This window comes from Ursus americanus, chromosome 4 (assembly GCF_024610735.1).
Source record: "Ursus americanus isolate L20-20 chromosome 4, mUrsAme1.1.p, whole genome shotgun sequence".
Lineage (NCBI taxonomy): Eukaryota > Metazoa > Chordata > Mammalia > Carnivora > Ursidae > Ursus > Ursus americanus.
The window spans coordinates 5637733-5781911 of NC_142130.1; the positions used below are offsets into that span (position 1 = coordinate 5637733).

At 36.9% G+C, this 144179-nt stretch overlaps 5 protein-coding genes and 3 pseudogenes across 5 annotated transcripts; 1 reads left to right on the forward strand and 7 right to left on the reverse strand.

Moving 5' to 3' along the window:
- Nucleotides 1-23535: 23535 nt before the first annotated feature.
- Nucleotides 23536-24482, reverse strand: LOC123786327 (olfactory receptor 4K2-like; annotated as a pseudogene).
- Nucleotides 24483-41279: 16797 nt separating this feature from the next.
- Nucleotides 41280-42395, forward strand: LOC123786323 (olfactory receptor 4K3-like; annotated as a pseudogene).
- A 10603-nt stretch (nt 42396-52998) lies between these two features.
- LOC123786314 (olfactory receptor 4K2-like) lies at nt 52999-53964 on the reverse strand. Its single transcript, XM_045788555.2, has one exon. It carries the CDS (start codon nt 53956-53958, stop codon nt 52999-53001), a length of 960 nt encoding a protein of 319 aa, XP_045644511.1. The 5' UTR covers nt 53959-53964.
- A 19699-nt stretch (nt 53965-73663) lies between these two features.
- LOC148110184 (olfactory receptor 4N2-like) lies at nt 73664-74596 on the reverse strand. Its single transcript, XM_087861284.1, has one exon. The coding sequence runs from the start codon at nt 74582-74584 to the stop codon at nt 73664-73666; it is 921 nt and encodes a 306-aa protein (XP_087717410.1). The 5' UTR covers nt 74585-74596.
- Nucleotides 74597-89888: 15292 nt separating this feature from the next.
- Nucleotides 89889-90815, reverse strand: LOC123786321 (olfactory receptor 4N4C). Its single transcript, XM_045788560.2, has one exon. It carries the CDS (start codon nt 90813-90815, stop codon nt 89889-89891), a length of 927 nt encoding a protein of 308 aa, XP_045644516.2.
- Nucleotides 90816-101697: 10882 nt separating this feature from the next.
- LOC148110185 (olfactory receptor 4M1-like) lies at nt 101698-102651 on the reverse strand (annotated as a pseudogene).
- Nucleotides 102652-120573: 17922 nt separating this feature from the next.
- Nucleotides 120574-121542, reverse strand: LOC123786313 (olfactory receptor 4S2-like). The gene has a single exon (XM_045788554.2). The coding sequence runs from the start codon at nt 121450-121452 to the stop codon at nt 120574-120576; it is 879 nt and encodes a 292-aa protein (XP_045644510.2). The 5' UTR covers nt 121453-121542.
- A 15890-nt stretch (nt 121543-137432) lies between these two features.
- Nucleotides 137433-138416, reverse strand: LOC123786319 (olfactory receptor 4Q3-like). The gene has a single exon (XM_045788559.2). The coding sequence runs from the start codon at nt 138378-138380 to the stop codon at nt 137433-137435; it is 948 nt and encodes a 315-aa protein (XP_045644515.1). The 5' UTR covers nt 138381-138416.
- Between the last annotated feature and the right edge of the window lie 5763 nt (nt 138417-144179).

Sequence of the window (144179 nt, forward strand, 5' to 3'; positions counted from 1 at the left end):
TTACTACTAAAAGCAATTTTAATTTCCATCAAGAATAATTTATTGTATTCTTTTCGCTTTGTTCTTGAATCCACCCCCGCTGCAAATTATCTTGTCTCTTTTAATTAGTAGCCTAAAGCAGTCTTCTTGTTTTCTACTCTTCTCCGCTATTTATATCAATTATCTTTATTTCTTTTTCAATTTTCCCTTCTTTTAAATCTTGATGTGATAAAACTTCAGAATAAAACAATAATAGAGAATTTTGCTGGCTTTTAAATAAAAATCTATTCAGTATTATTTCCATTTATTTCTAAGTAGTGGGGAAGGTATACACATTAGTGGGACACAATGGAAAAGATAGGCAATAAACATACTTAAATCATCAGTCTCATATTGTTGGAAATGTTTATTTTATCTAACCACATGGGCTTACAGAATAATCAAGAAGTTCATCTAAATTGTTTTATATCTTTTGCCATCTTCCCTAAGTAATTCCAATTCAGGCCAGTTACGTCTCAGATGTGAAGTAACTCTTCTGAAAAAAAATATTCCCTCTATTAAAGCATTAGAATGCTATCATAATAATATGTGCCGATTACAAATATATAACCTGGCATATACAAATCTGAGTTTTCATTGTAAATTAATGATTAAATGGCTACGGTTTAAAGTCTTGTGCACATTTTTCTTGTTATTTTCTCTCTAAACACCTAATATTTAATTAATTTAATCTATTAAATTTGTTTCTGATATCAGTGACTACTTCAGTAACTCAGAGCAATATTCAATGACTTAAAATATCTAACACATCTCTCAGAAACAACTTACAGATAAATTGGGCCAATCTCCCCGTGAGAAAAAACAATCTAGTAACAAATAGGTCTGAGGATTAATTTATATGTCAAATATGTTAATTTTGCTGAAATCTCCATTCAAAGGTATTACTTTGAAGGAAAATTTCGCTGAAATTTTAAGAGAGATGGACGTTTTACAGTGCTCTTATGTGAAATAAATCTATAAAATAGAAATATCCAGTGTCTCTTTATAATGTGAATTTAAAACTTCACAGTATTCACTAATGTAAAACATTGCATTTAATCACCTAGCAGCTGCTGGCTGCATTGGAGTTTTGTCTACTTCTTTATTTCTAACTAAGCTGACTGAAATATCTTCTTGTACTTTTTATAGAAGTATTTACTTAACACACAATAATATTTTATGGCAAACAATTTCTCTTCCAACATTTAGGTAATTTTCTCTAATTTAATCACCTTCTATAGAATGCAGACATGTTCGGAAGTGTAGATGAACTGTGAACAGAATATACATTTTTGCCGTACACAGAAAATCGATGTCACACATTTGCTTGACCGGCAGTTAAATTTGTCTCAGTATTAGTTTTCATTAATGTGGGACTGTAAATCTTTCTTTTTTCTATGTATTTATCTTTCAGATATCATAATTTAGTTTCTGCTCATATCCTTAACTTCTAGGAGACTTTTTTTTTTTTTTTTTAGAACATTGTGGTTTTTGGAGTGCCTGGCTGGCTTAGTTGGTAGAACGTGTGACTTTTGATCTCAGGGTTGTAAGTTTGAGCCCCATGTTGGGTGTAGAGATTGCTTAGAAATAAAATCTTAAATTAATTAATTAATTAACATTGTGGGTTTTAGTTGTTTGGGACGTTGAGGACCCCTTTGAGTATCCAATGAGAGCTATGAAATTTCTTCCCAGGAAAAATAATGTATTCTCTCTCTCTCTCTCTCTCTCTCTCTCTCTCTCTCTCTCTCACACACACACACACACACACACACACACACACACACACACACTTTTCATGCCTATTCAGGAGGTTTATAAATCTCTTGAAGCTCTTTGGTAGACTTCTTAACTAGAAGGACTCAACGAAATTTCCTGAGGAACTTATTAAAAATCTCTTCCTTAAATACCTCTCAGTGATTCTGATTCTTCAAACCTGGCCTTTGGTTACATGTCTCTGCTCTCTGAACCTCCAAAAGATCTAACTATTGGCCTGGATATTTTCTGGCTACCTCACTATATTCTTCTATGCCCTGATAATGTATCTTTGTCCCTCCTTCTCTTCATCTGTTCAGCCAAGTTCTGAACCACAGTTTTCCTAACACTCTTCCTGAAAGCCCTGATCTTGGATTTCAGTTCAGCCCTGAAACTTTTCTGTAACAAGCTTGTTTCTGCTTTCTAGGAACCATTGATCCAGAATTTTTTATGAATTAGAATCAATGCCCCAACATGATAACTTTTTCTTGCAAACCAGTATATGTAGAGCTTCCCATTATACAAATATTTTACATCTTAGTTGAAAGCAGAGATAAAGCTAAATAATTTTTTTAGGAAATATACTCATTTATGAGGTTAGAATATAATTGAATTAGCAGTTCATGTAAATGGAAGTTAGACAGCGATTCATAATAGAAATCAATATATACTCTCCAAATAATCTGAGACAATTATCTCTCCACTGCCATATTCCTTTTTAGAGAATGCCATACAATAAATGAGACTGCTTTATGTGTCATTTTCTTCTATTTTTCCTGTCTGACCATTTGACACACTTTAATGACTAAATGAACAAAAAATAGACATCAAGGAAAATGGGAGGAAGAAAATTAAAAAGCTGTGATCACCTGTAATGAGAAAAATTTTCTAATAGAGTTCACAATGGAGAATTGTGTGCAGTAAAAAGCTCAATTATGTGAAATACTTTAGTTATGCTGTTTTCTTCCTTTTTTGAGCAATCTTTTAACTCTGTGTTAGCCAAAGATCCTCCCAACTCTGTCTTATTTGTAATTTTATTATTAAAAGATTTCTCCTAGTCCTTATTGCCAAAGTGTAATCTATGATGCAAAGAACACACTAAATCTGAAACAGGCAATACTTGATGTTTCTGGCTTGGATACTTATTTGACCAGTAGGAGTCACCAAGTCATGTGGCAAATATGACCCCATCAAAGCCTCCATGGAATTTGTAGACTATTTCTACTTGTTAATAAGTCCCTGGTTAAAATTTATTATGACAGTATTTTTTCCTCTTTAGTGCTAAGTAGAATCCTCAAATGAAATGTCCAATGAGAAGTCCATTTTATAATTTCTCATTAATTAGAAATTATGATGAAGACAAATTGGTATTTTTAAGTTGTTGAAAAATCTAATAAAATGGCTGGGCTTTAAACATTTTAGATAAAGTGACTTTTTGCTCAATTATATGATTAAGAAAGGAATTCATACCTGACATTTGAATGTTTATAATTTTTTAATAAAACCTAATTAGTCAGAATTGGATTGCCATCAAGACTCATGATTTTTACAAAGGCCTAAGGAGGAATAGTTTCCAGTTGCAAAGGCTTGAGCTGGCGTGTGCGTGTGTGTGTGTGTGTGTGTGTGTGTGTGCGTGTGTGTGTGTACACGTGCACACACATGCTGCCTAGCGCATCATGGTGGACATCAAATCACCAAATATTAAACATTGTTAATAACGATAAAGACAGAAAACAGCAGGTTAACACTATTTTCAGCCATTACCAAATTAGAAGGCAATGAAATTCTAGTCAGGGAACAGAAGAAAAATTCAAAAGGAATTGAAGAGTTTATGATAATTGAGAGGAAGTAACTAAATGAGTTTCCATGGAAAATCAGGAGCTTAAGTTTCTGGGAGCATAAGGGAGGGAGAGGATGTAATCATCAGAAACCTAGCTATTCAACAGCTGGAGAAATGTGAAAAACAGGATGGTCAAATGTGAACTGAGGATTATAACAGACACCAACTGTATAGCAGTTTGCAATTGATTTGGCAGGCAAAAAAAAAAAAAAAAGCCAAAGCCCTTTGAATTAGAATATCAAGAGAAGTATTTCAGTCCCGAATAAAGAAGTCAAGTCTTGGTAAGGGACTCCTTTTACTTAGAATTAGAAAAGTTTTCACCTATTGAGAAATAGAAACTGAAAGTCTGAGAGCTAAATGATTAATTTCTATTAAAATCATAAATGAAATTGATCAATTAAGTGCCAGTAATCTGGGAGTCTCCCATCTGTTTCTTTTCAGCTATCAAGGTCTGTTGATTCCTTTCACCAAATATTGCTCTCATCTTGTCTTCTCTAACCGCTATGTCACCATACTAATCCAAACCACCAACATTTCTCCTATGGACAAAGCAAGAGTCCTCTAAATGGTATTCCTTCATCTACTTCTGCCTTCCCTCAATTTGTTCTCCAAATGTTCGCAACAGAGGGCTATTTGACAGTGCAAACTGGCACAACCAGAGCCTGCTGATATCCAGAATGCATCGTCTTTGTGAATTTTTACAGGGCACTCTTCACAAGACAATTTACTTCCCTCTGTCAAAAAATTGTCATAAAATATTTAAATTAGAACAAGACATTTTGTCACTGTCTACCAGGAAATCACCATAATAAATATATAAATATAGCGTGTCTATGTGTGAATAGAACTCACTTAAAATGTAGGGCCTGCCCTCACCACACGCTCAGTCACGTGTACAATGTGCAGCAGACCTGCATGTCCCTCCCATCATGAAACTTTCATCGGCTTCCATTTTTTTCCTAGGCTAAAGGCTTGAAAGCCTAACATGTCTATAGAGCTCTAGATCTGTTTCTGCTGGAGATACTTTTTTCCAGCACTACCCTACTACCTTCTTTGCTTTGCTATCTCCCTCTCATCTTTCATTTCCCTTTCTTCCAGAAAGCCTGTCTCTGAGACCGTGAGGGCCATCTCGGTCGTCTTGTACTTAGAATACTTAGAACAGTCTTTTATCCAATGCCCCACTTGGTAGAATGAAGGCTCATGAGAGCAGATCCCATGTCGGACCTGTTCAGTGCCTCACAGTTATTGACACAGTAGTGTGTGTGTGTGTGTGTATAGATGTTTAATATGTATCAGATGTGTAAATAAAAGTTGAGTAAAGAATAAAAATCCTACATAACATGTATTAAATTATGAAGGATAATGCCTTAATAGAAATAAAAGATTAAAATATCTAAAACGTAATAAAAAATTTTAAGATAATAAAAATAAAAATTAGAGGAAGAAATAGCATGAAATCAACATTTGGCAAATGAGAATTGAGGTATATGTTATGATTTTGTGCCTTGTTCCTGACTGAATTCCAAATTTATTATCTTCCTTAAATTGAATTCTACATCATAAAATAGAAAAATTCTTCCTTCTCCTTGTAAATTTTACATACTTCAAAATTGAATTGCTCAATTTTACTTCTTGTCTTATCAGATAATTTTTTTGTTAAAAGAAAATCTTGATAGTATCATAAATAAAACATTACCTGTGGTAAGTTTTAAGGAGGTACATATAAACAGGGTTGCATTGTCACTACTAGAAGCCTAGTATTTAACTTTGAAAATATTTGTGTGTGTTTTTTCTCCTGTAAAGATTGCAGATAACCATATAATCAGATACATATGTCCATTTTAAATACCTCAGAGATCAATGGGTCAAAAGAGCCTTTTACATAAATTAATAAAGCATTGTAACAATAGTTTAAAAAATACATGATTTCTTCTCCCTGCAACATTAGAAAATACTCAGTAAACAACACATAAATAAAATAGACAGTTGCTTACATGCTCTACTGGGGACCAGAGAAGAACCAGAAAGTCCTCACCCTGTGGCCTAAAGAAGAAAAAGTCCTTTTTAAGTTTTTCACGTTGGAAAAAACATAAAATGCTGCAGTTTTGTTGGGTGAGGTTAATAGCATAACTCTGAAGCTCCAGAGAGTTCGGGCAGACCCACAGCTTTGCTTATCAAATGCACAGGAGAATGTATCTAAAAAGAGGAAAGAATAATTGGTATAGGGTCCCCTTCAGTTTTAACCAAGGTTGCCTTTGCTTTCATTCCTTCAGTCAAATGAAGAGTTGAAGCAAATTTGGTATATTTGGAAGAGGTTTTGTTCTGAGTCTCTTCCAGGCTCTTCTACAGAGATAAGGATGGTTGACAAGATTATTCTTTTCAAAGCGACAAGTCAAAGTATCTCTAGTGTCTAAGTCATTTTTCCTAAAATACAAAACAAAACAGAAAACAATTATAACTAGGTGTACAACATTAACTTTTTATAGGTACTTCTGTCTGAATCATTGACTACTGTAGGGATTAGGAAACACATGGATATTATACTAGATTAATAGCCTCCTTGGCATCTACACCTGTGGACCAATGGATCACCTGGCTTTATTCTGGCTTGGCCATTGTCTACTTTGTAGCTCACCATAAAAGTGACTTTAAGTGTAGAATTGACTCCTCTTTGCTCAAAGATATTTGATTGACTTTATCTCCAAATTTTATTTCCAGTTAAGTTCTACAGTAAACCTGTGGGATGACATAGGGCAACCATGTTTTCAAGTGCTTTTATGAAGACCTTGGCTTTTTGTCCCCTTGCCTGAGAGCAGTCTCCTTCATAATAGATAATTACTTAGTCTCCTTTAATAGGCTCAGCTTCACTACAGGACAATCTTGCCCCTAGGAGCAGAGAAATTAAAGCCGTTCAATGTGATGCAATTTAGGAAAGATTTATTGAGCTCCTTTAATAGGCACAATAATTTACCCTAATCTCATGACAAAATTCTATACCCAATGGAATCTAGTTTCTTTCTTTAACTGACCCTCTGCTATGGATTGAATGTTTATGTCTCCCCAAATACATTTGCTGAAGCCCTAACCCCCAGTATGATGGTATTAGGAGGTGGGGACTTTGTGACATTCTTATGAATGGGATTAGTGACCTTACAAATCAGCCTGAGGAAGTATCCTTGCCCCCATCTGCTATGAGAATTTATAGCAAAAAGATGAAAGGTCTTCTAAGAAGCAGGCTCTGACCAGACCATGGCACCATGATCTTGAACTTTCCATCCTCCAGAACTGTGAGAAATAAACGCTTATTGTTTAAGCCACCCAGTCTGGTATTTTTGTTCAGCACAAATGGATTAAGATACTCTCCAATTTACAATAATGAGGCCCCTCTACTTGTATAACCTTGGTACCTATAAGTTATACAACCTCTAGGGCACAAATTCTTACCTACCTGGGTTTTGCTTTGCTTTCACCCCAGAGACTAAAGACCTGTTTAGTTTTGTTGTTGTTGTTTGTTTTTTGTTTTTTTGTTTTTTAATCTCTGGCCTCAAAATAAAGTGCATCAGCAGGTGGGAGAATTGGGGAGATGTTGATCAATGGGTAGAAACTTGCAGTTAGAAGGTGAATCTAATATACAACATTGTGATTATAGTTAGCAATACTGTATGGCAATACTGTATAGTTGCTAGGAGAATAGATCTTAAGTGTTCTCAGCACAAAAAAAGATAAGGATGTGGCAGAAATGTTAGCTAACACTACAGTGGTAATCATATTTCAATATATGTGTATTAAATCAATGCATAGTATTTTTTAAACCTACATAATTTTATGTATCAACTATATCTCAAAAACAGACATCCCACACACACACACACATACACTCATGTATCTTCACTGAGGTCAGATCCTTTGCCATCCACCAATCTGCTTAGATTCATATCTATTACCTATCCTTCACCTCTCTTTGTCCATCTTTATTTCCATATAGGACCTTCCAACCCAGATCCCCTGCCAAGATTCCCAATGACAGGTTATCAGGGTAGTCTCTGGATTCTGTACTCCACCTGGCTGGAAACTTTGTTTTCTCCAGCTAAACCTGGGTATATCTAGACACCAGGTCTCAGCCCCTCCCAATATGACCTATTCTACAACCATCAAATCCTATTTCCTCCCATATGGAAAAGCCCTCTGCACGGGATTCAAATCATAGCTTTGGCTTCCTGGTTGGTACCACTCTTGTTCATATGCCCTTTTCTTCTCTCACATCCCCTCTCCACTGGCCCCCATCAATCTCCTTTGTTCTTTTTTCATATAACTGTAAATTACCAGTGCTTTCTCTCTGCTGGACACTCTACAAAGTGCCCCAACTGCACCGTCTCACCTAATTCTCATGGTGTATTTAGAGGTTTTTTTCAAATTTTGAAGAAATAATGAAGTAAGGTTTACAATATTTAATGATTTGCCTAACAATTAGGTGAAGAGCTGGGACTCAAAACCAGGTGTCTGACGCTAGCACGCACATTTTTAATTAGTGGTAGTTGAGTTCCAACCCTTTAGGAAGATGCCCTCTTCTAACTGAAGTGATCCAGATTGAAGTCCAGCCAGAAAAGCGGCGTGTTGGATGTATAGTGGATTAGACACTTAATCAACTAAATCAAAAGAGAAACACACCTGGAAAAATTAGGCAAATTGGAAGGACAACTAATCAGTCACATCCAGGGAATTGCCCATAGAGCAAGTGTGTGGCAGGTCTTAAAAGCATTAAGAGTCCAAAAGACAGCAATCTCTCATTTTAAACACACTCAGTGTATGATCCAAAGAGGTAGTGGTCTGTTTTACTTCTTGCACTTGGGGGAGGAAGAAGGAAGGCAGACAGGGTATACATGTGCAGTAAAGGCAGGGAGCCCCGGGGAAGTCAAGACCTACAGGTGCCATTTAATCCTAATTAACAAAAAGGCAGGTGTGTTAGCTCTCTTAAGAAACTTTTCCAAATTCCTCTTCTATATGCAATAGATGGCTTCTCATCTCTGCTTAAATATTTCCACTGGAGAGAAATTCAGTACCCATTCTACTATTGAACAGAAAAGCTTATTAGAATATTCTTTAAATGCAGCTATAACTTCCATCGATTGGCATTAATTATTTCTTCTGGAACACATTTTATTGGTGATTACCATTTTTATTATAATGCAGGCTCTATTTGCTTTAAAATTTCTTAGTAATCATATAAATCTCTCAGCTTTTTTTTTAAACTTGTGGTTAATTAAATTCCTCAGATCCTTTCAGATGCATTCTCGCCATTTAATTGTTAATTTATATTTTTCTGAAAGTAATCTCTCCTTGTTATCATGGCAACTTTTTCCTTCTTGGATTTATTCAGCATATTTATCTGTGGTGATTGCTGTTATGGATTCAGTTGTGTTCTCCCAAAATTCTTATATTGAACTCCTACTGTTCTGTACCTTAGAATGTGGGCTTATTTGGGAATAGGATCATTGCAGATATACTTAGTTAGGTTACTAGAATAGGACGTGCCCCTAATTCACTATGACTGGTGTGCAGCATGTTGTTTGGAAGTAGGAGGGAAGCTATAATGAGGATCATATCTTTCCATGAAACTGGTATTTGGTGCCATATATAAGTGTGGTTAATTGGTCTTCTACAAGCTGTAAAAGAAGACATTCTGTGACAGGTAAACGTCACAACTGGTTATCGTGAGTAAAACCATGAAGCCAACAGGGTCTTGAGATACCTTTGAAGCTTATTTTGCTGGCCTTACCAGACTATGTCTTTATTACTCATTGCTAAAAATGTTGTGTAGCGTAGGACTGCACTCAGATTAATTTGTTTATAAGAAGAAATTAAAACTACATTTGTTTTTTACATACAGCCGCTCTGCCGAATAAAATGCATCTGAATTTTAAATTGCAAAGATATCTGAGAAGTTAATTTTCCATGTGTACCTATTGTTGAATGTTTTGGTTCAAGAAAGAATATTTAAAGCTTTTTAAAATGCTTCAATTCTTAATGTAAGTGTACCTGTCTGCATTGAAAATCCTAACTAGCATGGCTGCAGTAGATTTCTTAGTGGTATCCAGTACCACTTGCAGAGGGCTTCTTTAACACATTAATTGTACTTGGGTATAGGACTCTGGTGGTGTTGGGTGTATTGCGTGGGCTGCATTATCTACAGCATTGTGCAGTGACAACTAGAAGAGGCATTATACTTCACTGATGCTTGTCTGGTAATATCACTTCATTCTAATGGAAGCTTTATGTGATGTATGAAATTTGTGTTTTTTATATATCAATGAGTATAGTTAGATTGGTCTTGTAATGCCTGTTTTTAGCTGTAAATAGTTAAGTATGTCCATGGAGGGACTTCGGATTTATTGCAGTGTTCAATCCTGGTTTTTACTTATATTAAAGCATTCAGTCTTGCTTTCAATTTCATGCCTTGGTTCTCAGATCCGCTGATGTGTACAGATGTTATGTAGTTATGTATTGCACATAATCATGCTATTCAGCCTTGATTCTATTTTGTATTATGTACATAACAAAAGCCATGTACGGAGGGGAACTTCCACTTGCTTAAATTAGTGTTTTCATATTCTTGGGTAAAGACCCAATAGTGAATTTACTGGATCTATGGTAATTCTATTTTTAAATTTGGGGGAACTTCCTACTATTTTCCGGTGACTGCACCAATATGTATTCTCACCAACAGTGCACAAGAAGTTCCTTCTTCTCTACATCCTCACCAAAGCTGTTTCTTGTGCTTTTTATTTTAACCATTCTGACAGGTGTGAGGTGATAGCTCATGGTGGTTTTGATTTGCATTTCCCTGATGATTAGTGTTGTTGAGCATGTTTTCTTATGTCTGTTGTCCATCTGGATGTTTTCTTTGGAGAAATGTCTATTCATGTCTCCTGCCTATTTTTTCTTTGGATTTTTGGGGTTTGGGGGTATTAGTTTTATAAGTTTTTTATATATTTTGGATATTAACCCTTTATCTGGTATGTCATTTGCAAGTATCTTCTCCCATTCGGTAGGTAGTCTTTTAGTTTTATTGGTTGTTTCCTTTGTTCTGCAGAAGATTTTTGTTTTGATATAGTCCCAATAGTTTGTTTCATTTTAATTTCCATTGCCTCAGGAGTCATATCTAGAATATTGCTGTTACAGCCAATGTCCAAGAAATCACTGCCTGTGCTCTCTTCTTTTTATGGTTTCAGGTCTCACATTTAGGTCTTTAATCCATTTGAGCTTATTTTTGTGTATGGTGTGAGAAAGTGGCCCAGTTTCATTTGTTTGCATCTAGCTCTCCAGTTTTCCCAGCACCATTTGCTGAAGAGACTGTCTTTTTCCCACTGCGTATTCTTGCCTCCTTTGTCATAGGTTAATTGACCATATATCGTGGATTTCTTTCTGGGCTCTCTGTTCTGTTCCATTGGTCTACATGTCTGTTTTTGTGCCAGTACCATAGTGTTTTGATTACTACAGCTTTGTAGTATATCGTGAAATGTGGGATTATGATTCCTCCAGTTTTGTTCTTCTTTTTTCAAGATTGCTCTTGCTATTCAGGGTCTTTTGTGGGTTCATAGAAATATTAGGATTGTTTGTTCTAGTTCTATGAAAAATGCTGTTGGCATTTTGATGGGGATTGCATTAAATCTGTAGATTGCTCTGGGTGGTATGGATATATTAACAATATTTGTTCTCATACTCTGTGAGCATGGAAGAGCTTTCCATTTGTTTCTTTCTTTTTTACATTCAATTAATTAACATATGGACTATTATTAGTTTTAGAGGTAGAGGTCAGTGGTTCATCAGTTGTATATCACATCTGGTGCTCATCACATCACATGCTGTCCTTGATGCCCATCACCCAGTTACCCCACCCCTCCACCCACCACCCCTCCAGTAACCCTCGGTTTGTTACCTATGGTTAAGAGTCTCTTATGGTTTGTCTCCATTTGTTTCATCTTCAATTTCTTTCATCATGTTTTATAGTTTTCAGAGAACAGGTTTTTCATCTCTTTGGTAAAGGTTTATTCCTATGTAATTTTTTTTTTTGGTGCAACTGAAAATGGAATTGTGTTTTAATTTCTTTTCTGCTACTTCATTATTTGTGTATAGAAATGCAATGGATTTCTGTATATTGTTTTTCTAGCCTGTGACTTTCCTGAATTCATTTATCAGTTCTAGTAGTTTTTTGTTGGAGTCTTTTGGGTTTTCTATAAATAGTAGCATGTCATCTGCAAATAGTGAAAGTTTTCTTTCTTACCTATATGGATGTGTCTTATTTCTTTTCCTTGTCTGATTGCTGTGGCTAGGACTTCCAGTACTAGGTGTAATAAAATTGGTGAGAGTGGATATGTTTGTCCTGATCTTGGGGTGGGGGGGAGAAATGCACAGTTTTTTACTATTGAGTACGATGTTAGCTGTGAATTTTTCATATGGTCTTTATTATGTTGAGGTATATTCCCTGTAAACCTACTTTATTGAGGGTTTTTATCATGAATGGATGTTGTACTTTGTCATACGCTTTTTCTCCATCTATTGAAATGATCATATGGTTTTCATCCGTTCTCTTGTTGATGTGATGTATCACGTTGATTGTTTTGTGAATATTAAATGATCCTTGCATCCCATGAATAAATCTCACTTGTTTGCAGTGAATGGTTTTTTTGATATATTGTTGGTTCGGTTTGCCAATATTTTGTTGAGGACTTTTGCACCTATGTTCATCAGAGATATTGGCCTGTAATTTTCTTTTTTTATATAGTGATTTTTAATGTTCCAAGTGGTAAGCTGCACTGACTGTAACAACTTACAAAGTTAGGCCCCTTTGGTTTTTATAGCCATATGTTTTGGGGATTTGTCTTTCCAGTGTGATTTTCCTGTGCCTGGGGTGCTGAGAGTGGGGTCTGCTCTTCTCTCATCTTGTTCCCATGGTGACCCTCCTTCCCACAGACAGTTCTAGGAGTCAGTTTGTCTCCCTACAAGATCTCTGCCCTTCCTACCCTCTTCAGTTGGCCTCTTCTCTACATTTAGCTATAGGGAGTCAGTTCTCCTACTCGTCAGGTTGTTTTCTGGTTTGTTTACTCTGATGTGGGTATTATCTAGGTGTATCTGTGGGATGAGGTGAATCTAGGATCCTCCTACTCTACCATCTTACCTGGAAGTCTCCTTGAAGTTCTTTTTCAATGTGTGTTATAATTATTGTTGACTTCAGTTATCTTCCTCTTTTTAGGCAAATTTGGCAACTTATTCTTTCTTAGGAAATAAATTCTTCTGGATGAATATGTTGTCTTTTGCTTTTACATAGCATTCTTTAATTGATCTCCTCAACATATAATCTTAAGGTCATTTTTCTAATCTTCAAAGATTACTTGTATGGTTCCTTTTTATTTTGATAAACACTGATCCTATTGTTGTTATTATTGCCTTCCAAGAACTGTATTTTTAGTTTCACTGGTAACTGCATTTTTTGTTTTTATTTCAAGAACTTCTGTTATGAAAGTAGAACTACACTGAAATACCATCTCCAACATATCATATTGGTAAAAATTCAAAATTTCACAATATACTATCTTGACAAGGCTTTGAGGGACTTATATATGCAAATAGGAATGCAAAATGCAACAATCATTATAGAAATGCACTTAGCAATGGCTAGAAAATCATATATGCAATTGACTCTTGTACTTAGCAATTTTACTTAGATGAATGGGGAAAACGTGATTACACATGTGTTGATAACTGTTGAAGCTGAGTAATAAATGCATAGAGGGGAGTTTATGAGCATTTCCTCATCTTTTGTATATATATATTTTTAAGTTTAAATTAAGTTTAAAAAAAGATTTCTGCTTTAACCATCTTTATAACTTCTTCATATTACATAGCTTGTTTTGTAGTTTTATTTTAAGTTTCTCAAGTCAAATGTCTGGTTAATATGAAATAATTTCTTAACAATATTGTACTGCTTTTCTTCACCAAATAGTTATTAAACACTATTTCCCAGTTACTAAACTAGGAGGTAGAAATGCATTAGGGTATATGATGAAATAGTTCCTGACTTCACAAATATATATTCTAAGACAGAAAGCAGATACCTTGACAAATAAAGTAAAATTGACAAATAAAATTACCATGCAGCAGGTAGGGAGTGGTATAAATAATTATGGAAGGCTTTAAGCTTAGATTAAAAATGTATGGAAGGTTTCAGCTGTTACATAATAGATGAATCAGAGTTAGCCAGGTTAGTGGAAGGCCGTGTTTCTAGAGGGGGATATTTTTAATCAGGAAGAAAATAACAAAAACACCAGTATCTGTATGTCAACATGTAAACATTTGGTGAAGACGTATAATTGAAGAACTAAAAGAAATTTAATTTGACTGAAATCTAGAGTAGATAGGATTTATCTAGATAAGAAAAATTACATAGTATTAAACTTCTTTTAAGAACAATAAAAAGCCATTGGTTGGGGAAAAGGATTGCGTTATTAAAAGGAGTATCATGATAAGATTTATATTTTAGAAGCTTCTCTTTGTCCGGAGGGTACAAAATCAATTATACGAAGGTAAGACCTATTTGTAAAATGGAGAGTATGGAGCTCAACAAATTCTTTTCCCCAAAATAACAATAAAATTGGAAAAAATATCAGAAACAATTTCAGAATTCTGGATATTGAACACCAGCATGCAAAAAATGAAAAGCAATAATTTGTAAAAGACTACTGAATATTAGTCAGGTAGGAACAGTAGAAGACTGTAGTACCTTTGCTTGAGGTTTCTCACATTATCACAACTCACATCAGTTCTTTCAGCATGACTGTTCTACCACGGTGGGGCAAACTGTGGAAACCAGCAGGTTTGCTGCCAGATTTAGAACTGAAGACAGAAAATCCTATGCCCAGAAGTGTTGTCTAAAATAATAATAATAATAACCTCAGTGCAAGAAATTAGGAAAGTCTAACATTGCAGGTAGTCTTTATTGATATATTGGATGGAACAAGAAAGAAACTGTCAGACTAGCCAGAATATTAAGAGGGAGATCCAATAAATGAAACAGTTATAAGAGGCCTTGATAAACTCGCACATATTCCTGAATGTTTGGACAGCTATGGACATGCACAAGACTACATGCATGCTCAGGAGAGGTCAGAAAAGACCATAAGAAACTACTTGCCCCTAGATGAATGTGAATCCTTACACACAGGCAGAGGATACATGAGGAGGTAGCAGAAGGTAAAAACCAGAACGACTTGTAAAATGGCTGCCAAGATGAAAGACTTACTGGTCAAGATGATGAAATAAAAACAAGAATTAACAACAAACCTGAGAGGAGACATCAGTAGCAATATACTTCAGGAAAATAGACTATAGAATTAGTCTAATCAAGTTGCTAAACAAAAAAATAACAAAAACTACAACAATAATAAAAACAATAACAACTCATTGAAGGCAAGGCATAAGAATAAAGAATTGCTACAATATTACCTAAATTTTTCAGTTTTAAAAAGTGAGACATGCCAAAAAAAGAGAGAAGAAAATGTGACAGACATGGGAGAAAAACAGTCAATAGAAATGATTTCTGAAGAGTCTCTGATGTTGGATTTAGCAAACAAGGACTTCAAAGCAGATACTAAAATATGTTGAAAGACCTAAAGAAAAACATGTTTAAGAATTAAAGGATAGCATAATTACAATGATTCACCAAGTAGAGAATAATAATCAATAGATGGAAATTATTAAGAAGAAACAGTAGATATACTAAAGTCAAAATACCTAAGTGAAAAGAAAAATTCCCTAGAGGGGATAATAGCAAATTTGAAGGTGCAGAGGAAAGAATCAGAAGACTTGAAGATCAATAGAACTTATCCAATCTGAATAATAAACCAACAAAAAGAGAACGAAGAAAAAGGAGCACTACTTCAGAGACCTGTTGGGACATAATCAAAGTATATCAACATGCCCTTAATGGGAGTCCCAGAAAGGAAGACAGAAGGATGTGAATATAATACGAATATAATATGAATATAATGTCTGAAAATTTCCCAGTGTTGAAGAAACACTCTAATGTCCAGATCCAAAAAGCTTAGCAAACTTCAAGAAGGATGAACACAAATAGATCTATGCCTAGTATAGGCTATTATACTTAAACTGTTGGAAGACAAAGAGAAAATTGTGAAATCGGTAAGAGAAAACCAGTTTATCAGGACAAGGGAACTTCAGTAAAATTAACAGCTAACTTTTCATTGGAAACAATGAGATAACCAGTTCAAAATATGAATAGGAAAAAATAATGTCAACAGAGAATTATTACATATCTAGTAAAAATCTCAAAAATGAAGGTCAAAAAAAGAAATTTCTAGATTTAAAGGAAAAAAAACTAAGATAATTAATTGCTAGATCTGCTTTACAGGAAATAAGAATCTGTTGAGGCTGAAAAGGACACCAGAGAGTAACTTCATTTAACATAGAATTAAAGAGCCACAGTAAAACTAATTACGTAATTAAATATAAAAGCCTACATTAACAGGGGCACCTGGGTGGCACAGTGGTTAAGCGTCTGCCTTCGGCTCAGGGCGTGATCCCAGTGTTATGGGATTGAGCCCCACATCAGGCTCCTCCGCTATGAGCCTGCTTCTTCTTCTCCCACTCCCCCTGCTTGTGTTCCCTCTCTCACTGGCTGTCTCTGTCTCTGTCAAATAAATAAATAAAATCTTAAAAAAAAAAAAAGCCTACATTAACAGATTTTTTTTTTACCTTTCCTTATCTAACCTGACTTGAAATTTGATTGCATAAAATCATCATGGGAATTTATTTTTTGACTTAAAAATTCGAAGATGTAGTTAAAGAAAGGGGGAGGAAATGAAGGTAGACTGGAGCAAAGATTCTAGATTTTACTGATGTTAAGTTAATATTAATCAGTAAATTGTGATAAATTAACATGTATATTAATCCCTAGAGCAACCACAGATAAAATAACTTCAAAAATTTTTAATGTAAAAGCAACAAAGAATTTAGAATGGCACACTAGAAAGTCTCTATTTCATAAGAAAGCAATAGAAGAACAAAGTAACTACAACCACAAAGGAAGACTTGGGACATACAGAAATCAAAGTTGTAGATGTAATCCTGTTATATCAATCACTGTGTTAAATGCAAACGAACACTCCAAACAAAATGACAAGATTATCAGACCAGAAAAAAAAAAGATGCAATTTTATGTTGTCAACAGAAAACACACTTCAAATTCCACATCCAGCTTTTCTTCTCAGCCATCAGTCCTGCTGACATACAGCAACTTCAGATTCACCACCATACTTAGAAGCAAAAACCTTCCCTAGTATTCTCCACTAATTCCCATTATTGTGTCAAACCTAATCTTCATAATACATCTCTGACTCCATCTCACTCTTTAGTGGTTCAGCTTCCCTCATCGAATCCTAACTGATATATACGCGATATTTAAAAAAAAAAAAAACTTCTCCAAAATCCTCATTGGGTTTTGATATTAAGCTTAAGCTAAATTTATAGAAGGAGTGAAAGAAAAATTCATTATTTTCTGCACTTTATAATTTTTATCCTTGTACTCCTTTATTCTTTAGGTTCCCCCCCCCCCCCAATTTCCTATATAGAATGCCAAATGTACATTTTTGCTTATATTTTAACGTATTTACTTATTTATTTACTTATTTATTCTGCTCCACTACCTACTAACCACACAACCCACCCAACCAAAGTTTCTACCCCCAGCACCAGTGTGTACTATTTAATAAATTAATGCTGCACAAATGACTAGCCTCCGAGCTCTGATGCCTGTAACAGTAGGGAAATTATCCCCCTCTTGTCACCTGCACTCCATGGTCTTTGCAAGGGTCAGATGAGACTGAGAAGTAGATACAACACTTTCAAACTGCATAGTACTCTCACAAGAAATATTATCATTACACACAAAAGAACAGGGAACAACTATTAGGCATTTGAGCCACCCTGTGTTCATTTCACCTTCATAACAGCACCCAAATTTCATTTAAAGGTTTATTTCTTTCTCACTGGCTACTTCTTGGAGGGATAGTGAACCCAAGTAGACATCTTTGTACTACTCAAGTCAGCAGGGCCCCAGGAAGCTCCTTTTGCTAGTGGCCAGAAGGTGACCATGTGACATGAGACTGACCCAGGTGCTTCCTCCCTGAAATAGCAATCTTTTTATTTTTTTTTTATTTCAGTATAGTTGACACACAGTGTTACATTAAGTTCACATGTACAACACAGTGAGTCAGTTTATCTAATTCCTCCTTTATGCAGTGTTTGCCGGTGTAGATAACTGTCACTGTAGTATGCTGTCACAGTATCATTGACTCGATGCCCTATTCTGTGCCCTGTATTTATTTATCTGTACTTACTTATTCCATCACTGTAAACCTGTATCTCCCACTCTCCTTCACCCATTTTGCCCCTCACTGTACCCCCTTTCTTCTGGAAACCATCCATTTGTTTTCTGTTTGGGTTTGGACATGGACATGGACAGTATCGAAACCACAGTCTGACACCAGTCAAAATGGTTAAAATTAACAAGACGGGCAACAACAAATGTTGGTGAGGATCTGGAGACAGGGGAACCCTCTTACACTGCTGGTGGGAATGCAAGCTGGTACAGCTACTCTGGAAAACAATATGGAGGTTCCTCAAAAAGTTAAATAGGGCTACCCCAACACCCAACAATTGCACTACTAGCTATTTACCGAAAAGATAGAAATGTAGTGATCCGAAGGGGAACCTGCACCCCAATGTGCATAGCATCAATGTCCACAATAGCCAAACTGTGATAAGAGCCAAGATGTCCATCAACAGATGAATGGATAGGGGTGCCTGGGTGGCGCAGTCGTTAAGCGTCTGCCTTCAGCTCAGGGCGTGATCCCAGCGTTCTGGGATCGAGCCCCACATCAGGCTCTTCCGCTGGGAGCCTGCTTCTTCCTCTCCCACTCCCCCTGCCTGTGTTCCCTCTCTCGCTGGCTGTCTCTGTCAAATAAATAAAATCTTAAAAACAAAAAACAAAAAACAAAAAAAAACAGATAAATGGATAAAGATGGTGTCTTTATCCATATGTATGTATATGGATATGTACATACATACATACATACATACATGGAATATTACTCAACCATACATACATACAATGGAATATTACTCAGCCATCAGAAAGGATGAACGTACCATTTACATCAGTGTGGATGGAAGTGGAGGGTATTGTGTTGAGTGAAATAAGTCAATCAGAGATAGACAATTATCATATGGTTTCACTCATATGTGGAATTTAAGAAACTGCACAGAGGATCATAGGGTAAAGGAGGGAAAACTGAAGGGTAAGTAATCAGAATGGGTGAAAAACTGTGAGAGACTCCTAACTACAGGAAACAAACTGAGGGCTGCTGGAGGGGAGGTGGGTGGGGGGATGGAGTTGGGTTTTGGGCATTAAGTAAGGCACATGATGTGATGAGCACTGGGTGTTATACACAAATGAATTGTTGAACACTACATCTGAAACTAATGATATTCTATATGTTGGCTAACTTAATCAAATTTAAAAAGCACAACAAAAAACTCCCATCTTTATAAAATTAATCATCCTTACAGAAGCATATAAATTGAAAGACTATCAAATTGCTCAGTGTATTTCACTGCACTCTGAAAGTACATGCGAAAAGTTCACATGAATTAGGTTTCCATGGTCGTTTTTTCCCCTGGTTTTCAGTCTGGAAACATGCATCCAAAAATCTCCATGCAAAATAGTAAATGGGAATAAACAGGAAGAGTAGAGATGTTTATTCATTTCTCTTTTTAACTTTAACTGCTTTTTCCAAAAGCTCGTTTGAAAACAAAGTTTCATTGGTCATAGTTTAAGTCTGAAAACACTTTTATGAAGAGTCTGAAGATGTTCACATGTTACCATCTACCAAGAACTTGTTCTGTTTGGCAGTGTAGTCCAGTGATCACATTCTCCCAAGCTCTTAGCAGGAGAAAAATACTTCACATAAGACTATCTATATCATACAAAGTTATACTTGTCTAAGAAAATATGTACTAATCTATGCATCTATGTCTTTACCTTAATAATATGAAGGATCAAACATCATCATTCTTATTTTGAAAAAATTGTGGTGAAAATCCGTTCTAAAATCTGTAAATCAGTTTAATAATTACTCATTGCAAAGAAGCCATGACACACTAATTAAACAATAATTCAGAATTTTTCCTGATTTATAAAAATTATAAGCAGTGAGGAAAACAGTCTCTGGAGACTGGAATAAACATAAACATCAATGTAGTTTTCTAATGGAAGTTGCTTTTTTTTCTAAATCTCTTTTAAATTTTTTAAATGATGAGGTGAAAAACAAAAAATGGGAGTTACTTTTAATTTTCCAAATTAATCCTCATACGCATTAACTTTATGCATACCTACATGCAAATACTGAAAATTTATAAAATAAAAATTTACCTTTCAAATTAAACATGTCAATTCTTAGCTCAGTAAGTATCGAGGCCCTTAAAGCTATCCAAAGTTGATCAGAACAATAGTACAATAACATTTGTTGAACGTACATTATGTACTTTATATGAATGACTTCATAGAAATATGAAAATAACTCTGCAGTGTTAGTACTATTATTATCTTCTTTTACAGATGTAGAAGCTGAGGCTAAGGGATATCAAGTATCTTGCTCAAGTTTACACCACTAACAAACAGTAGAATTGGCCTTTAGCTCTGATAAAAACATACCTGAGTCTAAGACTTTTACCCCCACATGCAGGGTGGATCTAGGTTCTGTAGAACTAAAGTCTGTCTAGTCTGAGGCGACTTCTTTAAGAAAATAAAAAGTCAAAATTGTGAGTAAATGGTTGTTAGGGTCCATTCCAGGACCTTGAGGAAACACATGCAAGGAAGGGGGTCTGAAACAGGCTTCGATATAAACCCACCACCGTTACACTCTATAGTATTCTGAAATTTTCCTCAAAGATTTTTGGAAGTACACATCATGTACAGTTTTATTGTCATTACATATATCTAGTTCCTTCCCGTACCACTGTTTACATTGTATCATTTCATCTAAACCTGATTTTTAATATTTTTCAGCTGCATTTGATTATTCTGCTTAATTTTACAAGACTTTTTTTTTTTTAATTTTGAAAGCTCATAGGTTTGTCATTGTGAAGCTTCCCAAACACCTGAAGGGGGGAGTTGCTTGTCAAAAAAGTCTTCTTATAGATTATTCTAATTGCAATACGCTCTCAATTGTGTTACTGGAAATTTAGACCATTTAAAGCCATCCTCGACCTGGTTTGTTTATATTAGCTGGTTTCTGTTCACCTAGAATGCTTTGAAAACATTATTTCTGGCTTTGGACGCCTTAGTGGCAAATGGCACTGTCTTTACTACTGCATAAGGAGCCTGTGCCCCGTCACTGTACTTACTGTTGTATAAAGAAGTGTCAGCAGAGTGATGAGGATACATGGTGATGAAATAATCTGCCTGGAGCCCCTAATTAAGATTAAAGTTTTATGGTATACACAGAGATTGCTTGTACATTTACTGTTCATGCTGAGCCGCCGAGAAAGGTAGTAGGTAGTTCCCTTTATATATGCAAGTCCTCCGGAGGCTGTGATTCTTTTCATTCTCGGCTGTAGGGTCTTACTGTAATTCCAACTAATCAATCTCATTGACTTCCCTTACAGAATTGTCTGTTGATCAGTTGCACCTTTGAGGGATTTGGCAAATGTCTTTGAGTTTTATAATTCTCCACACAAGTACTGAAGAGTGATGACATTCCTTTGAAAAAGCTCAACGGTTTTGTCTTGCAAAAAGCAGTTCATTAAAAAATATATACTCCGTGTTCAAATAATTGTATTATTTGAAAGAATTATTTATGGAATTTATAAAACACTGGCTAGAAAATTTATACATAAATGAATTTCTTGATCCTAAACATATTTGCACATGTAGCTGAAAGGTCACTCTCTCTCTCTCTCTCTGTCACACACACACACACACAAACACACACACACACACTCATCCTGAGTTGGTCCATTTTTATCCCTATTTCAAATAGAATGATGCTATTATCTTGTGGATATAAGCACATTTCAGGCTAGCGTTAATAGGCTACAGTATTAGACATAGATACTGTAGATATTACAGTATCTACATTTTTACCCAACAATTACAACCATTCCTATGTTTTTAACACAATAATATCACCCATTATTAACTGTAAGCATATTTCCTTATTTAACACATTAATGAAAAAAAACACACACTGATGAAGAAAATACACATTTCTCCTACCATTTGGCTTAAAATGAACAGTTAGGAATTTCCTTTTCTTAACTTGTCTCTCCCCATTGATAATTACTGCATATATAATTGTTTTTTTATTCACTCAATGCCAAAGAAGAACAACTTCATATTTATCAAATACTGTGGTTGTAACAGATACTTTCTTGTTCTTAAAAGTTGGATAATATATTGAACACTATAAGTACCATTTAGTCAGTTTCAAATAACAATTCGTTCTTTCATGTGTGCCATCATTTAAACATGATTTGCAAAGCAAGGCACACAGGGAAATTATTTCTCATGACTTTCAATGCTTGCAATTCCAGTAACTACCAGCGGGGGGTAGTGATAGCTTGTGTACCTTAAAGCTAATTTTGAACCTTTTTAAAACTAAAGAAAACCTTACTTGTATAAAGAAATATACTTACTACATTGACAATGTATTACTAAGCACAGATTTCTTATTTTTGCAACCAAATATTAAAAGGGAAAAGTAATTTAACCAAACTGTAAATCAATGTAATACTTTAAAATGAAACCATCGGCTCCCCATAAATTGTTATCTTAATTTAATTCCAGTTTTAACTTCCCAGCCATATGCTGACATAGTACCTGTATGAAACAAAATGTAGTGCTTTGAAACTCATTTCACAATATTTTCTAATTTGCAAAATTATTCAGCCTCTGTATTCATAATACATTATCAAAAGTTGCCATGGCTGTATTTCTTTGCTTATAGCTGGAAGTGAGTGGTGGAGATGCTTCAGCTTATAGCGTTTGCTTTGGACATCATCAGCATTCGTAATGAAATATGTCTAGAGTTTTCTTCAATAGAAAAGATTACAAATTGTGTTAAATGTTAAGTAGGAATGATTCAGGGATAGATGTAGGAAATCACTGCCTGTCAGAGGATACTCCTGTAGCAGTATAGAGTTTCTAAGGCTTATAGAAATCTTACTAATTTGCCATACTTTAGGGATAATTCTCTAAGTAACTCAGTGATTAGTTATTTTGTTTTATTTTTAGAGGGGGTGGGGAGAGCCAGGATGAGAGGGCATGGTAGGGAGAGGGAGAGAGATCCTAAGCACACTCCGTGCCGAGCATGAAGCCCAACACGGGTCTCCATCTCATGACCCTGAGATCATGACCTGAGCAGAAATCAAGAGTTGGATGCTTAACCACTTAACTGTCTGAGCCACCAAGGTGCCTCTCAGTGACAAATTGTGTATAAATGCTATTATCTTCTAGTTCCCCTTTAATTTGTACTTCCTCTTCACACCTTTTGTTTGTCTTTCCCAGTGAATAGATTATTAGTATTGAATCTCCTACCTGGAACAGGGACTCTTGGCATTTAATAGATAGTCTTTGCTTCTGGAAGAAATTGTTTCTGTCAATTTGCTTTTTTGAAATCTAACATGTATTTTAACCATATGAGAGTAATTTTAATATTTACAATTTGATTGCAATTTGGTTCAATTACAATTTGATGAAAACTCCAGAAATAAAAGTCTAGTCACAATATTATGTACACAAAAACTGTAGCATATAATGCCTAGGAAATTAAAACAAGAACTAGAATTTAAGACTAAAAGTAAAGCAAAGGAGTTGTCTTGTTGGGATTTAGAAGCCTATTTTTCAGTTTGCTCATAGCTGCCTTCACTTCTTGATTCCTTAAGGTATAGATTATTGGGTTCAGAATGGGAGTAAAGATGGTATAAAACACAGACAGGATCTTATCTATAAGGAAACTGTTTAGTGGCCACATACAGATGAAGATGCAGGGCCCAAAGAACATGAAGACAACAACGAAATGAGCTGTGCAGGTAGAAAGAGCCTTAGATGATCCTTTTGAATGATGCTTGATAGTGACCAGGATAATAACATAAGAATTGAATAAAGAATAAAGCAGGATAAGGCAATTATGCCACTAGTTGAGATCATAAAGAGGCCCAGAACATAAGTGTCCACACAGGCCAGCTGGAACACCACAGGAAGGTCACAGAAAAAGCTGTCTACTCCACTGGGACCACAGAATGGTAATGTGAGAGCAAATATGACCTGGCTCATTGAATGCATGACTCCTACCCCCCAGGAAGCCACCACGAGGGCAACACACATCCCAGGGCTTATGACTGAAGCATAGCGGAGAGGCTTGCATATCGCAACATACCTATCAAGGGACGTGGCCATAAGTAAAATAATTTCAGTGCCAGTAAAAAGGTGTAGAAAAAATATCTGGGTGATACAGCCATCAAAGGAGATGGTTTTGTGTCCAGTGAGGTAGTCTGTAATCATCTTAGGGGTGGCAAAGGAAGCAAGTGACATATCAATGATGGAAAGGTTGGTGAGCAGGAAATACATAGGCGAGTGCAGGTGAGAGTCGGCTATAACTGTGATGACTGTGAGGCTGTTACCAAGCATTGTTGCTACATAAAACAGTGAGAACACCATGAAGAAAAACAGCCGTAGTTCCCAGGAACTAGAGAGTCCCAGCAAAACAAATTCAGAAACAGACTTATTGGCCACATCCATTGTCCTGAAAACCTACCTATATCAAGGGGAAGAAAAAGAGAAAATATGATTCTATTTAAGCAAAAGGTACAAGAATCCACTTTCACAGACTTTGGTTCCTCTACGAAAACTTATCTTTACTATTCTTTCCATCTTCATTGGTATGTTGGTTTGAAAGATAATTATAGGATATTAGAGATCATAGCAAAATACCACTGAAGTCATAGGTGTTGAAATAACACTTTCTTTTTTGATATTAAATAGCAATCAAATTGAGATTATTATATCATCCAGAAGGCATATACTTATCTACATATTTGTCCATCTATTTATCTATATAATCTTAAAGATAATAACTAACATTAAGTAAGTACTGGCTCTGGGATGACAGTGTGTTAAACACACACACACACATACACACACACACACACACACACACACACACACACACACTTTAGTCATTTAGAATTCAGCCCTAGGAATATCCTTACTGAAAGAACATATAAAAATTATATCACATATAAGTGACATTATAGAAAGATTTCAGTGAACAGTTGCAAAGCTGTTATAAATTTCCAGAGAAGATTTTTAACATATTCACAGATAAATTATCTCATTGAGCCCATCAGAAACAGAGAAAATAAGTAAGAATCCAATGGAAGAAGACTGCTTTATTACCAAGTTTACTACTATATAGTCATATAGCCCAGGAAAAGGCATTTAACTTTTCTTCATGGCTTCTTTTTTGTTAAAGTAAGAGTCTGTTCCTCTTACAAATATTTGTAATACTATGACTTAAATTTTTATCTTTGTCCCCTAAAGACTATATGACATCATCTTTATGAGAAAGAGCTCAAAGATTAAGTTCTTTAGTCTCTCCCCTGTTTAAATTCTCCCTTCATATCTGCCAACATATGTAAACTGTTTTATTGATCTCAGCTCCACAGAACAGGGTTAGGAGATTCGAGGTGGGAAGAGCAGAGATTTAAAATCTTTCAGTATTTGTAAAACACTTAAGCTTACCAGATCTGTAGTAGAATCGGGGCTTTAGATTATTCAGTGTTAAGTAGGCTGTGATAGAGAGCATATAGGAGGTAATTTTAAATATAAATTAATGACCTAGTTGAATCATTAGTTGTTTAGCAGCTCTAGATAAAATGTATATTGTAGGAACTTGGGGATTGACCAAGAAAACATCTGCAATGGGATTCATTAAATAGCAAAGATGGTGTTATTTGGTTCACCACAGGAATATATGTCAAGAGTCTCATGGGAATTTACAATGATTATTTTCACCTGGACCAGAGAGATTCAGGAATTGGAAATTGGAAAAGCCATCATTTAAGAGGTATCCAGAAATATCAAATCAATGAGTTTTAATAAGCACTTCTGATTATCTAACTCTTTTCTAGAGGCAGCAGAGAATGAAATCCAAAAACATTCACATCTGCTTCAGATAATTTATTATTTGTTTGGAAATACTGAATATCCGTAAGTTAAAAAATTAATGAAAAAATACAAATCTAATGTTCACACAATTCTTGGAGATCATGAGTGAATGGAATTTTAGATAAAGGAAAATTTATAATGTGTTTAATTAATCAAGAAAGTGTTCTTGCAGAAGAAATACCATGAGCTTGACCTAGAGTGAACACTAAAATCTTGATTGGTAAGAGAAAAAAATGCACATGTGGAATAAAACAGTGCAAGTTATTTGCAGGAGCAAGATATTCTGTTAGCAGGTTGAAAGAAAAAAAATGCAGTTGTCCTAAAAAGAAAAGCTTCACTTGAATATACTAATGTAAAAAAAAATATATGTCCACAGTATAATCTCAAGTGAAAAGCAAATTGAAGTGTAATGTGTATATTATGATCTTGATTTTGTAAAATCAAATAACAAAGCAAACTAGGCTATTAAAAACTGGTTACCTCACAAAGAGAAGGGAGGGCAGGGAGATGATGAATTTACTTATTTATATGTATTTGAATATTTTTCACTTTTTTCTATTTTTTACTGTTTTTGTATCAAAAACTTTTACACACGTATTCATAGCAGTACTATTCACAATAGCCAAAAGGTGGAAACATCTATCAACTGATAAATGAATGAACAAATGTGGTAGAGCCATGATTGCAATGGATTACTATTTAGCCATAAAATGAAATGAAGTATGAAGAGTGATACCTACTATAGCATGGATGAATCTTAAAAACATTCTCAGTGAAAAAGGTCTGTACATGTGGGTGTGAAAGAACAGAATAAAATCACAGCAAAAGAACTTAATTAAGTGGAGAAAAGCAATATGCCTGATAAAGATTTCAAAGTAATGGTCATAAATATTCTCACTGGACTTGAGAAAAGAGTGGAGAATCTCAAAGAAATTTTCAACAAAGAGAAAGGAAATATAAAAAAGAACAATCAGATGAAGAAATCAATAACTGAAATTAAAAATACACTAGATGGGGCACTTGGTGGCACAGTCGGTTAAAGAGGCTGGCTCGTGATTTTGGCTCAGATCATGATCTCAGGGTCCTGGATTGAGCCCCACACTGGGCTCTACACTAAGCAGGGAGTCTGTTTGAGAATTCTCTCACCCTTTGCCCCTCCCGCCACTCATGCATGTGCTCTCTCTTTCAAATGAATAAATCTTAAAAAAAAATACAGTAGAGGGAATAAATAGTAGGTGAGAGGAAACAGAAGAATGAATCAGCGAGCTGGTAGAGTATTGGAAAGCAACCAAGGAGAACAAAAGAAGAAGAAGAAAGAAGAAGAAGAAATAAGAGTAGGTCAAGTGAGCTCAGCAACATTATCAAGCAAAATAACATTCACATTATAGGGATTCCAGAAGGAGAAGAGAGAGGAAAAGGGACAGAAAATTTATTTGAAGAAATAATAGAGGAAAACTTCCCTAATCCGGGGAAGGAAGCAGACATCCAGATCCAGGAGGCACAGAGGGCCACAAACAAAATCAACCCAAGGAGGTCCACACCAAGGAATGTAATAAAATGGCAAACGGACTAAGTCCTCCAGTCAAAAGATGAAACAAACAAACAAACAAACAAACAAAAAAAGACCTGTCCATGTGCCAACAGAGACTCATTTCAGACCAAAAGACATATGCAGATTGAAAGTGAGGGGATGAAGAAACATTTGTCATTCAAATGGCTATGAAAAGAAAGCTGGAGTAGCAATACTTATATCAGACAAAATAGACTTTAAAACAAACAATGTGGGGAGCCTTAGTGGCTCAGTCATTAAGCGTCTGCCTTCGGCTCAGGGCATGATCCCGGAGTTCTGGGATCGAGCCCCACGTCAGGCTCTTCCGCTGGGAGCCTGCTTCTTTCTCTCCCACTCCCCCTGCTTGTGTTCCCTCTCTCGCTGGCTGTCTCTCTCTCTGTTAAATAAGTAAATAAAATCTTTAAAAATAAATAAATAAACAATGTAACAAGAGACAAAGAAGGACACTGTATCATCATTAAGAGGACAATACAATAAGATATAATAATTATAAATATTTATGCACCCAGAATGACAGCACCCAAATACATAAAACAGTTAATAACAAAGATAAACTAATTGATAGCAATACATTAATAGTAGGGAACTTTAACACTCCACTTACATCAGTGGACAGATTAGCCAAACAAAATCAACAAAGAAACAGTAGCTTTGAATGACACATTGGACCAGATGGATTTAACAGATATGTTGAGAACATCCCATCCTAAAACAGCAGAATAACATTCCTTTCAAGGGTACACAGAACATTTTCCAGAATAGATCACATAGCCACAAAATGAAGTCTCAACAAATTCAGAAAGATTGAAATCATACCGTGCATTTTTTTTAAAGATTTTATTTATTTATTTGACAGAGATAGAGACAGCCAGCAAGAGAGGGAACACAAGCAGGGGGAGTGGGAGAGGAAGAAGCAGGCTCATAGCGGAGGAGCCTGATGTGGGACTCGATCCCGGAACGCCAGGACCACACCCTGAGCGAAGGCAGGCGCTTAACCGCTGTGCCACCGAGGCGCCCCAGTGCATTTTTTTTTTACCATGCATCTTTTCTGACCACAGTGCTCTGAAACTAGAAATCAACCACAAGAAAAAATCTGGAAAGACCACAAACACATGGAGGTTAAATAATATGCTACTAAACAATGAATGGGTCAACCAAGAAATCATAGAACTCGGAAGGCACATGGAAACAAATGAAAATGAAAATACAATGGTCCAAAACCTTTGGGATAGAGCAAAGCAGTTCTAAGACGGAAGTTTGTAGCAATACAGGCTTACCTCGAGAAGCAAGAAAAATTTCCAATAAATACCCTAACCTGACACCAAAAGGAGCTGGAAAAAGAACAACAAATAAAACCTAAAACCAGCAGAAGGAAGGAAGTAATAAAGATTAGAGCAGAAATAAATGATATAGAAACTAAAAAAAAGAACAAATCAGTGAAACCAGGAGCTGATTCTTTGAAAAAATTAATAAAGTTGATAAACCTCAGGGTGCCTGGGTGTCTCACTTGGTTAAGCGTCTGTCTTTGGCTCAGGTCCTGACCTCCGGGTCCTGGGATCAAGCCCTGTGTTGGGCTCCCTGCTCAGTAGGGAATCTGTTTCTCCCTCTCCCTCTACCCCCTCTCCATTCGTGCTTTCTCTCTCTCTCTCTCAAATAAATAAATAAATAAATAAATAAATAAAATCTTTTAAAAAATCTTTTAAAAACCTCTAGCCAGACAAATCAAGAAAAAAAGAGAAAGGGCCCAAATAAACACAATCACAAATGACAGAGGAAAACTAATAACCAACACAACAGAAATATAAACCACTGTAATAGAATATTATGAAAAACCACATGCCAACAAATTAGACAACATAGAAGAAACAGATTAATTCCTAGAAACATATAACCTCCCAAAACTGAAGCAGGAAGAAATAAAAAATTTGAACAGACTGATTATCAGCAAGGAGATTGAATCAGTAATCAAAACACTAGAGTCCAGGAGCAGATGGCTTCATAGGCAAATTCTACCAAACATTCAAAGAAGAGTTACTACATATTTCTTTTCAAACTATTTGAAAAAAATCAAAGAGGAAGGACAATTTCCAATTCATTCTATGAGGCTACTGTTGCCCTGATACCGAAATCAGATAACGATGCCACAAAAAAAAGAGGACTACAGGCCAATATCTCCGATGAACATAGGTGCAAAAATCCTCCACAAAATATTAACAAACCAAATCCAATAATACATTTAAAGAAATAAATAATTCACCACCATCAAGTGGAATTTATTTCCAGGAATGCAAGGGTGGTTCACTATTTGCAAATCAGCCAATGTGATACATCAATCACATCAATAAGAGAAGGGATAAAAACCATATGATCATTTCAATAGATGTAGAAAAAGCATTTGACAAAGTACAACATTCATTCATAATAAAAGCCCCCAAAAAAGTGGGTTTAGAAGAACATACCTCAACAGAATAAAGTCCATACATGGAAAATCCACAGGTAACAAACTGAACTAAGGTCAGGAACAAGACAAGGATGTCTATTCCCACCACTTTTATTCAACATAGTAATGGAAATCCTAGCCACTGAAGTCAGACAACAAAAAGAAATAAAAGGCACCCAAATTGATATGGAAGATATAAAACTTTCACTGTTTGCAGGTGACATGATACTATTTATAGAAAATCTTAAAGACTCCACCAAAAAAACTACTAGGACTGATAAATGAATTCAGTAAAGTTGTATGATACAAAACCAACGTGCACAAATCTGTTGCATTTTATACGGTAATAATGAAGCAATAGAAAGAGAAATTAAGAAAACAATCCCATTTATAATTGCACCAAAAATACTAGGAATAAACCTAACCAAAGAGGTAAAGACCTGTACTCTGAAAACTATAAAACACCGGTGAAGGACATTCACCGTGACACAAAGAAATGAAAAGACATTCCATGCTCATGGATTAGAAGAACAGATTTTATTACAATATCTATGTTGCACAGGAGGAGGAGTTAAGCTGGTGGAGGAGTAGGAGGACCCTGAGTTTGTCCCTCAAACACAGCTTAGATAGTTATCAAATTATTCTTTTTTTTTTTTTCAAATTATTCTGAACACCCAAGAAGTCAATTGGAGGTCTGAGAGAACAAAAATTGCAAGTCTGTAAGTAGAAAAGCAACCAGCTTTTGGAACGTAGGAGGTGTGGAAATTCACTTGGGAGAGAGAGAACTGTGGATGCAATGGTGGGGAGAGAGCCTGCTTATGGAGGCTACCACAAATATCAGAGGCAGTGGAGCGCAAAATCTGAACTGTTTAGTTGGTTACTGGGGAGGACGTGCCTGGATGAAAAGTGCTCAGGTGGTAAAGTGGGGCAAAATCCCAGGAGTGACAGGGTGGTCTGAGGATCCCCTGGGTCATAGAAGAACAGGTGACACCAAGGTGCTGTGCTGTTCCCAGGCATAGGAGCTGGGAAGCTGGCTGAGGGCAGCGGGTCTTGGTGCCAGCATTTTGGTATAAACTGTGAACCACAGCACAGTTGTGCAGCTGCTTTCCTTGGACCGTCTGGCAAGCCTGGAAAGACCCTCCTCCAGAGAAACATTGCAGGTCCATGCTGCAGATGTCCCTAAAAATTGGAATTTTGAAACTCAGTCATGCACCTAAGATAAAAAGGCTCAGACATGGCCAGGGTAAACATGGGGTTCATAGGGAAACCAGGAAAAACAAATAGGGTGATTGATTGCTTTTCTGTGAGGGCTCACTGAAGAGTAGGGGCATGAACTTTCACCTCCAAGGTTGGAGAGCAGGGCTCAGCCATTTTCATCTGGCCCATCAGTACTGAAAGCCTCCAAGGAGGAAAACAGCACCACCTAGTGGAAGTGGGAGCCGCTTACACCAGGCCCCGCCCCCCTGCGCCCTGGAGGAGCATTTCCATTTCCCCAGGCCCCTCTCCCAGAGGACCAGCATAAACAATTCACTCACGCCAGATTTATTGATCATAGAGTGCTACAAAGCTTCAGCTGTAGGGGAAATAGGATTGAGCTTCCTTTTTACTTTTATTCTTTCTTTTCTTTTAAGATTTTATTTGAGAGAGAAAGATTGAGAGTGGGGCGAGAGGGACAAGCAGACTCTGCACTGAGTGCAGAGCCCGATGTGGGCTAGATCCAGGACTCTTGAGATCATGACCTGAGCCAAAATCAAGAGTCAGAGGCTTAACTGACTGAGCCACATAGGCACCCCTTTCTTTTATTTTTATTATTTTTTTCATTTATTTACTTATATTTAACAATACCTTTTTAATTTTTTATTACTCTTTTAGATTTTCTTTTTATAGATATATTTTTGGGTTTTTTCTACATTTATTTATTTATTTATTTATTTATTTATTTATTTATTTAGGGATCCTAATTCTTTTAACAAGCAAACCAAAACACACCAGCATCCTAGGATTTTTGTTTGTTTCTTGTTTTGTGTTTTTGTTTTCTTGTTCTCTTTTTGTTTTTTGCTTTTTCTTGTTTTTTCTTTGTTGTTGTTTTGTTTTTGTTGTTCTTTTTTCTCTTTCTTCTTTTCTGGACAAAATGACAAGATAAAAGAATTCACCCCAAAAGAACAAACACAAGGTAGAACTCACAGCCAGGGAGCTAATCAACACAGATATAAGTGAGATGTCTGAACTCGAATTTAAAACAACGAGTATAAGGATACTGCCTGGGCTTGAAAAAAGCATAGAATGCACTAGAGAATCCCTTGATGCAGAGATAAAAGAACTAAAATCAAGTCAGGCCAAATTAAAAATGCCATAACCGAAATGCAAACATAAATGGAGACCTTAAAAACGAGGATGGGTGAAGCAAAGGAGCAAATCAGTGATGTAGAGATAAAATTATGGAAAATAATGAAGCAGAAAAGAAAAGGGAAAGAAAGGTAATGGACCACGAGGGTAGACTTAGAGAACTCAGTGACTTAGTAAATCATAATAACATTGATATTATAAGAGTACCAAATGATGAAGAGAGAGATAAAGGAGCAGAGGTTTATTCAAACAAATTATAGGTGATACTTCCCTAACCTGGGGAAGGACACAGACATCAAAATGCAAGAAGCATAGGGAACTCCCATTAAATTCAACAAAAGCCAGTCATCACCAAGCCATATCATAGTCAAATTCACAAAATACACAAGGAAATAAACTAGGAAAGAATTCTGAAAGCAGCAAGGGAAAAAAGGTCCTTAACCTACAAGGGAAGACAGGTCAAGTTCACAGCAGATCTGTCCCCAGAGGCATAGCAGTAGACTGTACGTTAACTAACTGGAATTTAAATAAAAACTTTTAAAAAATATATTCTTCCCTTGGTGTGAAGTTTAAAAAAATTAAAAAGATTATATAAGGCAATAATTGTAACAGTATAATATTTATAGGTATAATGTGTGTAACAATAATATCACAAAAAAGAAGAAAAGGGAATAGAACTATATAGAAGTACTATTTCTGTTCTCATTGTAATTAAGTTAATATAAATCTGAAGCTGATGCTGATAAGTTAAAATACACAGTAAGACCTGGAACAACCACTACGGAAATAATTGAAAAATAGGGGTGCCTGAGTGGCTCAGTCAGTTAGGCATCCGACTCCTGATTTGGCTCAGGTCATGGTCTCAGGGTTCTGAGATCTAGCCCTGGGTCGGGCTCCGCCCTGGGCATGGAGCCTAAGAGTCTCTCTCCTTCTCCTTTTCCCTTCCCCCACCTCTCTCTTCCTCCCTCTTTCTCTCTCTCTCTCAAAAAAAAATTTTTTTAATCATTAAAGATGTTTACATTAAAAATATTCAATGCAAAAGAAAATAGTAATGGAGAAGTAGAAGAATTTAAAAAACATGAGACATAGAGAAAATAAAAAGCAAAATGGCAGATGTAAATCCAATAATATTAATACCAATTTTAAATGTGAATGCATTAAATAACCCAATCAAAAGACAGAGATTGCCAAACTGGATAAAAAGCAAAATAAGATACAGCTATATTCTGTTTAAAAGAGACACATTGTAGATTGAAAGATAGAGATTGCAAGTAAATAATAGAAAATAATGTAACATGCAAACAACAACCACAGAAAAGCTGGAGTGAGTATACTAACATCAGATAAAATAGATTTTTTTAAAAGATTTTATTCATTTATTTATCAGAGAGAGAGAGAGAGCACAAACAGGGGGAGAGGCAGGCAGAGGGAGAAACAGGCTCCCCACTGAGCAAGGAGCCCGATGCAGGACTCGATCCAAAGACCTGGGATCATGACCTGAGCCAAAGGCAGATGCTTAACCAACTGAGCCACCCAGGCACCCCAGTCAAAATAGACTTTAAAACAAAAACCTACTAGAGAAAACGAGAGACATTTTATAATAATAAAAGGGTCAATCCATCAGGAAGATATAACAATCATAAAGTATATGAGCCTAATAACAGAGCACCAGTGTGCATGAAGGAAAAAGTGACAACAATGAGGGAGGATATAGACAACTCAACAGTAATAGTTGGATCATAGTTGGAGACTTCAATACCTCACTTTCAATAATGGGTAGAACAACTAGGCAGAATATCAAGGAAAAGAAGACTCAAACAATACTCTAAACCAACTAGATCAAATAGATATCAGTAGAATAGTTCACCAAACCGCAGTATATATATTCGCAAGAGCATATGGCTCATTCTCCAGAATAGACCATATACTAGTCCATGAAACAAATATCCATAAATAGATTGAAATAGTAACAAACGTGTTCTCTGACCTTAATGGAATGAGGTTAAGAAATCAATTAAAAATAAAAAAAGAAATTTGGTAAACTCACAAATATGTGGAAATTAAATATACTTCTAAATAATCAACTCAAAGAAGTAATCAAAGAATTATAATATTCTTTGAGATGAATTAAAATGAAGACACAACATACCCAAACATGGGATATAGCTAAAGCAGCAGTGTTTACAGAGAAATTACAGCTGTAAACACATATATTTAAAAAAAGAATAAAGATCTCCAGTCAATAACCTAATCTTCCACCTTAAGCCACAGGAAAAAAAGACAAAACTTAATGCAAGGAAAAGGAACTAAATAACAAAGATTAGAGCAAAAAACGACGTACTAGAAAATAGTAAAATAATAGACGAAATGAATGAAACCAAAAGGTTCTTTGAAAAGAGCGACATAATTGACAACCCATCACCTAGACTGACAGAGAAAAGGAGATAAGAGTCAAATGACGAGCGTAAGCTCAGCAAGGGTTACCACTACTGACCTTACAGAAATAAAAAAGATTATAATAAATACTCTGAATAATTATATGCTAATAAATTAAATAGGTGAAATGAATAAATTCCTAGAAATACACAAATTACTTAAATTGGCTGGAGTACAAGTAATCTGAGTAGACCCTCCCCCCCAAAAAAAAGGAAGATAAGAAATGTGAAATAATTGAAATGCGAAGCAAGAAATGCCACTTTTCGTCGATAGTTCTCCATTGGTTGGTACTGGATTCCTGGTTAGCCTCTTTTTGACCACTGTATTTTTAATTAGTGGTAATAAAAGGCACAAACCTTTCATAATTGGGGTTAAATTGTGCCAGGTACAATTTTTGTATACAATTTTTAACTTGATAAAATATATTTTGGGGGGGCACCTGGGTGGCGCAGTTAAGCTTCTGCCTTCGGCTCAGGGAGTGATCACGGCGTTCTGGGATCGAGTCCCACATCAGGCTTCTCCACTAGGAGCCTACTTCTTCCTCTCCCACTCACCCTGCTTGTGTTCCCTCTCTTGCTGGCTGTCTCTCTCTGTCAAATAAATAAATAAATAAAATGTTAAACAAATATATATTTTTTGGGGGGGGGAAGTAGTATTATCCATTAACTGCTTTTGCTATCCCTGCCTTAGCTCCAAAAATTCACCATTGCCCCTTGTGCTGGAACTTTTTTTTTTAAAGATTTTATTTATTTATTTGACAGAGAGAGACAGCCAGCGAGAGAGGGAACACAAGCAGGGGGAGTGGGAGAGGAAGAAGCAGGCTCCTAGCGGAGGAGCCTGATGTGGGGCTCCATCCCAGAACGCCAGGATGACGCCCTGAGCCGAAAGCAGACGCTTAATGACTGCGCCACCCAGGCCCCCCTGTGCTGGAACTTTAAAACTCAGATCTAAACCCCTGAACATTACACTACAATCCAGAGAGTCTTAGGTTAGTAACTGTATTTTACCCCCCTCTTCCTCTCCCTCTTTCCCTGATGCTGTACACATTTGATCTGCCGTTTCCTTCTCTTTATCCTTCTTGTATACCATCTGTTACATAGAGAGCCCACAATATTTTGAAAGATGTGTTACAAATGTGAATTAAAAGAGAACTCTGGGGCTCCAAATTCTGTAGACCTGAAGTAGGCTGAGGGAACTACTCAGCAGAAAACATAGGCCATTTCCTATGGGAAAAGAAAAATGATCCATAGGTTGGAGCCAAGAGCTGCCTAGATCAATGGATCAGGGAACTACCCCAGGGGAGGCAGAATGAGGCCCAAGTCAAGTAGTATTCCCTGGCCCTGGAGTCAGGGAAATTGATGAAATGTACCCTGAAGTATTTAAAAAATGCTGTGGGCCAGCGTCTGCTGTGTCTTATTTCTCTTCTTTTTGCATTGCCACACCCATCACAATTAATTGATCGTAGTCTCATCATTGTATGTTGAGTATGTGGAGAATAGAGCAGTTCAGAGATATCCTAAATATAAAGAGGATCTGCACCCATGGGGTCACATGTATATCTGGAGTGGATACAGAAGAAAAGATCATGCCATAATTGCATGAGACTTTGGGGGTCTTGCAATTGAGTAGGCATGTTTTCTATGTGGGAGGAATGTAAATAATTGCGTCCAGACAGTGGGTAGTGACATATTGAAAACAACCAGAATATTTCACATCTCCCTCAAATAAGAAACGTTTTTTTGCCTAACCCCTTGAATCTTTGTTGGCCTTGTAAATTGCTTTGCACAATGGAATGTGGCTATAGGATTGTTGCCTGAGTTCCAGAGCTGAACCCTGCCGCTTTTACATCCCTCATGCGTGTAAATAAGCTCAGGCTAGACTATTGGAAATTAGATACCATGTAGAAAGAGGAAGTCCCCAGCCATTTCAGTCACTCCAGCTGAGCACCAGATAACCCGTCCTGGAGGTTCCAGCACCAGGCAAGCTCCCTAGTAAATTTAACTGTTTTGAGTTTCTCCTGTAGACTGTGGCCTAAGTGTACTGCATTTTTCTGTTGTCAGCGTGGTTATGTAAGAACTGCATTTCCCTTAATTCCCTTCCCTGCAGGTTTCTGGGTTAGTATTGTCTAAAAGGAGGTTTGTTTGAGATGTGAGCGGAGTCAGCATAAAGCAGTAGCCGTTATGCTCTAATGATTATGGTTACGTTAGAAAACATGCAGGTGCAGCAGACATGCCAGCAGGTTCCTGCTTGTTTTGCTCTGTGACACTGCATCCCAGTTCCTTTTCTGGACTGCTGGATTTGAGGATCTATAGTAGCCACAGGCCATGACCAGATGCTTCACTGCCTACGCACAGAAGTTAGAGCCTCACATAATTTCTTTACCAACACCCCTTTTATGACCCTACTTCATTGGCTAGATGGGCTTGGTTTCTTAGATTGACTCATTGATGTTGCCTCTGATTCTGCAACTCCTCATTTCATATTTTCACTTCTGTAGGTCCTTCCACAGTTGTTCAAGGTCTGATTTCTATGATTAAATCCTTTATCTCTTAATGCATAGTGGCTCTGCTTCCTAAACTGAACTCTGACTGATAGAGTCCCTAACCTAAGTAAAAACTAACAACCCAGATATAGTCAAAGAAGTTTTTTTTTAAAGAACTGAGATTTTGATTTATTACTTAATTCTGTTCCCCTTAGAGATTTTGTTAATTTCTTCAGCTTTGTTTTTTTTTTTTTTTTAAGATTTTATTTATTTATGTGACAGAGAGACAGCCAGCGAGAGAGGGAACACAGCAGAGGAATGGGAGAGGAAGAAGCAGGCTCCCAGCAGAGGAGCCCGATGTGGGACTCGATCCCGGAACGCCGGGATCACGCCCTGAGCCGAAGGCAGACGCTAAAGGACTGTGCTACCCAGGCGCCCTCTTCAGCTTTGTTTTATTTTGGCTTGTGCTATATTCTTTTCCTAAATTTTGAGTTTGGAATTTAATTCATTATTTTTGATATGTGTTTAAAGCTATACATTTTCCTCTGATCACTATTTTAAATATTCTTTATAGATTCAGAGATGTCATATATTTATTATCATGAATTTTAAGAAAATCTCTAATTTTGATTTATAGTTTATTTATTAGCCACCAGGGTTTAATAGAAGATATTTTTAAAATCTACATGGTTCATATCCTTTTTATTTTTAACATTTTTTTTCCAGCTTTACTGGGATATAATTGATACATAATATTATATAACTTTAAGGTATACAGCATGTTGACTTGATTCATTTATATATTGTAAAATGATTTCCACCACAGAGTTACCTAACCCCTCCATCACTTCATATAATTACCATTTCTTCTTGTAGTGAGAACATTTAAAATGTATTCTCTTAGCAACCTTCAAGTATGTAAGACAGTATTGTTAACTATAATCACCACACTCCGCATTAGCTCCACAAAACATGTTTGTCTTATAACTGAAAGTTTGACCAGCGTCTCCCCATCTTCCTCACTCTCCAGTCCCTGGTAACCACCATTCTATACTCTGTGTCTGTAGGATCAACTTCTTGAGATTTCACATGTAAGTGATACCACGTAGCATTTTTCCTTCTCTGACTTATTTCACTTAGGATAATGCTGTCAAGTCCACCCATGTTACTGCAACTGGCAGAATTTCCTCTTCCTCATGGGTGAATAATATTCCTCTGTATGTATATGTATATGGTATCACATCTTCTTCATCCATTCATCTGTTGACTGATGCTTTGGTTGTTTCTATATCTTGGCTATTGTGAAAAATGCTACATTGAACCTATATAGGAGTGCAGATATCTCTTAAAGATCCTGATTTCATTTCTTTTGGTTATCTTCTCAAAAGTGGGATTGCTGGATCATATATGATAGTTCTATTTTTGATTTCTTGAGGAACCTCCATACTGTCTTCCAAGTGACTGAACCAATTATATCACCACCACTGATGTGCTGTGCCAGAGTTCCCTTTTCTCTGCATCCTAGGCAGCACTCACTATCTTTTTTATGATAGCCAATCTAACAGGTGTGAGGTGGTTTTGGTTAGCATATTTTTGAAATTAGTGTTATCTCATTTAAAATTCACTACAAAAAGCTGAGTATTTTTTCTGAAACTGAGTATGCTTTATATTTCTCATTACAAATGAGGAAATTAAAATGCAAAATAATGTGGTAAGTAGTAAAATCTTGCCCTGTGATGTGAACCCAGGCCTCCAAATCTGACATCCAGTGTGCTTAATATTACACCAGCTGCATATAATATAGTTTCACCAAATTATTTCCTTTTACCTTATGAGTACAAGCTAAGCACAATGTAAATATTTCAAAATTTCTTGTTAATATAGAAATATTTAATAGTCATCTAAATTTTATTGGTTTTTATTCTGAGTATGTAGAGATATTAAAGACTTGATAACCACTTAACATCCTTATGTGTCAGATGTTTCCTCACTTTTCATTTCTCTTTTCTTCCCCTACTTCATAATGATTCCAGTGAATATTATAAAATCTAAACCCTCAACCATTCATTGATTTTATTATTTGCAGTATAGATTTTTCTCCAAACAGGTAAACACAGCCCTTATCCTTAAAAATTAGTGGAGGAACTGAGAGATAACATTTGCAATTCCACGAATCAAATTAAAAGAGCTTACTTGACTTATCTTTGCTGTGGTCCAAGAAAAAAATTATCCCTTATGGCTTCCCTGCCCCACAGTATCCATACCATGTACATAAAGCACTTCAGAACAATCACAATATTTTGTGATCCATCTTTAATTCTGACCAAACTAACTTGAGTGTTTTAATAACTCTCACTGCAACTTGATCATCTGTTTATTCCCCAAGCAGCCGCTGGTCTTTTTCATGCCATGTAATTTACTGAATTGATTCTTACCAATACAGACATTATAAATACAATGGTCCCAAGGATTGTGAGCCTCCTTTACTTAGAAATTAGGCACAGTATTGATGTGAGTTCACTCTGGAGCAATTGTCATTGCTTGCAGGTATTAGTTGAATATTGCAATATTAATATGTGTGTGGAAGGATCTTAAAATCATCCATATCAACCCACTTACATTATTTATGAAGAATCAAGGCATCAGTTGATTTAGTAAATTATCCAATCTTACATATCAAGGACAAGATTTGAATTCACATTTTCTGAATCTTAGGCTGCTGCTATTTCCGCTACGCCAATTTAAGTGAGAGCTGTAACGTCCATTTTAATATCAGGTATGTGGGTGAAGAAACAAATCTAAAAGTTTTTGGAATAGATAAAGTCAGAAGAGCAATGTGGAATTAAAGAAGGGGCACCCAAACTTCAGGAGGGGAAAAAAGCCAACAAGTACAGGTAATTGCATGTAATAATTGGTTTAGTCTTAGAACAGTTCATTTAAAATACACTTATGGCAGAGTTTTGAGAAAGAAAAAAGAAAAAAAGCTAGTTTAGTGGCAAGATGAAAGGAGTTTGTCATGAATTTTAAGTACACATCCTCTCAGTTGGCTTTCAGTGCAGTTTGTAAAGTCTCAGATCTCAGTGGGAACTAGTTTACCTAAGAAGTCTTGTTTTAACTTTTGAGGCATATAGTATTATCTAACTTCTCCTAGATTCACCATACCATCTTCTGTCTCTATATAACCTGTCTCCTATTTGTTCCAAGTGAACTCCTGAAACAGGAAGCGTTTTCTGCTTCAAACTGCTTTGGTGAAAGTCTATAAAATCTAGCAGTTCAAAAAATATGTAAATTCAGGCAGCATGTTACTTAATGGTCTTTCTATGTAAAATATACTTGGAAATGTATGAAACCTTCAGGCTCTAGCTACATAATGTTCACCAACCTTTGAAAAATATTTGGCCTTGGTGGTATGGAACAAGGGTTATTCATGTCTGCATAACTGAAATAAACTGAAAATGAGAGGCTATTTCATTTTTATTCTAGACAATCTCCATTAGAAAATTGGAACATATTATGTTTCTCTATAGCCATTTTCCCTCCCCTTATTTCTATTCCTTTATCCTAACTACTGTAAGGAGACAGTGCCCACATTCCTTTCCACTTTTGTGTTCCCACTATCATGATTCTCGAACGTTGTTCATTCCAGTCCTTCATTCATCATGATGTTTTGAAAAAGTTACCATTCCCTTTCCCTTCAAAACTTGTTGGAAGTTAGCTGTGAAATTTTTTTTAGGTATTTTATAAACTGAGGAGTAAATCTTAAAATAGCTGAATTTTTCTTTCTTTCTATGAAGATTTGCATCTTGTAAGCAAATTTCTCTCTCTCTCTTTTTTTTTAAAGATTGTATTTATTTATTTGACAGAGACAGCCAGCAAGAGAGGGAACACAAGCAGGGGAAGTGGGAGAGGAAGAAGCGGGCTTCCAGCAGAGAAGCCTGATGTGGGGCTCCATCCCAGAACCCTGGGGTCACGCCCTGAGCCGAAGGCAGACGCTTAACGACTGCGCCACCCAGACACCCCCTGTAAGCAAATTTCTAAGTCATAAGAATTGATCTCGAATTGAATCAATTAAGATATCTGGAAAGACATGGGGAAATATTTGAACACTGTGAGCAGGGAAGTGATAAAACAGGGAACTATCTGGTAGTAGGCTACCACTAAATTATTTCATGCAAAAAATCTCACTTTGAATTTGATCACTGTATTTTTTCCTAGTTCTCCTCCCATCTGGAAATGTCAGAATCCTTCCAGAAATCAGACTGAATGGCCTGGAATAATCAGTCAGTCATAACTGAATTCATACTATGGGGTCTCTCCAGTTCTTGGGAACTCCAGATCTTCTATTTCCTGTTTTTCTCCATAGTCCATGCATCCACTGTATTGGGCAACCTCCTTATTGTGCTCACCATCGTGTCAGAGCCATGCCTTCGCTCCCCCATGTACTTTTTGCTGGGCAATCTCTCCTTCATTGACATGTCTCTGGCTTCATTCGCCACCCCCAAAATGATTGCAGATTTCCTCAGTGAGCACAAAGCCATCTCTTTTGAAGGCTGCATCACTCAGATATTTTTCCTGCATCTGTTAGGGGGTGCTGAGATTGTACTGCTGATATCTATGTCTTTTGATCGGTACGTGGCTATATGTAAACCTCTACGTTACTTAACCATTATGAACCGAAGAATGTGTGTTGGGCTTGTCACGCTTTCCTGGATTGTTGGCATCTTTCATGCTCTGAGTCAGTTAGCATTTACTGTGAATCTGCCCTTCTGTGGACCCAATGAAGTGGACAGCTTCTTCTGTGACCTCCCCTTGGTGATCAAACTCTCCTGAGTAGACACATACATTCTGGGAGTGTTCATGATCTCAACCAGTGGCACGATTGCCCTGGTGTGTTTCATCCTCTTGGTGATTTCCTACACGGTCATCCTGGTCACTGTTCAGCAACATTCCTCTGGTGGGTCCTCCAAAGCGCTCTCCACTTGCAGTGCCCACTTCACCGTTGTGACTCTTTTCTTTGGCCCATGCATTTTCATCTATGTATGGCCTTTCACAAACTTCCCAAAAGACAAAGTGCTCTCAGTATTTTATACCATTTTCACCCCCCTCTTGAATCCAGTGATCTATACCCTTAGAAATAAAGATGTCAAGGATTCCATGAGAAAACTTAGTAGCCGCATCTTTAAGTCTAGGAAGACTGATCATACCCCTTGATTTCCTCATACAAAAATGAAATACTTGTTTCGCATTTATCCTCCTCATTCAGTTGGTCAACAAAGTGATGCTACTGCAAGAAGCTGGTAGTTCATGGCAGAACTATTTATGTAATCAGTCTCCGCAGTCACAGAGCTCTGGTCATGTTAATTGTCCTCATACAATATCGCATTAACTACAGGGCACCATCAAACCTGTACTCTACATTTTACTGCACAGAGACCCACTTTTGGACTATTCAACTTCTGTCGGATATAAACATATATTTGAATATTCCTTCCCCTGAGACATATGCATGTTTTAAGAGTAGATTCTCTCCTACTCTCTTGTAATAGCCTCTAAGAAAAGAGGCAAGTGTGAAAGCACCGACACCTAGTATAGTACCCCTGTACACTGAAGTTACAATGAAATTTTTTATTGGTGACAAAGGTGCTGATGAATGGATTATTTTAGTTTAAAAGTCAGGAAAAAGTGGAAGGTTCTTGGTAAGTAAAAATATTTGTTATTTAATGTTTTTGTAACCCATCTTTGATGAGAATAAGAATGTATCTTATTTATATTCTGTCCCTAAGTTCCCTAGAGTGGATTTTCCAATTTTAAAGTAGTACAGTTAACTCCAGAAAATTCTTTTATATATATATATATATATAGATATAGATATAGATATAGATATAGATATAAAAGATTAATATGTGGTATACAGTAAATTCTATCCACGCTCCCATTCTAAAAGATGACACTAAGACCCAAGGACACAGCTTTTTCAGGGTCATGCTAGAGGCAGGATCTAGGTCATCCACCTACAAATAGAGATACATGTTTATTTTCTAAGCAGTAACAAGTTATTTTGGTGCTATACTTTTTGTTATATTGTTTCTGTAATCAAAAGATAAATAGTTATGTCCTAAAGGATCTGAGTCATTTTCCCCCTGATTAAACACAGTATTTGACTTAAAGGACCTATGAAATAGTGGTCTTTCAACATATTTGATATAGCTAATAACGGGAGTTTTTAGAAGATAGAAATCATCTAGCAGTATCTATTGATTTTACAGATCATGAAAGTGAGAATTGGGGAATAATTTTCCAAAGGTCATGTATCTATATAATGACAGTATCCTAGAATGTGCCTGTCTTCTCTCTCTGTCTCCCTTTCTCTTGCCCTCTCTCTCTCTCTGTCTCTCTCAACTGAACAAGGGCTAGGTTATCTTCAAGAGCATTTGGTCATTGTCATTCTGAGAGCTACACATAGAAGAAATGTTTAATGCATATAAGTGGATGAACTGTAACCACAAATAATTATCTGCCTGCTTGCCATTGTCAAAGTTAGCATAACATTGTAATATTGTACTAGCTTGGGTTTAGATAAAGACAGATGAATATATAGAGATGACTGATGGGATAAATACATTGTAAAGAGTTGAAAGAAAGATAAACCAATCATTAGGGGAATGGATGAGCAGATAAATGGAAAAGGAGATGGATGGGGGGATGGCTGTATAGCAAGATAGACAAATACTTAAAATCATAAATAAGTGAAAAAATATCTTACTATATTGACTCAATAGTCCATGTGCTGAATCTATACAACTATAGATTGCAACTGTCACTTGTTTAAAATTTAAAGGCTATTGAATTTAGTAAAGTCAAAACAGGATACTCTGAAGTGTGTTTCTTGTGATGAAGTACAACCAGTTCAGTTTAGGAATATATTTAACGGTCACTTGAGAGATCCACCAATGAATTAACATTAGTAAAAAATAATAATAATTTATGGGGTGCCTGGGTGGCTCAGTTGTTAAGTGTCTGCCTTCGGCTCAGGGCATGATCCGGGTGTTCTGGGATTGAGCCCCGCATCAGGCTCCTCTGCTGGAAGCCTGCTTCTTCGTCTCCCACTCCCCCTGCTTGTGTTCCCTCTCTCGCTGGCTGTCTCTCTGTCTGTCAAATAAATAAAATCTTAAAATAATAATTTAAATACCTTTGGTTTATTTATGACTCTCTGAATATTACAAATCTGTTCTCCCACCTTCTCAACTCTGGTGATGAGATCAAGGTTCCAAGTTGAGTCTTTCTTATTTCGTTCTGATCAACAGCATATGGTTGGCTCATCAGGGTAAGGAATGCTGCAAATCTTTTGTCAGACTGCAGATTTTGTGTTCCAGTTTAGCATCTTAACATACACACTGCTAGGATTATAGCCATATAAATGTCATGAGTTTCATTATCTGGAAATTTACGTGTGCTTGAAAATAAGATTCCAAGTATTAGGAGAACAACATGGGAAGTTAACCCCAAAGACAAAATCTAGATGGTTGGCATAAGCATCAACCTAGGAAAATTTGCATAACGGACTCCCATTCTCCATTCTAAGCCCTCCACCTACAGGGTCCTCTCCCTCCTTGCCTCGTATTCTCTGCTGACAATAAGTTATCTGAGCATCCCTTTTTACCTGTCATATAACACTGAGTCCCAACTCTGTGAAAGACAAACCTAGCAAACAATTTCAGGAAATAACCTGATTTTATGATGCCATCTCTTCACCTCAGAGAGTCATTAGCCTAATTGAAACTGTGTGTAGTGTGGTTCAGTAGAGCAAATTTTTTCTTCTCTTTTTTATTCTTTAAGTAATTAGATTCCCTGTTCTCCATTTACCTCTGTTGAGCTTGTTTTACAAGTTGATCTCTAATTATAGTCTAATAAATGCAACCAGGAATAAATGTATATAGGGATATCAGAATACTTAACATTGTTCAAAAATTAAATGTACACATACACAATAAAATTGAGATTTGTTTGCGACTGGATGAGCTACAGCAGCAAGCCATCAGCCCCAGAGTTCCCAGTACCAAAATCCCTTTAGATGTATTTCTCTCCCAGCAAAGAAAGAAAGAAAGAAAGAGAGAGAGAGAGAGAGAGAGAGAAAGAAAGAAAGAAAGAAAGAAAGAAAGAAAGAAAGAAAGAAAGAAAGAAAAAGAAAGAAAGAAAGAAAGAAAAAGAAAAAAGAAAAAGGAGAGAGGAAAGAAAGAAAGAAAGAAGGAAGAAAGAAAGAAAGAAAGAGAAAGAAGAAAGAAAGAAAAAGAAAGAAAGAAAGAAAGAAAGAAAGAAAGAAAGAAAGAAAGAAAAAGAAAGAAAGAGAAAAAGAAAGTAAGATCCATTGTTTCTGCTCAAAGAACTACTGTTCCCGGCTCATTCTAGGAGCCACAAGGATAATCAGGAATGTGGCCTTTCATTTGATGATGTTGACGATATAGCTGTGGATTTGTGACACTTTATTATCAGAAACTTGAAAAAAAGTGATTTGTTTCATGTGCCATTTTTTCTGGTCAGTTAACAGTTTGTGCTCCCCCGTCCCTTTGTACCAGAAAACCTACTTTACTTAGAAGATGTTACAGTTTTCATTTCAAAAAACTGTAGTGGTTTTAGAACCAAGACATAGTATGATTTTATAACACCCACCTTCAAGGTTTAACCTAAGCCCCACCTCTTCAGGGGAGGCTTTTTCAATTCTTTTATTAACTTCTCTCTCTCTCTTATTAACTTCTCTCTCTTCTCACAGCTAATATTTCCTGCATTATTGATTTTATACATTGCTTTAGATTGTTGCTTAACCATTTCTTAAGTCTGTGTCTTTTCTTCTTGTAATTTATAAGCATTTTAAGAACAGAAACTTTGCCCTTGCTTGTTTTTGTTGTTGTTATTCATTTGCTTGTAAATCTGTTTTTAGTATCTGCCATAGCATTTGACTCAGAGCACAGTCAGAAGCAGTGATTTGGTACAATTTTTAAACTAATTATGTTTTTCTAACTGTCCTTTTGTGTTTTCTTTGGTACTGTTCCACCATTCTTCGTATCATAGTAATCACAGAAATGTTGAGGTAGAGAGAATTTCAGAGATAAGTAGTTGCCCCTATCAAATTCTGACTCTGGAATTCTGCCATTAATTATGGGACCTTGTACAAACCTCTGATCTGATTAGATCTTCTATGAGGTCCTTTCAAGTACTATTATCATGTGTAGGACTTTTAATTGTCAATTCATTTTATCCTGCGGTAGTTCAAGTATAAAACTTCCTAAAAGTCAAGGGAAATTGAGAAGGTCAGAATCTATAGGAAAAGGGACTCTGGTTTTATATCCTTTAAATAATCCTGGATACCCAGGAAGGTGTGCGTCCCATAAATTTTGGTGTGTTGTGTTTTCATTTTCATTTTTCTTGAGATACGGTCTAACATCTGTTTTTTTTTTATATACAATGGTCATTTGAAAGTATGCTAATTTACACATATTTGTGAATTTTTCCATTTCCCTTTGGTATTGATTTCTAGTTTCATTCCAGTATGGTTGGGAAAGACGCTTGGGATGATTTCAGTCTTCTTAAATTTGTAATGACTAGTTTTGTGACCTAGCATGTGATCTTTTCTGGAGAGTGTTTCATGTGTACATGAGAAGAATGTATATTCTGGTCCTGTTGGGTGAAATGTTCTGGATATGTCTGTTAGGTCCATTCGGTCTGTAGTGTTGTTCGCACCTGCTGTTTCCTTACTGATATTTAGTCTGGATCATCTGTCCATTATCATTTGGGGTGTTGAAGCCTACTTTATTGTGTTGCTGTTTCTCCCTTCAGATATGTCAATGTTAGCTTTATATATTTAGGTGTTCTCATGTGCATATATATTTCTAATTGTTACATCTTCCTGTTGAATTGACCCGTTAGCATTACATAATGACCTTCTTTGCTCTTGTGACAGTTTTTGACTTAAAATCTATTTTTTTTCAATATAAGTATACTCCTCCTCTCCTTTGGTTATCATTTGAATGAAATATATTTTTCCATCCCTTCACTTTGAGCCTGTGTGTGTCCTTAAATCTAAAGCAGATACCTTATAGACAGCATATAGTTGGATCTTGCTTTTTATCCCTTCGGTGACCCTATGTCTTTTGTTTGGTGAGTTTAATCTATTTACATTTAAAGTAATTATTTTTAGATAAGGACTTACTATAGTTGTTTTGTTGTTTTCTGTTTTGTAGTTCCTTTTTTTCCTCTTCTCCTCATCTTTACTTTCGATGTGTTGGTTCTTTGTAATGGTATGTTTTGATTCTTTTCTCTTTATCTTTTCTTGTATTGCTACAGATTTTATTCTTTGTGGTTACCGTGAGGCTTGCAAAAAAACTTCTTGTTATAACTGTCTGTTTTGGACTGATTACAGCTTAACTTTAATTGCGTACAAAAACTATACTTTTACCCCCTGACACACACTTTGTAGTGTTGTTGTAACAATTAAGCAGATAAAATAGCATGTCTAAAGCCCTCAAAAGAATGGAGTGTAGCACATGGGAGGAAGAGTAAAATTAATGTTTAAGGGGGAAAGGAATGTAAAATAAGGAGGTAAGCAAGAGTCAGATGATTCATGTCCTACTATACACTGTAAGAATTTGTTATTGTATATTCCCTAGCCACATTAGTATTTTTTTGTGATACATAGAATGAAGCCTGTCACATTTTAAGCTTTTAGTAATAAATATCTGAGAATAAATACATACATCATCTTCATCAATAATAAAATCAGCAATGTTAAAATCAGCATTAAATCAGAATATTTCACCCTTGGAGAGACAAGTGCTGAGCTGTATATGCCTCACTGGGGATGTCCAGGTCTCTTCTATAATCCTTCCTGCTCCCCTCCAGGTATTCTCTGTCACCTTAATGTAAAGGTTTCCACCAACTTGCATGTCATCCCCCCAGTGAAAACACACCAAAATGCCATTCAGAACTGACACCAATAAGCCAGTAAGATTGTTTCAGGGTATGAGAGGAGAAGAGATTCTGGGGCATAGCTTTAAGATGCAAGGTGATGGGAAAAGAAGAGAAGAGGTAAAAGGGAACCCTAGTTCCAGAAATTGCTGGGCTAACAGTTCCAAGTCACCTCACCTTATAACCTAAGATTCAGTGTTCTGGTTAAGTAAGCAAATTCAGGATTATATAGGAAAGTTGTAAAGAGATAAGAAGACCAGGATAACTTTTCTTCTGTAGCTCCAATGTAGTCTTCAAGTGCAAACTATATGTTTAGTACCCTGTGATCCACCGTAGAAAAAATAAGTAAGACAAGGCTTTTGTCAGATCACCTGAGAAGGCTATAAAAAGTGCATATTACCTAGTGCAAGACAAAACAGATAAGATCTCTGGTGTTAGCCCAGTCTAAAAACTCATTTACAGCTTAGAATTCTGGCCTAATGTTGGCAGGTTTGTTTTTCTTTCATTTTTAAAGAAAATCTATGAAGCTCTGTTTTCTTATGAAATCTTCCGTTATCTAATTTTATTAAATTAGTTTGATTTCTTTATAAACCTTTGAGGAAAGACAAAAACATGTTGGGAATACAGGCTGTTGACTTGCAAACTCTGCTAAAGAATGATGAGAACACCGGGATAGAAGTTGACAAACTTGCCCCAAACCAGAAACCTAGTAAGTGGTATAGAGCTTGGGTTCCAATCAGACAACCAGGCTTCACTGGTGATACAGCCCCCACTCCAAGAGTTTTTTTAGTCTCGTGTGTACTGCAGACCCCTCTGAGCTTCAGTCAAGCTCAAAGCCTCCTCATTAGAATAATACTGCAAACGCATAAACTAAAATACATAGCACTGTAAGGAAAACCAATTACATTGAAATATAGTTATCAAACTGTGCTATGTGGACCGTTTGGGGTTTAATCGATTCCCCAGGAATTGGCTTTACCACGTAAATGCCCTGGTGGAAATTAGGTATTTATCCTACAGCTTCAGATTTATTCTAGCCAGTCTGACTTGATGCTTCACAGTTCCAATTTTATAGTTTCTTAAACAATACTTCTACCATGTCTCCAAATAAACTATTCCCTTATATTTTCATAAATGTGGGCAAAATCTTTCCGCCTGTAGTTGTAACTTTATTAATGTGCTAAAGTGAATAGGTAATTGTCACCATTCATTTCTCAGTTAATATTTATGATAAATCTAGTTATATAAGAATTTTAAACATTTCACTACTATCTTTTGAATGGGTAAAAGATAAAGGGAGACAAAATATGTGAACAATATTTTATCACTTTTGAATCATATAAACTTTACTTAAAAACATTGTGATAAAACAAGACACTGACCTGTAGAACATTTATTAATTATTTTCCCCTTTCATGCCATCATGGTATATATTTCAACTTAAAATGATTAAGAAATTTCTTTTTTTTATTATAATCATATTTTTTTATTATGTTAGTCACCATACAGTACACCCCTGGTTTCTGATGTAAAGTTCGATGATTCATTAGTTGCGTATAACACCCAGTGCACCATGCAATACGTGCCCTCCTTACTACCCATCACCAGTCTATCCCATTCCCCCACCCTCCTCCCCTCTGAAGCCCTCAGTTTGTTTCTCAGAGTCCATAAAATATAATACTTCCTTCGAAAAACACAGACCTATAAAGGACATTAACTACATCAATGCACCAAAGATTAATAATTGGCACAAATCCAATATTTTAACATTAGTTAATATTAGGTAAATTGGAACATCCTATTATAGTCTTACAACCATGTTCTTGAAGTTCAAGTAAGCATATCTATTTCTATTCCATTTACCCTGTCATTTATGCATGTCTAACACAATGGCAATAATAACAATGATATTATTAGTTAGCATTCATTAAACCTTTAATGAGTGCCAAGCACTGTTAATTATGTTACATGTCTTTTTGTTTAATTTTTTACAATATTCCTAGTCTACATTTTATAGGTGAAAAAACAGAGTCTCAGAAACATTAAGAATACATGCTCAAAGTTGTACAACAAGAAAGTGGTGAGATTGGAATTTCACCTATAACAGACTGGTCCCATCTAATTGCTAGATATATGTTTCTTAAAAACAGAGAAACAGATCTTGTACATTAATGTATCACAAGCACCCAGGAAAGACCTTAAACGGAGTAGGTTCTCAATGAGTAGTTATTGAACTAAAGACTTATCAGAAGCAGGGTTTATATTTAAAACAAAGATGTGGAGATTCCTCAAAAAGCTAAAAACAGAACTACCCTATGGCCCAGCAATTGCACTACTAGGTATTTATACAGAGGATACAAACAGTGATTCAGAAGGGCTTATGTATCCCAATCATTATAGCAGCAGTGTCCACAATAGCCAGAATTTGGAAAGAGCCCAGATGTCCACTGACAGATGAATGGATAAAGAAGATGTGGTATATATATATATACAATGGAATACTATTCAGCCATCAAAAAATGAAATCTTGCCATTTGCAACAAGGTGGGTGGAACTAGAGTATATTATGCTAAGTGCAATAAGGCAGAGAAAGACAAATACCATATGATTTCACTCATGTGGAATATAGGAAACAAAACTGATGAACACAGGAGAAGGGAAGGAAAAATAAGATAAAACAGAGAGAGAGACAAACCATAAGTGACTCTTAACTATAAGAAACAAACTGAGGGTTGCCGGAGGGGAGGTGGTGGGGTAATGAGGTAATTGAGTAATGGGCATTAAGGAGACACGTGATGTAATGAGCACTGGGTATTATATGCAACTGGTGAATCACTAAATTCTACCCCTGAAACTGATAATTCACTATATGTTAATTAACTTGAATTTAAATAAAATCTAAAATTAAATTAAATTTAAAAAATTAAAACGAAGATGATAGTTTTTATTGAAGAATGGACTTGAGACAAAAGGACATTTTTACCTTCACTTTTTGTCATTTGTCTGATTGACTTTGAGGCAAGAAGGAAGAGTTTATGATTTGGCTAAAAATGAACTAGTATTTTAAAATAGAATATGGTTTTATACCTAACTCCAACTCTACATTTCTTCATAAACTTCTGCCACATTATTTAACTTCAGATATTAAGTATTTGGCTTGGAGATTTGTTGAAGCATGCTGAAACCTTAGAGATACAGAATAAATGTCAGAAACTATTAATACCATTAATGCCAAACTGTCTAAATCCATCATAACAGATTGCTTCTTAAACTATTTTCACATACTTTAGTCAGTTCAAAGAGATACAGCCTATCAGTATACTGTTATTCATAAAAATCAAAGTATCTGGCAATCTAATCTAATTTTTTCCAACTACCCTCCGTGTCAGCAATGGAAAAATAGAAAGTGTTCTTTTGTTTTTCTGCCATATGTCTTAAGAAGCCACAGTCAAAGAGACATCCTAAAACTAGAATATCAAATTTTATAAGCTTCTGGTTTCACCGGAATGCAGTTATTCTTTAAAAGCATACTACTTACAAATAAGATGCATTTTCAGTCAGAGTCTGTGCAGGTGGGAAAGGTAAAGAAAATGACATTTTTAGAGTCTATTCTGTCCACTTCCCATAAAATCATCACAACAAACAATCTATTATCTTCACAATAAAAATTAAAAAGGCTAGAGATATAAAGTGACTATCCTAGGATAGCCCAACTATGAAATGACAGATCCAAAATTTAATTCTGAGGTCTGTGTATATTCAGAGAAATGATCTTTGCCCCTTACAGTGATTCAGTCTTGAACCAGCTCTATGAATTCTCTGCATCTTAGCTTCTTCATCAGCTGTTAGGGAAGTGATTTGGTCAGCTGATTTCCAAAGACTACCTTGTAATAAAAAATCTCTTTAACACAATCAACAATAAACCAGAATAGGGAGAATTGTGCTATATGCTTTTTAAATTAGTTTCATCTTTTTTTCTTATAGGCTACATTATATTGAAAATGAGAAACAAAACTCATACTAAGACTAATAATATTTTGGAAATGACAGACTTGTCATGAATGAAGTAGTTAATTTTCCAAACATTTAGTCTTGATATTAAATGAATTCATCATATCTCTAATATTCAGTCAGGTTTAAAAAGTTAATCAGACTTCAGTGGTTCACTTTCTACATTTTAAACTTCACAAATGGCCATTTAATCAGTTATTTGCTATATTAAATATCAAGTGTGGTAGTGATCAGTATACTTCTTTAAAAAACATATTGTTAAATTTCACATCCTCCAAACTATTCTGTTTTGTTTAAAGCTGACTCAGAACTCAAGGAGTTGGTTGTAATAAATCAGGATTGTTCAGCTTTATTCAGAAGAAACTCTTCATGATATGAATTTCCCCACAAAAATATCCCCAATGTATGAAAAAAACCTTGGTATGCCCAATACTCTTAATCAAAGTTCTGCAAGTGGACACCATCAGAGTGCCACAAGGCTGCCACTGAGTGGGAATGTTCTGGGTTAGAAGACAAGAGAATAGTAATTTTTCTCAGGCTTCTCTAAGTTGACTGAGGTATGTTGATAGGACTTAGGGATGTATGAAGCCCTGAATTTACGTTTTGATGATATCTGCATTTTTCTATGAAAATAGCCTATAGATTTCAACAGATTTTCAAATGTATCCATAATCTCAAAAGGCTTGCAAACATCTCACTAACTTCTAGGCAAGATATTTCACATCTCTCAACCCTGGCTTCTTATTTTTGTGAATTTAGACTAAAGGACTTGAAATGAAGATCTAAGTTTAATTATCTTTTGCTATAAGGAGAAAACTGATGATGTAAATCTCAGACAGGAGATTCATTGCACTGGGTATCTTGGAGTAGTTTTCCCAAGGTTTAAGTTTTGATTACTTAGTTTCTTCTTCACAGCTGTCTTCACTTCCTGATTTCTCAAGGTATAGATAAGTGGATTCAGAAAGGGGGTGAAGATGGTATAGAAAACAGACAGAACTTTGTCTACCAGGAAGTTGGTGAAAGGCCACACATAGATAAAGATGCAGGGCCCAAAGAACATTAACACAACCATGAAATGTGCAGTGCAGGTAGACAAAGCCTTAGATGTTCCTGTAGAGGAGTGGTCCTTGATTGTGACAAGCACAATGACATAGGAGGTGAGCAAAAGCAGAAAACTTATAAGACCAATCACACCACTGGTTGAGATCATGAAGATTCCAAGAACATACATATCTATACAAGCCAGCTGGATGACCAAAGGAAGGTCACAGAAGAAACTGTCTACAACATTGGGACCACAGAAGGGTAAATAGAGGGTAAAAGCTAACTGGCTCATTGTATGCAGGAAGCCCACTGTCCAAGAGGTTACCACAAGCCCAGCACATACTCTTTGGCTCATAATTGTTGAATAATGGAGAGGTTTGCATATGGCAATGTACCTGTCAAAAGACATGGAGATCAGCAGCACAATCTCAGTCCCAGTAAAGAGGTGCAAAAAGAAGATCTGAGAAATGCAGCCCTCAAAGGAGATGGTCTTACGCTCAGCAAAGAAGTCCATGATCATCTTTGGAGTGGCAAAGGAGGACAGGCACATGTCAATGAGAGACAGGTTGCTGAGTAGGAAATACATGGGGGAGTGGAGGTGTGGGGTGGATAGAACTGTGAGCAAAATCAGGCCATTGCCCAACATAGTTATCAAATAGAGAACAGAAAACATCACAAAGAAAAAAGTCTGGAGCTCAGGAGAATCAGTAAGTCCAAGTAATACAAATTCAGACACTCTAGAATGGTTGAACCCCTCCATTGATCTGCAGACTGCTCTGTCATGACAAAATAAGACAAAATGACATAGTTAGAAAATGTGACACTTTTACGATTACATATGAAGGAGTTATTATATCAATTAGTAATTCACCAGAACATTGATTACCTTAAAGCCTACTAATAACTATCTCAGTAAAGATTTTTCCCTTTGGAACAAAGTTAACAATTGCCATCAGATAGCACTTCGAATGGACAGCTTCTTGGTTTTGACCAACATCGGTACATTTTGGGTTATACTTATCATATACCCACACAATAATATTCCCATTCTGAATACTAAGGAGTTACATAATCCATATTTATAGAGTGAGATTACCCTAAATTAGTGTGCTCTACTTAATAAGTCAGTTATGTAAAAGTTTAAATGAGGATTGAAATCTCCAAACTTTCTGTTAAACAACAACAATAAAAATATAATTATGTCAAATCCATCATTGAATGCTGGATGTAACTAATAGTTTAACATAACAATTTCAAAAGACCCATTAAGTATCCTATGAGGGTAATAAATGATTCTTTTAGTGGTCTCCTGTTTTCTCAGCTACAGAAAAATCCAGTTCTATTCTCACTTCACTTGCAAATTTTCAAATTGTTTTGTCACTATTGATAAGTATTATTTTTAATATGTAATATATAAATAATTTCTTAATTCCATAAAACTATTGATAACTAAAAGGTTTACCTGAAACATGAGTTATTCTCGATTTTATTTTATGATCTCAAAGAAACGCTTAAAAAAGAGAGAATATCCCTCCTTTACATCTCATGCTATTCCAACAAAGCTGCTTTTTTAGACTAAAAAGAAAAATAGATTCGAGGACTGAGCCAGAAATATACAAGATGAGTGTTGGGCATCTTGTAATACCAGAATATAAGGTGCTTAAAACAAGACAAGCAAAAAACCCACTTAGGTGGTAGTATTTCAAAGTGACACAGGAGCCACTGGGGGAAGAAAAAGACAGTTCAAGGACTCAGACTCATTTTTCAAAATTGAGTTTTTTATTTGCAGCACATTGCAAGTGCTACAAATACCTTCTATGATGTTTTTCATCAAAGTAACCTCCTGTTTTCCCATTAGAGAAAAGTTTGGCTTCATCCTCACTTATTTGCACATATTCAAATTGTTCTGTCAATATTAATAAATATTTGTAAGATTTATCAGAGAACAATATTCTAGAAATCTGACAACTGAACTGTGGCAAAGTAGTTAAAAGGGTTAAGGTGTCCTTAACCTGCTTTGTGACTTTGATCATACCTGAGTAGCCTCTGTAAGATTTGATGTCTTTACCTGAGAGCATTAAATTAGATAGCTTGCATAAAGCCCTTATATCTCCTGGACAACATTCAAGAACTCTCTAGGTTTCAAAATCCAAATTTAAGAATACTGCTCAAGGGGCGCCTGGGTGGCACAGTGGTTGAGTGTCTGCCTTCAGCTCGGGGCGTGATCCCGGCATTGTGGGATCGAGCCCCGCATCAGGCTCCTCCGCTGTGCGCCTGCTTCTTCCTCTCCTACTCCCCCTGCTTGTATTCCCTCTCTCGCTGGCTGTCTCTATCTCTGTCAAATAAATAAATAAAATCTTAAAAAAAAAAAAAGAATACTGCTCAAAAGTAATCAGCTTGTTTTATTTCACTAATAATTATAATAATTGCAGTAAACATATTCAAATCTAGTTTAAATTCAGGGATTTAGAAGAAGATATGTGCTTATAAAATCATTTCATCTTTTTGAAGTTAAATTACTTCTTTCCAAATGAAAATTATGAGTACCTTGATGTATCAAAAATCTCAGCCTCACTCATTTGAATACTTGTTCTATTTTCCTAACTTAATGTAATTAGTAATGAGAATGCAAACTATTATACCTAATTTATATATGTATATACACACATATATGTATATATGATAATATATTGTGTATTCATTTATAAGTGAATAAACAGTTGCCAGGTTTTTTCTCCTTTCATTTCCTGAAAGGCATCTCTAATACCTATTTAATGAAATCATCCATCTTTATGTCTTCAAGTTATATATATTTTTCCTTACTACCCCTTCATTATATTTGCTCTATAGAATTATTAAATGAATTTTCTTTGCCACCTGACAAACACAAACCATGACTGCTTCTCAAGATCCTTCATATTATTTCCAGCTTTTAACCTACCAGCTATACATCAGGAATCAAAAACACTACATCCTTCAAGCTTCAGAAGCCTTTTGAAATCACCATGGTCCTTAGTAAGCGTCAGAAGCCTAGAGCATGGATATATGTTTTCCCAGTCCTGGTATAAGAGCCTCTAGAAAGCAGCGGCCTTTAGGAGCTGAGGGATTGGATACTCCTGTCTACTTGCAGTGGGAGTTATTAAAATGTTCCTCTGACTTTTCCCAAAGTTGCAAGAATTGTGGAGCATGTCTTTGCTATTTAAAGTGAGGATACACATTTATGATGCTGCAGTGTTCCTTAGAGAAAGAGCACAACTGGGACTGGCCTAGGAGAAGGACACCTTTGAGCAGTCTGAAGGAGCATTTAAGTAGCAAAAAATTGTTCCTTTGAACGTGGAAGTATTCCCACCTTTATGCCCCAGGGTTCAATGTCTCAAAGTTGGAAAATTACTCTTGTAGGCTTAGGTACTTTGTCACCAAAAGAAATCGTGCTTACCGGAAGAATCGTATAATGGAATAATCATGCATTAAAGTTTTGACAGGACACTCCAGGTTGTAGTACAGGTTGGTAGGTACCAGCAGGTGAAATCTGGGGAAGGAGAAGCTGGAAAGCCCAAAGTACAGAAAGAAGTAAAGACAGGTACTTGCAAGTACCCTAGAGGAATGGTGTATGAATTACATTATACAAAGAAATGTAAAGCATTTAGCACAATATCTGACAGAGAGAAAGTGGTGAATAAAATATGGAATAACTAGCAGGGGTGATTCTAATTAACATTATATTTGGAAATGTCCATGACACATAATTCAAGAAGATACTAAATGTAGATTCTCAACCTGAAACCATCACTGAGGGTCTTACCATATTTATTTGAAGGCCAGTCATTCATCTGTGGATTGCTCTCCAAACACAAATTTCTTCTCAAATTTCTCAGTAATTTGAACTCTTCACAAGTATGATACCTATCCTACATTCCTCACAAGACTAGCAGTAGAGCCCAAGAAAATCTTCCCTAGCTGACCATATTTCTTACAGGCTTTGAAATAAAAAAAAAAAAAAAGCAAGTTTGTTTTGAAGATTTTTAAAATTTTTCATCTGTAAAGAGAAAGAAAGGAAATAAAGGGGAAAAAAGGGCCAACCAACACAAAAGCAGTTGCAAAAGTTCAGTAAATTTTAAATATTTGCCCACTTTAAAACAAAAGGTAAGTGTATACAGACTACTGGAGTTATCCTGGAAAGGCAAGAGATTAACAAAAACAAAAAATAATAGAAATAAAAGATAATTCAGAAAGAGAGTTATGAAAGAGTTTGGGGACATTATGCAGCTGTTCTGTATCTTGGTTGTGGTGGTCTTTACACAAATCGATACATGCATTAAAATTCATAGCACTGCAATACCAAGAGAAACCAAAATCAATTTTACTTTAAGATAATGTATAAAGTAGAATTTTAGAAAGCAAAACTAGATAATTTTGTTACAAAAGAAGCAAATAAAACCATGATAAACCAACATTAACTGCTAAAATATATAGTAAAAAAAAAAGAGCCTTTTCAGATAAGGAACAGAATACATAAATAGGAATAATCTTAATCTGAAATGTGTTGGATCTGTGTGACAAGCTGTAATACTCTGCAAAAGGAAAAAAAAACAAATTGAAATACATGCTGTTATTGGAAGGAAAAACACAATATTGCTCAACAAGGAAAATTTTTAATTAAAGTGTAACTAACATACAGCATATTAGTTTCAGGTGTGCATAAAGATTGAATAATTTTATACATACTCAGTGCTCACAATGGTATAGTCACCATCAGCCACACAACATATTACGACCTTATTAACTATATTCCCTATGCTGTACTTTTATCTCTATGACTTTATTTTGTACTGAAAATTTGTACCTCTTAATCCCCTTTCTCTATTTCACCCATTCCCCTACTCACCTCCCCTCTGGCAACCACCAGTTTTTCTCTGTATTTAAGATTCTGTTTTTTTGTTTGTCTCTTTTTTTCTGTTTATTTCTTTAGTTCCACAATGAGTGAAATCATATGGTATTTGTCTTTCTCTGACTTATTTCACTTGGCATAATACTCTCTAGCTGCATCCATGTCATTGCTAATGGAAGATTTTGTTCTTTTTTATGGCTGAATATTCCATCATATATATATTACATATAATATATATATGTAAATATATATATGTAAAATATACATATGTATGTATGTAAAATATATACCAATTATATATACCAATATATATACCACTTTTTTATTGAGTTATCCATCTGTGGACACTTAGGTAGCTTCCATATCTTAGCTATTGTAAATAATGCTGCAGTAAACATAGGGATGCATATGTCTTTTTAAATTAGTATTTTTGGTTTTTTTGGTAAATACCCAATAAGGAAATTACGGGATTATATGGAGTTTCTATTTTTAATTTTTTGAGGAACCTCCATCCTGATATCTACAGTGACTACACCTTTTTATTCCCACCAACAATGCATGAGGGTTCCCCTTTCTGCACATCCTCGCCAGTACTTGTTGTTTCTTGTGTTTTTGATAGTAGCCATTCTGACAGGTGTGAGCTGATACCTCACTGAGGTTTTGATTTGCATTTCCCTGATGTTTAGAGGTGTTGAGCATCTTTTCATGTGTCTGTTGGCCACCTGTATATCTTTGGAAAAATGTCTAATCAGGTTCTCTGCCCATTACTTAATCAGAGCATTTGGGGTTTTTTGGTATTAAATTGTGTAAGTTCCTTTTATATTTTGGATGTTAACCCCTTATCAGATACATCATTTGAAAATATCTTCTCCTATTCAGCGTTTTGTTGTTGTTGTTCATGGTTTCCTTCACTGTGCAAAAGCTTTTTATTTTGATACAGTCCCAATGGTTTATTTTTGCTTTTGTTGCACTTGCCTGAGAAGACATATCTAGGAAAATGTTTCTCTGGCAGATATAAAAGAAATTGCGACTTAGGATTTCTTCTGGTTTTATAGTTTGAGGTCTCACATGTAGGTCTTTAATCCATTTTGAGTTTAGTTTGTGTATGGTCTAAGGAAGTGGTCCAGTTTCGTTCTTTTGCATGTAGCTGTTCAGTTTTCCCAGGACCATTTGTTGAAGAGACTGTCTTTTCCCCGTTGGATATTCTTGCTTCCTTTGTCATAAATTGACCATGTAAGTGTGGATTTATTTCTGTGCTATTTTCTTCCATTGGTCTTTGTGTCTATTTTCGTGAGTACGATTACCAAGAGTTAGATAGAAAAGGAAAGAAGTCTTGGTTCTTTTCACTGCCACAGCAAAGAAACGAAAGTACAATGGAACTAAAGTAAAGCAGAGCAAGTTTTATTAAAGTACACTCCACGGGAGGAGCAGGCCAATCAGGAGAGACAAAGTCCCTGCAAACTCTGGGGTGTGAGTTAAGATCAATGTTTTTCTTTTGGGTGCATCCTAGGGTCGCAACATTTGAGTGACAGGAGGGGATTATATAATAGCCGACTATGCCTATCCTTTCCCAAGATGTATTCAAAATAACTGCACAGGGTAGGAAACCACATTATTTCTATTCTAGAGGCAGGTCAAATAAGGACAGGAGGCTGCTTTCTGCCCAAGTGCAGTAAGCACAACAAATTTAACTCCTTTTCTGCTGGGATGTTGTAACTGCAAACCGACTGCTAGATGGGTGGAATGGGGGCTCTCGGTCAGGACATCTGTGGTCCATCCTCTGTTGCTCATGCCTAGCTTCCTACCTAACAAGTACCATACTGTTTTGATTACTACCACTTTGTAGTATATATTGAAGTCTGGGATTGTAATACCTGTAGCTTTGTTATTCTTTCTTAAGACTGCTTTGGCTATTCCAGGTCCTTTGTGGTTCCATACAAATTTTAGTGTTTTTGTTCTAGTTCTTTGAAAAATGCTATTGGTATTTTGATAGAGATTGCATTGCATCTATAGACTGCTTTGGGGAGTATGAATATTTTAATAATATTCATTTTTCCAACCCATGACCATGGAATATCTTTCCATTTGTTTGTGTTTTCAGTTTCCTTCATCAGTGTTCTATAGTTTTTGGAGTACAGGTCTTTCACCTCCTTGGTTAGGCTTATTTCTAAGTATTTTATTCTTTTTGGTGCAATTGTAAGTGGGATTGTTTTCTTAATGTCTCTTTCTGGTACTTATTAGTGTATAGAAATGTTACAGATTTCTCTATATTAATTTTGTATCCTGTGAATTTGCTGAATTTTAGTCTTAGTACTTTTTGGTAGAGTCTTTACATTTTTCTCTATATACTACTAAATCATCTGCAAATAATGACAGCTTTACTTCTTCCTTACCAATCTGGATGCCTTTTGTTTCTTATCTGATTGCTGCATCTAGGATTTCTAAGATAAATTGGATACAATTAGTAAGAGTAGACATTCTTGTCTTGTTCCTTGTCTTAGAGGAAAAGCTCTCAGTTTCTCACCATTGATTATGATGGTTAGTTGTGGCTTTTTCATTATGGCCTTTATTATGTTGAGTTATGTTCCTGTAAACCTGCTTTTTCAAGGGTTTTTATCATGAATGGATATTGTACTTTGTCAGTGTTTTTTCTGTGTCTATTAAAATGATCATATGATTTTTATCTTTTCTCTTGTTAATGAAATGTATCATGTTGATTGATTTGTAACTGTTGAACCACACTTGCATCCTGGGAATAAATCCCTCTTGATCCTGCTGAATGATTTTTTGATATATTGTTGATTCAGGTTGCTAATATTTTGTTGAGGATTTCTGCATCTATGTTCATCAGAGATATTAGCCAGCAGGGTTATTATATTTTTGTTTTGGCTTTTTGGTTTTTTTGTAGTGTCTTTGGTTTTGGTATTTTTGGTATTTCTGCTCTAATCATTATTATTTCCCTCCTCCTATTGGCCTTTGCCTTTGTTTACTCTTCTCTTTCTAGGTCCTTTAGGTGTAAGGTTAGGTTGCTTGAGATTTTTTTCTGTTTCTTGAGATAGGCCTGTATTGCTGTAACTTGTGTCTTAGCGCAGCTTTTGCCACATTCCAGAGAATTTAGATGGTTGTGTTTTCATTTTGATTTGTCTCCCTGTGTTTTTTTTTTAATTTCCTCTTTGATTCTTGGGATGACCCATTCATCATTTAGATGTATATTATTTAGCTTATATTTATTTGGTTTGTTTCCAGATGTTTCCTTGTAACTGATTTCTAGTTTCTTACCACTGTGGTCAGAAAAGATGTATTTTATTATTTCAATCTTCTTTAATTTATGGAGCCTTGTTTTGTGGGCTAACATGTGTTATATCTTGGAGAATATTCCATGTGCACTGGAAGGAAGGTGCATTCTGCTGTTTGGGGATGGAATGATCTGTATATGTCTGTTTGGCTTTGGGTGACACAAGACCAGATAGACCTGTTTCCTTGTTGGTCCTGTTCCTGTTTCCCTGTTTCCTTCTGTCTCAATGATCTATCGAATTGATGTAAGTAAGGTGTTCAAGTCCCCTACTATTGTATTAGTATCAGTTTCTCCCTTTATCTCTGTTAATAGTTGCTTTACGTATTTAGGTGCTCCCATGTGGGATGCATAGATATTTATAATTTTTCTACCCTCTTGTTGGAATGTTTCCTTTTTCTCTTTGTCTATTGTCTCCGTGTCCTTTGTCTCCCACTACAGTCTTTGCTTTAAAGTGTATTTCGTTGGTTACAAGTGTTGCTACCTCAGCTTTCTTTTCACTTCCAATTGCATGATAAATGTTTTTCCATCCATTTACTTTTTAAAAATTTTTTAAATTTAAAATCAGTTTAACATATTATTAGTTTCAGTGGTTCAATTTAGTGATCCATCACTTGCATGCAATACCCAGTGCTCATTACTTCAGGTGCCATCCCTCATCCCCTTACTTTCAATCTGCATGTGTCTTTAGTGAGTCTCTTGTAGGCAGCATGCTTTTTTATCCATTCTGTCACCCTTTGTCTTTTGATGCAGCATTTAGTTCATTTACATTTGAGGTAATTATTGATAGGTATGTACTTATTGCCATAAGCCCTTGTTACTTGTTTTCTGGTTGTTTTCGTCATTGTTCTCTGCTTCTTCTCTCATTCTCTTACCTTGTGGTTTGATGGCTTTATTATTATGCTTGGATTTCATTCTCTTTTTTGGGTGTATGTCTGTGACAGGTTTTGATTTGTGATTACTGCTAGGTTCATATATATCATCTTAGGCCTACAGCCATCTATATTAAGTTGATGGTCACATTCTAAAAATACTGAAATTTAACTCCCCACCTCCATTTACATATATGATGTAGTTTTTTCCATCCTTTCATGATTTTGGTCAATATAACTGATTTTTACTGCTTTTGTGTTTTAACCTCCTTACTGATTTTATATGTGATTAATCTACTACCTTTATTCTGTGTTTGCATTTACTTGTGAATTATTTTTCTGTTTTTTTTTCTTTTTTTTAACTGCTAGTTGTGAACTTTCCTTTCCACTCAAAGAATTGTCCTTAACCTTTCTTGTAAGGCTGCTTGAGTAGTGATGAACTCCTTTAACTTTTCTTTATCTGGGAAACTCTTTCTCTCTCCTTCTTTTCTGAATGATAGCTTTCCTGGGTGGAGTGTTCTTGGCACTGTAGGTTTATTTTTCCTTTTAGCACTTTGGATATCTGATGTCATTCCCTTCTGGCCTCCAAAGTTTCTGGTGAAAAATCAGTTGAAGCCTTACAGAGTTTCCCTGGTATGTAACTGTTCTCTTTTCTCTTTAAAATTCTTTACCACTTTACTTCTTGCCATTTTAATTATTCTGTGTCTTGGTGTAGACCTTCTTGGGTTGATTTTGTTGGGAGCTCTCTGTGCCTCCTGAATCTGAGGTCTGTCTCCTTCACTAGATTAGAGAACTATTCAGCTGTTACTTCTTCCAGTATGTTTCCTGGGATCCTTATAATGTGAATGATAGTATGCTTGATGATGTCACTGAGTCTCATTAACCTATTCTCATTTTTATTCTTTCTTCTTTTTAGTTTGATTGCTTTCATTACCCTGGCTGCTGGTCCTTTCTTCTGCCTGCTCTAATCTGCTACTGATTCCCTTTAGTTATTGAGTTCTTTATCTCCGACTGATTCTTTTTTACATTTGTGATCTCTTTGTTGAAGGTCTCATTGAGATTCTCCTTTTCTCAAGTCCACTGAGTATCTTTTTACCATACTTTGAAGTCTTTATCAGACATATTCCTTATCTCCATTTCATTAAGCTCTTTTCTGATTTTGTTCTGTTCTTTCATTTAGGACATAATCCTGTCTCCTTATTTTGTCTAACTCTCTGTTTAGGAAGGTCAGCTGTGTCTCCTGATCTTGAATGTAGTGGCCTTATGAAGAAGTCATGTGGTGCCTGCCCTGTAGTGCAGTGCTACCTGGTCATCAGAACCAGACCGTCCGTGGGTGTCTCCTGTGTGGGTCCATGTATCCTAGCATTTTGACTGAGCCATGTTTGCTTTCAGTTCAGTTGGCTGCAGTGGCCCACTTTGCTGGTTGTGGAGCATAGGTCAGTGTTTGGTCCCTGTGCTGTTGAGAGGTCTGAGGCCTCTGTGGGCTTATAGTTGGGCAGTGTCAGCAGTCAGGCTAGCTGTCTGCACTCTGTCATAGTTGCTTGCATACTGAACTGCAGGGAACTCTCCCTGTGTTGCCTCCTGAGAGATTTTTGTTGGTTGGCAGGGCTGGCATTCAGAACACAACTCTGTAGACACCATGATTTTAGGACTTCTGATCTCCAGAATTGTAAGAGATCATTTTATTTGCTTTAAGCCCCTATGTCTGTGGGAATTTGTTATAGCAGCAGTAAGACTCATATGTTTATTTTATACTTTAGGTTATAATCCATCACTACTACGTTTATTTTATTTCCAAAATTGTTGCGCTTTCTCAGTTGGAAGCTCCTTCAGTTGGTTCCTGTGTCACTTTGACATATTCCCCAACAGCGTGGTTTTTGGGTTTTTATGCTTTGTTTTGAACATTGGTACTATAAGATATCCAACACTCATTTCATATATTTCCTGGACCACTACTAGAACCTAAGAAGCCCTGGTCCTTTTTCTTGTAAAATGGTATTAGAAACCATTGTGATTAACACTAGGTGTGTTTATTGCCACAGGCTGTCATTGCCCTAGGCCCTCTCAGCCAACAGAGTGAGGGACTATATGCCTGTACAACAGTCTTAACATACACACATATCTATAAATCCTTCTGTCTGTAACAGTCTGCATCTATATTGAGCTAAACATGAATTTATACTGATGTCTTCAGCTTTAATCCATTATCTCATGGATCATTCTAGCCTCTTCACATAATCTGTAAACTCCCACTCCAGCATTGAGAAGCTTGGCTACCATCATCCATTTACTTAATTATTCAATTCCAGTAGATACATATATAGCAGTGTCAAAATTGTTAACCCATACCCCATGGGAGACAACTCTGTCACTAGAATATAGTGCTTAGGTGCAGTTCCTTTTGCCGTTAGTCTTACAGATTCCACTAATTTCCAAAGTTACTTAGCTCAGCCCCTTTTCTCCTATCTCCTTAAATAAGTCATTTCATACATTTGTTACATTTTGGGTGGTCACAGTCTACGTTCCATCCTGGAATCTTTTAACTTCCTGAATGACCTTCTTTTTTAATTTGCCTAAATTAAAGTTCATTCTTGTGCTCTAAAGTTCTGTGGGTTTTGATAAATCCATAGTGTCATATATCCATCACTGCAGTATTACACAGAAAAATTTCACATGCTAAAATATCCCTTTTGCTTCGCTTATTCAACCCTCCCCACATCCCTGTCTACCTTTGGCAAGGTACTGATTTTTTTATTTTTTACTGTCTTTAAAGTTCAGTCTTTCCCAAAATTTCATACATTTGAGATTACTTAGTATGTAGCCTTTTTAGACTGGCTTCTTTCACTTAGCAGTATGCATCTAAGATTCATCCATATATAAATGCCTTAATAGCTCATTTCCTAATATTGCCAAAAAATGTTCTGTTGTGTGAATGCGCCACAGTCTGTTTATCCACTCACCCATCAAAGGACATTGTGGTTGCTTCCAGCTTTAGCTTTTAAGATGAAACTCTTAAAAACATTCCTGAGCATGTTTTCGTTTGGACATGTTTTCCAATAAGTTACATAAATACCTAGGAATATGATTGCCAGGTCATAAGGTAAGAGTATGTTTAGCTTTGTAAGAAATTGCCAAAGACTTCCAAAGTACAATTTTGTGTTTCCACAAGCAATAAATAAGTGTTCTTATTCCACTTCATCAGCAGCGTTTAGTACTGTCAGGTTCTCTGCACTGTAGCTCTTCTAGTAGGTATGTAGTAGTATCTCATTGCTTTAATTTGTAATTAAGTTACAAATTTAGTGGGATGAACAGGCAGACCCAGGGGATTTTTAGGGCATTAAAACTACTCTGTATGATACTATATTGGTGGATGTATGTCAAGCATTCGTTAAAATCCATACAGTTGTACACACAATGCGAAACCTAATATAAACTAAGGACCTTATTAAAACTATATCACTATTGGCTCGTCAGTTGTAACAAATATACTACACTAATGCAGGGGAACATATGTGTGTGATGTATGTGTAGTGGAGGGCAAAGAGTACGGCAACTCTGTATTCCTGCTCAACTTTTCTGTAAACCTAAATACTACACAGGAAAAGTCTACTAATGTCTACGTAGAAACAACTTTTGAGGAATTTTGCTGTAAAAAGGAGAAATGAGATAATATGTAGAGGGGAAAAGCCAACAGTTTTATTTAATATGAAAATATGTGGTTATACACTAAGAAAAAAAAACAATTGGGAAGAAAAAGTTAATGGTGAAGAGAGAAAAAAGAATTACCAGAGTAATTGGCTTTAGTAGCAAAGAGAGGATGGATTCTGCTGGGTAGATGGGGGAGGCGATTTTTGTAGGAGCAGTATCAGGTGACTCAGTTTCAGGAGGGATGAAAGGCAGCATGGTCCCAGATGCAGGTATAGGGGTAGTTGTAGTGGTAGGAGCTTGAGGAATTCTCTTCTTTTTTTAGTGAAATAGGAAGCAACATGATAAGCTGGGAGTGAAGATGGAGGAGATATTTGAGGAATGAGAATATTTTTATAGCCTGAATATTTTTACCATGCACATGATTTATATTCATAAACATTTTAACTTATTATTTTTAAAAATAAAATATAAAAAATTATAGACTTATTTGCATTTTTGGTTACAGATTTTTTTTTGATACTGCCTATTCAGTGTAGTTATAAGTGACTTAAATTTGGGTAAGTTTAATGGGCAGAGAGGCAGTAGCAGAAGATTCTGTTTTGGTAGAGGAGATCTGATAGGTACACAGTGCTCTAGATCATTCTCTTGACCCTAGTCCTATGGTTAATGTGGTGGAATTTTTCAAACGGAGGACAAAGATTATAGCAGGAATGGCTCGCTTGACAGCCTGGGTCTCCTGTGTTATTCTAGGAGACATCTCTGGATGCCGAACTTATAGTTTTCTAGACCTTTTAGCTGTTTTGTAAATACATAATTCTCTATATTAAATCATACTGTGTGGGGATTCACAGTGTCTGGATAGATAAAATCTGACTTGCATATGCCTCCCTGGGTGAGACTAATTGAAAAGCAGAGGAGATGTGCCCGGAACCCTGGGCCTCCATTGAAGTTTCTTGGCTGAAAGCAGCCAGATTCTTCCTGTGGCTCCAGGTTCTTATCTAGGGAGTAAATGTTTACATTTTGAAGAAAAACAGGCAGCTGTGCTGCTCACATATTTCACCATCTCCTTGCCTCACATGCACTTCACTAGCACTGCTCGCCCCATCACGCAGTTGCCCCATAGACTATCGTCCTAATCATTAAAGCTACACATTTCCTTCTTGTTTTGCACTTGCTCTTGGTGTATCGATAAACTCACAATAAAAGCGGAGACAGAGGACCTTTCAACACTAGAGCGTCTGGTCCCCAGGCCCTCTCTTTCTCCTACTAAGGTGTCTGGAGTCATCTTTTCATTTGCTGTCTCGGGGTTTGCTGGCCAAACCCAACAATACTGTGTTTAAAATAACTAAGATAGGGGCGCCTGGGTGGCTCAGTCCTTAAGCATCTGCTTTCGGCTCAGGGCATGATCCCAGGGTCCTGGGATTGAGCCCCGCATTGGGCTCCCTGCTCAGCTGGGAGCCTGCTTCTTCCTCTCCCACCCCACCCCTGCTTGTGTCCCCTCTCTTGCTGGCTGTCTCTCTGTCAAATAAATAAATAAAATCTTTAAAAATAAAATAATTAGGATAGTTTCTGCTATCTGCAATAGATTCATGACTGGCCCACCAAAGAATTATTATACTCAGTGTAAAATCAGCTAGGGATGAGATCAACAAACAGCTAGAACTCAAAGAAAAAGAAAAAAAAAAACACAAAACAAAACAAGTTTCCATGACCTTTTCATATGAAAATAACCAGTTTTGGGGGATTCTGGTCCAAGATAGCCATGTAGGAAGGCCTTGAACTCACATAAACACACCAGATTTACATTTAATTATAGAGCAATTTCTCCTGAAGAAGAACTGGGGGCTGCTGAACAGCCTTTGCACAAAAGAGAGGACAGCAAAAGAAAATGGCAGGAGAGACAGAGATAGGGTAATGAAGGGAATGCCCATCCCTGAAACTGTGAACTACAGTGGGAGGGATAATAATGAGGGATGTGAACAGATTCTTCTGCCCTGGGGCACAGAAAAAAAGCGTGATTTGAAAGAACAACTAGTTTATAAAAGATCCAACCCTGGAACTCTGCCAAATGGCCAGAGGCACTGCTGGAACTCTCTCAGGGTTGGAGTATCTGGTGAGTGCTGTGGTTTACATTCTCCCTCCACCTCCTAAGTGCAGGCCAGTGCAGGATCTAGAGGCCATACTGGCCTGCTGCCTCAGCAGCCCCAGGTCACCTAGCCCACACTAGCCCTAGACCCTCAGGGGCACAGAATAAAAGCACAGTTTAAAAGCAACTAGCATATAAAAAACCTGGCCCTAGAACTCCACCAAACAGTGTGGGGGGGGAGGCTTTTGGAACTCTGCAAGTCAGAGGGGCTCCTGAGAGACATCGTTTACGCTCTGCCTCTACCTTAATAATCTGAACTGGGGCAGGGTCTAGGTACCCTAGTCACTTAGCAAGCACTAGAGCCCCTGGCCCATACCAGCCCCAACTGTCCCACCAAGGTGGCCACAGTTTAGTACACTGACACCCCTGATCAGCACTCATCACAGCTCCAGCCTTTGCACCAAGGTGACACAGGGGCAAAGGTGACACAGGGCAAAGCATCCTAGAACAGTCCATGCCCACACCACTTCAGCTTCAGCCAGCTTGCTGAGGCATCCCTGCTGCAGAATGCTCTAGGACCTCCCAGCTGATGATGCCCACTTTGGCTCCAGTGGCCCTGCCAAGGTGCCCCCTGTGTAGAGTACCCCCGGACCCCCAGCTGTGCCTCCATCAGTTCCAGCCACCCCACCAGGGCAGCCCCTGCACTGAGCACCCTGGGATACCCTGGTTCACATCACCTTCATCTTCCACTGTCCTGTTAGGGTACATTTTGAAAAGTCCAGGGAACACACTGGGGCATCTTTGTGTAGAGAGTCCTGGAACAACTTAGTTTACACTCCTTTCAGTTTCATTGTCCTGCCAAGGTGCCCTATGTGCATGGGACACCCCCACTTGCACCCACTTCATTTTCAGCTACCCTGGTGGGGCATCTTCTGTGTGGAGAGCCCAGGGACCATAGCAGCCCATGTCTACTCAAGCTTAGTAATCCTGCCAGGGCACCCTCTGCATGGAGAGCTCTGGGGTCTCCAGGCTTGCACCCACTTCAACTTCAACTGTCCTGCCATAGTGCTACCTGCATGGAGAGACCCAGGACCTCCCAGCCTGCACACTGCCTGAGCTCTAGCTGCTCTGATGGAGAGCACAGAGCACCCCAGGACCCTAGCTTATACCCACTTCAATTTCAGCTATCCTGTTCATGTGCCCTCTGCACATAGAGCCCTAAGACTCCCTGGCTTGTACCCACCTCAGCTTTAGCTGTCCTGCCAGGGTGTCCTCTGTGCTTACAACCCCAAGACCCCTACCTGCCAACCACCCAGCCGGCACCCACTTCAGTTTTAGCTTTCCTGCCAGAGCACCTGCTGCATGGTGAGCCCAGGTACTGTTAACACCAACCTGCACCTACTTAAGCTTTAACTCTTCCCAGAGCTTACAGTACATAGAGATCCCTGGGACCCCTCAGCTTTCACCTCCTTCAGCTTCTGCTGTCCTTCTAGGGCACCCACAGAGTCTCAGGGCCACTGCAGCTCAAGTCGACTTCAACTGTGGCCATCCTACTAGGGCAGACCCAGCCCACACCAGCCACAGCTCCTGCCATCCAGTGACACCACACACACAATCTGCATACAGTACAACCATACATAAGACAATTCCTTCAAGACTGAAAGATTCAGCAGTTCTACCTAATCCATAGAAACAAACATAGAAAGTCAAGCAAAATGGGGAGACAGAGAAATAAGCCCTAAAAGAAAAAACAAGAAAACTCAGAAAAATAACTAAATGACAAGCAGATAAAGAATATGCCTAATAAGAGTTTAAAGTTATGATCTTAAAGATGCTCACCAGGCTGGAGTGGAAGAACTCAGTTGAGTCGTTCAATAAAAAGATAGAAAATATAAAAAGGACCCAGAGTTGAAGAACACAGTAACTGAAATAAAAACACTAGAGAGAATCAGCAGTACATTAGTGGATGCAGAAATACAGATCAGTGATCTGGAAGACAAGGTAATGGAAAGCACCCAAGGTGAACAGCAGGGAAGAATTTTTAAAAATAAAATGAGGATAGGTTAAGAGATCTCTCGAACAGCACCAAAGAAACAAACATTCACATTATAGAGGTCCCAGAAGAAGAAAAGAGAAGGATACCCATTATCACCACTTTATTTAACATAGTACTTGAAGTCCTAGCCACAGCAATCAGGGGGAAAAGCCATCCATATTGGTAGGAAGAAGTTAAACTGTCACTATTTGCAGATGACATGATGCTATACATAAAAAACCCTAAAGACTCCACCAAAAAGTACTGGAACTGATAAGTTAATTCAGTAAAGTTGCAGTATACAAGATTAGTACACAGAAATTGCTTGTGTTTCTATACACTGGTAACAAAGTAGCAGAAAGAGAAATTGAGAAAATAATTCTATTTACAATTGCACCAAAAGGAATAAAGTCTCTAGTAACAAACTTAATCAAGTTAGTGGAAGAACTATACTCTAAACTATAAAACATTGATAAAGAGTTTGAAGATAACGCCAAAAAAGTGGAAAGATGTACCATGCTCATGGATTGGAAGAATTAATGTTGTTACAATGTCCATACTACCAATACAATCCACAGACTCCATGCAATCCCTATCCAAATACCAACATCACTTTTCAAAGAATGAGAACAAATAAAAGTAAAATTTGTATGAAACCACCTAAGAACCCAAATAGCAAAAGAAGTCTTGAAAATGAAGAATAAAGCTGGAGGTATCCAATTCCAGATTTCAAGATAATATACTACAAAGTGGTCATCAAAACAGAATGGTAGTGCCAGAGAAGAGACACACAGATTAATAGGACAGGATAGAGAGTCCAGAAATAAAGCCACACTTACATGGTCAATTACTCTATGACAAAGGAGGCAAGAATATACAATGAAGAAAATATAGTCTCTTCAACAAATGGTGATGAGAAAACTGAACAGCTATGTGCAAAAGAATGAAACTGGGCCACTTTCTTACACCATAAGCAAAAATAAGCTCAAAATGGATTAAAGACCTACATGTGAAATTTGAAACCATAAAACTCCTACAAGAGAACATAGGCAGTAATCTTTTTGACACTGGCTGTAGCAACGTTTTTCTAGATATATCTCCATAACCAAAGGAAGCAAAAGCACACATCAACTATTGGGACTACATCAAAATAAAAAGCTTCTGCACAGTGAAGGAAACCATCAACCAAACAAAAAGGCAACCTACTAAATGGGAGAAGATACTTGCAAATGATATATCTGATAAGGAATTACTGTCTAAGATATATAAAGAACTTATTCAACTCAATATCAAAAACAAAACAAAACAAAAAACAAAAACCCAAATAATCCAATTAAAAAAATGGGCAGAGGACTTAAACAGACATTTCCCCAAAGAAGACAGATGGCCAACAGACACATAAAGAGATGCTCAACATCACCAATCACCAGGGAAGCGCAAATCAAAACCACAATCTGATATCACCTCATACATGGCAACATGGCTAGAATGAAAAAGAAGAGAAATAACAAGTTTTAGTGAAGATGTGGAGAAAAAGGAACCCTCATGCACTGTTGGAAAACACTATGGAGGTACCTTAAAAAATTAAAAATAGAATTACCATATCATCCAGTAATTCCACTACTGGGTATTTAACCAAAGAAAATGAAACTCCAATCTGAAAAATATGTGCACTGCTATGTTTATTGTAGCATTATTTACAAGAGCCAAGTTATGGAATCAACCCAAGTGCCCATCAATAGATGAATGTATAAATAAGATGTGGTATATATATATAATGGTATATTACACAGCCATAAAGAAGGATAAGATCTTGCCATTCGTGACAACATGGATGGACGTAGAATGTATTATGCTAAGTGAAACAGACTTATTTTGCTTAGCATAATACACTCTACGTACATCCATGTCATTGTAGATGGCAAGATTACATTCTTTTTTATGGCCGAGTAATATTCCACACACACACACACACACACACACACACACACACACACACACCCCACATCTTCTTTATCCATTCATCAGCTGATGGACACTTGGACTTTTTCCATAATTTGGCTATTGTAGATAATTCTGCTGTAAACATTGGGTGCATGTATCCCTTTGAATTCGTATTTTTGTATTCTTTGGGTAAATAAGTCAGAGAAAGACAAATACCATATTATTTCACTTGTATGTGGAATTTAATGATCAAAACATGTGAGCAAAGGGAAAATAAAAAAGAGAGAGAGGCAAACCAAGAAACAGACTCTTAACTATAGAGACAAACTGATGATTACCAAAAGGGAGATGGATAGAGGGATGGGTTAAATAAGTGATGGGGATTAAGGAGGGCACTTGTGATGAGCACTGGGTGTTTTATGGAAGTGCTGAATCACTATATTGTACACCTGAAACTAACATTACACTGTATGTTAAAAAACTGGAATTTAAATAAATAAGTAAAAAAAAAGAGAGATAAAGACAAATACCATATGATTTCACTTATATGTGCAAACTAAAATAAAGCAAATGAATACTAAACAAAGAAACAAAAACAGAATCAGACCTATAAATACAGAGAACAAACCTATGGTTCCCAGAGGGGAGGGCAGTGGCAAGATGGGGAAAATGGATGAAGGGAAGGGGAGATACAGGCTTCCAGTTATGGAAGAGTAAGTCAAGGGAGTAAAACATACAGCATAGGGAACATAGTCAATGGTATTGTAATAGTGTTGTGTGGTGACAGACAGTAGCTATACTTCTGTTGAACATAGTATAATATATAGAGATGTTAAATTACTGTGTTGTACACCTGAAACTAATTTAACATTGTGTGACAACTATACTCAAAAAATATTTTTTAAAGAAAATAACCAGCTTTTTTTGGCCTTCAACAAATTATGGAAAAAATTTGGCAGCTTAATTTCTTTCAAAATATATTTCCCTCTTAATGATATTTTTTAACTCTTGATATCTGCACAGAATCTTGAGTTTAGAGCCCTAAGACATTTATAAAACTGCATGTGATAAATCATCCTGCTGCTTAAAGCCTTAGAATGGTTTCTTATTTTAATTACAAAAAAAATCAGACTCTTTATATTCACTTCATAGACTCATGTGTTAGACTACCTGGTATTTTCAATCTTTTTCATATTCACTTATTATACCTCAGCCAATTTGAACTTTGTTGTATTCTTCAAATATACCAAGTTAATCACCATCTTCAGGTTTTTGCACTACGTGTTTCCTCTGTCTAGAATGCTCTACCTCCAGATGTTTGCATGGTTGACTGTTTAGTTCATCTAGTTATCAGCCAAAATGTCACATCCACAAGAACAGCCTAGTTTAAGATGGAAAGTCGACTTATTACCCTCACCCCACACTCTCTTTTATCTATTTATCTATACTTTTGTTATCCTTTAGTTTCTGTATCTCTTCTTGAAACCATTCAGTTCATTTTCTATCTTTAATGGCTGTCTATTCCCACCAGATTGTACCTTTAGGAGAGCAGTGACTTTACCTGTCTCAATACCTCTTTCTCCCAGTGCCTGAAATAGTCCTGATAAAATGTTCAATAAACGCAGTATTTGGAAATGGATAAATTAATTTCAGATAAAATTCTCTGGTCTTGATTTTTTAATTCTTTTTTTTCCCTTTAACTAGGCTACATGCTGATTAAACAGCCTCCTCATAGAAGCTTTTACTTCCTGGTTGCGAAGGGTATAAATCAGAGGATTCAACAAAGGAAAGATCACTGTGTGAAAAAGAGAAACAACCTTGTCAGCCGGGAAGGCTCTGAAGGGGCGAGTATAGATGAAGATGCCAGGCCCAAACATGAGAAATATAACAATGATATGGGTTGTGCATGTGGAAACAGCCTTGCTCTTCCCCTCAGAGGAAGACCCATATACACGGCAGAGGAAAACCGCATAGGAGGCCAGAAGGCCCAGGAAGCACAGAAGGGTCATCAGACCACTGTTGAAGACCATCAGAAGCTCCACCACAAAAGTGTCTGTGCAGGCCAGCTTGATGACCTGTGGCACATCACAGAAGAAGTTATCCAGCTGGTTTGGGCCACAGAAGGGCAAGCGGAGGATGAAGGCCACCTGGATAATGGAGTGGATAAAGCCTCCAAGCCACAGCGCCAACAGCAAGGCATGGCAGGCTCTAGGGTTCATGACAGTTGAATAGTGTAGAGGCCGACAGATGGCAATGTAGCGGTCAAAGGCCATCACAACAAGGAGTAATCCTTCCCCTCCTCCAAGGAAGTGCAAGAAAAAGAGCTGAGTGATGCAACTCCTGTAGGAGATTACCTTCTCAGAAAGAAAGTCCACCAGCATCCTGGGAGCCACAATGAAGGAATAGGATGCATCCAGGAAGGCCAAGTTGCCCAGAAAGAAGTAGAGGGGGGCTGTGAGGCCAGGGTCTGATCTGATGGTGAGGATGATGAGGAAGTTTCCAGGGAGGATGATGAGATAGAAAATTAAAATTAGAACAAAGACCAGGAGCTGAATATCTTGAGATTGGGTCAGACCAAGAAGGATGAATTCTTTCACCACTGTGCTGTTGTCATTTTCCATCTCCTCTGCCTGCAGTACATCAAGAAGCAGAGTGATTGTTGTTATTGTTTCTTCCATCTAGAACCTCATTCTTCTCCAACTAAAAATATTTGACATATCTGGGGGCTCAGTCGGTTAAGCATCCAACTCTTGATATGGGCTCAGGTCATGATCTCAGGGTTGTAAGGTTGAGCCCCAGACATGGAACCTGCTTAAGATTCTCCCTCTGCCCCTCCTTCCCCCTTGATCCCCCTTCCTCTATTAAAAAAATTTTTTTTGACATGTTTGTCACATCAGCTAAAATCATGTCTCAACCCTCACCAACATCCTGGGTAAACTCCAAACATTTTGTTAACTCCATACTTAAAGCAAGCAAACCAACAAACAAAAATACTGTTTTCATACCACAATTCTTATTCCCATCCAACCATGCGCTTCTGTAGAACTGCTCTCCACTCTAAGAATCTGGCATCCTACACGTTGGGATTCCTACCTTCCTGGGTCATATGAGAAGGTTCCTAATTGAGATACAACATAACTCCAATTTTTAAGATCTTTGCATTTTTATTGTTGTACTGTGCTTGAGACTTAGCTATTTTCTTGAAATTACACCTCTTTTCATTCACCAAGTCCAATTTTTTTCTTAAGTATTTCCTTTTTTCAGTTCCTGTGGAATTCTTAGTTCCTGCCTGCTCACTCCCTGCCTTGCCCTCTGTATTCTTTTATTAATTATCTTATTACATTACCCTCCTCTGGTCTGGTGTCTTTCTATTACCCTGACTCCAAACTGATCATCAGGATCCCAATGATAACTCCAGTTTTCATGTAACGTAGAGGCAATTTCCTGGCTATGTCCCTGGTTAAATACCACTTATATAGCCACTCCATACGTTGTTCATCTAGCTTAATTAACACTTCTTACATACTCCCAGTCTCCTTCTCTCTCTGATCCCCGTATAACACCCAAGGGTGGAGAGCCTTTAGTCTTTCAACAAACAATATGCTACAATACAAAATTTGCAAATATAACATTTTAAAAAATTAGTTATGTCAATGCATAAAATCATAGCATAGAACAGGTCGAAGTAACAAAAAAGATCCTATAGTCTAATATATTCCTTTCAAATATAAGAAAACTAAGGCAACTGTGGTTACCTAAGTCTAGAATGAGTTTTCTCTTTTGTTCTGATTGACAAGTAGTGGAAGAATGCAAGTGTGTTCTTTTTCATTTAAATAAAGAAATTACTAACACAACTCTCATCAGTGGATGTCCTTTTTTTGTGTACTTAAATAAAAATAATATTGTTAGTCTAAAAATCACACCTTTGTGGAGCCTAGAATTAGAAGATGAGGGAAAATCCAGACTTAAGGCTAAGTTATTGGAGGGAAAATCCAGACTTAAGGCTCAGGCTATTTAGTGGGGTCTCATTTCAGAAGGGACACATGAGATTCATTGAAGAGTGAACATAAAATAGTGTGTATATATATATATATATATGTATATATATAGCATATAATTATGCACATATGTACATATTGCATTTTAATTTTACTCTTTTCAAAATGCTACTTTTTGGTATTTACATATTGGTATAATGGTATATATGTACTTTGTAAATAAACTGCATATACTTAAGGTACATGTTCAAAAAATTTTGTCACAGATATGAAATGTTCTTAAAGTTTGAAAATTGCTAATCTACAGAAAAATATAATGTGACATATACCAGTGCTCCCCTATCCTATTTAAATAGCACAGTTGCTTTAAGTAAGTTCTGTGGAATATGGAGTGCCAAAAAAGGGGGACATCTTTGCCAGAAAATGCTAATGGGTCAGTAATTAGAAAGAAAGACTAGAAGAGACAAGGATGAAGGAAAGAAAGAAGAGGAGAGAAATAGAAAAGCAAAACCCAAAACAAAGCAGTAAGTCTATATAGTGTACTGTTAGGATACATATTTTAGGAAACATTAAAAATATCTGTTTTAAGTATGTCTGAAGCTAGTTGAGTGGATAATATATAGGTTTCCATTGTATTACTTACAGCCAAAGGTAGAATTTATGAAGGTCTTATTCAACATATCAATCAGTATATATACACAGTATACATATACACAAACACCACACACAGGGAAAGTGGGACCTACACAAAATTTTAACTATGCTACCCAAAGCAATCTACACATTCAATGCAATCCCTATAAAATACCATCAACATTTTTCATAGGGCTAGAACAAACAATCCTAAAATTTGTATGAAACCAGAAAATACCCCAAATAGACAAAGTGTTGTTGAAAAAGAACCAAAACTGGAGACATCAGAATTCTAGACTTCAAACTGTATTACAAAGCTGCAGTCATCAAGACAGTGTGGTACTGACACAAAAACAGACATATACATCAGTGCAACAAAATAGAAAACCCAGAAATGGACCCTCAACTCTATGGTCAACTAATCTTCATCAAAGCAGGAAAGAATATTCAATGGAAAAAGACAGTCTTTTCAGCAAATGGAGTTGGGAAAATCAGACATTCTTCATGCAGAATGAAACTGGACCACTTTCTTACACTATACATACATAAAAATAAACTCAAAATGGATGAAAGACCTAAATGTGAGACAGGAATCCATCATAATCCTAGAGGAGAACACAGGTAGCAACCTCTTTGACAGCCTTAGCAACTTCTAGCTAGACACATCTCCAAATGCAAAAGAAACAAAATCAAAAATGAATTATTGGGACTTCATCGAGGTAAAAAACTTTTGCACAGCAAAGGAAACAGTCAACAAAACTACTGAATGGGAGAAGATATTTGCAAATGTCTTATCAAATAAAGGGCTAGTATCCAAAATCTATTAAAAAAACTCATCAAACTCAACACCCAAGAAACAAAAACATCCAGTCAAGAAATGGGCAGAAGGCATGAACAGACGCTTCTCCAAAGACATACAAGTGACCAACAGACACATGAAAAAAAATTTTTTTTGCAGGCTTTCCAAATTAGCTTCTCTATTCGCTTCTTAACTTTTCAACATTTGGGCAGCCATTTGTCTCAACATTCATTCCATCATCTGAGTGTTTATTATATACCTCATTACATCACATAAGTGGTCACTGACAGATGTCCTTTAGAGCTGTTCATGGACACTGGACACCTGACAGGATGGACCTTTGAACTGACCAGATGTAGCAGTTCTTCCATTATTAAATTTAGCAGTTCTTCCATTATTAAATTTAGAATTCTTACAAAAAGAAAATACGTGTATCAGAAGGAGTAATCCATTCTTAACAGTCTACAAAATAAAGTCTATGTCACTCTTAAATACTAATTATTTTCTCTTGAGTGGTTTAATTAATCTGAACCACTCATTAATTACTTCCCATTCACTCATATATATTTTTTCTGCACATAAGTGAACCTGATAAAATGAGATGCTTTACCTTTTTTCAACAAATCTCAGTATCATTCTAGTGAAATGAATATATTTAACAAAGTTTCCAAAATTTGAGGTAATGTCTGTCAGCATATTGATTGAAGCTTGTAAGTTATTTAAGTGTAAATTGGTGTTTTACATATTCTTAAAACTGTGGATCAAGCTGAAGAACGTGATCAAAGATGTAATTGATACTGATGGTAATGGCGGACATATAAAGCACTAAACAAATGTATAGGTCTTCAGCCAGGCAATTCACCCGTCAGTAAAACGAGATGGTTAAATTACTTCTAAATTCCCTAATTTTTTAGGCAATTTAACAATGTAGAAATATCCTTAGTTTGGAACCCTTTTATATGATTTTAATGCCTTTTTAGGATGAGTGAGTGTTGGCTCAGCAATTCAGTAAATGTATGACCCTGGGAAAGTCACCCACCTTTCAGAAGGCTGGCTTTTCATCTTTCACATAGAATAATGTGTTGACTCTTTCTGTCATACAGGGATATAAGGCTCATGGTATATAAGGGTGACGGCAATAATAAGTAACTTATTCAAGAATGTTTAAACCAAAGCTAACCCTGCAAATACATAGATATTAAGAGGTAGCTCTACTGAATGGACATATTGCCATGAGATTCTTTGTCAATGGCTGTAGGGTAAACCCTGGGTGATGGTAGCCACAAAAATCAGAGTGAGTAATAGAAGAAATTGGGGTGGTGCAGTAAAGCTTTTCATGTAAAATTGCCAATGCTGTCAGTTGTTTATATATCAGTCTTTTCTCAGTTTTACAGCTTTCTCTGTCAAAGCCCTATGTTTTGAATAATAGAACCAGAGGCAACAGAAGAAACTCTCAAATATGTTGTGTTATGGAAATTAAGATATCTGGGCTAATCTTCTGCAAAATGATAAAATCTGTTAAGTTTTTCTCTAGAGACTTTAGCCTAACTTTCTGTAGTTTCCTTCCTTTCATCTGTAGTTTATAAGGACAACAAAACATATCATTCATTCGTATGCTCCTTGGTTTTAACACCAGATGTCAATTCTCTGAAGGCTATTGATAATTTCACTTACTTATGATAAGAGAATAAAAGTTTTTGAGCATCAGTAAAGTAATTCTAAGCATCAAGAACATATAGAGATCTCTTAGGGGAAAGGAAGAAAATGCCACACTGCTGAATTTAGGTCTTTGGCTCTGCTGTTCCTACTGAAACTCTGACCTCTATTCCATTGTATTCCAAGGCAGCAGTTAAAGCAGTAGAATAGCTGTATTATCTTCTCCATTGTCCTCTCCTTGTTTCTTGTAAATATGAATCCTACTCCCAGCCCTGGAAATTTCAGTCTCCAGGGGTTTTATGTAATTCTCACAAAGTAGCCATACTTCCTCCCCTGAAAAAAACACAACAACAAAAAACCCCATTAATTGACCATTCTTACTGTTCACAAATATTTGTTCTCACATAGGGATCTTATATTTTGGAACCTCTTTAACTCTTTATGATGCAATGGAGAAAGTGCTTTGGAGACTTGAGACTACCACAACCCTATTGAATATTTCCAAAGGGAGCTATTAGAATGTGAAATACCAGCGCTTTGGAAGGGATAAATATTTTTAAATATGTCACATAATGCCACACTGGATTAATTCTGAATTCTAAAACCAAAATCCTATCAGTGAATGAAATAATAGAATCCTATTTGGAAGCATATTTACTAGGTCAAAAGTAAATAGAAGGTTAAGAAAAGTTCATTTAAATCCTATAATAACCCCCCAAATGTAAATAAGTGATAGAAGATTAATATATATATGAAAAAAGCAAGCAGTGCCAGGATGAGAAGGTGAGAAAAGTGAGGTATTTGCCTTAGGCACAAAAATTACCAGGGTACCAAAAAACTTAATAATGAAGATAAATAACATTTTAATGCAATATCTTAAAAATCACAGTTAATGTGAAAATTGTGAACAGAAAAATCAAAATTTTAAACGAAGACATCAGAATTACAGATATTTCCTTTTGCGGGAGTTCCCAGTATGGTTCAGCATGACAGTTACTGATCCTGTCTTTACTTAAAGTTTGGCATTTATTTTGTTCATCATGGATTTTTTAAATTAATTTTGATTTTTAAAAACACTAAAATAGTGTTTCTCTTTATCACTAAGTTATTGGGGTATTTTTGTCACTCCCTTAGATTTTACACTCAAGGCAAGTGCTTGACTTATTCTCTAGCATCACCATGATCTGGCTCTGAAATCAAATAATGTGGCCAAGTCAGTAATGAGTATGTAAGAGTCAGCATACTGCTGGTGATGAAGACATAATGCTCGTGAAGACTTTGAAGGCATAATTCTTCTTAGAGGAAAGAACTGTTTGGTGTAAGACAGACCATTTACTCAAGGGAAAGTGACTTCCCATAGAGGATGTGAAAAGATATATCATGATCTCAGTATTTGTTGTTTACTCACTTTTACTCTGCTCAGCAAAACCAAAAACGAATACCTTTTTGTTTTTTCCACTGAAGATTATTCAAATAAATTAAGGGTCAGAGCAATTAAATGCAACTTAATATTTTATATCTGTTTTTATTATTTTGCATTAAAGGGAAACCTGAGTTTATGAGTCACTTTACAGTTGAAATAATGAACACACATTTTTGTGAACTGTAATTCATAATCAAATATGTATTTGTCCTAATCTATTTTCAGCTCAAAACCACAGTGTGAAAAGTAGAAAAAGGGGAGAGAAAAAAGAGATAAAGGATGATCACAATATAGAACAGGAAAACAGAGAAAGGAGACATAAATGGAAAGGCAATTATATATTACATATAATAATATGTTATAATTATATAAATAAATTACATATATAATTGTATATAATATATAATTATATAAATATAAATATATAATTATATACATAATAATATAGAATTGTGGAGTAACAGCCCCATCATGGAGTAGGTTAGAATCCTGCCACAAAAGACTCCTAAAAATGTGATATTTTTCTGTAGTTATAATCTGGGACTTCCTCTCTTTTTAATATTCACCCCAATACGTAAGATAAAATTAAGCTGAAGATCTAAACTAATTCTCAGAATGGAGGCTTTTTAACCCAGCTGGGAAAGCATTATCATGTTAGATTTACAACCTGAGAAAAAACAAATGAACAAACACATTTTCAAAAGTTGTATTCTCAGATTGACTTCAGATATTGTATAGTTGATTTACTGATCAAAAAGCATATACACAAAAATAACCCATTATAGTGAAAAGACTGCCAGATAGAAAGTAAAAAGCTAAGGCTGTAGTGCTGGCTTCAATCTATAAATGTTCCATGGATTTGGAAAATAATACCACCTTTCACAGACTGTTATCCCACCTATAGATGGGGCATTTTTGTTTTGTTTTGTCTTAAGATTTATTTATTTGAGAGAGAGCATGAGCGGGAGGGGCAGAGGGAGAAGGAAAGAGAACCTCAAGCAGACTCCACATCGAGCACCCTACACAGGGCTCCATCTCATGACCCTGAGATCACGACCTGAGCTGAAACCAAGAGTTGGTCACTCAACTGACTGTGCCACCCAGGAGCTCCGGGGTATTTTTGGATTTTTTTAAAATATTAATATATGAACAATTTATCTCTATTACTGAGTTTATTGACACTCCCTTCGATTCTATACCCAATTCAACAATCACTTACTGTCTACCATGAACCAGGTAGTATTTTAAGTGTCCAGAATACAGTAGAGACAAGACAGACAACATCCCTGTTCTTTGGAATTTTACATTCTACCACAGGGAGACAGACAATAAACAAGCAGGAAAAAGAACATCAGATACTAATGAGTGTGATAATGAAAATATTACAGTTTGTTGGAGAAATCTTGAGAAAAATACTGCTATTTTAGATGGAGAAATCTTGAGAAAAATACTGCTATTTTAGATGGTCAGGGAGGTTCTTTCTGAGGCAGTTTCGTAAAAGTGAGATCTGAAGGTTGAAAAGAAGCCATTCTAGAGAGAAGTCATCAAAAAGAAAGATCTGGTGTGCTGAGGAAGAGAAAACAGGCCAGGGTGCCAAGAGAGTGAAAAATTTATATACAGAGAAAATTCCTTCCCATCTTTGTCCCCCACCTATAACTTCCATACACACAAAATTCCTAATATTATTATTCTTTGTGTATCTTCCAAAGAGTATTATGCATACATAAGCAAATGGATTGTACATTTTTCCCTATTAATAAACAAATGTGGTAAACATCCCAAAATAGGGGATTATTTAAATACATTTTAATAACAGCATACAATTCAAGACTTCATTCACAGGTATTTAAAATACTAGATATATAAAATATGTAAGCTCAGGTATAATATAGGTTCTAGAATATTTTTTAAAGTTTTTACATGCTGAAAAATGTGGAAAATATATTCCAGAATATTATATACATTCTCTGGCCTTTCTCCTACTGTGTATATTTCTCATCAATTCCTTTCTACCAGTCATTTTTTTAAATTACTGTTATTGTTATTAACATCACATTATGTAAAACTCTATATTGCCCATTTCAAAATTACCCATTCTGCTTTTTACAGTAAAAAAATAATATATTCAATTACTCATTCTCTCCTTCCAACCATTATGGAAAGTCTACCAGAGTGAGTCAATGTGCCAGAGATGAAGTACAAAAATAAGACAAACACTAACCTCAAGGAAGACAGAAAATTGTGAATAATGCACAAGAATTTAAATAATCGTGAGATGTTTTGTTAAAGAACAATGCTTAGGGTATCATAAGAGCAAAGAGAAGTGAACACAGTGTGGGGCATTAGAAATATTTCAAGAAGGAAGAAGCATTATAGCTGGGTCTAGATTGAAATATTCACTAGAGAGTGGTAAAAGGAGAGAACGGAAAGTGCAAAAGCATCAAAGAATCAGAACTGTGCATGTGCAGAAATAGTAACAGACAAGATTGGAAAAACAAGGTAATTGCTAAGAGTAGTTGTATTTGATTAAGTTTGTAATTCAGCAAAAGGAAATTCAGGAAATACCCATGAGAGTGCTGTTTCACACTGTATGTAAGGAATATATATAGCTGACTTGATAAAATTTACAACGTCTCAGCATGTTGTTTATATATCCTATAGATACATCATCAGAGTAAATTCAGTTTCAAAAGTATACTCTTACATTTAAAGTTCAGAATTTATTATGTCATTCAACATGGCAGGTCTTAATCTGATAGATTTTATTCTAGGATATAAAACAAATTTCAACACATTTTTTTTAAAACTGAAATCATATCAAATATGTTCTTGGACCACAATGAAATTAAACTAGAAATATATTAGGCTAATTCCCAAATATTCAAGAAAGAAACACACTCTAAATAACCCCTTGAGTAAGAAAGTCAAAGAGATTAGAAAATAGTTTTAATTGAATGAAAATGAAAACACAATTTCTAAATATATGCAAGATTTAGATAAAGCAGTGCTAGAGAGAAGTGTGTAGCATCAACTGAATATATTAAAGGTTTATAGCAAAGGGTTTTGTTTTTGTTTTTGTTTTAAAGATTTTATTTATTTGACAGACAGACAGCCAGTGAGAGAGGGAACACAAGCAGGGGGAATGGGAGAGGAAGAAGCAGGCTTCCAGCAGAGGAGCCCTATGCGGGGCTGGATCTCAGAACACCGGGATCACGCCCTGAGCCAAAGGCAGACGCTTAAAGACTAAGCCACCCAGGCGCCCCTATAACAAAGGGTTTGAATCAATAATCTAATCTTCCACTTTAGAAAAAAGAACAGGAAATTAAATGCAAAGAAAGAAAGAATGTAATAACATAGATACAAGAAAAAATACAAGAAATTGAGAAAATAGAGAAAAATAAATAAAACCAAAAGCTATTCTTTTTGTAAAGAACAAGAATATTCATAAAACTTTACCCAGACTAGTCAAGAAAAAAAAAAGAAGTTACAAAAATGTCAATATCAGGAATCAAAAAGAGGGGCAATCACTATAGGTATTACAAAAATTAAAAGAATATTAAGGAAACATTATGAGCAATTTATGCCAATGAATCTGATAACTTAATTGAATGAACAAAATTCTAACGACATTAACTGCCAAAGCTAATTCTAGAAGAAGTAGATTGAATAAATGTGTATCTATTAAAGATACTCAATTTGTACTTAAACATCTTCCCTTAAAAAAACTCCAGGCCCCGATGGCTCCTCTAGTGAAAACTATCAGACATTTTTTGAAGAAATAATACCAATTCTAAACAAACTCTTTAAAAAAAAACAATATAAAAGGGAAGATATTTTCTAATATCTGCTAATATCTTGTACACATTGAGTTATTTAAAAGTGTCTGGCTTAAAGTGTCTGGCTTAATTCACAAGTATACGTAGTTTTTTTTTTTCTTAATTATTTCAAATTCAACTCCATTGTGGTCAGAAAATATATTTTGTATGAAATATACTGAGGCTTTTTTATGTGCCAGCATATCCTCTATCTTGACAAATGTCTTGTGTGCACCTGAAAAAACTTGTGTTCTTAATTGTTGAGTGTAATACTCTATAAATAGCAACTAGGTTAAGTTGTTTAGTTTCTATTACCCTATTGATTTTTTTATCACATGTTCTACCAATTTTCAAAAAAAGTTATTAAAATCTCAATCCATGCTTTTGGGTTCTCCACTTCTGTATTTAGATATGTCTGTATTCGTGCATAAATTGTGAAGTTCTGCTACTAGAGGAATCACATTTAAGATTGTATGTCTTGATGAATTGACATTTTTATCACTATGAAATACCTAGTAATAAATACCTAGTAATACCTCTAGGTCCTTGAAGTTTACTTTGTTATTAATACAACCATGCCATGAAATGGTTAATGTTTCCATGGTATATTGGGTTCTCCAGAGAAACAGAACCAGTAGGATAGATACATAATTAAGAGAGAGAAAGAGAGGGGGAGGGAAGGTGGGAGGGATGCAGTTTATTATGATGAATTGGTTCATGTGATTATGGAAGTAGAGAAGTCCTACAATCTGCCATCTGCTAAATGAAGACCCAGGAAAGCCAGCCATGTCATTCAGTCCAAGTTCAAAGGTCTGAGAACCAGGGGAGCTGATGGCATAAATTCCAAGAACTAGAAGAGATGAGTTGAAATGTACCAGCTCAATCAGCGAAGCAAGGAAGAAAAAGCAAATTCCTCCATCCTCTGAGTTTTTTGCTATTCAGGCCCTCAACGGATTGAATGATCTCTACCCATGTTGGGAAGGGCAATCTACTTCACTGAGTCCACCAGTTCAAATACTAATCTCATGTTAACACTATCACAGACACACCAGAAATAATGTTTAATCTGAAGATCCATGGCCAGTTGACACATAAAATTAAACATCATATATGGTATATCATTCTCCACCCTCATACTTAAAACATATCTGTGACTTTATATTTAAGAATTGATATATCTTATAAACAGTATATACTTGAATCTTGTTCTTCTATACAGTCTGAAAATCTTTTTTAATTGGTATGTTTGGTCCATTACATTTAAAATTATTGTTGATATTTGAGTTCATTATATTTGTCCCATTATTCTTCATTCCTTTGCATTTCTTTCCTTCTTTTGGATTGAATATTTTTAATATTCCATTTTCTCTCCTGTAAAGACTATCTAATAAAGTCTCCATGTATTATTTTTGTGTGTGGGGTGCTCTAGTGATTATAATATTCATCTGTAGCTTACCAGCCACTCCAAATTTTTATTCAAGGATACTTCATGAAGAGTGTATATATATATATATATTTTATCCTCTTTTAAGTCCTCTGTGCTATTGTTGTCATATATTTTGCTTCTATAAAAGTTATAAGCCCCATAATACCTTATTATTTTTTAAGCAGCTAAGTATCTTATAAAGTAAATAATATAAGGTAAAAATAGACTTTTGCCATATTTACACACTTATTTACCATTTCCAGATCTTTTCATTCTTCCTCATTAATTCAGGTTTCCATCTGACATATTTTACTGTTGAAGAATTTCCTGAAGAACTTCCTTTGGCATGACTTTTTTATGTAGGTCTGCTAGCAACAAATTCTCATCTTTTATGAATATTAAAATGCCTGTCGCACCTTTCTTTTTGGTTTATTTTCACTAGATATGGAATTCCAGCTCCACAGTTCGTTTTTCTTAAGAATTTTAAAAATTGTATTTCACTGACATGGTGTCCATTGTTTCGATAAAATGTCAACCACCATTCTTGTTGCTCCTCTGAACTGTCTTTTTTTTTTTTTTTCTCTCTCTATACTGCTTTTAAGATTTTCTTTTCAGGGGTGCCTGGGTGGCTCAGTCGGTTAAACGTCTGACTCTTAGGATTTTGGCTCAGGTCATGATCTCGGGGTTGTGGAATTGAGCCCTGAGTCAGACTCCATGCTCAGTGTGGAGTCGGCTTGGGATTCTCTCTCTCTCTTCCTTAGCCCTTTCCTGCTCATGTGCTCTCTCTCTTGCTCAAAATAAACTAATATGAGATCTTAAAAAAAAAGAAAAAAGATTTTATTTTCATATTTGGTTAGCACATATTATACTGTGGTCTTATTTGTATTTATACTGCTTGAATTTTGTGGAGTTTCTTGGATATCTGAGTTAATGTTTTTGAGAATTCTTGACAGTTACTTCTTTTCCTTGTCCCATTCTCTCTCTCCTCTTCTGGAATCCCGATTACATATATGTTTTACTATTTGATATTGCCCAAGTATATTAATACTATTAATATTTTTAATCTTTTATCTCAGCACTTCAGCTTGGGTTATTTCTAATTACCTGTCCTCACCATCAGTAGTCATTCTGTCTACATTGTCCACAGTGCTGTTCATTCATCTCATCTGAAGCATTTCTTTTAATTTCAAACATAGTTATTTTCAAATCTAGCATATCCATTTATATTTAAAGTTCATACTTTTCTCCTGAAATCCTCATCTATTTATCCATTTATCACTTATTTGATATATTTATAGTAGTTTTCTAAAGTCTTTGCCTGATAATTACAACATATGGTTCATCTGGTAGTTTTTGTCTATCAATTCTATTAATTATGAGATAACTCTTCTTTGTTTTATTTTCTTGGCATAGCTCCTGATTTTTTATTATATTCCTAATACTTTCAATAAAAATTCAATGGAAGATGAAGAGTAGTATTTAATTTTACTTTGCTTAATTCTTCAGAAACTTCAATCCTCTTCCTCTGTCCAGAAGTTAGAATAAGGGTACACCTGGGTGGCTCAGTTGGTTAAGTGTTTGCCTTTAGCTCAGGTCAGGATCCCGGGGTCCTGGGATGGAGTCCTGCATTGGTCTCCTTGCTCAGCAGGGAGCCTGCTTCTCCCTCTCCCTCTGCTTGTGGCTCCCCCTGGTTGTGTTCACGCTCTCTCTCTCTCTCTGACAAACAAATAAAGAAAGTATTTTAAAAAATAAAAAAGAAGTTAGAATGAGGATCTGATCTTCAGATTCCTTCATAGGTCTAGTTTAACTGGGACTTGGAATCATCTTTAATTAAAATGAACTTAGCTCAGATTAGTTTTACCTCCAACATCTGCCAACTACCAGCAAGGTCTTTTCTGACACTTGGAGCTGACACTTGGAGCCAGGAGGAGTTTGAGCCACACTAGATATTTTTGTTTCCCTTATGATTCAACTCTATAGACATCAATACCCAAGCACTACAATAATGGCTGGGAAAGTACAAATCCCTTCTGATTTTCATTTCTTCCTGCAGTGTCCCTTTTCTGAGAAAATTACTGGTATGGGTATCAGTGGTTGTTGGGGGAGAAATTTATAAAAGTGAGCTATTTATTTTTGTGTTTGGGACTTTTTTGGATTCCAGTCTGTCCACGGCTTAGCCCTTTTTCCTCACCTCTACCAAATATCTCAATCTATGGTAGCATAACTGCTCCATGTGCCCATATCCAGACCAGATAACTTGCCTACAGATATAAAAACTGCCATAACTCTCTGCTCATCTAGATGGGCTTTGTCCCTCTCTGGAGCTCAGTAATAAGGCTTCCTTGCTCCACCCCCTCTTTAGAAGCCTCATAGAAATGTATGATTTTTATTTTTCACTTTTCTGTTGTTGATAATACATGAGCAACATTATTCTACAAGCTGACCACAATCAGTGCTCTGTATTCTTATGATTTGTTTTTGAGAATAAAATTATAAGCTCTTCCATTTTTTCCTGTTAGTTATCTATTACTTTCAATTGCCCCTTTCCAGTTTCCTTCTGGGTATGTAATTGTTTCATATTCATTTATGGAAGTTACTTGTGTATTAAATAAATTAATCTTTTATCATTTATATTAATTTTTAGTTAATGATTTTTATGCATGGATTCTCCCTTGTGCCATTCTGGGGTAGGAAGGAATTCAATTCAATTTCCAAGCAAGCCTCTATAATTACGCAGAAAATAATCTGCATATCCATATGTGGCAGGCAGATTTTCATCAGTTTTTTACATTTTAACTACACATATATTTTTTAACATGTCAAATATAACTACTTTTCTTTTCACTTACTATTTTCGTATCATACTTCACTTACTATTTTCATATCATACAAATATAACTATTTTCCTTTTCACTTACTATTTTCGTATCATACTTTCTCACTTCCAAGATTTTAAAACTATTATCCTACATTTTCCCACCATTTTTGGCATTGTTTTATTTTGTTTTCCAATAAAGCTGAAAACATATAAACAGGTTCTTCTAGGACTTTGTGTCTAGAGTTCCAAATTCGGACTATCAAATGAGCTCATGTAAAACTTGAATTTAGAAAAAATTAATTGGAGAGAGAGGCAGTAACATTAAAGGTATTCTATATCATCCTCCTGTTCCCAAACCATGGCTAACTGGTACAGTCTTTCAGTCAGTAGCTGGCAAAATGGCTTCTTGTTTCCCTATTCCCCTGATTATTTCAAAGATAGATCACTTGGCATGTTAGTTTTATACTGTTTTTTCTGGCAGTCATGTATGGATGCCCAGCATAAAAAATAGCCTTCTATCCCTTAAAAGATTTTACAAGTACCTAATTTCCCACACTAAGCCCCATTATATTTAAAATAACTAAAGTAGTTTATGTAATCTCCAATACAGTCTATAGTACCAAATAACTATCATTATCATAATGAGTGAAATCAATTGATGGCAAGGTTTAACTTACAGGTAGGATTTGTAAATACCCATTAGTAACAATCATGAAGCTCTGAAAAAAATCAAGTGAAATCATTTCATGACATTTTTCTATAAAACCAATTATTTTCCTTTCTTACCCATTTACCAAATTGGGGTGGGGGGGAATATACCTATCAATCAATCAATCAATCAATCAATTATATATATATATAGAGAGAGAGAGAGAGGGAGAGAGAGGGAGAGACTTTTTCAAAACAAGTCTGCAGAATAACATTTGGCTCTTAATGGTGTTTTGCAGCTTACTGCTCTCTGCCCAGAATCTTCATGTTGCTCTAAACCAAAGAAGAAACAATTGTGAATGAGTGACTCTCTTGTTTGAAATACTAACATGTATTCTTATAGCAATTAGAATAAAACTCCTTATCTCAGCCGAAAAGACCTTAGTGATTTGACCCTTACAGTAACATTTATTTATCCCCTAAATCTCTCACAATTATTCATCACACTCCAACTGAGAAGCACTCAGGTGTTTCTTTCATATTCTTTAAGCATACTGAGTTTATTCCCTAATTATACATAACTCTCCCTCATTGCCTACAATAGTACCTGGAAAATGGGAGGTACTCAGTGAAAAACAATACTTGTTAAATGAATGTTATGATTTACAGCAAGAATTTCCTCTTCTTTACTTCATATTATAAAATCTATTCAGCAGACCACATGCCGACTCAATAACCTCCTCATGGAAGTTTTCACTTCCTGGTTGCGAAGGGTATAAATCAGAGGATTCATTAATGGAAAGATCACAGTATGGAAAAAGGAAACTACCTTGTCAGCTGGCAAGGCCCTGAAGGGGCGAGTGTAGATGAAGATAGCAGGTCCAAACATGAGAAGTATAATAATGACATGAGTGGTGCATGTGGACAGTGCTTTGCTCTTCCCTTCAGAAGCAGACCCACGTACATGGCAGAGGATGACGGCGTAGGAAGACAAAAGCCCAAGGAAGCACAGGAGGGTGAGCAGGCTGCTGTTGGAGACCATCAGAAGCTCCATCACAAAAGTGTCTGTGCAGGCCAGCTTGATGACCTGTGGCACATCACAGAAGAAGTTATCCAGCTGGTTTGGGCCACAGAAGGGCAAGCTGAGGATGAAGGCCACCTGGATAATGGAGTGGATAAAGCCTCCAAGCCACAGCGCCAACAGCAAGGCATGGCAGGCTCTAGGGTTCATGACAGTTGAATAGTGTAGAGGCCGACAGATGGCAATGTAGCGGTCAAAGGCCATCACAACAAGGAGTAATCCTTCCCCTCCTCCAAGGAAGTGCAAGAAAAAGAGCTGAGTGACGCAACCCCTGTAGGAGATTACCTTCTTCTCAGAAAGAAAGTCCACCAGCATCCTGGGAGCCACAATGAAGGAATAGGATGCATCCAGGAAGGCCAAGTTGCCCAGAAAGAAGTAGAGGGGGGCTGTGAGGCCAGGGTCTGATCTGATGGTGAGGATGATGAGGAAGTTTCCAGGGAGGATGATGAGATAGAAAATTAAAATTAGAACAAAGACCAGGAGCTGAATATCTTGAGATTGGGTCAGACCAAGAAGGATGAACTCTTTCACCACTGTGCTGTTGTCATTTTCCATCTCCTCTACCTACAGAACATCAGAAAGTTTATTTCCGTCTCTAGCATCTAGATCATAGTTCTTTTCAAACTAAAAGGAGCATGTGCCACATCTGTCATACCATCACTTCCCCACAACCAAAGAAATCTTTTCTGCCCATTATTCTTCTACATTTCTATCTGCCAACACCCTGGTTTGAAGCCACACTCTTCTGCTTCTTCAGTTCTGTGCTTCTATTTAACTGTTCTCTCACCTGGGACCCTGCAATGCCCCTGCCCTGGACTTGTTTATGATTTGCATGAGGCAAAAGGAAATGTCTCTGAGAAAAAACTTAATCTCAGTTATCAAGTTCTTCAGGTTTTTATTTGAATGAGAGTTAAGGTGAGGATTGATAGCAAAGAGGAAGGGCAGAATTTTTGAAGGTGACAGAAACATTCCGTATCTTGACTATAATGGTTGCAAGTGTCTGTTCTTTCACCAAAATTTACTAAACTATACAGACATTGTTACATTTACTCTATGCAAATTATACGTCAGGAATGCTGACTTAAAAAGTTTTTTAAAAAACTTGCTTATTTGAAATATTTCCTTTTCCTCTATGGAATATCAACCCATCCATGTGGTCTAATTAAAAAAAAAAAAGTCCTGATTATTCTAGAGACATTAAGATGATCTGAGGCTTATCTGTACAGTGGCCTCTAAATTGAGAATGTGGTCACCTAACACACATGATAATTTAGTGGCATGAAAATAATAATAGAATTTCTATACATATATTATTATATCCCATTCTATGAAGCTAAATTTTGAAAGTTTTATACTTTACACAGAATCATGGTGTAATTGAATGTGAAATATAAAAATAAAATATAGATATTGCTTGTGCATGTTCAAAATGGTTTATTACTGAAATGAAAAATTTAAAAAGCTTGAAGACATTTGAACTAGAGCAAAACATTAGTGATTTAAGACAATATTTCACAGGGGCACCTGGGTAGCACAGTCAGTTAAGCATCTGATTCTTGGTTTCTGTTCCAGTCATCATCTCCAGGTCATGAGATTAAGCCCTGCATCAGACTGCACTCAGCGGAGTCTTCTTGAGATTCTCCCTCCCTATCTTCCTGTGCCCCTCCAACTCATGCTATTTCTCTATCTCTCTCAAATAAATAAATAAATCTTTAAAAACAAAAAAACAATATTTCACATGCTTTCAGTTACATGGTACCCTCGTTTTTAAATAGCGTTGTGGAATATGGAGTGTGGAGAGGAGGACAAGAAGGGTCCACAAACTAAATGTAAGATGAGACAGAATGAAAGAGGGAAAGAAGGAAGAGAAACACAATAAAATCCCAAATCAAGAAACCAAAGGAAGTTTTTATAATAGCACATCTATTAAAAACAAAAATACATGCTTTTTATGTCTAAACCTAAATAGACTAATTAGTAACAGAGATTTCCATGTATAATCTAAATTGGAAATTATGAAAGAGCTACTTTACATCACCAAGGCAGATCCATGCGTGCGCGCATGCACACACACGTGCGCGCACACACACATGCGCGCGCACACACACGCACACACACGTGCGCACACACACACACGCGCACACACACGCGCACACACACACACACGTTCCTAAGCAAAACTAAAGCACAAAAATTTACAAATGGCACCATCCAAATCATTTTTCTTCCTTTCTTTTTTCTTTCCTTTTCTTTCCTTCCTTCCTTCCTTTCTTTTTTTTACTTAAGTAGTCATTGGCTTCAATATTTATCATTCCTTCTGTGCATAAACCTGCTGTTAGCACAGTAAGTCAGAAATCCCTCTCTACTTAACTCCTAAGTAGTGTGCATCCTGTACACTATTACACAGTGGTTATTTCATAGTCTTTCAAACCTGATGCTGTCTTTAAGACATCAAAAGGGGGGGGATGTGCCCCGGTGGCTCAGTCGGTTAAGCGTCTGCCTTCCACTCAGTTCATGATCCCAGAGTCCTGGGATTGAGCCCTGCATCAGGCCCCCTTAAAAAAAAAAAAGAAAACTTTAACATAACATAATAAAAAATTATTTTAAAAAAAGAGAACTTAAAGTACCTCTAAGGTTAAAAGCTGCAGGCTCTTCCACTGTAGCTTGTGTTTTATTTTCCATCATAAACTTCTGTTCTTCTATTAATTCTTTAACAGATGGGATTCATTACTATCTGACATCCATCACTTCTCTCAGTTAATATGTGGTATGTAAATATAACACCAACTATTAACATCCTCAAGACGGTTGGTATTTTAACAAAGGTTTTGCATATCCCCCAATAAAGTAATTTTAAATATTGAGAAGAACTAAAGATATACTATTGAGAACAGATAAAAGGTGTTGGTGTATCACTGAATTCAGACCTCATGTATTAGTCTATTTCTACTATAATTCTGACCATTGCATTCCATGACAGTAAATGCCACACCTGAAGAATTATAATATGTCTCCATTTATTCCTTCTTTCTATTCTTCATAAATATAAAGATAAAAACATTTACTTCTCTAGCAACCCAAAACTACTCTCACACAGCAGACATCACCTCTTAATGGAAGAAACAATTACTGATTATTCCGACCTTTGTTCTTAAATATCTCTTCTCACACAGCAGCCTCATGCACATTGAAATGCATAGCCAATTTGTGATGCAATGGAGAACGTACTTTGGGAATTTGAAGGCTAACAAACCTATAGAATGCTTTCAATGGGAATTATTAGAATGCCAACAAGATATAATCAAAGATTAGACTTCAGATTTGTTAGGTACAGATATTCAAATATAAATCAATTAAACAGACACTGTCACTTATGGGATTTAAAATCAACATTCCATCAGTGACAGAGACAATGGAATGGCAAGCATATTTATTAGGTCTCAGTGAGTAGAAAGCCACAGGAAATTATTTTATATTTTACACTGCAATTCAAAAAGAGAAAAATAGTATAAATGATACAAAATCATTGCTACATCTAGGGAAAAATATTGTGGTCAAGTAGGTGGCAAATATGTTAGATTCAACATATTTCTGGTGACAAAAAGATAGGCAAAGACGAAATAAATGATGCTCACACAGTCCCCTTTACATAGTCCTCCCATGGAGAGAAGATGTTCTCCTAAATAGACCACACAGTCTCCTTTACATAGTCCTTCCATGGAGAGAAGATGTTCTCCTAAATAGATCACACAGTCCCCTTTACATAGTCCTCCCATGGAGAGAAGATGTTCTCCTAAATAGATCACACAGTCCCCTTTACATAGTCCTCCCATGGAGAGAAGATGTTCTCCTAAATAGATCACACAGTCTCCTTTACATAGTCCTCCCATGGAGAGAAGATGTTCTCCTAAATAGATCACACAGTCTCCTTTACATAGTCCTTCCATGGAGAGAAGATGTTCTCCTAAATAGACCCTATTATACCCTTGGTATTTGTGGTTTTCACTTTAGACATGATTGTTTCCTATGCTCTGCTAAAGCAATAATGAAGAACTATTTTTTTCAACTAAATATTATACAGAAGAAAAATAATTAAAAGTCATGTAGTAGAAGGCAACATCATTTCAATTTTAGATTTGATTTTCTTTTAAAGAGAAAGATTTTCAAACTATTTAAAAAATTAAAATACTAAACATAAAATGTTTTCTTAAAGAATACAGTGCACAATCAAAGACATTTCATCCTCATACAATGATAGTAGGGGACTTTAACACCCCAGTTACATCGATGGACAGATCATCCCAACAGAGTATCAACAAGGAAAACAGTAGTTCTGGGTGGCACATTGGACCAGATGGATTTAACAGACATGTTCAGAACATCCCATCCTAAAACAGCAGAATACACATTCTTTTCAACTGCACACAGAACATTCTCCAGAATAGATCACATATTAGGCCACAAAACAAGTTTCAACAAATCTAAAAAAATCAGTCATAGCATGTATATTTTCTGACCAAAACAGCATAAAGCTAGAAATCAACCACAAGAAAAAATCTGGAAAGACACATATACATGGAAGTTAAATTACATGCTAATAAGGAATGGGACAACCAAGAAATCAGAGAAGAAATCACAAATTATATGGAAACAAATGAAAATGAAAACACAACAGTCCAAAATCTTTGGGAGGCAGCAAAAGTGGTTTTAAGAGGAAAGTTTATAGCAATAGAGACCTGCATCAAGAAGTAAGGAAAATCTCAAATAAACAACCTAACTTGACACCTAAATGACCTAGAAAAAGAACAACAAACAAAACCCAAACCCAGCAAAAGAGGGGAAGTAATAAAGATTAGAGCAGAAACAAATAATATAGAAACTGAAAAAAAAAAAAAAAAAGAACAGATCAATGAAAACAGGAGTTGATTCTTTGAAAAGATCAACAAAATTGATAAATCTCTAGCCAGACTCATCAAAAAGAGAGGGAGAGAGAAAGGACCCAAATAAATAAAATCACTAATGAAGAGGAGAAATAGCAACTAACACCACAGAAATACAAAGGATTGTAGCAGAATATTAGGAAAACCCATATGTCAACAAATCGGACAACTTAGAAGAAATGGATAAATTGTTAAAAGCATATAACACACCAAAACTAAAGCAGGAAGGAATAGAAAATTTGCACAGGGGCGCCTGGGTGGCACAGCGGTTAAGCGTCTGCCTTCGGCTCAGGGTGTGATCCCTGTGTTATGGGATCGAGCCCCACATCAGGCTCTTCCACTATGAGCCTGCTTCTTCCTCTCCCACTCCCCCTGCTTGTGTTCCCTCTCTCGCTGCCTCTCCCTCTGTCAAATAAATAAATAAATAAAATCTTAAAAAAAATAAATATTTTTTTAATTTAAATTCAGTTTAGTTAACATATAGTACATTATTAGTTTCAGGGATAGAATTTAGTGATTCATCAGTTGCATGTAACACCCAGTGCTCATTACATCAAGTGCCCTCCTTAATGACCATCACCCAGTTACCCCATCTCCCCACCCACTTCCCCTCCAGCAACCATCAGTTTGTTTCCTGTAATTAAGAGTCTCTCTGTTTTTATCATTTTTTTCTTCCCTTCCCCTATGTTCATGTGTTTTGTTTCTTAAATTCCATATATGAGTGAAATCATATGGTATTTGTCTTTCTCTGATTGACTTATTTCATTTAGCATAATACCCTCTAGTTCCATCCATACTGTTGCATATGACAAGATTTCATTCTCTTTGATGGATGAGTATGTATGGGTGTGGTGTGTGTGTGTGTGTGTGTGTGTGTGTGTGTGCATTCATCTGTCGATGGACATCTGGACTCTCTTCATATTTTGGCTATTTGGACATTGCTGCTATAAACATTAGGGTGCATGTGCCCCTTTGAATCACTGTGTTTGTATCCTTTGGATAAATAGCAAGCAGTGTAATTGCTGGGACATAGGGTAGTTCTATTTTTAACTTTCTGAGGAACTTCCATACTGTTTTCCAGAGTGGCTGCACCAGTTTGCATCCCCACCAACAGTGTAAGAAGGTTCCCCTTTCTCGGCATTGTTGCCAACACCTGCTGTTTCCTGGGTTAGTCATTGTGACAGGTGAGAGGTGGTATCTCATTGTGGTTTTGATTTCCCTGATGCTAAGTGATGTTGAGCATTTTTTCATGTGTCTGTTAGCCATTTGTATGTCTTCTTTGGAGGAATGTCTGTTCATGTCTTCTGCCCATTTCTTGACTGGATTTTTGGCTTTGTTGGGTATTGAATTTGGTAAGTTCTTTATAGATTTTGGATACTAGCCCTTTGTCTGATATGTCATTTGCAAGTATGTTCTCCCATTCTGTCAGTTGCCTTTTAGTTTTTTGACTGTTTCCTTTGCTGTGCAAATGCTTTTAATAATAAATATTAGAGCAGAAATCAATAATAGAGAAATAAAAAAAAATAGAACAGATCAATGGAATTAGGAGCTGGTTCTTTGAAAGAATTAATAAGACCAATAAAGCCCTAGCCAGACTTACCAAAAAGAAAAGAGAAAGGACCCAAATAAAATCATGAATGAAGGAGGAGAAATCACCACCAATACAAAAAAAAAATACGGTTGTAAGAGAACGTTATGAGGAACTATATGCCAATAAATTGGGCAATCTAGAAGAAATGGATAAATTCCTAGAAACATAGAAACAACCAAAACTGAAACTTCAAGGAAGAAATAGAAAACCTGAACAGACTCAAAACCAGCAAAGAAACTGAAGTAATAATAAAAAATCTCCCAACGAATAAGAGTCCAGGGCCTGATGGCTTCCCAGGGGAATTTTACCAAACATTTAAAGCAGAATTAATACCTATTCTTCTGAAGCTGTTCCAAAAACATAGAAATGGAGGGAAAACTTCCAAACTCATTCTATGAGGCCATAATTACCTTGATCCCAAAACCAGACAAAGACCCCTCTACAAAGGAGAATTACAGACCAATATCCCTGATGAACATGGATGCAAAAATATATCATTATAATTTCTATGCTTAGCATATCTCTTTAATAGATAATAAGACTCCATAAATAATAAAAAGAAGTGCTATAACAAAATTTTATTTAGTTGAGTAAAAAAGTGAGAGAAAGTTTATAATAATCGCTTCCTATGTCATTTCTAGAAGCCAAAGTCTGTTACTAAAGTTGTAATTAAATAATTGAAGTACAAGTCCTAGAAAGGTCAATTAAGAAAGATAAAACTTTTAATCACTACAATCTGAGTTGAAGAAGAGGAAAGAAGGTATATACTAATTTTATCTTTGCTCATAACGTGGACCTAAGAGATATTGCCTAAAAATTCCAGAAATGGTTTTATTATATGATATAAATATAAACCCCGGAAAGGTGCTAATATGGTAGTCACTCACCACATGTGACTATTGAGCTCTTGAAATGTGGCTATAACCTGAGGAAATTAATCTTAAATTTTATTAGTTAAAATTTTAAAAGGCACATGTAGCCAATGTATTGGATAGCACAGCTCTAGAATAATATAAGAAGCTTTACTCATTTAACTTAACAGTCCTTCCAATCTATCTGCTATTTTTCATTTTAACCTTTTTGTTTTTTCAGTGTTCTGGAGTGTCACCCAAACCTACAACAGGCTTTATGTGAGAAAGAAACTTCTGATGTGTAACACCAAAGAAATTTTTCTGTCATTTCTATGGTGTAACCTGTCAAAACTGATAACAACCCAAAGTTAAAAGTAAATCCGCATCCTCATCATCTTCTAGAGAAATATAAGGACTACTACACTTAACTCCAATCATACAACTCTTAACTTATGTAAATATTATTTCCATGAACTTTGGTTCTTAACATTTTTCTAGACTTCAGAAGTTTGTTGTCACTCTTGGTAGTTAATACAGTAGACGTTTGTTTAGATTTATCACATACTTGCCATTCTTTTTCTGTCACCTCAAATCTCCTAGCTGGGATCACTTTCTTGTTTCAAGTATATCCTATGAAATTTCTCTTAGTTGATTGTTTGCGAGTGCAAAACTTGTTTCTGTTTTTCTAAGGAGTTTTTATTTTATTCTTACAGAGTTGATAATTATTTTATCTCTGAATATTGAATATAATTCATCATCAGTTTACATTTTTGCTGTTAAAGCAATCTGCTGTTAACTGCCTTTCCCTAGAGAGTAATCTCTGCTTTTGTATTCAGATACTTTCAACATCTGCTGAGTTGTCTTTATGGATTTTATGATGTGTCTCAATGTGTGTTTTTAAAAGTTTTTCCCACAAATATTTTGGTGGGATCCTTGCGTATGGAGATTAGTGTCTTTTGTTAGTTTGGGAAATTGTTCAGCTTTACCTCTTCAAAATTGCCTCTGCCACCTATCCTCTCCTCCGGGAACTCTGAACTTCCAGTTCTCAATGTCTCTTACCCTCTCTTTCATTCTTTCTATCCATTTTGTTTCTGCCCTGCATTGTCGGTAATTTACCCAGATCTATATTCTAGATTCCTGTTTCTCTCTGAATGTGTCTAATTTGCATTGAGATGCATCTGAAGGATTTTTAAACTGAATCTAAGCTCTCTCTGTTTTTCATATAATTTTCCTATATGTTTTATAGTGTCCTCCTCCTTTTTCATATTTCCAGCCCTTTTCTTATTTCTTGAAAAATACTAAATGTATGCAATTTATATTCTGTGATTCTTTTGTGCTTTCAGTTCTTCTTTCTGTTGTTCTTCTGGCTCTTGCTCCCAGAGCCTTGCTGTCTTGTGTGATCACTGATGTCAGACTGTAAGCTTATTTCTTATCTGTAGAATACTTTAAGTCCTGGAATAATGGCAGCATCCACCATAGGGTATTTGTAGTTCCTTCTATCAAGAGGCATTACATCTCTGGAATCAGACACTGTGAATAAAATTATCAGCTAGCAGTGATTCAGACAACTCAATAGTATAAATTCAAACTCAAAAAATATGTGTGATTCCACTTACAGTTTATAATTCTTTCTTCTCTTTTTAGCCTTTCAGGTGGTGATTTTTTTAAAACTCTATTTCACCACTACCCTGAGAATATATCCTCTGAGATCTCAGCTTGTTGTGGAGGATTTCCTTGTGAGTGCCCTGGGCTTTGTTACCTATGCATCTCTGTCTCTACCATCGACACAGTGGCCTTAAAAACAGATCACAAATTTTCACAATAAAAGCTGATTTCTAGTCAGCATTTATTTCTCTGAGTTCCCAGTTTCATTTGATTTCTCAATATTTTACACCACTTTTTTTTTTTTTGGCTAGCTAATCAAAGTATTTCAAAAAATGTTATCCAACATGTATGTTCGTTTTTAGTGACAGGTTCAGTAAAGCTCTCCAATATGCCACCAGGTGGAAATGGAATGCAGCTCTCTCGTTTCTGTCTTACCGAGGCATGCGGCACGTCATACTGTTCAATCATGCAAATCATCACATCAGTTTCAGTCTTAGATGTAGTTTTAATATGTTTAATATTCAGTATCCACCTTTCTGTCCTTTTTCAGTCTCCTTTCTCAGTCTTCGTGACTGAATGATTTATTGATAGTTTCTTCAAGAAGTTCTTGGAAACAACATTCCCAGAATTTTGTTTAATGTTTGAAACAGTTGGTAGCCTTTTAAATTAAATGCCACTTTTGCTAGGTATATAATCTGAAGGTTACCCTTACTTGTCTGAAGATTTTTATTCCACCTCACCTCCATTTATTGTTAGTTCATTATATTTTATAGCAATGCAGACAGGCAAACTGGTCTGCTTCCGGTAGAGCTGGGTGGGTGGGACTTCACAAATTGTGTTACATGAAAACCCCGATCCCTAGGGAAAAAGAGATTGCCAGTAATGTTTGTTTTTCTACTTACATGTTCACATATTTTTAATTTTTAATGAACATATTATTTTATTAATTAAAAAACAGAAGAACTGTATTTTTGTTTGGATAATAAAGATGTTTTTTTACCAAATGTTACGGTAAAGTTCATCTTGTTAATATTGAGATATTGTTAATATCTTCATTACACTGCTGTTTGATGTTTTTTCTTCTTATTCCTAGCTTCCCTATTTTCAATAAATGCCCTTATGTAGTAGCAGTATAATGGTGTTTGCAGAGCATATTGAGTCCATAGTCTTTTCCCAAAAAACATTAATCCTAGCTAAATGAAGGATAAGTGACAAAATGAATAGAAGTCTATTTCAGATACAGAGAAATAACAATGAGGAAACATAAAATCTAGAAACATAAATCATTTTTATTATATATCTACATCTATATCTATATCTATTTTGTATGTTAGATCCTTTTTTCCATGCTCTGTTGTGAAATATTAGAGAAGTCTACTATTTTATTCATTTCCAATGAGCAGTCAACTCAAAATTCAGGAATCATCATCTCGATCAGCGTATCTGGGTTCTTAGAAGAGAAGTCACTCTAACTTTGAAGATGAAAGAGGGTCGTCAAAGAGAAAAAAATCCCAAAGCAAAGAATAAACTTTATGTGCAATCATTCTATCCTGTGTACCTGAGGTTTTCATCATTGTTTCCATCATTCATTTATATATATTCTTTCCTGATGCTGACAGATACCTGTTCCCCTCAAAGTCTAGTCATATTATGTTATCAAAGAAAACATAAGACTAAAGGTCAGAACACACAAAATCCTCTCACTCTTTGATGGACACTATCCTAGTTTTGAAATTGGAAGTTAATATAAGTAAATAAATTTATACAAACTCAAATATACTAGTCTATCTTTTATATTCTGAAGCACGGTCAGTAATTGGGTTCTTAGTATCAGGGAATAATAAATTGATCTCTACTAAATAATTCACTAAAAGATTCTGAGAACCAGTACACCCAGGTCTCTTTCATAGGTACTTAAAAAAATGGTTTAACGGGAAAGAACTCTAGATTACAGGGCTAACAAAAGCAGCACCTTACTAATGTAATTTTAACATGAGAAACAGAATTAGAAAATACAGGAAACACACAAAAACGACAAAGGAGATAATCTTTTAAAAATCACACAGCTAGATGTCTGTCAATTCCAGTCAACCTAGACTCCCTTTCCTCCAAATCTGCTTTCACACTGGAGCATGTAAGTAGAGACTGCCTATAAAAACCACTACTTGGCTGGCAACTTCCTCTGGAATAAGAGGGGGTCTCATGTAGTAACCAAACTCTGCTATGAATTCTTAAAAATTGCTTCTAGGATATAGCAAAATCTTGAATTCTGTCACTGATACTTATTTCCATCTTAACTGCTTTGTTTTTTTTTTCCCCCAAATAGAGGGAAAAATCTGAGAATTTAAGAACTCAGACGAAAAGAGGTAGTGAAAACATTATTACTGCAGCAAATGCTTCCTACTTTAGGAGGATGACCCGGAAAGATTGTAGAATATGCCACTTATCTTTCACTTCTCTTTGCATAAAATACATCTGTTGACCAACTTCCTCATGGCTGTCTTTACTTCCTTATTTCCCAAGGTGTAGATAATGGGATTAAGTAAAGGGAATATCACAGTATGGAACACAGACACCACCTTATCTAGGGGAAAAGAGTCAAATGGGCAAGCATAAATGTAGATGGATGGTCCAAACATAAATACCACAATGGGTCATGTGGGAATAGCAGGTGGACATGGCCCAGCTGGTACTCTCACCTGAGCCTGAGTGTTTCTTCAGCATGGCCAGGAGGAAGGCATAGGACATTAGGAGAGCAATGAAACATACCACAGAGATCAGACCACTGCTAAAAATCACACTAACTCCTCTGGGAAGGTATTGGCACAGGCAGTCTGGACTACCTGCGTGATGTCACAGAAGTAACTGTCTAACTCATTGGGCCCACAGAAGGGAAGTCGAACAATGAGAGCCACTTGTATTATAGAATGAATAAAGCCCCCCAACTAGGAGAGAGCCACCAGGATACAGCAGAGACGTCGATTCATGATAGTAGCATAGTGGAGAGGGCGGCAGATGGCGGCATAGCGGTCAAAGGCCATTACTGTGAGCAGGAACATCTCGGAGGCCCCAGTGAAGTGCAAGAAGAAGAGCTGTGCAATGCACCCACCAAAGGAAATTCTCTTATTTTCCACAGAGAAATCTACGAGCGTTTTAGGGGCTGTGATGGAGGCGTACCAAATGTCAAGGAAGGCTAGATTAGCCAACAGGAAATATATGGGTGAGGTCAGATGAGGGTCAAGCCCGATGGTGCAAATAATAAGAATATTCCCTGGAAGGATGAACAGATAGAAGGATAGAAATATGACAAATAGGACTAGTTGTACTTCTCGAGTCTGGGATAAGCCAGTGAGAACAAATTCGGTCACCCTGGTGTAATTTACGGGTTCCATTTCTTCACTTTTTTTTTTAATAATATGGCTATAAAAAATACAGAAATTACAATTACTCCAAATAGCATTTAACTAGATTTATTTTACTGCTGTTGAAATCATCAGATTGTTCTGTGTCATTAAGGGACTGTATTAGGATACATTTGATTGTTCCATTTGATGTCTGATAAGCCAAGACAGGGAAAGAGTAAGTGATGACCTGAAAATTAGAAACACTGAAACCATATGAAGTATGTCACATATCTGAAACCAAAATCCCAATCTATTACTGTTATTAATTTCTATTTTTTATGAAACTCAGCAGTGCACTGATCCTTTCCCCGTATATCTACCTTAGTAAGCATTATGTGTAACTACTTATGAGAGAAGCTAAATTGTAGACTGGTAATAAGTAAATCTAGTTATTTCTAGATTTTTTGTTGTTGACAAATCTAGCAAACTTGAAAACTTATGCTTCTTGTCTAATATCAGGTACACTGATCTGGCAGTATTTTCATTTTAATCTTTCAAAAAGATCTCAGGGTTTCATGTGTGGTGAATAGACATTTTTTTCCTTAACCAAAGCCTATACAGCTTAATCCTTGGCAATAGGTAAGCAGCCACAATATGCAACAATGCAGGGCCATATATGAAAATTCTTCGAGCTGTAACCAGATGTCATTATTCCACTGACCATGCAGTTTATCCACTGTTCCATGAAGGTAGGAAGAAGATATAGTGATCTGAGGAGTGGGTATGATTGCCACCCAAGCTAACCCATTCTGCCAATTCAAGGTGACAGTGGGAATAAGATTATTGCTAAAATTTTGCTCAAGTCCTAGTATTGAACCTACCACTATAAGATAGAACAAAACCCATCAAATAAAAATAAGATAATCATTCACTTTACCAGATATGCTTCTTCTTTTAAGTAATATAAAAACTGCCCATCAAAGCAAGCATTTCTTGTAACCAACAGCCAATACTGAAGAGTTGTTTCTGTTCTACTGATGTGCAGTTTTATAATATTGCCTCTCTTCAGGAGGTAAGCATAGAAAAACAAACGTAAGATTTTATAAAACAAAAAACAAAACAAAACAAACAAACAAAAAAAGATTCTATAAAACCAAATAGATTTAACAGCATCCAGGCACTAAAGCTTATGAATACTATTGACTAAAGAAACCCAATGTTTCTTCCCTGCAATCTACTGACTCAATTTGTGCATAATTTTATCAAACATAGACATATGCCTTCCTGATCTGTTAAAAAAGCATTCATAAAGAAGGGATGGTTCACTACAAGTAGACACACAGAGAAAAGACCAGTAATTAGCAGCAATCTGACACAAAAAGCAGAAAACAAAAACACTCAGAAAGCTCAGCATTATGGGACTATTTAGCAAAAGGGTAAATATTCCCACATCCATGAATAGCCCAGGGTGGGCCTCAGTGATTTAATTAATCATGTTTAGTAAGGAAGGCAATTTAAAATTCAGTTTAGAAAGATTTTAGTCGAAAGAAAGATAATGCTGCCAGTTTTCAATCCTCAACTTTCTTAAGAGCATGATCATCCAGAATGACATATTTCCTAGCAACCCAGAAATCAATGCTTTCATCCTATTTACCTGGAGAAGGTGACTGATAGCCTCCATAAAACTTTACATATGACATTGAAAGCTCTATCCCAAAATAAACACCTTCTGTGTCACTTCTATAAACTGTTTATTCAGCAAGTATTTAGGGGACATCTACCATGTGCTAACTGCTGAGAACAGAACAATGAACAAGGAAGACTCAGTTTCTGCCTCACTGAACTTCCACTTTAGAAATATAGACAAACAACTTAGTAAACATCAATAAGTAAATGAATTATAAATAAGCAAAATAAATAATTACCACTATTAATAAGAGACAAGAGGGAAATAAAAAGGGAATTATGATAGAAAATAAATGGTAGTGGCACATGGTACTGATGGTGAGGATTTTTTTAGAAAAGCATCTTTCAACTGGTGACATTTCAACTAACTTTGAAAATAGGAGAAAAGCGTTTTAGGAACAGAGAATAGCAAATACAAAGGCTTTGAGGCAGGGAAAAGTTTGTAGGAACTACAGAAGACCTGCAACTTACTGAAGTACAAGAACAGAGTAGAAATAGCCAAAGACCAAGTAATGTGGTCAATAAAAAGAAAATTAGATTTTAACAGGTTCCAATATATTTTGGAATATATCGTTATGTTATATAGCTTGCTAAGCTATTAAAAATGTAACTTTATATCTTCTATGTCTAAAATGAGGTTCATCCAACACATTCAAGTTTTTAATAAAATTTGAATGAATCTGCCGTAAATATTTAGGAACACTCTGTCCACACTCTAAGAAAAGCTTGGGGATGTGCCAATATAATCTGGAGCAAGGAATTCTGTTTGTGGGAATTCTGGGAGGAGATAAGCCATCCGTGGGTGCTGGGTTAGGGCATTTCCTTCCTAGGCTGTCATCTAGAAAGAGTTAGCTATCCTGAGCCAGCACTTACTCTTAGAGCAGCTGTACTGGTTGGTCGGCAGGTTTTACTTTATCCTGCCTACACTACACCCCCCAAGGCTGCTCCTCTTTTTATTCTAAGTAAAAATTGTATATATTTAAGGTGTACAACACAATCATCTGATACACATATACAAAGTGAAATAAGTACTATCATCAAGTTAATTAACAGAATCTCTTCACACAGTTTTTTCAGTTTTCACAGTTTTTTCAGTTACAAGAACACCTGAAACCTACCCTCTTAGCATATTTTCAGCATTCAATAGAGTATTACTAATGACAGTCAGTATTCTGTCCATTAGCTCTCCAAACTTATTCATTCATCCTACATAACTGCAACTTTGTTTTTGACCAACATCTCCCTATTTCCCCCACCTCCTTGTCCCTGGTAACAACCACTCTACACTCACATGGAAAAAGGAAATGTGATATAATAATAATATAATAATAATTATATATATATATATATATATATATAAAATTCTGTCTTTAAAAAAAGAGATTCTGAAATTTTAGCTATCATCCATTTGCAACAACATGGATGAATCTGGAGGATGTTATGCTGAGTGAAATAAGCCGAACAAAGAAATACTGCATGATCTCACTTATATGTGAAATCTAAAAAAGCCTGTTCCTCTTTTAATAACATCTAGTGAATTCCCATTCCGTGCTTAATCTGCAGGGATATAGTATCTAGAGGATGACTATGGAGAAACCTAGAAGTACAGAAGCTTTCCCTACAGGTGAGTGAACCGTGAACTCTCCTCAAGGGAACAAGTGCTTTGGGGAAAAGTAAGAATCTGTGCAGAACTTCTTCCTTACCAACAATGCAGTGTTTGTCCATGTGTCTAGCCAAGCTCTTAGTAACCACACGGAGAATAGTTATCTTGCCAATTTGAGGAACTGGGGAGTCTAGCACAGAGATCCTGAAATAGTAAAAGATTAAATGACTCAAGAGATACTGGATTACCCTCATACAAGAGGCATTTTAAAATGTTAGCTATCATCATGAGCACTATTGATTCTCTTTCCCCACATAAAGATGTGAATGAGAAGGCAGTGTCTCCCAGAGTAAAAGTCACTCATCTTAGCCCTTCCTGGAAACCAAAAGCTCACAATGCAAAGAACTGCTTTCAGACCCTGCTTTAATAACATAATGTAGAAGGAGCAAGCTGAAACTGAGAGGCTGGGAAAATGGAAGAAAGGGAAATGTACTGATGAAGGGGAAGAAAGCTGTAAAAGAAAGAGGCCGTTATTAGTCCTGCATTTCTTCTGATAATGAAAACAGTCATCATTATAGGTCACATTGCCACTGGTGAGTATTCATTTAAACGAAAAAGCAAAATAGTTTTATAAAATAAAGAAAGAAAATGATGATAAATAGATTCAAATGAAGATTTATTGAAAATTCTTCCCCAGAGAAGAATAGTACTTTAGCCTTTCAAACCTGCCGATCATGGGACTGTGGTGAAGGCTTTGTGGTAGAACTTAAGCCTTCCCTGAGCTAGGGAACAGAACAAAGGAAACCCTGAGAAACGGGACTAAGGTCAAGTGAGGAAGGGAGCCTCGAGGCAAGCATAATAGGAAGGTACTAGATTTTTAGAAAACAGAAATATGTGTTTATTTTTAAAGAGTACTCTACCTCAGTAGGATCCATGTTAGAGCAAACCATTCAAAAAAGGATATTTTTAGAACATAGGTTAAGGAATCACAAAAACAGTCATTATTTGAAACATTTTATCTTTATGAGTCTTATATTGTTGTATATAGACAAGCACATATAATATTATATATTCCTTTAATTTCTCTAAAATCTTTATAAAGAATTGAATTTTAGAAAGTGTGGGGTACTTATGTGACATGTACTCCAGTTTGAAAGGCAGCTATAAAGAGCGCTGAAGAAGAATTAAGACACTTGGATTCCCATGAAAGCTTAGCCACCAAAATCTGTGTGACCTTAGGAAGCTCATTCAACTTCCCTCTACAACAGTTTCTTCGTAGCAACATAAGGGATTTCAACTAGAATTTTAATGAATAATTTAGCTGTATAATTCTATGATTCTATGAAGAAAAAAGTGGATTGAGAGTGAAGACCCCAGGAAGGTATATTAAGAACAATGTGGGGGACAACGTGCAGGGACAGTGATTTAATCATCATTGTGGATACAGACAACATGTAAAAGAAATAAATTCATTTTTCCGATTGCTAGGACATCGAGCTTACCTATCTTATTCTGTAAGGAGATACTCTGTGACCTCTGAGACTACTCTGTGACCTCTGAGACTACTCTGTGAGGAGGCAGCATACAAACACATCTTTACCATATAGAAGGATATGTGGATACCAGGAATCTTTAGTCTCACAAATAAACCAGCAGCAGAGAATACCAAAGCGTAGTAATTATATTGATTTCCTATATTCTTTGTGGCCCAAAGGAAACTAGGCAAGAAGAAAGCATTAGGATCAGAGAAGGGCAGATTTCAATACGAGAGAATCATCTGCTGCTTGTGCATTTCTCTTAAAATAGACAGATATAGGGTGTGAGTGCTTTGGCTCTAATCACAGCTGATAAGTTACTAGTTATGTGACCTTGAGCAACTCACTCACTTCTCTCCCTTAATGTGTCTGTTAGTGCAATGGAGATAGTAATAGTACCTACCTCATAGGTATTATTGTGGGGATTAATGAGCTAATGCATGTAAAGCTCAGGAAAAAAAAAACCCTGGTATATAATTTATACTTACTTAAATTATTATCACTATCGTCATTATGATAATAATGGTGCTTGTATTTCCTTTGCAAAGAAGCAAGTTCATTAGAGAAACTACTGTTTTTATATATGATGTCGAAAATATTGCCCTTCAATGTCTGTTTAGACGTCTTTATTCCTACTCTATCCCCAACTACTCTCCTTGGATCCAGAAGACTAAATCTGAGAAACAGCTTAGAGAAGAGGCCAAGAAAATCTGACTTCTAGACACTACCATCTCCTCCTGTTTTCCCCAGGCTACAATCCTATGCGACTGTTGATAAATTACTATTGTTAGGGATCCTGGGTGGCTCAGGCCTTTAAGAGTCCAAGTCTTGGTTTCGGCTTAGGTCATGATTTCATGGGTCACAATCTCATGGGTCATGAGATCAAGCCCGGCATCGGACTGCCCGCTCAGTGGGGAGTCTGCTTCTTTTTCTCTTTCTGCCCCTCCCCCCATTTGTGCACACGCTGTCTCTGTCTAAAAATAAATAAATCTTTTTTTTAAAAATCACTATTGTTAAATCATCTGGCTAGTCTCAGAAGGCCTTTTTACCAAAATGCCTGAAATTCTGTATGAATAATTTCTAATGAACACTAGACATGATGACCTTATAGGAAAAAACTGTTAAATACTTCTAAGTTTAATTGTTTCCTTAATCCATTTGGAGTTTTCTGACTCTGCTTCATGATCCGGATTTTGTTTCCTGGAATCCTCTTTTTAAGATACCTATTCTACCCATATTAATTTCAAATAAGAGTCGAGTCTCTTTGCTTTTAAGTTTTGTTGTTGTTGTTGTTGTTGTTGTTGTTTTTTCTTTATCACTTCCAGAGTTGTTGCTACTACCAACTCCAGTTGAAACATGTCAGGCCCTATCTCCCCCATCTTCTTCACAGTGGCCATCTTGAGAAACCATCATAAGGTCAGGTTTTTCCTGACTTCATTTTAGGAATGACAGGATTCAAAATTTTGGAAGATTATTTTAATGATTTGGCACTCCCTGAAGACTCTTAAATCAGAACAACCTTCCCTGATTGAGACTGTTTAAGAATGGCTCACCCTGTAAATAAGAGATGACCAAGTCATCCTTCTCAATGCCCTGTTCAGCCTTGATTCAAAATGTCTTCCCTGTGGGCATGAAACAAAAGAAGAACTTGTTTGTCCACCTTGGTTAAGGTCTTCTCTATAGGATCACTGTTTCCCTAACACCTTTCCTTACTAGAAGCTTCTGCTTCTTACCACTATTCTTTGAGTACTTTACAGAGTTATTCCCATTACTATATCTACCCCATTGTCTCAAAAAATAGAGTAGTTTATGTAAATAATATAATGCCAACCTTCCACCTACCAGTTGCTGGCGACAGTTTTGGTGTAGTCAGGGACTGTAGAGTGGTAGAGGTTCCTCTTCCCCCATCTACAACAGAAAGCTCTGTCTTCTATATTTTGGGATACATCAGTTCCTTCCATGATGTAACAGTGAGCTAACTAGTATCATGGATTGTGACTAAGAAAATCAATTCTCTGGAGGCCAGGGTCAGCCAGCTAGGAATCAAAACAGTGAGGGAATAATTTAAAAGTTGATGTGTGTGCTTCATCCAAGGAGCATAGAAACACATCTGAATTTCCCAGAACAAGTAAGGAAATGGCTCATTTCCCTAGGTTACAAGTAGAAAATGTTATGATGTGTGATACCCCCTCCAGACTGTGATGTGCATTTCCAATTCTACTGTCCCAAAGGACTATATTGCTTAGAGATGTTGGATCCTTAGGAAAATGGAGACCTATCCAAACCTAATACTACACTAACTCCTTGAACAGCTTACAGGCCTTAAGTAATAACTCCTTAATATTTCTTTTATTCAGTGTCTTCTCCATGTGCTTCATGATTAGCTACTGTATGTCAGACACTGTACTAGGCACCAAGCATATAATGATGAATAAGATAGAAACTCCTTATTTCCCTAAATCAACCGGTAACTGACTGTCCCATCTATGAATCCACAAATACTTGTCAATACCTCTCACCTAGAAATGTTCTCTGATAAAGAATTTTAGGTTCTGGAGAGGAGTTAAGATGGCGGAGGAGTAGGGGACCCCTTTTTCAGCCGGTCCCCTGAGTCGAGCTGGATAGGTAACAGACCAGCCTAAATAACCACGGAATCAGCCTGAGACGCAGGAAGATACATCTGGATCTCTACAAATGAACATTTCCAGCGCTGAGTATTGAGGTACCAAGAGGGGAGCCCTAAAACCGCGCACAGATGTCGGAAGATAAACGGAAGGGGGAGGGAGCCGCCGCGTTTGGGCGCCGGGAAGCGGCAGCCACCTGCACGGGGGAGCGGGCGGACTCACGGAGGGCACTCGGGAGAGAGCGGACTGAGACCGGTGAGCCGTGAACGCGAGCCACCAGGCATCTCCCGGAACACCGGAATCCCGGTGTGCTCACGGGATCCAGACTGAGACGGGGAGCTCCCGGAGCGTGCGCGGGGTGGCTGGAGGCTGGCGGGCCACCTGCACGGGGGAGCAGGCGGACTCGTGGTCGGCACCCGCGAAACAGCAGACTGAGACCCTGAACCGGGTGCGCACGCCACCAGGCATCTCACGGAACTCCGGAATCGCGGTGTGCTCACCGGGCATAGACTGAGACCGGGAGACCCGGGAGCGTGCGGGGCGGCCGGTGGCTGGCGGCATTAGAAACACAAAGGACAGAGATGCGCCGGCCCTGGAAGTGAGGGCAGGGATGCCGGGTGTGCGGTGCACATCCCGGGACGCTGCAGGGTTGAGCAGCACCAACAGTAATAGAGTTAAAGTGGCCAGAACATCAGTGGAGAACGGGCCTCAATCCCTCTGTTCTGTGACAGAGGCTGAAATTCAGCCACTGCTGCTCTGACTCTCAGAAGAGGGACAGCAAACCGCCAGGGAAAGCCGCCAGAGAACAAAAGCCTGGAAATACCGGCTCAGAGAGTGCCCATCCCCATCCCCCCTCGCAGGGGACACGGAGACTCTACCCAAACAGGGTTGCCTGAGTATCGGCGCGGCAGGCCCCTCCCCCAGAACACAGAAGGCAGGCTGAAAAATCAAGAAGCCCACAACCCGGGGGCGCCTGGGTGGCGCAGTCATTGAGCGCCTGTCTCCGGCTTAGGGCGTGATCCCAGCGTTCCGGAAAGGAGTCCCTCATCGGGCTCCTCCGCTGGGAGCCTGCTTCTTCCTCTCTCACTCCCCTGCTTCTGTTCCCGTTCTTGCTGTCTGTCTCCCTCTCTCAGATAAATAAATAAATAAAATCTTTAAAGAAGAAGCCCACATCTCTAAGATCCCTATAAAACAAGGGGCACGGCCTGGGACCCAGTCAATAATTTGGGCTCTGGACAACCCTGCAACCTCTCCTCATCAGAATGACAAGAAGGAGAAGCCCCCCCCCCCCAGCAAAGAAAAGACAGTGAGTCTGTGGCCTCCGCCACAGAAATAACGGATATGGATGTAACCAAATTATCAGAAGTGGAATTCAGAGTAACAATGGTCAAGATGATGAGTAGACTTAAAAAAGTATTAAGGGAAATGTTACTGAGAATATAGAATCCCTAAGGGCGGAAATGAGAGAGAATTTGACAGAAATTAAAAATTCTATGAGCCAAATGCAGGCAAAACTAGAGGCTCAGACGGCCAGGGTCACCGAAGCAGAGGAAAGGGTTAGTGAATTGGAGGATGGGTTAATAGAGGAAAATATGAAAATAGAAGATGCTTTTAAAAAAATCCACGCCCACGAATGTTGGCTACGGGAGATTACTGACTCAACGAAACGATCCAATGTTAGAATCATCGGCATCCCCGAGGGGGTGGAGAAAAACAGAGGTCTAGAAGAGATATTTGAACAAATTGTAGCTGAAAACTTCCCTAATCTAGCAAGGGAAACAAACATTCGTGTCCAAGAGGCAGAGAGGACCCCTCCCAAGCTCAACCACGACAAACCTACGCCACGTCACGTCATAGGGCAATTCGCAAATATTAGATGCAAGGATACAGTATTGAAAGCGGCCAGGGCAAAGAAATTTCTCACGTACCAAGGCAAAGGCATCAGAATTACGTCAGACCTGTCTACACAGACCTGGAATGAGAGAAAGTGTTGGGGGAGCATTTTTTTTTCTTTTTTTTTTTTTTAAAGATTTTATTTATTTATGTGACAGAGAGACAGCCAGCGAGAGAGGGAACACAGCAGGGGGAGTGGGAGAGGAAGAAGCAGGCTCATAGCGGAAGAGCCTGATGTGGGACTCGATCCCGGATAGCCAGGATCACGCCCTGAGCCGAAGGCAGACGCTTTAACGACTGCACTACCCAGGCGCCCCTGGGGGAGCATTTTTAAAGCTCTTTCAGAGAAAAACATGCAGCCAAGGATCCTTTATCCAGCAAGGCTGTCATTCAGAATTGATGGAGAAATAAAGACATTTCAGAATCGCCAGTCACTAACCAATTTCATAACCAAGAAACCAGCCCTACAGGAGGTATTATGGGGGGTTCTAAGTAAAAGTAAAAAGGCCCCAAGAGTGATACCGAACAGAAAGTCACAGCCAATACAAACGAAGACTTTACTGATAACATAGCATCATTAAAAGCATATCTCTCAGTACTCAGTCTTAATATTAATGGCTTAAATTCTTCCTTAATATTGCCACAGGGTTGCAGATTGGATAAAAAGAAATGACCCATCCATTTGCTGTCTACAAGAGACTCATTTCGAACCCAAAGATGCATTCAGACTGAGAGTAAGGGGATGGAGTACCATCTTTCACGCAAATGGACCTCAAAAGAAAGCTGGGGTAGCAATTCTCATATCAGATAAACTGGATTTTAAACTACAGACTTTAGTTAGAGATGCAGAAGGGCACTATATTATTCTTAAAGGAAGTATTCAACAAGTGGATATGACAATTATAAATATATATGCCCCCAACAGGGGAGCAGCAAGATACACAAGCCAACTCTTAACCAGAATAAAGAGACATATAAATAAAAATACATTACTAGTAGGGGACCTCAACACTCCACTCTCAGAAATAGACAGAACACCCTGGCAAAAACTAAGCAAAGAATCAAAGGCTTTGAATGCCATACTCGACGAGTTGGACCTCATAGATATATATAGAACACTACACCCCAGAACCAAAGAATACTCATTCTATTCTAATGCCCATGGAACATTCTCAAGAATAGACCATGTTCTGGGACACAAAACAGGTCTCAGCCGATACCAAAAGATTGAAATTATCCCCTGCATATTCTCAGACCACAACGCTCTGAAATTGGAACTCAACCACAAGGAAAAATTTGGAAGAAACTCAAACACTTGGAGACTAAGAACCATCCTGCTCAGGAATGACTCGATAAACCAGGAAATCAAAAATCAACTTAAACAATTTATGGAGACCAATGAGAATGAAAACACAAGGGTCCAAAACCTATGGGATACTGCAAAGGCAGTCCTAAGGGGGAAATACATAGCCATCCAAGCCTCACTCAAAAGAATAGAAAAATCTAAAATGCAGTTTTTATATTCTCACCTCAAGAAGCTGGAACAGCAACAGAGGGACAGGCCTAATCCACGCACGAGGAAGCAGTTGACCAAAATTAGAGCTGAAATCAATCAAGCAGAAACCAGAAGTACAGTAGAGCAGATCAACAGGACTAGAAGCTGGTTCTTGGAGAGAATCAATAAAATTGACAGACCACTGGCAAGACTTATCCAAAAGAAAAGAGAAAGGACCCAGATTATTAAAATTATGAATGAAAAAGGAGAGGTCACGACGAACACCATTGAAATTGGAAGGATTATTAGAAATTTTTATCAACAGCTATATGCCAATAAACTAAGCAATCTGGAAGAGATGGAATCCTTCCTGGAAACCTATAAACTACCTAGATTGAAACAGGGAGATATTGATTTCTTAAACAGGCCAATTAATTATGAAGATATTGAGTCAGTGATAAACAACCTTCCAAATAATAAAACTCCAGGCCCGGACAGTTTTCCTGGGGAATTTTACCAAACATTCAAAGAAGAAATAATACCTATTCTCCTAAAGCTATTTCAAAAAATAGAAACAGAAGGAAAGCTACCAAACTCATTCTATGAGGCCAATATTACCTTGATCCCCAAACCAGGCAAAGACCCCCTCAAAAAGGAGAATTACAGACCGATTTCCCTAATGAATATGGATGCCAAAATCCTCAACAAGATACTTGCTAATAGAATCCAACAGTTCATTAAAAGGATTCTCCACCACGATCAAGTGGGATTCACACCTGGGATGCAAGCGTGGTTCAATATTCGCAAATCAATCAGCGTGATACATCATATCAACAAGAAAAGACTCAGGAACCACATGATCCTCTCAATCGATGCCAAAAAAGCATTTGACAAAATACAGCATCCTTTCCTGATTAAAACCCTTCAGAGTGTAGGAATAGAAGGTACATTTCTCAATCTCGTAAAAGCCATCTATGAAAAGCCTACTGCAAATATTATTCTCAATGGGGAGAAGCTGGAAGCCTTTCCCTTAAGATCAGGAACACGACAAGGATGGCCACTCTCGCCACTATTATTCAACATAGTACTAGAAGTCCTTGCAACAGCAATCAGACGACAAAAAGGGATCAAAGGTATTCAAATCGGCAAAGAAGAAGTCAAAATGTCTCTCTTCGCAGATGACATGATACTCTATATGGAAAACCCAAAAGAAGCCACTCCCAAACTATTAGAAGTTATAGAGCAATTCAGTAACGTGGCGGGATACAAAATCAATGCTCAGAAATCAGTTGCATTTCTGTACACGAATAACGAGAACGAAGAAAGAGAAATTAGGGAATCCATCCCATTTACAATAGCACCAAAAACCATACGTTACCTTGGAATTAACTTAACAAGAGACGTAAAGGACCTATATTCTAGAAACTATAAATCACTCTTAAAAGACATTGAGGAAAACATAAAAAGATGGAAAGATATTCCATGCTCATGGATTGGAAGAATTAACATAGTTAAAATGTCCGTGCTACCCAGAGCAATCTACACTTTCAATGCTATCCCGATCAAAATACCGAGGACATTTTTCAAAGAACTGGAAAAAATAGTCCTTAAATTTGTATGGAAACAGAAAAGGCCCCGAATCTCCAAGGAACTGTTGAAAAGGAAAAACAAAGCTGGGGGCATCACAATGCCGGATTTCGAGCTGTACTACAAAGCTGTGATCACAAAGACAGTATGGTACTGGCACAAAAATAGACACATAGACCAATGGAACAGAATAGAGAGCCCAGAAATGGACCCTCAGCTCTTTGGGCAACTAATATTTGATAAAGCAGGAAAAAACATCCGGTGGGAAAAAGACAGTCTCTTCAATAAATGGTGCTGGGAAAATTGGACAGCTACATGCAAAAGAATGAAACTTGACCACTCTCTCACACCATACACAAAAATAAACTCCAAATGGATGAAAGACCTCGATGTGAGACAGGAATCCATCAAAATTCTAGAGGAGAACATAGGCAGCCACTTCTACGACATCGGCCAAAGTAACCTTTTTCATGACACATCCCCAAAGGCAAGAGAAACAAAAGATAAAATGAATTTATGGGACTTCATCAAGATTAAAAGTTTCTACACAGCCAAGGAAACAGTCAGAAAAACTAAGAGGCAGCCCACGGAATGGGAGAATATATTTGCAAATGACACTACAGATAAAGGACTGGTATCCAAGATCTACAAAGAACTTCTCAAACTCAATACACGAGAAACAAATAAACAAATCAAAAAATGGGCAGAAGATATGAACAGACACTTTTCCAATGAAGACATACAAATGGCTAACAGACACATGAAAAAATGTTCAAAATCATTAGCCATCAAGGAAATTCAAATCAAAACCACACTGAGATACCACCTTACGCCAGTTAGAATGGCAAAAATAGACAAGGCAAGAAACAACAATTGTTGGAGAGGATGTGGAGAAAGGGGATCCCTCCTACATTGTTGGTGGGAATGCAAGTTGGTACAGCCACTCTGGAAAACAGTGTGGAGGTCCCTTAAAAAGTTAAAAATTGAGCTACCCTATGATCCAGCCATTGCACTACTGGGTATTTACCCCAAAGATACAGACGTAGTGAAGAGAAGGGCCATATGCACCCCAATGTTCATAGCAGCAATGTCCACAATAGCTAAATCGTGGAAGGAGCCGAGATGCCCTTCAACAGATGACTGGATTAAGAAGTTGTGGTCCATATATACAATGGAATATTACTCAGCTATCAGAAAGAACGAGTTCTCAACATTTGCTACAACATGGACAGCACTGGAGGAGATAATGCTAAGTGAAATAAGTCAAGCAGAGAAAGACAACTATCATATGATTTCTCTCATCTATGGAACATAAGAACTAGGATGATCAGTAGGGGAAGAAAGGGATAAAGAAAGGGGGGGGGTAATCAGAAGGGGGAATGAAACATGAGAGACTATGGACTATGAGAAACAAACTGAAGGCTTCAGAGGGGAGGGGGGTGGGGGAATGGGATAGACCGGTGATGGGTAGTAAGGAGGGCACGTATTGCATGGTGCACTGGGTGTTATACACAACTAATGAATCATCGAGCCTTACATCGGAAACCGGGGATGTACTGCTGGTGACTGACATAATATAATAAAAAATCATTAAAAAAAAATCATTATGGTATACACCTAAAATTAATGTAACATTGTGTGTCAATTATATTTCAATTAAAAAAAAAAGGAAACATGGAGGAAACTTAAATGCATAGTACTAAGTGAATGAAGCCAATCTGAAAATGCTACATACTGTATGATTCCAATTATATGACATCTGGAAAAGGCAAAACTATGGAGGCAGTAAAAAGATCAATGGTTGCCAGGGCTTGGGGGGCAGGGGGCGGGGGTGGGGATAAGGAAGGATGAAAAGGCAGAGCACAGAGAATTTTTAGGGCAATGACACTACTCTGTATAATAATATCATGATAGATCCATGTCATTATACATTTGTCCAAACCTGCAAAATATTCAGCACCAAGAGTAAGCCATAATGTAAGCTATGGACATTGGGTGATTATGATGTTTTGTAACAAATATACCACTCTGCTGGAGGACACTGAAAACGGGGGAAGCTATGTGTGTGTGAGGGCAGGGGAGGTATGGAAAACCTTTGTACCTTTCCTTTAATTTTGCTGTGAACCTAAGACTGCTTTAAGAAAATTAAGTCTTAATTTTAAAAAATCTAGAAAAAGAAAATCTCTCTCCTTTTGCATTTCTTTATCTACTCTTTCTGCCAATCCCTTCAGGCATAATGGCGTTAACAGCTCTACTGCTTCTAATCCCTGGTTATGGTACTGCCCCATATGACTCCTCCATATCTAACATTTTATAGACAGTCCATCTGTGAGTTTCTCTTTGTGAATTATTCTATTTGGAGTGTGTCATCAGTTTTCTCTTAGGGTCCTAAATGATATAGATAATTTTCCATAAATGTATCCTTAAGCCCATCAACTTGTTCCATCCTATTGACTATGCCCTATGACTAAGATGCTCCATCATCATAGATAATAAAATTCCCACTTATCTCTGTTTTCTGTAGCCTCGCCTCCTGGGGCTTCTATCCTTCTGCTTTCTATCGCCCCCTATGCCTGCTAGACAGCTCTCACCGTAAAAGTGCTTTGGGCCACCCCCTACACTGATTCCTTGAGCTTATCTCTTTCTCTTTGTTGCTTTTGCTGGGACACATCCTCTCATACTTTCAAAGAAAGGGTACTTATAAATTTTATAAATCTTTGCATGGCTGAAAAGGTCTTATACTACTTTCATATCTGATGGTTTTGTTCTGTCTAGAATTCTAGGCTGAAAATCAGTTTTGGACACTTTTCTACCGTATTGAAGGGTCCAGTGTTGTTACTAAATACTCTAATGCCTTTGGATTTTACTTATTGTTTTGTGGCCTATATTTTTTTCTGTCTCTCTCAATAATCTTATAATCTTCTCAACCTCTAGGGGAATAAAATTGCATAATAATGCACCTTAGTTCTTGTTTTCACATCACTAGGGTGGGCAATCAATACATTTTTTGTATCTGGAGACTTAAATCTTCCTGCTATGAGTTTTCCTTTCATTGTTTCTTTTAAATTCTTCCCCTCCGTTTTCTCTGGAAACAAATATGAGTTGAATGTTTTACCTTTTGCTTAGATTTTTCATACTTTTTTCTGTTGTTCATTTCTTTGATTTTTTAAATTCTACTTTCATGGAGACTTCTTTGACTCTATCTTTCAACCTCTGTTGATTTGTCTTAATTTTATTTATTACTCCTTTTATTTTGTTTCCAAAAATAATATTTTTATTGTTTAGTTTTTTTAATATCATGTTCTCATTTCAGAATTGCAAGTATTATCTCTGATCAATGTAAAGATATCAGTAGTTTTCAAAGTGAATTTTTTTCTGTGTTATCTTGGATTCCACAAAATTCCTGTGGGCCTTCCTAAAGTCTTACTTTTTACTTTAACATCTTATGTGTATTAAAGAATTTGGCACCAAAATTTTGACCAAAACTCTGGATCGATCAATAGAGCAGAGCCAACGAACTGGTCGGATTCTGGTCAGGGTTCTAGCAGAGAAACAGCCATCCTATTTATGATCTCCAAAGGCAGAATGTGAAAGACTTTTCTCTAATATAATTTAATTTCTTAATGCAAAGATGTCAATGTTCTGTATGTGCAGCATATGCCTGTGTGAGCCTTTGGGAGTGAAGAGAGAGGATGGGAGACTGAACCATTCCTTTCTCTTAATCTCCCTATTACTAGCCCTGAATGCCACCATCTCCTTTACGTGGTGCCCTGGCATCTCAAACATGTCAGGGATTCTGGGAGATAAATCTGTCTATTTCTCCTCAGTATCCCCCTCAGTTGCTATTTTAGTGTTAGCCTTTTTATATGGCCAAAGCAATTACACCTTTGTCTTCTCTTTTCCAAATATTTGTTGGAATCTTCTGTCTGCACAGTCTAACTTCTGTCCTGTTTTCTTTGTTGCTCTGAGTATAAACTTGTTTCCCCATCACTGTTGTTATTGTTGTTAACTTATTTAGATCTTAGAGGGAAAAGGGAAAACTAATGTAGCCCACAGTTTTAAATATAAGTTCAATATATTTATTTTTTAAATAGGTATTAATAAAAAGGATAGCCATCCTTTTCTGCAGAGAAAAAATAATATGAAAAATATAATGACATAAAATAACATATATGATAAAAATATAGTGACATGTGAGAAAATAACATAAAAAAGTGTTAGTGGTGATCATGTATAGAAAGCCTAAGGGCAGAGAAATCATTTTAAAGAGTTTTCAAAAGTCTCACTCACCAACTACAACCAACATCATAGTATCCACCTCCCGTGAAAGGGACAGACTGGTAAATGTTATGTTTCAGTGGGGCCACCATAAGTAATGTCAAGTCTCTGTTACTAAGGAAAAAGGAACTATGGATACTGGGGTAACAACAGGTAGACTGTGTCACAAGAATCTATGGTGCATCCAGCTCTGTGCCATATACGGGGAGTGGAAAAGAAGTAAGATACATTACTTACGTCCTTAATAAGTTGTAGAAATGAGATTAAATACACTAAGGGAACAAAAACCAGAAAGAAAAGAAGTGTCTGAAAGCATTTTATGAACTATAAGGAGGTGTGCTTAAATCACACAGAGAAAAATATATAATAAATAAATAAATAAATAAATAATAAATAAATAAATAAATAAATAAATAAATAAATAAATAAATGTATGTTTGATGAAAATAATCAGGGCAGAATTTTTGGAAGATATGATTTATGAAACAAGATCTAAAAAGTTCCTCAGAGGGTGCCCAGCTGGCTTAGTTAGTGGAGCATGCGATTCATGATCTTGGGATTGTGAGATCAAGCCCCACATTGGGTGTAGAGACAGTTTAAAAATAAAATCTTGGGGTGCCTGGGTGGCTCAGTGGATGCGTGTCAAACTCTTGGTTTCAGCTCAGGTATGATCATGAGATCAAGACCACATCAGGCTCTGGGCTCAGCAGGGAGTCTGCTTGAAGATTCTCTCTCTCTGCCCCTCCCTCCATGTGCACACACTCTCCCTCCAAAATAAGTAGAATAAATGTTTTAAAAAAATAAAATATAATCTTAAGAGTAAAAAAAATAAAAAGTAAATTAAAAGTTCTTCAGAATAAAATTGCCTTTTCCACCCAGCTATTCTACTCAGCTATTACACTTCCGTTTTTAAGAGAAATGGTCAGATTCCTCAGAGACAGTTTTCTCTTGTAACCTCATTCTAAATCATTCAATTATAGATTAAGAAATCTTAATTTGAATCAAAGGGGTCTACAACATGAGACCCCTTTAACTGAGATACTGAGTTGGAGTTTTTACCCTCCTACTCTAAAAGTAAAAGAAGATAAACCTTGACAGTATGGAAACGTCTAAGTTTAGCCCACCAAAAGACAGAAAAAGAGAACTGTCTCAAATTATTGCCTGTTCAATGAAAACCTTGTACAAGACAGTTGAATTTTAAAGACTATCCTTTAAGCTCATTAATAAGTTATAGACTACTGAAGGTATCAGCTAATTCTCTGATTTTGCAATTCTGACGAGCTATGCCTTCTGCTTTTCCTTCAAGGAGACCTTGAGACTCCATATCCGTTTCATGGCATTCTTTACATCCTCATTCCTCAGAGTGTAGATGAGTGGGTTTAACATCGGGGTGATGGTAGTATAGAACACAGACACAGCCTTATCCAGTGGGAAAGTAGTGGATGGACGCAGATAAATAAAAATACAAGGGACAAAGAAGAAAGTTACTACAGTGAAATGAGACCCACAGGTAGAGAGAGCCTTGCGCCGGCTCTCTGAAGACCGCTTGCGAAGACTGAATAGAATGACGGTGTAGGAGGCCAGAAGAATGAGGAAACACCCCAGAGAGATGAGACCACTGTTGGCAATCACCAACATATTTACCAGGGTTGTATCAGCACAGGCAAGTTTTAGGACTGGGTGGACATCACAAAAGTAGTGGTCAATGACCCGATTATTGCAGAAAGGCAGCTGAAAGGTCAGGAGGGTCTGAACAAAGGAATGACCCAGGGCTCCTAACCAGGACAGTGATGCCAGCACAATACAAGCATTGGCACTCATGATGGTGGTATAACGGAGAGGGTGGCAGATGGCAGCGTAGCGGTCAAAAGCCATAACGGTCAAGACAAAAATCTCAGCACAACCAAAAAAGTGGAAGGTGAACATCTGAGTTACACAGCCCCAGTAGGAAATGGTCTTTTTCTCAGAAATAAAGTCTGCAATCATCTTGGGTGCTGTGGCTGAGGAATAGGCAATGTCCACAAAGGAGAGGTTACTGAGGAAGAAATACATGGGTGTATGGAGCCGGGGATCAGAAAAGACTGTGAGCAGAATGAGCAGATTTCCCACCATGACCACGATGTAGAAGAGGAGGAATAAGGCAAAGAACATCAGTTGCATTCCAGGATCTTGGGAAAGTCCTAGGAATATAAACTCAGTGACATTGTTAGCCACTTCTGTGGGGACCCAGATGATACTGGCTTGGTGGCTCTCGTTCCCTGCAAAAATAAATAAATATCATAAACCACTGTAAGCATGGTGAAGCCTAACAGGAACAGTCTTATGAAAATATTTAAGTGATGCTAAATAGGAGATGAAATTCTTCATATTTCTTAAACATAATTAATGGATATTTTTCTCACCATTAATTTTCTTACCACGTTATTGACTCACATTGGAGTTTCTGTTATACTTAGGCCTATAGTTCCTTTCTCCCAAATAATAATCTAGAGAATATGAGGGGTTTTTTAATTGGATTTAATGTTGTTCCCTAGTTCTCCCTCTGTATTTCTCTCTCTGCCTCTCTCTCTCTCACTCTCTCTCTCTCTCTCTTTCTCATTTTGCCAGATATTCTCTTTGGGTTGGAAAAATTTAAATTAATTATTAAATGGATAAATTAATTTTGGGGGGTTAAGATAAATGCAAGAAGTCAGAATCTGAGATTTGATGCCAAACTTCTTAGATGAATCTTTTTAAATATCATGTACACAGATCAACTTTAGAAGAATAACATTCTACTTAAGTTAGAAAGACTAACTTGTGAGAGTTAGTGAGAAAGTGAGAAAGACTGTTTTTAGTTTCTAAATTAGGTTGGAAGTTTCAGTACAATTAAAAATTAAGTCGTTTTCCCTTTCTTCCCCTACTAATCTTCCTAGAAAGGGGGGGGGTAATCAGAAGGGGGAATGAAGCATGAGAGGCTGTGGACTCTGAGAAACAAACTGAGGCTTCAGAGGGGAGGGGGCTGGGGGAATGGGATAGACCGGTAATGGGTAGTAAGGAGGGCACGTATTACATGGTGCACTGGGTGTTATACACAACTAATGAATCATCGAACTTTACATCAAATAAATAAATACATACATAAATACATAAATAAATAAATAAATAAACAAAGTCGTTTTAGTGACCAAGAACAACAGCGACAGAGGCCCCCTGCTCACCAATAACCCATGCTTACAAATCATATTGGGGGAGTTTCAGTTCTAAGCTTTGGTCTCCATGTGAAAATTCTATTTGCCTGCCAGTAAGGAATACCTGAGGAGTGGTCAAGCTATACAGAGAAATAATTTTCCCTTGTTGCTCTAAAAAGTTTAAAACTTTAAAACTTGTTGAGACTCCTATCATCCTCAGTCCTCTTGCCTTGAAAAAGCCCTCTCCCTGTAACCATAGGTAAGCATCAGGAATAAGGTTTCCCATACAGATAGCGCTATAAATGGTAGTTAAAGATAAGTGTCTGACACCATTTTACAAACTATATACAGGGATCCTCAAGGCACACAGATGAAACTATTGGGTAAAAGTTATCAGAGAAGAATTCTTAAAAGAGGTAAATCGTGAGACAAGATCTAAAGAAGTTCCTCAGAATAAAATTAGCTTTTTTAAAGAATTGCAAATTACTAGCTATCTTCCATCTTTGCTAGGAACACCTCTTTTCTGCCTGGATAGTGGAAGCGGATAATTTAAGTTTGAGCACCCCTACCAATGGGATTACTTTAAGTAAATCTATTTATTCTTTCTGAATCTCAGTTTTCTTATTTGTAAAAGATGGGTGATATAGTTATTTTACTTCATAAAGCTGTTACAGAAATAAAATGAGATCATTTGTGTACATTTTTTTTGCATTTATGAAGTGGCTTACTTTGTAATTTGAATCTGTAAAGTAGGATCTCTCTAGTAAGTAGAAGTTTTAATTTGATCTGTTCATCTATCATATAAAAATTATACAGACAAAATAGAAAATATTAAAACATCCATAATTTGATTCCTGAGATAATAAACTATAGTATCTGTCCATTTCCATTGGAGACATATTATTAATAGTAGTGATACTGGTAGTAAACATTTACTAAGCACTTTACTATGTGCAGGATTGTATGCTAAACTATTAGGATATGTCCCCTCATTCTATACTCACAGCAACATTGTAATTTCTATCTCTATTTTAAAGAGCACCAAATTTTTAAGAGGTTAGGTAAATCATCCAATATAACACAATCAGTGAAGAGGCTGGTATTTGAATTGAGCCATCCTAAGTCCAAAACCCACACAATATGTATCCCCTTAAATAAATGAAAAAGGGTAGAATGACAAGTAAACAGATGATAATGATAGATGATAAATAGATGATGGATAGATGATTGATAGATAGATGATAGAAAAGTTAATGGATAAACTTCTCATGAAAAAAGAATTGCATTAAAAAAATCAAATGCTGTCTTATGGTGCAAAGTTCTTTGAATATAGAATATGCTTCATTAAAATCTTTGAACATTCTGACACTCTACCAGCAAAGCTAAATTGTGGTCAGTGATAACCAATTGACAAAATCATAAGGGTTGAAAAAAACATTTAGGTAATCATAGAAAACACATATAGTGTACTTACTGTGTGCTAGGTAATGTTCTAAGTGGTAGTAATTCATTTAATTCTCATAACATTCATACAGAGTAAGCTATCATCATCATCCCTACAAACATTCCTTCAGAAATGTGAAAACTGAAGCGCAGAGAAGGTGCGTAACCTGCCCAAGTTCACAGAGTGAAGCGATCGGCAGAGCTGGTATCTGAACCTAGGCCAGGGAATTTCAAAGTTCATTTTTGTAATGAATTTGCATACTGCTGGGGCTGTGGGCATCAAAGTGAGCATATCTTCTTTCTCATTCGAAAGTCTTAAACTTTCTGTAATAGTCAAAACCCTCCTTTTCTACTAATAATGATTTTTTTTTAAAGCTATATCCAGTTTTTACTGGCAGAGACTACAGCTGCAACTGGCAAAATCATCACAACATTCAGAGTTTGTGCCCAACTTGGCTTAAACTTAACATGAGAATGCAATGAGTGATGTGATACTGATCATTAATCTGACATTATTTCACTGACTGTGGTGACTACCAAATAGGTGAGGCCCACATATAAACCAGCAATCACAGTTCCAGAGGAGAGTCAGGCACACCCCTCCAGAGAGGGTCTTCACTGAGTAGAATTTTGAAAGGTGAGTTAGAGTTAACCTGATGATGGAGAGGACTGCAGGGTGAGGACACAAAGGAGAAGACAGGTCAGGAAGGATGTTCTAGGCCTATGGATTAGGATATATGAAGAGAAAGGGTATAAATCATCATAGAATTCCCTCTGGGGAATGCCAACAGGTTTGATGCAGTTCGTCACAGAATCCATGAAGGGAAGTGTCAGGATGTGAGCCTAAAAAGGAAGAGGAGATCAGGTCATAGTCTCACGAGTGAAGTTTGAGGAGTTGGAATTTTTCATGAATGATTTGGGGGATCATAAAAATGATCACTGCTGCAGCAGGAGGGCAGTGGGAATGGGGAAGGTGGTGGAGAGTAGCTGTTACAAAGACGCTTGAAACCCCGCTTTCCTAGATTCAAATTCAAGTCCCCCTATTAGCTCACAGTATGACTTCAGGGAAGTTACTTAACTTCCCTTTGCCTCTGTTTTCTCAAGGGTTCAAAGTAAGAATAGTACTGCTGTACAGGTTAGATATGTATCACTTATGAAGCACTCACGTACATGGCACACTGTAAGTGAATATTTAATTATCATCATCCATCTCAGTGACTGGAGATCATGCTGAATGCAAGGAGGGAGAAAAGCATGGGTAAGAGTCATCTTAGGATGCTACACTCCTTACGACGTTCATCTTCTAATTCCCATTTATATGTATTTCCATGTTTAGAAAATGTATCTACTGCTGACACCCACTTTCTCAAATATGTTCTTTGACTAGAGTAGTACCAGAATGGAGTCCATATTCTTTTCTTTAATCAACTAATTAGCATATAGTGTATTATTAGTTTCAGAGGTAGAGTTTAGTAACTCACCATTTGCATATAAAACCCAGTGCTCGTTATATCAAATGCCCTCTTTAATGTCCATGACGCAGTTACCCCATTCCCCTACCCACCTCCCCTCCAGCAACTCTCAGTTTTTTCCTATAGTTAAGAGACACCTATGATTTGTCTCTCTCTCTGCTCTCATCTTATTTCTCCTTCCCTTCCCCTATGTTCATCTGTTTCGTTTCTTAAACTCCACATATGAGTGAAATCATAGATTTGTCTTTTTCTTTCTCTGTCCATATTCTTGAATGACTTCGCTTCAGGGTTCAAGCAAGGATACCCAAAGATGTTTGCACAGCTGCTATATTCTTCCTGGATAGTGGCTATCTCAACTTGATCTGGGGTCCTCTTGGGGCTGATAATATTAATCCAAGTCTAAGACCCAAGATCTTTCTACTATCTTCACTGGGAGAAAGAGCATAGGATTTTAAGATAGACCAATAGGGCCTGACTTAGCAGTGCTGCCTCTTACAGGCTGTGTGATCTTAACACAATTTTCCTCACTTCTATTACCTTCAAAGTCCTCCCCTGGGAAAGAACAATGCCACCCATGTAAGGATCAGATTAATTAATGGATATAAAAGCAACAAGTTAACAGTAAATCTAAGTCATAACCATTTCAGTGAAAGAATTTCAGAAGCATCAGTATCAAAAGTCTGAACACTGTGGACGAGGGCCTATATGGGATGGATCATTTCCAGTGGTCTGTCCAGGTTCTTAGGTCAGAGTTAGTCTCTCAGATAATGCCAAAGAATATATACTACTTATAATGGTGTTAAAGAAATAAGGTTGCTCCCTTATTTCAGTTCATAAGTCCACCTAAATTATTTCAAATAAAACAAATAGCAAGACTGCAACTCCCTAAAGTCCTCTGGGAAAGAGATTTAGTCTTTAATTTCTTCTGTGAGTGATTTGCAAGGAAAAGAGATCAAATACTCGGGATCTCTTTCCTAACAGTAAGTTCCATCCCACAGTAAGCTCTGTGCAGTAGTGTCTTTGACGTCAATATCCCTCATAGAGACATCATGTCACATGTACATGCTTTCATGTCTCTGGTCACTTGATATCATTTTATTACTTGTCGGTCCTTTGAACTTTTACCTATAGAAACATATAAAGTCCCAATTTTTCCTGTTTCTCTAATTGTCTACAACTGAGGCAGTAACTCACTAAGTATTTGTGGAACTAAGAGATAAGGAAGCTGAATAATTAAGTCTTGAAAAAAATCCGCCCATGTGTAAATACAACACAATGTAGACTATTCAAGTTACCATCTATATCATCTTCTACATTTCACACAGCACCAACATTTATTTATCTTTTCAACTGATAAATGTTTATGGAACACGTTCTCTGTGTCTTGTATTGTGCTGTGAACATAAAAGGATAAATAAAACCAAATACCTGACATAAAGCCTTTCATTTTAGAGTAATACCTTTAAAAGACCTTCTCAAATCCTCTTAGACTGGACCATACTTATGTAAAATCCTATACTTGTATAGATGAAAAAAACCTTAGTGATCACTTGATTTTATTCTATTCATCTAACCATTGGTGAAAGCAGTGAAGTGCAGGGAGGAAACAATTATCTAGGCTGCACTGTTAGTATAAAGCTAGAACTAAATTCCAATTGAAATAATATTGATACACTTTAAATTACAGTAAACTATTTCCTAAATTACTTAACAGAATTATTAGAACAGGTGTTACAAGTGAATGAAGAATTCATTCATTTTTATCCTGAAATATGTTTTTGAATCAATGAGAACTGCCCTCTCTTCTCTCCCTGCTTTTTAAGTTGTCATTACAGATGGGAAACTTACTCTGGCCATCTTCTTGAGTCTGGTCCCACGACATGGATTTGGACAAACTGAGATCTTCTTGGATCAATAAAACTTTCTGAGATGGAAAAGGGATCTATACCTAGATATTCACCCTAAAAGACTGAAATCTGTATACTGATGCTTCTCTTATGTGTGTGTCGCATTTCGCAAAAGGATTACACCTACAGCCTGAGAAGGGGTCCTACGTTATTTATTTTCTCTCCCTCACTCTCTCTCTCTCTCTCTCTCTCAATCTCTCTACTCTCAGAAGATTTTATGAGCTTATAGCCATGCCATGGCTTCTGATCTTGGTCTGTAAGACTTTATTTCTATATTACTGGACGCCAAGAGAGAGATTCTGCCAGCAATCTTTATGCATCATCACAGCCCTGAGGGAATGGCTAGCCAGGTGATTAAGGTAGCATCTGGAGAGTATTGTTAGGCAGAGAAAATGCCTGTATAATCCCCACTAAGGAACCTCTTGTAAAACTATATTGAAGGCTAATTGGTAAATTACTAGTTAAAAATATGCAGGCCATTTTTACAGTTTTGCACAATCTATTCAAAGTTGGTGGGTGATGCTGAGTATCACAGTATTGCACCACTAGCCCAAGTATATTAGTTTCTAATACTATTGAACTGTTTTCATTTAAAATTTCATTTTAAAATTTGCTAAAGCTCAGATGGGAAGGGAGGCAAGGTGGTGAAGGGTAGGGGACCTTGTTTCATCTGGTCCCTTGAATTTAGCTAGATAATTATCAAGTCAGTCTGAACACCCATGAATTCAAACTGAGATGTAAGAAAAGAATATCTGGAACTCTACGAGTTGAAAAGAGACCACTTTTTGCAGGTAGGAGGTACAGAGAAGTGAATCTGAGAGAATATATCAGATCAATGGTGGGGGAGAGGGTGGTGAGGGGGACCCTCAGTAAGCCGGCTACCAGAAAGTGATAGAGCACCAGAGGGCAAAATCAAAACCCTTAGAAATGTGCTCTAGTGAGAGACATCCCTGCCTGAAAGGTGCTCAGGTGGTGAAACAGGGCAGATTTCTAGGTGGGACAGTGTGGCCTCAGGATCCCTGGGGTCACAGAAAGAATGGGGGTGCCTGAACTGGTAGAGTTCCCAGCATTGGAACAGGGAAACTGGTTATGGTCAGCGAGACAGGGACAGGACTCTCAGTGTGATTCACCATAAACTTCGAGCCGTGGTTGGGTCAGTTGACTGCTCTCCGCATGGGGACCCTGCAAAGGACAGAAACACAGGGACCCTCCACCTTCCCCGGGGGGGGGGGCAGTGGAGCAGATGCACACATGACCAGGAAACAGCTCTCAGTGCGGAGACCCTGTAAAGTACAGTAACCGGGCGACCCTCGGCCTTCCCTCCAGGAGGATCGGTGTGGGCGCACACTGGAGGAGGAGTCTGCAGAGTCTGGCACACGCAAAGTGAAGACCGCTTAGCCCTGACGGTTTACTGAAAATGGGACAATGACCCATTGTCTCTGAGGCTGGAGATACAGTTGTGGCCATTTTTATTTTGATTCTTTAAAGGGGCACTTAAAGCCTTCAGGAAACAAAAGCCACACAGAGCAACTAAACACAGCATACACTGAACCCAGCCCCCTGGCAAGGGGTGGTGCGTCTCTGCCGAGGCAAAAATGCCCAAGAATCAGCACAGAAGGCCCCTCCCCCCGAAGACCAACTGGAAGAACAGATGAATATCACGTTTACCAACAACACAAGATTGTAAAACTCCAGCACTAGAAGAAAACAATATATAGAATTCAAGGTTTTCTTTCATTACCGATTTATCTTTCAGTTTAAAACTTTCCATTTCTTTTTTTTTCTTTTTGCCCTTTTCAACTAGTTTCTTATTTTAACAACTTTTTGTTTTTAAGTCTTTTTTAACTTTCAACTTTTACATTTTATAGATATATTCTTCATTTTTGGCTCCTTTCACTCTATGCAATTTTATTTTTGTATGTATTATGTTTTGCTTTCTTTACAATTTTGGGATTTAGTGTCTTCTAACAGAGAGACCAAAGTACACTTGGGACCAAGTGGATCACCCTGATTTGTCCACCCTGTGAGATTATTCTCTCTTGCACCCCCTCCTTTTTTTTTTTTCTTTTGTTGATTGGTTGGTTTGTTCTTTTTCTTTTTCTTTTCCTGTTCTTTTCTGGTTTCTGACCTCTTCGGATTTGTCAGTGTGTACTTCGCTTGGGTCGTGGTTGATATTTTTGATAGTGCTCATTCATTCATCCCTTCTTCTCTGCCCAAAATCACTAGAGGGAGGAATTCACAACAAAAGAAAGAACCAGAGGTAATGCTCTCTGCCACAGATCTAATCTATATGGATATAAGTAAGATGTCAGGGATGGAATTCTGGAAAACAATTATAAAGTTACAAGCTGGGATTGGAAAAAACATAAAAAACAATAGAGAATCTCTTAGTGCAGACATTAGATCTAATCAGGCCGATATGAAAAATTGCTCTGAGATGCAGCCTAATTGGATTCTCTAACAACTAGGGTAAATTAGGCAGAAGACAGAATAAATGACATAGAAGACAAGTTGATGGAAAGGAAGGAAGCTGAGGAAAAGAGAAAAACACAGCTAATGGGCCATGAGGGGAGGCTTCAAGAAATCAGCAATACCATAAAATTAAATGATATCAGAATTATTGCAGTGCCCAAGGAGAAAGAAAGAGAGAGAGGACCAGCAAATCATAGCTCAGAACTTCCCTAATCTGGGGAAGGAAACAGGCATTCATGTCCAAGAGGTAGAGAGGACCCCTTCCCAAAATCAATAAAAATAGATCAACACCCTGACATATAATAGTGAAACTTGCAAATTTCAGAGATAAAGAGAAAATCCTGAAAGCTGCTCGAGACAAGAGGTTCCTAACCTGCAGGTGTAGGAATGTTAGAATGGCATCAAATCTATCCACAGAGAATTGGCAGACCAGAAAACGGTGGCATGATAATATTCAGGGTACCAAATGAGAAAAAAATGCAGGCAAGAATGCTTTATCCAGCAAGGCTGTCATTCAGAATGGAAAAGGAGAGATAAAGAGCTTCCAGGACAGACAGAAACTGAAAGAATAGGTGACCACCAAGTCAGCCCGGCAAGAAATATTAAGGGGGATCCTGTAAACAAAGAGAGAGACCAAGAGTAACAAAGAGAAGAAGGAAACAGAGACAATCTACAGAAACAGGGACTTTATAGGTAATACAATGGCACTAAATTCATATCTTTCAATAGTTACTCTGAATGTAAATGGGCTAAATGCTCCAATCAAAAGATACAGAATATCAGATTGGATAAAAAAGCAAGATCCATGTAGACAAGAGACTCATTTTGCACCTAAAGACACCTTTAGACTGAAAGTGAAGGGGTGGAGAAGCATTTATCATGCTAATGGACCTCAAAAGAAATCTGGGGTTGCAATCCTTATATCAGAAAAATTAGATTTTAAACCAAAGACTGTAGCAAGAGATGAAGGGGGACACTATTTCACACTGAAAGGGTCTACCCAACAAGAAAATCTAACAATTATGAATATTTATGCTCCTAATTTGGGAGCAGCTAATTAAATCAACCAACTAATAACCAAATTAAAGAAACACATTGATAATAAAACCATAATAGTAGGGGACATCAACACCCTACTCACAGCAATGGACAGATCATCAAATCAGATCAACAAGGAAACAACAGCTTTAAATGACACACTGGATCAGATGGACTTCACAGATATATTCAGAATATTCCATCCTAAAGCAACAGAATACACATTCTTCTCGAGTGCACATGGAACTTTTTCCAAAATAGATCACATACTGGTCTCAACTGATACCAAGAGGTTGGGATTATTCCCTCCATATTTTCAAACCACAATGCTTTGATACTGAACTCAAACACAAGAGGAAATTTGGAAGGAACTCAAACACTTGGGGGTTAAAGAGCATCCTACTAAAGAATGAAAGGGTCAACCAGGAAATTAAGGAAGCATTAAAAAAAATTCATGGAAACAAACGAAAATGAAAACACAACTGTTCAAAAACTTGGGGTACAACAAAGTGGTCCTAAGAGGGAAGTAATACCAATACAAGACTTTATCAAAAATTAGAAAAATCTCAAATACACAAGCTAACCTTACACCTAAAGGAGCTGAAGAAATAACAGCAAATAGAACCTAAACCAAGCAGGAGATGAAAAATAATAAAGATTAGAGCAGAAAACAATGAACTAGAAATCAGAACAGTAGAACAGGTCAACAAAACAAGAAGCTGGCTCTTTGAAAGAATTAACAAGATCAATAAATCCCTAGCTAGACTTATCATAGAGAAAAGAGAAAGGATCCAGATTAACAAAATCATGAATGAAAGAGGACAGATCAAGATCAACACCACGGAAATACAAACAACTTTAAGAACATATTATGAGCAACTATATGCCAACAAATTAGGCATCTGGAAGAAATGCATGCATTCCTGGAAACATAAACTACCAAAACTGTGGCTCAGTCAGTTACATGACTGCTTTGACTCAGGTCATGATCCCAGGATCCTGGGATTGAGCCCCACATCAGTCTCCCTGCTCAGCAGGGGAGTCTGCTTCTGCCCCTTTCCCTGATCATGCTCTCTCTCTCTCTCTCTCTCTCTCTCTCTCTCACACACTCTCTCACTTTCAAATAAATAAATAAAATCTTAAAAAAAAAAAAAACTACCAAAACTGAAAGAGGAAGAAAAAGAAAATCTGAGCAGACCAGTAACCAGCAAGAAAATTGAAGCAGTAATCAAAAACCTCCCAAAAAAACAAGAGTCCAGGGCCAGATGGCTTCTCAGGGGAATTCCAGCAAACATTTGAAGAAGACTAATACCTATTCTACTGAAGCTATTCCAAAAATAGAAATGGAAGGAACGCTTCCAAACCTGTTCTGTCAAGCCAGCATTACCATGATCTCCAAAGCAGACAAAAACCCCATCAAAAAGGAGAATTTGAGACCAATATTCTTGATGAATATGGATGAAAAATTCTCACCAAGATACTAGCGAATAGAATCTAATGGTACATTAAAAGGATTATGCACCAAGACCAAGTGGGACTTATTCCTGTGATTCAAGGGTGTTTCAACAGTCGCAAATCAATCAATGTGATACACTACATTAAAAAAAAGAACAGACAAGAACCATATGATCCTCTCAATAGATGTAGAAAAAGCATTTGATAAAGTACAGCATCCTGTCTTGAGTAAAACTCTCCACGGTGTAGGGATAGAGAGAACATATCTCAATTATCATAAAAGCCATCTATGAAAAGCCCACAGTGAATATCATTCTCAATGGGGAAAAACTGAGGGCTTTTCCCCTAATATCAGGAACACAAAAGGAATGCCCACTCTCATCATTGTTGTTCAACATATACGAGAAGTCCTAGCCCCAGCAATCAGATGACAAAAAAAGAAATAAAAAGCATTGAAATTGGCAAAGAAGCCAAACTCTTACTCTTCCCAGATGATATGATATTTTATATGGACAACCCAAAAGACTCCACCCCAAAATTGCTAGAACTCACACAGCAATTGAGCAATGTGGTAGGATATAAAATTAATGCACAGAAGTAAGTTGCATTTCTATACACTAACAACAGGGCAGAAGAAAGAGAAATTAAAGAATTGATGCCATTTACAATTGCACCAAAAACCATAAGATACCTAGGAATAAACCTAACCAAAGAGGTAAAGGATATGTACTCTAAAAACTACAGAACACTTATGAAAGAAATAGAGAAAGACACAAAGAAATGGAAAAACGTTCCATGCTCATGGATTGGAAGAATAAATATCATTAAAATGTCTACACTACCCAGAGCAATCTACACTTTCAATGCAATCCCTATCAAAATACCATCAACATTTTTCACAGATCTGGAACAAATAATCCTAAAATTTGTATGGAACCAGAATAGACCCCAAATAGCTAAAGGAACATTGAAAAAGAAAACCAAAGCGGGTGGAGTCACAATTCCTGGTAGCAAGCTATATGACAAAACATTAATCATCAAGACAGCATGGTAGTGGCACAAAAACAAACACATAGATCAATGGAACAGAGTAGAGATCCCAGAAATGGACCCTCAATTCTACAGTCAACGAATCTTCGACAAAGCAGGAAATAATATCCAATGGAAAAAAGACAGTCTCTTCAACAAATACTGTTGGGAAAACTGGACAGTCACATGCAAGAAATGAAAGTAGGCCACTTTGTTACACCATACACACAAAAAAAAACTCAAAATGGATGAAAGACCTAAATGTGAAATAGGAATCCATCAAAATCTTAAAGGAGAACACAGGCAGCAACCCTTTTGATCTCGACTTAGGCAACTTCTTGCTAGACATGTCTTTAAAGGCAAGGGAACCTAAAGGGAAAATGAACTATTGGGACTTCTTCTAGATAAAAACATTTTTGCACAGCAATGGGAAGAGTCAAAAAAGCAAAAGGCAACCTACATAATGGGAGAAGATATTTGCAAATGCCTTATCAGATAAAGCGCTAATATCCAAAATCTATAAAGAACTTACCACACTCAACACCCCAAAAAACAAATAATCTAGTCAAGAAATGGGCAGAAGACATAAACAGACATTCCTCCAAAGAAGACATACAAATGGCCAACAGACACATGAAAAAATGTTCAACATCCCTTAGCATCAGGGAAATACAAATCAAAACCACAATGAGATACCACCTCACAGGAGTCAGGAAATGTCAGATCTTGGTGAGGATGCAGAGAAACAGGAACTCTCTTACATGGTTTATGGGAATGCCAGCTGGTATAGCCACTCTGGAAAATAGTATGGAGTTTCCTCAAAGAGTTGAAAATAGAACTATGCTATGAATCAGCAATTGCACTACTAGGTATTTACCCCAAAGATACAAATGTAGTGATCTGAAGGGACACCTGCCCCCCAATGTTTATAGCAGCAATGTCCACAACAGCCAAAATATGGAAAGAACCCAAATATCCATCGACAGATGAATGGATAAAGAAAATGTGGTGCATATATATATAATGGAATATTACTCAGCCATCAAAAAATGAAATCTTGCCATTTGCAACAACGTGGATGGAACTAGAAGGCATTATGCTAAGCGAAATAAGTCAATCAGAGAAAGACAATTATCACATGATCTCACTCATATGTAGAATTTAAGAAACAAAACAGGGGATCATAGGAGAAGGGAGGGAAAAATAAGATGATATCTGAGAGGGAGACAAACCATAAGAGACTCTTAATCATAGGAAACAGGGTTGCTGGGGGGAGCGGGTGGTAGGATTAGGTAACTGGGTGATGGACATTAAGGAAGGCACATGATAAATGAGCACTGGGTATTATATAAGACTGATGAATCACTGAACTCTACTTCTGAAACTAATACTGTATGTTAATTGAATTTAAATTTTAAAAACAAGGAAAATAAAGTTAGATAATGGGTCAAAATTACAAGCCTAGTGGGGTAAGACTATTTCTGAAAATATTGTACATAATTTATGTATGGATTGTCCTAACTAATGTACTAGGACCTGAGAAAGAAGAATCATTGCCCTGCCCACCTTGGCTGGCTGTGTCAGAGTTTGCATCTGGTTAGAATCCAAGCAATGCAAATGGTAAGGAGTATCTCTTTCTGATTTTCTTCTGATAGTCCATTTCTGACAACCACATTTTAAAAATATATAACTACAGTTCTAGTAACACTATAATAATTCAGTATCCAGCTCAGTGTTTTAGGAACCAATTGAGTTGTGATTCTGGTAAGAAGTATGGGAATATACATAACTCTTCCTTTTCTGAATATAATGCTACCAATCCAGATATCAACAGGACAATTCAAATGATATGCCAAGACTCTAAATTTTGCTGTGAAAGAGGAACATTGGAAAAAGGGATGTTGCAGCCTACAGATACATAAAGAAAGCTGGAGGTTCAGGTCCCTGCTATGTGCCTGGATGACTGCACAGTACTACTTAAATCTTGTCAATTCACACACTACTCTCTGGTGGACAGTGTCCTCCTGTCTGCTCTTCTGGATATTCACTATAGGCAAAGGACCTCTGTGGAAATGTTGGGCAGTGAAAGACGAGAATGTGATCCATACCAGGGATGCTACTTTCCCCTCATTCATCTTAGTAAGAAATCATCCAAGCTCTTACATGACCACAGGTATTGCAATTTACCTAGAAAATCTTTTTTTTTTAAGATTTTATTTATTTATTTGACAGAGATAGAGACAGCCAGCAAGAGAGGGAACACAAGCAGGGGGAGTGGGAGAGGAAGAAGCAGGCTCATAGCGGAAGAGCCTGATGTGGGGCTCGATCCCATAACGCCGGGATCAAGCCCTGAGCCGAAGGCAGATGCCCAACCGCTGTGCCACCCAGGCACCCCAACCTAGAAAATCTTAATCTCTGGTGGAGTTCCAGATATTTTCTTCCTGAGTTATGTTTTTCAGCCAAGTAATTTATTTTTTAAAAGATTTTATTTATTTATTTGACAGAGAGACAGCCAGCGAGAGAGGGAACACAAGCAGGGGGAGTGGGAGAGGAAGAGACAGGCTCCCAGCGGAGGAGCCTGATGCGGGGCTCGATCCCAGAACGCTGGCATCACGCCCTGAGCCAAAGGCAGACGCTTAACGACTGGGCTATCCAGGTGCCCCTCCGCTAAGTAATTTAAAAAGCCTCTGCACTGCAACTGATTTGGAAATAAGCGAGCAAATATAAAAATACTGCTAAAGTCCATCATTTTATTATTATTTAGTGAACAAAATTAATACTCTTCTATAGACACAAGAAGTTGCGAAGATCTTTATGTCAGAAATAGATAACCTTAAATATAAATGTTTCTGTGCAGGTTTTTAGTGATTTGCTAGCTCTGGAGATCCTCTATAGATAAAGTAGAAAATATGCAATTAATCTATCTAATTAAGGCAAAGACTCTCTCCAAAGAAAAATATCAGCTTAATTTTAATTATCCAAAATTCCCAGCTTTCTTGTGTGATCATATTTTTTCTGAATTATCCTGTGAAAGTCACTTAAGAAATCAGAGTTCAAGACACCTGGGTGGCTCAGTTGGTTGACCGTCAGACTCTTGATTTGAGCTGAGGTCATGGTCTCAGTTCTGGGGTTGAACACTTCATTGGATTCCACGCTAGGCAAGGAGTCTGCCTGAGATTCTCTCTCTTGCTCTGCCTCTGCCCCTCCCCACCTTGCTCTCTCTCTCTCTCCCCTTCGCTCTAAAATAAATAAATAAATTTTTTTAAAAAAGAAATCTGAGTTCATTTGTAAAAGTGAAGTTGAATAATATTATCTACTTGTCGAAGTACCTTTGAGACTTAGAGGTAAAAATTATGTGTGCGTTAAACCACAGTTCATTTCTTCCCCCCCTTTATCATTCAGAGCTCTTAAATATTATGACCAGTAGAAGTACCAGCTTTTACACTTAGCCCCGCTGTAACTCCACTTAAAGAAACTCAAGGGGAGTGAGATACCTCTTCTAGAGAAGTCTCTAGGGCAGGACGCTGAGATTTTCCACCACCCAGCACTCCCAGGCTTTCTTGCCTTCACATGTAAACTTCACTAAAAGCACTTTTTCCTTATATGAATTGAACTGCATTTCTAAAATTTGGCAGAATAAATAACACAATCCTTAGATGAACATTAATATGTAGGGTGGTTAGTGCTGTTTTCAGGCTTTCTTAGAGATGGGGAAAAAAAGGATTCACATTGCTTCAGAATGGACTCTGATGGACATTAGAAGGAACCTCCTGATGTAGGACTTGTTACACCCAGCGCAGCAGGACGAAAAAGAAGACAGGTTACCTTCTTTCATTTGAAGAGAATTTAAAAGTGAAATGAAGTAATTAAATGAAGACTAGTTATAGACAAAGGATAGAAGAGTTGATCTTTCAAGATGTACTCTTGAACCTACTACTCAATTTCTGGGCCAATAAACACTCCTGACTTCCCTGCTTAATACTGAACACCCAGCAAAGCCACTATACCGCGATAGCAATCAACAGCAATGCTTCCTAATTTTGATGCCGGCTTTTATGCCAAAGTCATCACATTGGTTTCATGCATATACCCATGTACAGGATGAGTTAAGATTGTCCCAAGAAAGTTATGCTTTCTAATTCACCTCTTCCTGTTCATCCTTTAATACGGCAGAAGGATGCCACATGCTTTTTTCTCAGCTTCTTCATGGCTGTCTTCATTTCAGCATTTCTGAGTGTGTAGATGAGAGGATTCAACATGGGTGTGACCACTGTGTAAAAGGTGGAGAGCACCTTATCCACGGAGAAGCTGCAGAAAGGCCTCAGATAGATGAATACACATGGCACAAAGATCAGGCTGACCACAGTTAGGTGGGAGGCACAGGTGGAGAGTGCCTTGCTCTGGCCCTGGCGGAAGCGCGTTCTCAGGGTGATCAGGATGATGGCATAAGAGAGTAGCAAGACCACGAAACAGACGAGAGATAGCAGACCACTGTTTGAGACCATCAGCACCTCTACTACATAGGTGTCCATGCACGCTAGCTTGATGACCTGTGGGACATCACAGTAGAAGTTGTCCAGTTCATTGGGGCCACAGAAGGGCAGCTGGATCACCAGTGTGACCTGTGTGAGAGAGTGGATGAAGCCCCCACACCAACAGGCCAAAGCCAACTGAAAGCACAGCTGGCGGTTCATGACTGTCAGGTACTGCAAAGGACTACAGATGGCAACATACCTATCATAGGCCATGACTGTCAGCAGAAACATCTCACTGGCTCCCAGAAAGTGCAAGAAGTAGATCTGGGCCAGGCACCCGGAAAAAGAGATGATCTTGCCTTGCTGTAGAAAATCTCCCAACATCTTGGGCACGGTAACACAGCTAAGGCATAGGTCAATGAAGGACAGATGGCCCAAAAAATAGTACATAGGAGATTGGAGCAGGCGGGCATCACCTCGCACTGTTACCATTATCAAGAAGTTTCCCAGAACAACAGTCATGTAAAATAAAGAAAATATTAAGAAGAGAAACAGCTGTAACCCCCAGGAAGATGATAGGCCCAGAAGAACAAATTCTGTCACCTTGGAATCATTTCTTTTTTTCATGGAATCGGGAATACCAAGCGACCTAGAGAAAAAAGAATCAAATCACAAGAAGAAAGACTAAGACAAATGGCCAAAAAAATAAAATAAAATAAAATAAAATAATATATATATATATAAATATATAATCAGTTTTTGAGTTTATATGTTTATAGAATCATATTCCAAGATGAAAAACATAAGTTCTGTGAAGTAGGAAATATATATTACTGTATAAATAAAATGAGGAATAGTTTGCTTACCTTCTGACTCTTCATTCCTATAATGCTTTTAAGTTGCATTTATAACAAACCAGAGAGGGAGGGACACAATGAACTGGACATGAGATGATGAGAATGGGAAAATCATTCCCATTTATTTATTTTTTATATATTTTTAATTTTATTATGTTATGTTAGTCACCATACAGTACATCATTACTTTTTGATGTAGTGTTCCATGATTCATTGTTTGCATATAACACCCAGTGCTCCACTCAATTCATTCCATTTTTTTATGAGACAACGTTATAACCTCTAAGAGCAAGTGTTCTGGAATGAAATATCTAGATTCAACGCCCAGCTCTACCACTCACCAGTGCAGTGACCTCAGGCAAGGTATCAAACCTGAGATTTATTCTTTGTTTACTCAATCTAATATAGGGATATAATATCGTCCAAGGTCGTTTTGAGAATCAAATATACTCTATTTATGAACAAAATATACTTACATAAAAAAATGACTTAAGTCCCCCAAAGTAATGCAATATTTCTTTTGTTTTAAATATTTATTTATTTATTTATTTATTTATTTATTTATTTATTTGCAAGAGAGAGAGTAGGGGGGGTGGTCCAGAGGGAGAAGGAGAGAGAGAATCTCAAGCAGACTCCATGCTGAGCACGGAGCCTGAGCCCATACCAGGAGTTAGATGCTTAATCAGTTTGAGCCACCCAGGTGCCGATAGGCAATATTTCTTATTCATCTTTGTACTCACACCACAATGCTTACTGTATGATTATTTATCAAGTTGAAAGAATGCTTTGTGCTATAATTTGCTATATTGTACAAAAGTTAGATGCTATTACGAATGTACAAATTAGGTAATAAATCATTTAGAAAAGACAGAAAACTCATGTTCTTTGCATTTATTTATTATCCCAGGTGACAGAGGATGGGAAGTTTGTAGAGAACAGGTATGAGGAACTAATATCTTTATCTTTAAAGTTAAAGGAATCATCAGACTCAAGATGAGTAGGACAGTGGCTGCGATACACTAATCACCAAAAGAAGAGACCAACACCATGATCCATATCACTGAGGTAGGTACAAAGGAGGTTCACCATGACCCATTTCATAGGAAAGGATAATATGGGAAATCAGAATAATGCTGCTTTTGGATGAATGAATGAATGAATGAATGAATGAATGAATGAATGAATATACATTCATTCCCAGAATTTGGTGAGAATATCTCAGATTACAAATAAAAAATCGCAGAACATTGGCACATTCCTTCCCTTGAAACAGTGAAGAATTAGCAGATGTTTCTCTCTCTAGATTAGTATATTTTCAATATAGAACTAGCTCTTCGGGGCGCCTGGGTGGCACACAGGTTAAGCGTCTGCCTTTGGCTCAGGGCGTGATCCCAGCGTTGTGGGATCAAGCCCCACATCAGGCTTCTCTGCTATGAGCCTGCTTCTTCCTCTCCCACTCCCCCTGCTTGTGTTCCCTCTCTCGCTGGCTGTCTCTATCTCTGTCGAATAAATAAATAAAATCTTTAAAAAAAAAAGAACTAGCTCTTGGTAAAATATTGATGTAGATAGACAAAATTTGCATTTTTCTGTCCTCAGTCCCTGTTACCCATTCCATGTTGCACTTGGTTCTCTCAAATCAGTCAGGGAAAATTATGTGAGGTAGTTATCAGATATTCCAAAAAGAAAAATACTTAATACCAAGAAATTTCACTTTGTACAGTATTTCAAGATAAGCAAGTGAGAGAGAGATTTGGGGCTGAAAATACTTTTGGATGCCTTGGTCACAGCATATATGTGACCATCCTCTTCACCTGCCTATGGAGTTAGATGCCCAGGTGCATCTAATTCTACAATCTGATAAATAATGGAAGGAACTACCTCACTCTCTACAACCATTTGGGAAACAAAACAAAGTAAAAAAAAAAACACAGGAAACCATTTTCTGTCATATGTAGAGTCCTACTTGAGGTCTGATACAATGGAAATTTTCTAATCTTCTTTGGATATACCAAGGATTGTGAATTTCCATATGGAGAAGGCATTCTGGTGTTTTCTCCAATGATCTAAGATGTTTAATTAGATCAGGTTAAGCTCTCATTAAAATCTTCTATCTAATTTCAAAGCTCATCATTGGAAAAGTAGGAAGAATCTGAGAAAGACCAACCAAAGTTATTTTAAAAAACAATTGAAAAGAGGTTTCTGAAAACAAGGGGTAAAATACAAGTGGAAAAGCAGAATCCAAAGCATTCTTGTAATTTATGACTGAGAAAAAATGTGATTATCTCCTAATGTGAAAACATAATATGCGAAGGGTAGTCACCTGCATTATACACTTATTATTTCCATAGCACAGGCATAGAGAAAGATAAGCTTGTACTAAAACAGACCATTTTAAAATGAAATAATCATAAAGGCAGATTAAATAAGAGTGTGTAAAAGATATTAAAACCAAATTACCACAAACCGTTGTTAAGTCCTAGTCTATGATCCATCTCTCTAAAGTAATATTTAGTATTTGAGGACTTCAGTACAATAAATATTTTCAGATCATTCCTAGGACATTAGCATAATAGGATTTGACTAATAGTTATGTTGACATTATTAAATTTCAGGAGACAAATACAGACAAGCCTATATTTGAGTTGTAACTGAGGTATGGACTAGATTCCAGTTATTCTTAAATTTTTCTACTGACTCAAGAAATTTTCTGCCTTCAGATAATATGAGAACATAATGCCAACCAATATGGAAGGTTCATTTTCAATGCTGACAAACTGCCATGCTTGGCAGAAATACCTCTAGCTTCTACATTTCTGAAGTCTCTGACCACATTAAGAAATTCAGCCTGTGAGTTCTTCCATGAAGAACAAAAACAGCACCATCCCCGTCAGCATGAAGGAATAGTCATCACCTAAAACCACCTTCCACCACAACAGACTTTCCTAGGCCAAACTCCTGCTGGGATCTGAGAAGCAACATTCAGAAATGCCAGCGTCACTATCACTTTCCTAGCTGTAGGATCAGACCCTCTCAAGTGGAGGATCAGACCCTCTCAAGTGTCTCATGCTTCACATTCTAAGAATAAACTAAGAATTGCAAAAGTCAATTAAAATGTCTTTAAGTTGGCAAAATGAGCCAAAGGAATTGAGAATGCTTAATAAGAAATGAAAGTCTTTATGGAAGTACCCAGTGCAGCATGGAGGAAAGAGGACATCATCAAACTCTTTAAACAATCAAGGGCTATTTATGGACAGCTGAGCAACTACTCTAGTTTTTCTAGGCAAGGAACCAGAGTTCTACGCAGAAAATACTAAGAAAGGGAATAAAATTTTCCTTGTGGGGGTGGTTGTATTTTTTTCAAACAATATATTTTTCTATTTTGTCTGTTTATTTTTGTCTGTGTTGAGCTAAGAACATTCTCAGAAGAAATTTGATCACAACAATGACAGAAAAAGACTTGCTTAAATGCCATGTGAACTTATTTTGGGGGCATCTGTTGTAATTCTAATTCTAATTTCTCTTGAAACACCAAGAAATGGACACCATTTGTTGAATGATGGTGTTTCCTACTGAGAAGGACATACTCTTTCTGTTCTAATCTTTGTTTGAAATACTGCATCTTAAATTTTGTTTAGGAGAAGTGAAGAATTTAGCAAAGAGCAACTGAAATAAATAAATGGAAAAGAGGATCTAGGATGAGACAATACTGCCACGAATCCAGTGCTTTCTATTACATTACGTCGATCCTGTCTTGTTATCACCTTCCTATACCACAGTCCAACAATTCCCTGATGCTATGAGAATGCCATTGCTCTGTGAATGCTTCCAAGTGTATGAACCTGGAGCAACTCAAAGGATTTCTTAAATTTAAAAATGATGAATGTCAGAAAGGTATCGAAATGGTTTCAAAGACAGAAAGAGGAGCAAGGGAGCTAAGTGGATCTTTGAATAAACACATCTGAGAAACGTACATGACTGCATGTCAGGAGCTATGTGAGTTCAAGGAAGGAATATGTTACGCTGCTGTTCATCCCACCAATCCCTACACAGTTTCAGTCCAGCAAAATTAGAAGTTATCGGATGACCATCACAGTTGCCCAAGTCTGTGCCTTAACTGCTTCCTTATACGTTAAGCCCCAGTTGAGGTCTGGCTGTACAGCTGGAAAGATCTCTTGTCCCCAGAGCTCTGGATGTGTCTGAGGCTTTTATGGTCCTTATGCTCAGCCTAATGAGACTTGGGATTCCCTAGACTACTGCTGTTGAATTTCAGTTCTTGCTAAAGCTGACCTTGGATGGTACAGGCTCTGAAACAGACCTTATTGCCTAACACAGCTCACCCCATTTACTTACTTTGGATCAATTAATTTGGCACTGGATATGTTACCACTTTTTGTGTGTTAGTCTATAACTGAGTAAAATGATTCTCACTGTTTTCTGTCTCATCCATGGCCCTGAAGTAGGCAAGGCTGATTGATTAAATGCCAAGTTATCATCAGAAGCTATAGAAGCAGAAACACTCCCTGCAAGGTGTTACAGAGCCTTCACAAAACACCTGAGGTTCTTGATGATGTCTCAAGCAGCTTATTAATTGGTGCCTATGTATGGATCTTATACAGAAAACACAGCTGCTGTCATTAATAATTGAATATTTTTATAAATTGTTGCTGTCAAAGTATAATTGTTAATGTTATAATAAATTTTTCAATGACACGATGAAATGACATGACATGATGAAAACATGTCAAACATTATATTTAACCCCTCAGTGAGGGAGAGTAGGATGATGAGACCAGTTCAAAAGAGAATATAAAAATGTGATTTCATGTGGAGTATAAAAAAGAACATTGAAGTAAAATGTCTAAGTTATATGTGAACTGGTTAATGTCCTAAAGGGCAATACAACGTAAACCTTTGGGATATCCTTTTCTACCACACACAAAAAAAAAATTAACACAATTTAGCAGTTTTCTATTACATCTATCTTCCCAGCATCCAGGACTGTGAGAACTAAATATCTATTCCTATGCCACCTAATCTATGGTGTTTTTGTGATAGAAGCCCCCAAAGACTGAGATAGTAACTCCTATTTCCTCACCAGCATAGAGAAAAATAAGAGACGATACTTGACAATATCTTTCAAACACAAGCATCTCAGCAGAACAGCAATAGGCATACATTTTATAAATGCCTATAGTCACACACATCCCTTTAATGTTTCTTAAAGAGGTAAAAATAAAGATGTGTCTTAACATAGTCTAAAGGTAGCTAAATGCCCTGTCAAAGTGTTATTTGGTAACTATCTGATAATACATAAAAATAAGAAGCAAATTAAAACTGGACCTCATAATCAATGTTTCTGTGTTCTATTTTATTAAGTGTTGTCCAAGTATCCTAATATTTTCACTAATTATCAATTTACTGTTAGTCCAAGGTCTTAGGGTTAACAAAGGATATGGGAAATTATGTATCAGATGACATTCCAGGGGTGCCTGGGTGGCTCAGTCGCTAAGCATCTGCCTTCAGCTCAGAGCGTGGTCCCAGGGTCCTGGGATCAAGCCCCCATCCGGCT

Coding starts and splice junctions, on each gene's coding strand:
- LOC123786314 (XM_045788555.2), bottom strand. CDS start 53,958: ATGGAGGGGTTCAACCATTCTAGAGTGTCTGAATTTGTATTACTTGGA.
- LOC148110184 (XM_087861284.1), bottom strand. CDS start 74,584: ATGGAAAATGACAACAGCACAGTGGTGAAAGAATTCATCCTTCTTGGT.
- LOC123786321 (XM_045788560.2), bottom strand. CDS start 90,815: ATGGAAAATGACAACAGCACAGTGGTGAAAGAGTTCATCCTTCTTGGT.
- LOC123786313 (XM_045788554.2), bottom strand. CDS start 121,452: ATGCAACTGATGTTCTTTGCCTTATTCCTCCTCTTCTACATCGTGGTC.
- LOC123786319 (XM_045788559.2), bottom strand. CDS start 138,380: ATGAAAAAAAGAAATGATTCCAAGGTGACAGAATTTGTTCTTCTGGGC.